Raw genomic sequence first — 138,190 nt, forward strand, 5'->3', positions numbered from 1 at the left:
TCTACTACTATTTATGTATAATTAATTATAGAAAAATACAATTAAATTATTAATAAATTATAATTATTTTACATTATTTTTAATCTAATTATTAAAATTATACTACCATCATCGACATATCACATTACGAGCCACGTGCGTAGCACGTAAAGTGATACTAGTCAAAATAAAGGGTATAGAAACACATGGTCCAACAAGTTTACTTAATGGTTCTTCAATTTTAATCCACAACTGAGAGACCCTTCCGTTAATTTGAGAGAATCGTTTAACAGAACTAAAACTGAGATAGCAAACCGTTTAAAAATAAGGTAGCAAATCGTTTAATAAAATTAAAGTGAGAGCACATCATTCACGAAATTAAAGATGAGATACCAAATCGTTTAAAGTAAATGTCGAAATTAACGGAAGGGCCTAATAATTAACAGAATTGAAACTGAAGGACTATTAAATAAACTTTTGAAATATCAAATATCAAATTGTTAATTATAATATACCTCATAAATCTCAAAGTAATTTGCTCTATAAATACCCACTATTAGTACTTTTATTTTAGGCATAAACTCACTATAATGGATTTAATTGGCAGCAATGATGTGTGGAGAGATTTTTAGGTAGACTTAGTATACCACGTCATCTGTGAACTAGTCTATCATATTATGACACGTTATTAAAATAATGGCATTATCATAATTTTGTTTATTACTTATTTACACTTTTTGAATAGCAATATTACGATAGTGCCATTATTTTAATGACGTGTCATAATATGACAAGTTTAGTCCACGGATGACGTGGTGGACTGAGTTTACCTAAGAATTTCTCTGATGTGTGACCACTTAATAAACGTTAAGCGAAAAGAAAAATCATAATAGTACATCATAATAATAATTAGGGATAAAATTAATTTGAATGCGATTAGAAATTTGCCTCCAAATTAAATTAACTCACCTCTGACATTTAAATTAACTCACCTCTGACAAATTAAATTAAGGCCAAATTAAATTAGCTCGTCTCACGTTTTAGAAATTTAAAATTTCTACCTTAATATTTTGACAAATATACCAATACTCACCTCTGACATTTAACTGCGATTATTATTATTATTAATAATAATAATATTATTATTATTATTATTATTATTATTATTATTATTAAAAGTTCAAATCGTTAAAATAAAATTCATATTAATATCTGAACTAATTTTTTTATAGAACTAAAAAAATTAAAATAAAGTTAAATAAATTTTAAAAAATAATCATAAATATTAACAAAATCACAATTTATTAAGAATTAGTTTATTTTATCTATCCAAAAAACGCATATGTTGTCCTCGTTGAGATTACAAGTTATTCAAAACTAATTAACAACCCCCCTATATGTTGGCATTGGACATCATCTCAAAGCATAGTAAAACTTGGAAAACTTCAAGGTCTTCGATTAGAAATTCCCGTAAAACTAATAATTCAAAAACAAAACAAAAAAATTACTACCACATAACAAGCGGATATTGCATGCCAACGAACCAGCCAACGAACTTCTCATACTTTATTTCACATCTGAAATTCATTTGCCTCCTCTTCGTATTCTTTACTTTAATCAAATAAATTCCGTGATTCTTAACTAAATTTGCATCAATCGTGACTACGAAAGTCAAAATTCCACTCTCCATTTCACCAATAAGTTGTTTTCCTACTCCTGTTTCGTTGAAACTGACTGAATCCGCGACGATATAAGCTTGCATTTTCGAAACACGCCACTGAGATTGATAGAAATGCGGAATCACGACGGAAGATATTTTCATATCTTTAAAGAAAACACTAGTTTCAATATTTTGATAAAATAGTGGAATATAATTAGGGCTCGTGAGAGTAAAATTTACTATCCAATTAGCGGTTATATGAGAAGAAGAGACATTGAAATATGTACCGAACTATGTCGGACACTAAAAAGCTTAGATAGAAAAGCATCGTTAGAGGGATAATTGACATTGCAAACCAAAGAAGCAGTTTCCTGCTAGAAGCTGTCGTCTCGCCGGAGGACGTCGCGGTGTGAGTGACATTGCCACCGTATCTCACAACAGGGTCTCCGTCAGCTTCTTGATGTGGCATTGGGTAGCACCTGATTCTGACGCAGAATAAATATATTTAATCAAACTTGTACACAAGAAAAAAAAATTAGAGAGAGATAAAATGTGTTTCTAGCTTATTGAGAGTTATATATATATATATATATCTGAGCCACATTAGGAGTATACTTGCTTATTTGGAGTATGAATAATAAATAATTAATCAACTTTTACAAATAACTTTTTAATTTACAATTTTTTTTGTTTCTAATTACATCAAACTAATATATTTGTTACTAATGGACTTCACAAATTTTACATTGTTATATTAGTTTCAAAGTTATTATTATTATTTATTTAAAATAGAAATGTAAAACGTGAAAGAATTTCCTAAGTTGACTACTAATTTAGAATACCAATTTGAAAAGTCATACATCTCTTTTATTTTTTCTTACAAATAGAAAACAATATCCGTTATTTTTTTTTCCGCTTCGACTGCCGTCAATAGTTTATATTTTCCATTATCGGTAGCCATTTCTAATCTTATTTGTTTCAGAATAAAATAAACAATCGACTCCTTTTTATCTTTTTTGTTTTTGTTGGTAAATCTATCGACTGAACGCATCAATTTCAATATATTTACAAATCAAGAATCAGAGATAGATCAAGACTTCTCAAAACTGAAGATGAAATTGTTTATAAGTTATATTAGTTTTTTTTATATACTTTATTACAACGATTATCTTTTTTTACGAAAATTTCGGTGTCTTTTTTCTATGAAAGGTTGATTTGTCTTTTTTATAAAGGATTGATGAGTTTTTTTGTTCGACGGAGACGAATTGATCTTATTGTAGTGGACAAAACTTTGTATATTATTCCTTGTCAGGTGATCAGAAGCGGTTATACCCTTTTTAAATTCTTACATTTGTAACTGCTTGATATTAATGAACGATTATTTGATTGTTAAAAAATAACTACTAGTTTAGATCCATTTTCTAACAAAGTTAACTATTTATCATCAAGTATGTTTCTATTTGATTTTTTTTAGATGTTACAGCAAATAAAAGAATTTGCCTCCAATTTTAAGAAATGGAGGAAAAAAAAGAATTTCATAATTTGTCTATAAAATCATCAATTTTAATGGAAGTTATGATTTTATTAAATCAAAAATGATTTAACAGTTAAGATTTTTTGATGCATAACACGAGCATAACTCTAAAATCTAGCAAACAAAAAAACCGTGGATTTGTAAATTTACGTGATCAGGAGAAAAACAATATCGAAAACAAATAGCCATGACAGCCTTGTAGAGTATTAAAAAATTGTGGATAGTAATCACTTTTGCTACCGCATCGACTTCCATGGTCCTGAACAAATTATGCAAAGGTTATACATGCAAATCTGAACTTTTTATACCTCAAGTCAACACTTATTTACAATAGGCCTAATTACTTAAAAAAAACCCATCTTGTAATATTTTTTCGTTTATACCATGACCTAGGAAAAAGTTCATTTGTACCTTTTTTTTTTGATTTTTCGTTTTCAACTCTACCCTAAAACACTAAATTGAACTTTTTTATTTAGAAAAAAGCTTAAAATAATCCTTTATTTTTTAACTTATTTGTATTTTTTCAAATAGAAAAAAGATGATATAACCCTTCTATTTAATTATTTTTAATGTTTTCATCCTTTAATTAATTAAATTGTCAAAAAATAAAATTTTGAGGTATAGTTGAAAACGAAAAATCAAAAAAAGGGTACAAATGAACTTTTTCCTAGGTCAGGGTATAAACGAAAAAATGTTTCAAGGTGGGAGTTTTTTAAGTAATTAAGCCTTTATAATATATGTAGCAGGGGAAATAAAACGTCAAAACAGACATATATTTTACAAAAATATACCATAGGTTGATATAGAGTTTCAGAGTTTTGAAAGCGTTTCGGAGTTTTCATAGACCTTTGCTAGATACAAGGTCTATGAAAGAGTTTCACTAGCAAAGAAGCTGACAAAGAGAGGATGCAGCTTTGGTTTTCTTCGTCCTATCGAGGGAGTCAGGATTGATTGGATCCTTTCTTAGCTCAGTATGATTATCATCGCTCAATTCAAATTGCGTGCTTTCTGTTCTCGTTTTTTAACAAGAGACGAAGCAATACACAAGGAAGCAGATCGTTCCTAAGGATATATCTCATGCTTCCTTTCGTACAAATTTGAAAGCCAAAAAGAATACCTTCTCGTACATCAGCCCAGCGATTTATGCCTTGGGGCGATTATAAAGCTACTCACTACCACTATTAATCCTTGTAGTAAAGCCATCAAAATCACTCCCAAACACATACATTTTAGCCTCACAACCTCCATGATTACATATATTATTCTCCACAACTTTTTCTTTTATACTCACACTTTGTGATTTGTTGTGGTAATCAACCAAGGCCTCAATTTTCTACAAGTCTAGTCTAGGGAAAACTTTAATAAACTTCCAAAAAATACCAAGTCCAGTGGAAAAATTTAGACTTCCAAAATAGACAAGTCCGGAAAAAAGACTAACAATTAAGTGTTTGTCATTTTTATGGATATTTCTTTTCAAAAGTTCCATTTTTATTTTATGCAAATTTTTCCGTTCTATTTAGGATGTTCGAACAAGTCAAACATTTACATGTAACAAGTTCATGATTTCTTATGGCAATCAACATGGATCATAATTTTTCCTAAGCTCATATAGAATGAATCATCTGTAAATGTAACATTGCACATCTAAAACTAGAGGTATATAAACTCTTTTTTGCTGCTGCAAGTATTCATTTGAGAAGCGATCGAGTCAGATGTTCACGTGCGGTGGCCAGCGCTTGACTTAGTGTCTGTAAGGAAGACATAACTTAGTATTTCATATTGTAGCATATATGCATTCATAAAGGTTTTGAAACAAATACATGCTATTATAACCTGCTCAGACAATGGAGCCAGCAATGACATTTGCATCACTTTCCAGAATAAGACTGCAAAATACATGGAAAAAAAACAGAAACTTATTAAAATTAATTATCGCGGAAAGAATTCTAGCTATGTAATTAGCTAGAAAAGCAAGTATGATGCAGTTTATATTCAAAACTAATCTAAGCTATCAATCGAACAAAATGAAAGGCGAGAATGAAGCTTGCTAACTAACTGACTACAATAACTAAAACCAATATGCTACTTCTGCTATTCATTTGATTTACAATGATCATTGGTGATCCACGACTCACAATTAAAGGGGACCATGTGATGAATTTGTGCTATGATATGCTGCAATAATAGTGCACCAAGATTCATATTTCATTATTTTGAAATGAATGACAGATACATTACAAAACTTATAGACACTTGCCTAGACAAAAGTACATATATCAAACTTAAAATGTAATTTAATCAGGCTCACAAAGCTATTTGTTTAATCTTATTTTCATTGGGGAGAGAGTTATGCCAAATGCTCCATTAGTTTGAATTCAAGAAAATGAAAGTGGAGAGGTAGGTAACAGATATTAAGTAAGAAAGCAAAACAACAATATACATATAAAAAGAAAAGGAAAATAAACCCGTCGCCAATAATTTAATCAACGCATGAGAATGACCTGATCTAAACTCTCAAGTACAGCCTCTTTCTTATCCACAAGTAATTACGAGCAACCGCAAGAACTTCAATGCAGCAGAAATAGAGATGTAGTAGTAGAAACATAAATGCAGCAGAAACGCAGCAACAACATACTCGAAGAAGCAGACCGGAAAAACACAGCAGCAAAACATGTGTCAGTATAATGCATCACTTTGTGTAAGACATTCTAGTAGCATTATTCCAGCATTACATATATTCTGCATTCGAGTGTAAATCTATTACATGAATAATGATCTTTTATTTAGAGCACGCATTACATTTTCAACATAACCAGTACAAACATCTAAAAAGCATAACAACAATAAATAGTTTACTTGATTTTGCATTTGGAAATGCTATCGACAATGAAGTAGTAGCAAGTTTCAGTAGCCTGCGAACAATAGTAAAACCATATTCTTCTCCAACGAGGATTTATGTAAAGAACCATTGCAATTCCCAACAAGAAGCATATATATGTCACTATAAGGGTCACATAGAAAACTTCCATGTCAATCCACCCACTCTCCTCTTCTTCTTCTTCATTGTATCTCGGTATTGGTACTGATGCTTCAGCTGTGTAGCAATTTTTTATCAATGGTAGTCCACACAGGAACGGGTTTCCATAATAGGTGCTCTCATCGAATGTCCCAAACTGAAAAATTCTTTGCGGAGTTTTTCCGGTTAAGTTGTTATAGGATACATTGAAAACTTCTAGTGAATATAGCTGAGTAAGCTGAGAAGGGATCACCCCATTCAGGCTGTTGTTGGATAGATCCAAGCTCTCCATTTGACCGAGTTGCGAAATTGTTTCTGGAATTGACCCTGTCAACCTGTTGTGTGATAGATTCAACGAATGGAGTTTGATAAGAGTTCCGATTCCAATTGGAATCTCACCTGTCAGCTCGTTGTCAGAAAGATCGATTCCCCGCATGTATTCGAGAATTTTTCCTTTGTAAGAGTCTTCCCTGCCCTTTGTTGTAAACTGTAAAGTTTTTTGAGGGGCAGGCGATCCTGCATAATAAGAAATAGGACCTTCCGCGAGGTCACGCTGTCTGTAATGATTAAGGCATGGAAAAATTTGACCTGAAAACTTATTATGAGAAAGATCCATCATCTTTAATTCTTTGAAATTGCAGAAATGAATTGGGATCTCGCCTTCAAGCATATTATTATTCAAGAGAAGATATTTCAACTGATCATAAAGACTGTTGAGCCGATTGGAAATTGTACCGCCAAAATGGTTATGACTGAGATCTAAGGTTTCTAAGATAGAGCAGTTATAAAATGCGTCATGCAATGATCCTTGAAGTCTATTTTTAGACAGATAGACATGAAATAATAATGGGGGGCTGAACCCAGATGGCAAACTTCCGGTGATATTGTTCTGTGAAAAGTCCAAAAATCTAAGATTCGTCATATGCCCCAGGCACGCTGGAATTCTACCAAAGAGATGGTTGTCACTTATATCCAGAACTTGGAGAAAAGAACTGTTACACAAGCTATCAGGAATCCCTCCGGTGAAATAATTGCTATCCAACTGTAATTCCTGCCAATTCGACTTTGAATTAAGTATTCGGCCTTCCAGTCTGTTGTTTGAGAGTATAATAGTATGTAAGGATGAGGAGTTGATGGCTAAGTTATCTGATAAGCTGCCTGATAATTGATTATTGGACAAGTCCAAAACTTGCAACGCGCTCATCTGACTAGTCGAAAAAGGAATGCTTCCAAGGAGCTGATTCGAAGACATGCTTAAGTATTCTAATTTAGGAAAGTATACCCCAATTTCCATTGGAACTCGCCCATATAGGGAATTTTCAGACATATCTAAATGAGACAAGTGCATATGACGATGAACTGGCAACTGCAAAGGTCCTGAAAGGGAAAGATTAACCAAAACAAGTCGTTCAAGTTTTGTATTGTTATCTAACAACCAACTCGGAAATTCATTCCCCATTTTAACGTTGGTGATATCAACTTCTCGCAAGTCACGTTGATGGAAGATGAACTTAGGGAGTGCTCCACCACCATTTCCATGAGCAGACAACCTTAAGATTTCTAACTGAAGCTTTGGTGCCATAAAATTTGACTCTATCTCAGCATAGATTTCATTATTGTTCCCATCCAAGTACTTGAGTTTTGAAAGGTTAAGAAATGGTTCAAATGAGGATGGAATCTGGAAGCTATTGTACGAAAGATCTAGTCGATGAAGAGATGTCAAATTTGCAAAACACAAGGGTATAGCACCACTGAGATAGTTCCGACTGATATCTAGCTCTTGCAAATGGACCAATTCACAAAGATCTGCAAATTATTCACAAAAACTTTAGTTTATATAGTAAAAAAATTGATAATATATTTTTTAAATTTCTATTTATTTTGCTACTCACTACCACTATTAGCCTCACCTAAAGAAGAATGCAAATCGAGTTCACAATCATGCAGTGATAAACTCTTGAGTGATGTCATACTGCCAATGTTTAATAGAGAAGTACTGCTAAGAGATGAGACATAATCCAAGCTCAAATGTTCCAAATTCTTAAAATAAGGCAAATCTGCAAAAATTAATCAAAATTTATGCAAATGAAATTTACTGTAATTTAAGTAAAAATTTAAGCCTCTTTAAAAAAAGTAAGAACTGAAGCATTATAGCCACAAATATATATATTAATCATGATGGAGCATATCAAACTGCTTAACATATTTGATTCATACGCAGAACTTGAATTTGTTCAGTTTTTTAACTTTCATCTCTACGTAGTTGATTTCTTAAGAATTTACCCAAAATGTCCAAATTTTGTGCATATTAGCAGGCAAAATAGACGAAAAGCTAAATTACATAAAGAACATGACCTGATGAATTGTTCCGTTCGCCACATATTTGCCCATTTACAAGGACGGAGCCAGAGCATGCCCAAGAAAACTTTGTTAAAATATGCTATTTTAGTTTTAATTATGTATAATTGACTCCCTTCAACTTTGTTTTTCTTCAAATGTCCCCTTCAATTTTGTTTTTCAAAAGATGGGTTTTAAGATATTGTCCTTCTAAAATGTCCTTCCATTCGAGGGGCGAAGAGAAATGTTTTTGCTATTGTAAAAAGGAACAGTCAGCACAAAGATTCAAGACTTAGCCGAGCAATAGCGAAGCTAGATTATCATAATGAGGCGCTTCGCTAATAACCCGGTTCTAATAGCCTTGAAACCCTATATGCTATAGTGACAAATAAAGTTAATAAAAGCATAGTTATTCAAGATAAGGGAACTTTTTGATTTAAATTGTTTGCATACAGTAATTATGCGAAGACTTGTATATACGAAAAATGTTTCAAATTAAAAGAAGTACTAGAAAAACAGAAACAAAAGTCATACCTATGAATGGCATTGATTTAGTTGTAATAAAACTTAGGTCGAGGGATTTCAAAGATGAAAATCCACTTAAAGATGATAGTTTTCCACTAACCAAACTATAACTCAGGTCAAGAACCTCAAGATTTTTCAACTTTGTAGACAGCCTTCCAATTTCTGCACAAGTTGAACTATCATGTGAACCAAAGTAACAAATATATATGCATAGCTATTTTGCTGCAGAAATATAGCAAGTAACTCGTATGCTTGAAAAGTAGAGATAGTTTAGACTAACCACTAATATTTAATAAATTTTCATCAAAATTTTCTTCTTCTAGATTTAGAGACTTGAGTGAAGAAAATTTATTCATAAATGATAGTGAATTCCCGGCTAACCAATTGAAACTTAAGTCAAGAACCTCCAAGTGACCTAATAGTGTTGATGTTCTTTCAAGGCCTGCACAATTCAAAATTTAATAAGAATTTTTTAATGCTGTATATACTTATAAATTCAATAAGAACCTCCAAATACCTTCTGGTACATCTAGCCACTCAGATATGCAATTGCCACTCAAATCAAGACTTCTGAGTTGTTGAAATGGGAGAAACAGAGAGCCATTAACTCGTGTCTTCTGGGGGGGGCAAGCCCAGTAATCAGATGCGAAGCCAAGAGATAAGTTTACAACTCGGCCTGTCATGTTGTCGCATTCAATTCCTTCCCATATACAACAGTCTAAACCCGTCCAATTTAGATATGGGAGAAATTTTAAGTCAGATTTCAACTGCAACAGAGCAATTCTCTCTTCATTGATGCACCCATTACAGAACAATCCTTGTACTAAAACCATCAAAATCACTCTCACACACATACATTTTAACACTATAACCTCCATGAATACATATATAATTCTCCACAACTTTTTCTTTTGTCTAGAGAGGCCAACTTATACTCACACTCTGTGATTAATTGTGGTAAGCAACAAAGGCCACAATTTTCTACAAGTAGCTTTAAAAGTCTAGGGAAGACTTGAGTAGACTTCCAAAAAAGACAAGTCCAGGGAAGACTTGAGTAGACTTCCAAAAAGAAAAGTCGGGAAAGAAAACTAACAATTAAGTGTTTTATCATTTTTATGGATATTTCATTTGAAAAGTTCCATTTTTATTTTATGCAGATGTTCCTTTGTCATTACAATACAATTAATGATATTTATAGTTTCAAAACTAAATTTGAAAATGAATCAAATTTGAGACTTTGAAAATGGAACGGAATGAGCATTTGATATATGATCATCCACAACTTCCGCCCACAGAGGCCAAGTTATACTCACGTTTGTCGACCCTTTTGTTCACAAGTCAAATATTTACATTTAACAAGTTCATGATTTCTTATGGCAATCAACGTGGATCATAATTTTCCTAAGCCCATATAGAATGAATCATCTGTGAATGTAATATTGCACAATCTAAAACTAGAGGTATATAAACTCTTTTTTGCTGCTGCAAGTATTCATTTGAGAAGGGACCGAGTCAGATGTTCACGTGCGGTGGCCAGCGCTTGAGTTAGTGTCTGTTAGGAAAACATAACTTAGTATTTCATATTGTAGCATATATGCATTCATAAAGGTTTTGAAATAAATAAACAGGTTCATTTTTAGTTAGAAAAAACCTGCTCAGACAATGGAGCTCCAGAGTCAATACTGTTACTTGCTACCTTCCCAGCAATGACATTTGCATCAATTTCCAGAATAAGACTGCAAAATACATGGAAAAAAAGGAAGAAACTTATTAAAATTATCGCGGAAAGAATTCTAACTATGTGATTAGTTAGAAAAGCAAGTTTGATGCCATTAATATTCAAAACTAATGCTGACATGAAGAAACTGATCTAAGCTATCAACGAACGAAATGAAAGGCGAGAATGAAGCTTGCTAACTGACCGACTGAATTACTGACTACAATAACTAAAACCACTATGCTACTGCTGCTATTCATTTGATTTACAACAATTGCTCTTACTGCTTGATGATCATTGATGATGGATGACTCATGTGAAGGGGGAGCATGTGATGAATTTGTGCTATTATATGCTGAAGTAGTAGTGCACCAAGATTCATATTTCTTTATTTTGAATGAATGACAGATACATTACAGAACTTATAGACACTTGCCAGAAAAAAGTACATTATATCAAACTTGTTATGCATTTTAATCAGTCTCACAAAGCTAGTTTTTAATCTTATTTTCCATTAAATTAAGTATATTGTACTGTACTATAAAATATTAGAGGTATCTTGGTATTCATTGGGGAAAGAGTTATGCCAAATGCTCCATTATTTTGAATTCAATAAACAGAAGGACTCATTTCAGCAAAATGAAAGTGGAAAGTAGGGAACATATATCAGGTAAGGAAGCAAAACAACGGTAAATATGTGAAAAGGAAAAAAAAGTACCCTCCGTCAATAATTTCATCAAAGCATAAGAGAATGACATCTAAATGCTGAAGTGCCTCTTGCTTATCCACATTGCCACTGAAACAAGAACCAGAAAACAAATATCAAACCTTAAAAATAGGAGCGGTCATTTACACAAACAGTATTTAGTTGGACTATAAGGAAAAACCTTAGGAGTAAGCCAACTGCATCAAAAAAACCCTGAAGAACTTGGAATAAGATGAGTTCATTCTCATCTTCACTACCAGTGACAAAAAAATGAAGGTCTTGAACGAACTTGTAAACAACCACAGTATTCTCAAGCAGTGTTATCTCAGCTGAAGATGAAATAACAGCATGTTAACACAGAAGAAATGAGAATCACAAGGTGAAAAATCCACATAGAGCAATTGATCCTACATATCAAACAAGACATCAATCACACATTAAATTGAAAATTAATAAAAATAAACGTTCCACTCAATTCCAAATTTTGACCAACCTACATTCAGTATTGAACAAAGCTTAATCATTAACTTTCCCACCTCGAACCTAATCAAACAATACAACAGCTGATACAGGACCAAAAGACGCGTCGGTATAATGCATCACTTATGTAAGACATTCTACTAGCATTATTCCAACTATTACGAAATCAATGAGCACCGCTATCCCTTAACTTAAAACTAGCCAGAATATTGAACATTTCAAACAAACGCACACACACAAACGCATACATAATCAGGGAATTTGGCACAAGAACCCTAACAATATGATAAATAGATCGCAGACCTTCGGTGCGAGCGTTAGCCTTGTGAGTCTTGCTAAAAACAGCTCTCTCAAAAGCTTCTTTAGCACTATTTGTAGGCCAATCATCACAATAGTACTTAACAGCGACTCGTTTGCCGTCAGAATCCAATAGCAGTATATTTTTCACAGTAGGACAAATCTCCTATAAACAACATCATTACAAATTATATAACATCTCAATCGAAGCAAAAACAAAACTGTATTCTGAATAAAAAATTAACTGTTAACCTAAATTTACGTAGAAATACGAATGGTAATGCAATGTGGATCATGTAAAGTGTGAGTGTCGATGAAATGAGATGATTTAGTGAGCGAGAGAGAGCGCTAACCATGTTGTTTGGCTTGATTTTGACTTGATTTGTCTCCCAATTTTCCGAGAAAAGAAAATCCGAGATCAACGCAGAGAAATTCAATTTCAGTAAAATTACAACATAATGCTGTGTTATTTAGATATTTTCACTTTTTGCACTATATTTTACTTATTTTCTCAAATATAAATTCATTTTTATTATTATTACATAAAAAATTGAGTTATGATGAAACAGATTTATGAGTGTAGGCTGATTTTATTTTGGGGCTGACCTTTTACATTACATGATTATTTTTGCCTATTTATCATTTATTCTGATGTTTTTATTAACTAGTGCCGCTTTACGTGTTTCACACGTGACTCGTAGTGTGATTCGTCAAATTATCAAATAAAATTTAAAATGATAGTTAATTTGAAATAGTTTATCTTATTAAAAACTTTAAATAACTATTTTAATTGTTTAAAAAAAATTAATTGTTACTCAAATTTTATAATTATAGATAATTTTAATAGAAAAGCCCTTTCTAATTCGTTAATTAATTAGAAGTTTTATGGTCATTACTTAACTAATTATTAAATTAAAATATAAATTCAATTATTAATGACATCGTCATTAAGAAGTTTAAGTTGACAACAACATCTAATTAGTACAATAACATAGAATCCTATTGATTTTAGACCTTCTTTTCCGTGTATATATTTTTCTTAAGCTAATATAATTGTAAAAAGATCAAATTGTGGTTTTATTTTATAGTTTTATGGTCATTAATTACTTAAGGCACCTCATCTCTGTTAATAATTTTTACTATTGTTATGACCCATACATGCTATTCATAACCATAGTCCGGCTATTGGTATTCAAATTTTATAATTATAGATAATTTTAATAGAAAATATAAAATAAATATAATATATTCAGTTATTAAATTTTTTTCCATGCTGAAGTTATTCTTCTTTTGGTTTTATAATAAGCATAATTAAATAATTAACTTAATTTTATTAATAATATTTTTAAAAATAATAAGATAGAAATTTAAATAATATTATATTGACGAAATACAGTATTTTAATTTTGTATTTCAATCAAACTAAAAGATAGGTATTCCTACTAATTTGAAGACAATTTAATTATTTTTTACATATTAAAAACTAAATTGGAGATAATTTAGCTACCTATTCTAATTAGGATTTTAATTATAATAGTGATTAATTAAATAACTAATTAGTTAATGACTATAAAACCTTTATTTAGTAGTACACTGAAGAGGATTATTCAGTAAATTTGCCTGTCCCCCCCCCCCCACCCATCCGTGCTTTTATATATAACTAGTTTTGCTTCACGTGCAAAGCACGTGGCTCGTAATGTGACACGTTAAAAATAATATAAATTTAATTAATAGATATATTAATAATAACAATAAATAATAATTTATTTATTTAGAAAAAAATATTTATATAAAAATAAAGTTAAAAATATTAATTTTTTGTAAATAAAGTTAAAGATTTATAGTTATTAGTTAATATTTAATTATGTGTTATATATTATTATCATAAATTTTATTAGTTGTTGGGTCTTACGCATAATTTTTTAGTGGTTGAATATAAGTATTATGCCAAATAGTAACAATTGACGTAGTATATTTAACTACTTCTATTAATGAAATTTAGTTGAAAGTTTTTTATTAATTAAATTTCAATAATAGTTCAGCAAATGTAATTTTTGTACTGTTAGTTAAGCTTATTAATTATAAAATCAGAATATCAAAAATAGGAATAAATTTAAATTTAAATATGAATTAAAAGGTAATGAATAATAAAATAAACTTAAAATTCAATTTGAATTTGAATTTGAATTAGAAATAATGAATAATAAATCAAATTTAAAACTATTTGGGTCCAAAATTCCAATCCAATACATAAACAATTTAACATTGCATGTAAAAACAATTAAGAGTATTTACATTAAATTTGAAACTTGTTTAGTTGTCATAATTTTCGAAAAAGCATATGATGAGCAATTTAAAAAAATTAATTCTACAATAATTAGGCCAGAGTTATAGCTAATAAACATCACATGAGTTTTATTTCCTCTTCAATTCAAATTCATAAAATTACGGCTGCAATCATACTCTAGTAGCAATGTAGTTTTAATTAAATAGTCAATTATTATTAATAAATTAAAAAGGGTAATCAGGTAAAAATGCATCCAATGTTCCATCAAAAACAAAATTAGCTATCTATCCTATTTAGGACTTTAATTATAATATATATATTTAGTGATTAATTGAATAACTAATTAGTTAATGATTATAAAACTTTTATTTATTAATAAATTAAAAAGGACTATTAGGTAAAAAGGACTATTCGGTAAATTAGCAATGTGACTCTTCAATTTTTATATGAATCAAATTTATTATTTATTATAACTATAGTGATATATTTTAAATTATAATCAATGTTAAATTAGTTCGAGATTATATTGGATTAGAAAATATCTTATGAGATATGATAAATTTATATGTAATTCTATCATTATATTTTATTTATAATTAGTTAGAAATAAGTCGGAGTTTTTTTTTGAATTAGGAAATATCTTATAGATTGGATTAAAATTATTAATTTTATTGGTATATTATATTATCTTTTAAAATAATATTAAAAATATCAATATAAAAATATTTATAAATTAGATTAGATTTGTGGAGTAAAGTAAATAAGTGGAATATTGGCCATGGTAAACAAAATTTGTACACGTTGCTGGCAAATCCTAAAATTTTGCTAAAATTCCTATTTTGTTTCCACACATTGAATGATTAAGGAGTTTTAATCAAAGAAGGATTAGCCCCTATCTATCTATTACGATTTTCCTTGAGTAGAGATAATAATAATTAAACGAATATTACAGTTATATAATTAATAAATTACCATAAAACCGTAGTTTAAACAATTAATTAGTAATAATGTAGAAAGGGTTATTATGTAAATTTGCCTGTCCCCCCCCCCCCCATCCGTACTTTTATATATAGTATAGATAGATAGATATAGATTAGAAAATTACAGTTTGCACATGTTTCATGTGATTTATTATATTTTTTTATAATAAAAAAATAAAAAGCGTTTGTGATATAATTGAACTCACGATTTAACAGATTATTATCTAATGTTTATATATTATTTGAGGTATGACTCGTTAGTAATTTATTATAAAGTTATAATGAAGTTTATAGTTTACTTACTTTCTTTTCCTCCATCTTCCTTTCCTCCCCTTCCTAATATAAAATACAATTATTTAATGATTGTATACATACATTTTTTCGCATCAATTAATATTTCTTTCTTTTAATTATAACCAAACATAATGTGCTGCTTTGAGGCCCCATATATTAAAAATCCAACCCATCTAAAAAACTAAGAATTGTAAGCCCGGCCCAATTTCTGAACTGTCCAATTTACTACGTCATCACTTCAAATGTTAAGAGAGAACAAAAACTGTAGATACTAACAGAACTCACAGATGAGTCGGTTGTTGTCTCTGTCTCCACTGCGCTTCTCTCTCTATAAATCTCAGGCAACCCTAAACATCTCAATCTCTCTCTATATCACCTTCGCATCACTCTCTGATTAATTATAATTCACTGTTTCAGGCTTCAATCTTCGGATTCTTGCTCAAACAATATGGACGGTAAATTCTGCTTTTTATTGGGATGCACTTAAACTGTTTGTGCTTATGCTTGACTGAGATTATCTGCTTCTGTATGAATTTCTTTTATTCCCCATATTGTTTGATTTTCATTTTTGATGTCTGGTTATGTTTTAGCTTAAAGAGTTTTTTTTTTTTTGAAAGAGTTGTTATTTTATTTTTTGAGTTATGTATGAGTAAAAATGAACACTTGCACTTTACGTACAGCTCCAGTACTCAATCGATATTTCGGGGTCGTTTGGGGATGTCATCTAATAGGAACTCGTTTTACCAAATTAGAACTTTTTGCACTTCGGAAGGTGCGTGACCTTGACGGTCTTTGATTCATTTATTGCGTGTGATTTTGATGTGATAACTGGTTGATTGATTGAGATTTAAGAAGCTTTCTATGTTCAAGAAAAATATTAGAGTGAAGTAATCCCCTTTACCCGAGAACATATGCATGCGGAAATTAGTTTGAATGTTTGATACCTCTCATGTCACATTGGATCATTGAACTTAAGCCTGTGATGAGTCTCGTGTGTTTTCATCACTTTTCCCATGATTTCTTATGGGGAAAGGGGCCTAGCAGTGCATGGTTTTATTTGTTTAGGCAGTGGTGTGTGTACGATGCAATGCATATGATGATTTAGACATAAGAGCACTTTTTGTGATGCTTGAAATTAATGTGTCTGTTCGATTAAGAATGTACTTTTTAAAAATTGAACTCGCAACATTTACCCATTATCTCTTTAAGTAAATTTGTAAACTATAGCACTAATAATCAAATTCAAAACATTAGAACTGTTAGCAGCACAAATTTTAAGAGTTCAAATGAAAGACACAAACACGGATGTTTGCTGCATAGACTGTTTATTTAAGAACCACTGCTGTCATCGGCTATGGATGCTGATATGGTGGTTACTAGGATTTTCTTTCTTTTGTTGTATTATATATTTTGGCCGGTTTATTCTTGTTGTCTGATGCAATTTCATTACCATGTCAGATTTAGCTGCTAAGAAGTGTGTACCATGCAACGCAAAGGATATGCGTCCAATGACAGAAGAAAGTGCTACTGCATTGGTGTCAAAGGTTTATGCTCTTTTTATTTTTTTCTCTTATTTGCTTTATATTAATGATTATTCTGAGAAAATTAAATATTTTAGGTTGATGGGTGGAATTTAGTGAAGGAAGATGGTAAACTGAAGCTTAATAAATCTTTAAAAGTAAGAAGTTTTATCAAAGGGTTGGAATTATTCCAGCTTGTAGGGAATGTTGCTGAAGCAGAAGGTACGCTTCATTCAATCCTCTGACTTCAATATTTCAGTCTCTTATATTTAGAATGACAGTTCACTTGCAATTTCGTGCATCATTCCTTGAGATAGATGATTGCCAATTTTGTGGTCGATGCAGGTCATCATCCAGATCTTCATCTTGTTGGATGGAATAATGTAAAAATCGAGATATGGACTCACGCCGTTGGTAAGTGTTTCTTTCTAATCTCAGGACTCATTTTAGTGATATTCATTTTGTTGGAGGTAGAATTTTTTGCAAAACCCCTTCTCATCAACTAAGAAAGCTAAGTCATGAGAATTAGTAGGAGAATATGTACTGGTGGCTTGATGTGTTTCAACCCTTAAGATAGTTGTCTCGAGAGTTGTGAATTATTCTTTCCTAGAGGTGCAACAAAAACTGACTCAAAAGTCGAAACGATTAACTGAACCAAAATTCTGGTTTTGCAACTCAGTTCGGCTTTGGAAGTAAGAAAATTTAGTACAAAATGATCAACCGAACTGATTGATTTGGTTTGGTTTTGAAAAAAAATGATTTTTTTATTTGGCTTGATTCGGTTTGAACTGAATGTACAAAACCCCCTCCTTGCATTTAGAGCATAATCACTAACACGCTCTTTATTTGCACAGGTGGACTGACAGAAAACGACTTCATACTTGCTGCTAAAATCAATGGGCTTAAACTGCACGACTTACTGAGAAGGAAGCTCGAATCGGAGAAGTGAACGTAAATTTTGCAAGGTCTTTAAATGAAACAACGTTCCATCTGCGGAACAAGGAATTATCTAGGCTTTTTTTTAACTGGTACTAGTTGGCTGATTTTTTATTTCTTCATTTTTTTGGTTCCAGAAGAATGCCTATGTCGATGTGGCTATGTGTATGGATTTTGGTTTGCTGTTAGTCCCTGGTTTGAAAAAATAAGTCATGCAGCTGTTAATAAGCCTTCTTTATTGGTAGATGCAAACACAATCTAATCTTCAAGAAAGAAATCATGAAGATGTATAATGATTTGAGTTTGCATGTAACCCATCTTATCCAACTCGGATCAGTAGATACATAGGCTTGACCAAATGTGATTACCCACTAGCTCTAAAAAGGCTGAATATATAGTTTGACCCCTGAACTTGTACCCTTTTACCCATCTAACCTCTAAACTTAACGTCTCATCGAACCTCTGAACTTGTTAAATAATCTGATTTGACCCCTGAACTTGATAAAAACGTAAATATTAAACCCCTCCGTACACAATTTCTTCTAGAATGTTTCAAGTGACAGGTGGCACGGAGGGGTTCAATATTTACGTATTTATCAAGTTTAGGGGTTAAATCGGATTATTTAACAAGTTCAGAGGTTCGATAGGTGAGACGTTAAGTTTAGAGGTTAGATGGGTAAAAGGGTACAAGTTCAGGGGTCAAACTATGTATTAAGCCGCTCTAAAAATCAAGGTTTTAAAAATGACCATTATTTAATCGGTCTGGTGATTTTTTTTATTTTTGTAATTCTTCCAAAAAAAGTTTCAAAATATGATTCTTCCGATAATTTAAAGAGATTGAATTGAAAAATTAACTTTTAAGAAAGATTCGAACTGGACTGACTTTTGGTTCATACTCAAATCGCTTGAACCAGTGAACCGGTTTAATTAAATTAAACTACTAAAAATATATGCAAGTTGGTTCATGGGAGTACGTACATGAATATAAAAAAGAAAAGGTGAGACTTTTGGGTCATGACCCTTTATTTCTTTTAGCTGCTTTCCAGAATGCAAGGATTCCTTCTTTATTAATCTTAGGTCCACAACCACAAAGTCAAGAGCCTATACTTTCATCAGAATTTTATTGCATTGATTTTTTAGAAAACAGACAAAATCATGCTTATTAATATATTTATTAAACAATTTCTCCAATAATAACATATTAATGAATACAAGAACCAATAGAATAATGTATCAACTTAACCAATTCTGCTTAACTCCCTGATTTTACATTGTCCACCGAGCCTACAATCGGGTTCTCCCACCAATTACAGCAGCAGCAATCTTTACAGCATTAATTATACCCGGCGCTCTACCTACTTATTCGGAAATAAATATGATGATGCTTCATTATTAAGGTGAAGGATCACATCATTCAATCTGATGAGGTATCTAGTTTTGAATAGGGTAGTCTGAAGTTCTGCTCGGCAAAGCTGGAGGAATTTGACATTGTACCTGATAAAAAACCGAAGGAAGTGATCCACGTTAGCATATGATTATGAAGCTATCAAAGAAAACGACTCTTGAAACACAGAGCTGCCAAGTTGGGTAGTAGTAAAGATAAACTACTTGCATATTAGTTGAGCAACAAAGCACATTTTTGCTGCTAAGTAGAGTTTTGTCACATCTACTACATATGAATGTTGAGACTTGTATCGGTTTGCACCAGTTCAGGAAAATCTCAAACCCGTTAATGTTGAAGAAAATACAAATGAACAACAGCTTTTCATCATGATTGTAATGCAATCAGATTTTAGCTAAAACCAATCAGTAAATGAGTACCACCAGACAGACCCAATCCCAAACGGCAAGAACATATGCAGACATCCTAAACCAAGCAATGGAAGATCGATCCCTGGTCTGTAAAATGTCTCTAAGAAACCAAAGAAAAATATACTGCCCATCTACCAGCCTAGAACTCTGACCTGAGAGTAAATCCACGCAAGAATTTATGAATTCTTAAACAGACTGGTCGAATAGAACAATGTTAGGCTGATCATGAATACCAAGAATTACACTATACTCCTCATACAGAAGAAAAATCTCAGATGGCCCGAATCCGTTATCAGGGTTGACAGAAAAGCAAGGGTTCGAAGTATACTAATCAACCTAAACAGTACAAATAGATTGTGAATGTTGAGTAGAAAAGATTCTAAAAGATCCCTTAGCAGGTTTTGAGTGCAGCTCTATGCAAAACGTGCTTGATCTAGGTTTTCAGTGCATATCAAGTTATCAACAATCAACTACCCTCATTATATCCAGTATTTCTCGCTTAAGTTCAGCTAACGAAGACAACCCTTAGCAGCTACGGCCAAATTGAATTTAATATCCAACAGCTTCCAATTAGATATCAAAATGCAGATTCAGAAACCAGATTCATAAATAACAATTCAACTAATATATCAATGTCATTAAACATCAAAACACGCAGTTCCAGTTCAGATCATAAAAGAATTAGCTATAAGCATAATGTCATCAAACTGCAAGATATAAAGACTAAATTTATACACATTTAGCTAAAGAAATCAAGTTACCTTCAATACAATTCAATCACATATCATCTTGATACAGGTTTCTGTAAAAGAGCAGTCAAGTAAACCTCTCCATTCTTGATCCCGCTCGCATCAGTCTTATTCCCGACCGCCCATTTCACCTTCTTATAACCCAACTTCCCAATCAAAGGACCATAAACCTTATCAAGATCCATTCTTTTACTAAAGAAATGATCCAGCCACAAGTACCCGCCGCCTCTCAAAACTCTATCAACATCAAACAACAAAAACTCCATCATTTTCAAAGGTATCCACCTATTCACAGCTCGCCCACATCTCACAAGATCCACAACTCCATCAAAAACAGGCAATCTTTGCTGCAATGGAATATGAAGTGGCACTAAACCCCTCATTGCAACAACTTCATTATTAGGCAGATTAAAGTTCATAGTAGTAGTAATAACAGTAACATTATACATTTTCATTCTTGCAGCAAAAGTGCCAGTCCCACCACCAATATCAACACCAAGTCTAAGAACAGAGTTACCTGACTTAGCCACCTGTAAAAGCTGAGGAATTGGGAGATCCAGCTCAGTTTTATAACTCATAAACTTGGAAATCTCAGTTTTTATATCAAAACCAAGATTAGAACTTTCTTTTGCAAGACAAGAAAAAGATTTACAAGATGGATACTTTTCCCATAGTACATTAGAGTCAAGAAATGAGGAGGGGAAAGGGTTGTGAGGCAGAGAAGTTGGCGGCTTTGATGGGGTTTTGGAGAAGCATCTCCGGCGAGGGAGAGGGTGGCAGCCACGGAGGATTAGAGACTCGGCCAAATTATCAGAATCTTGGGGGCAGAGAGTGTAAGGAGTGTAACTCATGTACTTATGTAAAAGGTCAGGGTGGTTATGGCAAGATGAAGCAATAGGTGAGAGCTGTGAATACAGGAGGAGATCCGGTGGGACTTGAGTGGTGGTGGGGGTAGCCTTGGTGGTGGTGGAGGGGGGTTGGTGGCGCGTGAGATGGTTGATGGTGGCGCGTATGGTTTGTAATTGATGGAGGAGATGGTCAGGGACTTGGAGAATAGGTGGTTGGGGTGGTTTAGAGTGGAAAGTGGGGGAAGTGAGGTGGTAGAGGGAGAGAATGTTGGTGGCTACCATTGCTATGAGGAGGAGAAGATTTAAACCCATGGTGAACCCCATCTGTTTTTTTTTCATGTGTGAGTGTGAGTGTGAGTGTTCTTGGTTTTGTTGAGGTTTTCGATCTTGGTTTTTGAGCTTTTTGTTGGATTTGAGTGTTGATTAGAAGCTGAGTTTAGTGTTGAGTGTTGACTGGTAAGGAGTAGAAAAGGACTAAGTGGGAGTAAGATAATCTTGGATTATTATTAGTTTATTACCAGTTGTTTATTGTGTTTTAGTTTTGGTGAATCATGAGGGTTTTTGACAAAAAAGTGCCCCTACCAAATTAATATTTCCCGTTTTGTGCCCCAGACCACAAAAATTACATTTTTGTGCCTGGGGCCCACGCTGCCCGCAAACAGCCATTGCGGGCAGAAATCTGGCCCGCAATGGCTGTTTGCGGGCCACTTAATCCAGCTGATTAACAGCTGGATTAAGTGCTTAAGCAGCCCGCAATGGCTAATTGCGGGCTGCTTAAGCAGCCAATGATTGGGGAGATTCTCTCCCCAATCATTGGCAGCAGAATTTAAAAAAAAAACAAATTATTATATTTTTAATTTTTTAAAAAAAATTCACAACTAAAAATTGAAATATTATAAATAAAAATTATCTACAATTTCGATATTTAAAAGGAATTGAGCGTCTTTCCGAGTAATATTTAAGCGATAAAAATAAATTAAAAAGAAATTATACATAAATATATAAAAACCATACAACACAATTAAAAGTAACCGTAAATAAATTAATAATGCAAAAATTTAAAATTGTACAAAAATAACAAAACTACTCAGTAAAGTCTGATCTATCAGGACTCCGTAAGCGTGTCCTCATGTCGTAACCCCTGTTGACACGTCGACTCGTCTGACTATCAGTCAAACGGCGGTAACGTCTTCCATCTGGTCCGGAGCTTCTCTCTCCACTATCGGCGACTGGACTGGCCACATCCTCAATCTCGTCATCATCATCCACCTCAGGAGCAGGAGCCTGTGAGGAGGGGTCTAACCCTAATCCTAGAGAAAAAGAAGGAGCCTGCATTCCTTGGAAGTCACAAAACGGCTGTGGGTCCTGAACCAAACTGTTGATCCAAGGATCATCCAGAGAAAAATGCATCTGGGAGGGACTCTGAGTCGGGCGAGAAGAGGAGCCCGGATCTTGACCTGGCAGCATCGGAATGTAGCCCCCCTCCATAAGTCGGGACCGCTGTGAGGGAGGAGTGGTCAGGGAGCTAAAGTTCCAAGAATCGTCAAATACAGGAACAGTCGGCAAATACGTAGGTGTCTGAGGAGGAGGTGTCTGCGCCGTCTGAGTCGCCTGGAACGGGGTAAAAGCAGAAGCCGGATGCTGTGAGAACTGTGGAGGAGGAGTGGCCAGCGGCGTGATGTACTGTGCCTCCCCAAATGACGGGCCTACATAGGGTACAGACGCAGGCGGTACCGTAAAAGACGAAGCTGGATAGCGGCGAATGAAGTCCTCGGTATCCCCAAAGAAATCATGCTGAAAGAAAAGAAATTAATAATTATTATAATTGATATTAATTTGGAAAATATTTAAATTGAGATTGAAACGTACCTGTGCCGGGAGAGGGTCCGTAGGTGGTACCGAAAATGATGCAGCTGGTGGGCACTGTGTCTGCGCTGAGGTACTCCCATAATACGTCGTAAACCCGTAATACTGTCGGACGAAATCCTCAGTATCCCCGTGAAAGTCGACCTAAAAAACAAATTGTTTATTAGAATTATTGATTTAATATTCAATAAAAAAACTTTAGATTAAAACGTACTGGGGGTGGCATAGGGTTCTCTGCCATCTCGCGCGTCGCCTCGTGAGGTCTGGCTCTATCCCGACGACGACCTCGTATACGCTGTACGTCGACCGTCGGGGGATCTATATGAGGCAAGGGCTGTGGCAGAACAGCAGGCTCTGGGGGTGGCCACTGTGTGTCCCTCCGGTCCTCCATGGTGCCTAACTGGTAACTACGAGCGTAAGTACCAATACTTGACCCTGCCTCTGACTGTAAGCGAATCCTCTCCATGGCATCACGCTGAAAAAAAATTAAAATAGAAAGTCAGTTAGCATATTAAATAAAAGAAAATTTAAATTAGAATTATGTAGATTACATACAGCTGATCCAGTCTCTGCTCCGTGATGGGTAATCCATCTCCTACTGATGCGTCTGTACCACTCCATGTACTCTGAATGGAAGTGGGGCGGATGGTCCAGCAACGGGCCTTGGACCACATACAGTTCCCTGGAGTCCCAAATCGCGACATACTCGCTAAATGTGTTTTGGAAGCTTGAGCTCCCCCGAAACTGGACAGTGTGGTGGATGTGGAGCTGGGAAGGTGGCTCAGGTATAGGCTGAAGCAAACCAAACTGCGCCATCACCCTATCCGGCTGGTGCCACTCGATAATATGATAGTAAATCAGTGGCACGCGAGCACGCCAGAACTGAGCACCATCCAAAAAATAAGGATGTAGCTGGCTGATAACATCCTCGGTGTATGGTTGCCAATCGATCTGCATTTATAAAATAAAGACTTTAGCAATGTTGTTGTGCAAATTGATAACTATAAAATAAAGGTTTCCAAAATAACTCACATCCGAGTAACGTAATACATCTAGTGCTAATCTCATGGCATCCAGATTGCGATGAAGAACCCGTCGAAAATCTAGCGGACCCGCCCATCTGCGCAAGTACAACATTGTTAATAAAAAAAATAAAAATTACTAATAATTGTTCATGTAAGTATTAATAAAATGATGTACCTGTCACCCAACGGTAAGTGCGGTGTGATGGCCGGGTATCTCAACCTCGGCCTGAATGGTCTAAGGCGCTCGAATGCCCATAGCTGAAGAATCCAAAGCGGCCCCCCGATGTTTCGCCTATTCTGCGAAACCATAGTACACAAGCACATCTCGCGGTAAAGGTGTGCGAGCGCCGCTGAACCCCAACTAATGCTCCCTAATGCCGTCAAGTCCTCCAGATGTGGAAGAATCCTCAGTCCGATCTGCCCGCTGTTCGTGTCGGAAAAACACCAGGCGTGTAGATGGAACAACAAGTACGCCCGAACTGCCCAGTCGATCTGCTCATCTGAAGCCGCATCAGGTATCCGTGTGAAGCTATCAAACTCATCGACTAGCCAACTAGTGGTAACAAAGGATCCCTGACAGTTTCTACTCCCTACCATATCTCTCCCAAGCAGTCGGCGAGTAACACTGCTCCAACCTCTGATAGTCGGTCCGGTAACAGCAGCCCCATTTATGGGGAGTCCCGTCAAGATCGCTATGTCCTGAAGGGTTATTGTGCACTCCCCCTCAGGAAACATAAAAGTGTGGGTCTCCGGCCTCCACCGCTCAACTAATGCAGTCACCAGAGTCATGTCTACGGTGTATTGCCGCATAGTAATGAAGGGTCCCAGTGCTGTCCGCAATACTCCATCTCGAATGCGCGGATGAATATCCTCTATTCGGGTCACTGAGGCACTCCTGCGCGAGCCCAAAGCCGAAGTCTCCTGAAATGAAAAATTTAAAGATATCAGTTGGAAAATAAAACAACAACGAAACGTTATCCGTTTAAAGAAATCATTGCCTACCGGATGCTGCCAAACCGTGTCAGACCTGTGATCATGCTGTCTGTGCAGTACTAAACCTCCATCCCGCGGTCCGGGAAGGAAGTAATCGTATGGAGCAGGGCCAGCCATATCTGAAAATGCACAAATAGATTTAGAATAAATTAAATATATTAAAATTAGATACGAATTTAACGTATACATTAAAAAACATAGATACAAATTAAAAACATAGATAGATGAAAGCTCCAAAAATTATACACCAATTTGACATACGAAATAGGAAATAGAAATTACATATGATAACTTCGATACAAATTTAACCGAATAAGTTCGATACAAATTAGATACGATTTTACAAATTTAACACAAGGTCCAGTTACAAATTCATCACAATAGCTTTCACCAGTTATAGCACTGTGAACAACATCTTATTAAAGTCCAGGGGAGATATTTCACAAAATCATCAGAATCACTGTCGTCGTAATCCTGTAATTCCATACTATTCCATGACTGGGGGTTACTTTCATCAACATGAAAGGTTCGACCATCGCCCAAATTTTCGTGAAATGTCTTGAGCCGTAAAGACATCACATGTATTTCAATCTGAAGGCGTTCCATCAATAATTGGATTGACGTTTCCGTGTTTCTCGAAATTGTTGCGGATATTGCCGCCGGTACAGATATGCTGTGAAAATCACAGTAGGCCTCCATCTCGCATCTGCGTTCCCACAACTTTCCCCACGAAGGATCAGGTGAAACAACAACGTTTCCAAAATCATTCAAATTTTTTGTGTGCCGACCAACAAATATATGTCCGGCTTGTGATTTATCCATGCAAGGATGGATTGGGCTATTTTGAAAAGCTCGTTTTTTTCCATACCAAACTTCACAAAAATGATCCTCATATTTCTGCACAACTTGAATTGTCGAAGAATTTTGACGTCTTGACGAACTCATACCTATATATTACACAATGCAAAATGCAAATAACATCAAAATTTGCAAGAGCAACTACTAAGACTTTAAATTTCAAAAGAGCAGCTATTAAGATTTCATACAATTCACATATCAGGATAATTAGTACAAGTCGAAGCATTATGGCCGGCGATACTACATCTACTGCAAAAATTAGGGTCGCTGTCCTCTCTGTAGGTCTGGTCCATATCATTTCTAATCCTTTGGTTTACCGGTCGTCCCTTCTTTCTTATCAAGTTAATGTCTGGAATAAATGGCACCTCCCGAGAACCAATCCACAGCTCGTCGGTAGGTAATTGATTAAATTGAGTATTCCATGCTTGTATGGCATTCTTGGTTTGGTACCGCCACCCTACGTAGTTGTGAGGGTTTAACTTTTCTTGTTGAATGACTGCCATGGCATGGGAGCAAGGGATCTGGCGGTGTTGGAACTTCCCGCACGTGCACTTCATCATTTGAAGGTTGACCTTCTGAATATTTCCTCCCTTTCTTCGAAAATTGTCTTTCTTTGTAATCACTCGATAAGTCAGGGTGTCCGGGTTATATTTCTTGAGTTTATGAGTGCGGGCCTTTAATGTTGCATTTTTCAGATGCGTGTTGCAGATCGGAGTGAACATGACGCCTTTTTTGATTATCCCTTTATACATTTCCCAACGCTTGACGAACATATCGCTGAGTCTGTCAAAGATAGCCTCTATCATCGCTGTGATTGGAAGCCCCCTTACATTCTTTAGAGTTGCATTAATGGACTCGGCGTAGTTCGTCGTCATTACACCGTTCCTTTGCGCCTTAATGTCCCAACACAAAGCCCACTGTTCTTTCTTAAGATATCTCTCATCGGTCAAATAAGCATACCCCGCCGGAGATCTTATTGCCATAGTGGCCATGTATCGCTCGTACTTTTTCTCTTGAAAAGTCCGACCTACACGTTAATATGAGGTATTTGTTAATGCAAAATTTATACTCTTTTTTGGTTCAATAACCAGAAATGTTGACGAGTGACAGCAAAATACCTGCTTTCTCAGCCAGCAACTTCATATCATTATTTCTGATATGAGTGTGGAAATTAGCCATTAAATGCCGAATACAGAAAAAATGATCAATCCCTTCCCATTCCGGACGCCTCAAAACCGATATTAATCCGGGAGCACGATCTGATACAATGGCCACCTTTCGGTCGCGAATGACTTGATCTCCAAGATGATTCAAAAAATATTCAAAACTCTCACTAGATTCGGACTCAACTATTGCAAACGCCACTGGCATTATGTGGTTGTTGCCATCTACCGCCGACGCTATCAACATATGCAATTTGTATTTACCATATAAGTGCGTCCCGTCGATGAATAGAACTGGTTTGCAAAATGGAAATTCGTCAACCATCGGAAAGAAGGTCCAAAACATTCGCTTGAAAATTCTACATTGCACCCCACCGCAATCAGTTAGTCGGCCTGTTTAAAATGGATATAGTTAGGATATAATGTAAATTTAATTACATATTAAATTTACAAAAGTGATTTATTTTCATACCTTCACCATGCCAAAAGGATCCAGGATTCACTTCGACCACATTATCCATGAATTTCGTGATTTGCGTGTAGTTATATTCCCAGTCCCCGTAGACGCTGCTAATTGCTCTCTCCTTTGCATACCACACCCGCTTATATGGAAGGTCCAGTCCTAAGGATTCTAAAATCCCTGCCATAAGCGTCTTAATCCGAATATCACGCTGCCCCAACACTTGAGTCTTAATAAAATCGGCAATTTGAATAATTCCGAAATTTCTGTGGTTACGAGTTGACGCTAGCATATCGCATTTGTGTGGCCCTATATATTTCGTCAACGTCCATGTGTTGGTTTTCTGAAGCAGGGTGGCCCGCAGCCACCAATCGCACATTTCTCGATGCTTGCAAACTAGGACCAGTGTTGTTTTTGTTGTCCGGCGACTCTTAAACTCTCGTCCATTATCAACCGAATAAGTAATGGCACATGTTCGCACAGCCAATCGACTCGAGAAAATCATCCCGGTTTGAAATTCCATCCCACGCTGCCATTCAATGTTCGGCGCTTCCCATGTCTCGTCCACATCAAAGTCACTGAGATCGACACATCGTATGTGTTGCGGAAGTCGAGACTGGTAATGTGTAATATTACTTGGTTGTTCAGCGATTAGAATATCCTCCATATCCTCTTCCTCACTATCATAGTGCTCATCTTCTTCCTCTTCCACACTGCCTCTCTCAGACTCACTAGAACATAAATCTAGTTGCATCGAAGTTTCATTAGAAGCCGAAATATGATACTCCACGTAGAACTCTAACACGTTCAACGTCGGCATCCGAGCTGTCTGGTTCAGAATCGCAAATACGTGTTGGTCATCTTGCACTTCGAACAACGAGTATGAACATATCTCGTACCTTTCAACATGAGGTAGCCGAAAATAAATTTTCGTCACCTCCGGAGGGCTCACACTAGTAGATACTGCCGTTCTACAGATTTCGGCCAACTCCCCAAAATTTATTCTTCCATTAATCGGCACATGAACATATCTACCCCCCAAATATTCAACTCCACGAGGGGAGTTTATGATGCTACCATCACACCATATCACAAATAATATATTGTTTGACGCCATTACTACAAACATGCGTAATAAATTAATATTAAAGTAATTTCTACAAATGTACATTTCTAGGCTTAATTTATATTTTTAGATTAAAAAAATGATAAATTTAATTCACTTATATATATTTATAAAGTAATATTTTTAACAATTTATAAACAATTTATTTAAAAATTTAAATTAATTTATTTAACTATTTAGCAAATCGTCCACATTTTAACCAAACTATTATATATTTTATCAAATATTTATGAGTAATGTTCATTCTATAATGTTTTTGTGTTTTATATTCATACAAATCGTTTTAATATTTTAAATCTAAATCTAATAATATAAATTTTAAATCTAATATTAACTAAATTCTAAATCTAACAATACACATTTAATACTTATTAATAAAAAAAATTAGCTATAAAAAGTACAAAGTAATACGGACTTACCTCTTGTAGTCCTCGCAAAATAATAATAATAAAATTTTAAGCTCCAAAATAATCCGATTAAGCTCCAAAAATAATCCGCCAAATTACTCCAAATCCGCCAAATTACTCCAAATCCGCCAAATTACTCCAAATCCGATTAAGGTTTTTTTTTATGTTTGATTTGAAGTGTAAGTGTGGTGAAACAATTCACCACACACCCCCCTTATATAGGGGATGTCGCCCGCAAACAGCCATTGCGGGCGACATTAAATTCCCTGCCATGTGGCAGGGAATTTCATTACTGGCCCGCAATGGCTGTTTGCGGGCCAGTTAATCACCCTTAATCAGGGTGATTAACTGGCCCGCAAACAGCCATTGCGGGCAATATTGCTGCCCGCAATGGCTGTTTGCGGGCAGCGTGGGTCCCAGGCACAAAAATATAATTTTTGTGGTCTGGGGCACAAAACGGGAAATATTAATTTGGTAGGGGCACTTTTTTGTCAAAAACCCGAATCATGATCACGTGGATCATGGGAAATCAAAGACAGACTATATGTCTTGTGTTTACACAAGACTAGATTATGTCTTGTTTTCCTGGATTTCGGTTTTTTTGGGTTTCTGGTTAACGTGGCACAATCCAATCGAAATCGCAATTGGGAATCGAAGCAGATTTAGAATTGGAATCGAAGCGGAATCGAAATTTTAATTTGTTAAATTTATAAAAACTGGGAATATTTCAAATTGAATCAATTTTTAATATTAATTATAAAAAAAATAAGCAAAACTGAATTAATCCATTTAGAAAAGCCCTTAATTATAATCAGTTATTTTAAAATGGAACAGTTCTTGATTCAACCACTGGTCCTTAGTTCAATTAGTTCAACTATCGGTTGAACCAATTGGTAAAATCATTTTAAAAGTGGAACTAAAAGCATGTATAGTTCATAATCCAGTTGATTACCTAATTGTTGGTTCAATCGCTAACTCAACCACGAATTTAACCACAGATTCAATCCGGTTCTTTCAGTCCAATCAAGTCCAATACGATTGAACTAAATATACGGCTATTTAACTTGGTTAGACCAAACAGTTGACCAGTTTCCAATTTATCATGTTGAACCAACAGGTCCGGTTTTTTAATCGCGGGTCAAAATACAATAGGCAAGGATAATGATTTGTTTGCTATGAATTCATACATCCAAGACAGAGATTAGGCTTTTTATTGACAATGCAAAGCTATTCTAAATGTAACTAGTACAATTAGTACATCTATAATCAGAAATGTACATAGAAATTAGCCATCTCTTCAACTAAATTATTCATTGAATAACAACATAATCCACATCATCAGTATGCACATCTCCAGCAGTTGGTGTCAAATTGTTTCTATGCACATTTTTACGAACCTGCGCATGAGTCTCTGCTTCATGCTGAAACATCTTAACTAGCTCTTGCAGCTCCAACTTTTTCACTTCAACTCTCTCCTCTGTGATCGGCTGCTTCAACCCTAAGTAAACCAATCCAATTGCGATTAACACCATGCCAATGAACGCGAGAATACCGGTAAACAAACCAAATGCATATGGTGTATTTGCTGATCCAGGAATTCCGTCCACGTTAATACCGAATAACCCGGTGATGATAGAAAGAACCAAACCGCAGCCTCCGAAAACAGCCAAATTATGAGTTACCCGTAGGCTTCTATCCTAAAATCATGAACAATAAAGAGCTTATCAAATCGATCCTGTCAATGATAATTAAGGGTGCGCTTATGCTATACAAACCTGTAACCACGCTCGAACAGTGCTTTGCATTACGTCTTGAATGGTAAACAAGCGGCCACGAACTGCTTCTTGCTCCTCCATCATTTCTCTTGTACTCTTCCTTATTTCCTCTAACAAAGTTCTTGCTGAGTTTCCTCTCAAATGATGCAGCAACTCGAATACTATTTCCTCTCTTGCATGGAGGGACCATTTCACTCTAATAACCTGAGATGCAACAGCCAATCTTTAAACTTATGGCAATTATTCAAAACAAAAGACGACTTCAACGGACATGAGAGGAGCAACACACCTGTCTTGATAACTTTCTGATTTCTTGGTTCAAAATAATACTGAAGAGATTCATATCTTCATAGTTTCGCCTGGTCAATGAATTATTTGTTACTAACATTATACACAAAATGAAATATATAAATATCTTTGGGAGAAGTTGAATAACCTGTTCATAAATTTCAACTCGATCTCATCTGCTGCCCCAAATATTGACTTGCGAAATAACCTACAAATAAATCAAATAATGAAGAAAAACTATAATTTAGAGAAATATAGGGTAACTTGAAAGCCATGGGATAATCATAGAGGTTATTCATTTGCTAACATAATAATACTACAAGCTCAAAATCAATTTTTGGTAACGACGTTCTTCCTATTAAAAAGATTACCCAAGAAAACATTGAAGTTTATCGAGTTATACTAAATAAAACTTTCAACAAACTATGAAGAATTCAACATAATAAAATTGCTCACATCTGTCATTAAAAATTTGATACTTTGCAATACTAAATTTATAGCGAGATTTTATTGATGTTTATTCATCCTTCCGGATATCTTGAATGCCCCAGAGACGGTGCATTTGGAAGAACGTGTATCAACTACAAAGATGAGACAGATGGCTATCCACTATTACTCACTTTCACATATTATTTGAATGTTATCTTCAATGAAGAAGACACACACAGCCAATGAATTTGAAAAAAGATAATGGGCACTTTATGAATGATGGCAAACTAGAGCAAGTATATTTGAGTTCCCAAAAGACAGCAAAAGTAATGCATGAGCGTGTTTGCGCCAATTGAATCTATACATCATAAAAAAAAATCATGAATTTGTAACTGAACAAACTTTCAAGGTTCAAATTACCTATCATCCCACCGAGTTAGGCGGCAGGCTAGTAATGCTATGATTTCATGCACTGTTCTTGGTGTATTATAACCTCCAGCAGAAAGAAGCTCCTAGAAAGAGTATAGAACCGGAGAAATGGATCAATGATTAAGCAAATAGATTGGGGAAGTTCATGAATGATAAAGTATACAGAGCAGAACTAACCTGAACCTCAGTGATGCCCAAGACATTTACTCTTGCAACATGCCCTTTGACATGCAAAAAAGTAATTAGAAAATTTTGTGCTTGCCAAGAGCGCAAAACAATAGGAATGTCGTCCTCGTCAACAAATGGATCACCAGCTGATTGTCCCAAGAGTTCAAAAAGCAGTCCTCCAGCAACCCTTACCGGGACCTTTTGATAGAAACAAAAATAAATTTTAAATATTAACATGTATAAAACCAATTTACAATCAAAAACCAATACTTCATTTTCCAAAATTATCTTACCTTTCAGGATTCCCATGAGTGGACCAGGGAATCTATTATGTCCTTCTAAGTTCTAACTATGCCAAATTTTACTAATACACAGGTGCAGTTCAGTATATTTATTAGATGTATTATATGTCTAGGTAAAACCATAATCAACCTGAGGCCATAATTGTTTTCTGTTCAATCTCTTCCTTATCAGAAAATAGAAACTCAAGCGATCAACTATGTGGAGCATTCACACAACTATATGAGCAAACACCAACAGTTTTACCTTTTAACAGTGGTTCCAATATTTGGTTTCATTCTAGATGTTAGCAAAGAGCATTACTCTATGAAATGTCCATTGAAGCTTGCAAGTAATGCAGCTGGCACTTCCTCCCTCTTTTATTTGCAACCTTATAAGCAAAACTTCCTAGAATTGACATACATGAGAACAGGAATCTAAGTTACAACCTTCAGGTTTACCCCTAGTGACTGCTAAATCAATACAGGCTCACAAAGTTAACATTGTAACTTACGCTTAAATCAATACAGGTTCCTCTCGGCTAAAAGAGACAGAAATTACTACATTGTAACTTACGCTTAAATCAATACAGGTTCCTCTCGGCTAAAAGAGACAGAAATTACTACATTGTAACTTGAGCTTAAATAAAATTAGACTTTTAATAAGATAAGCCAATTCAAAATGACTAATCAAACGAACCTCGTATAAGAGGTGTTTCATCCGCTCGCTAATCAATCTACTTTCGTCCCTCAGAGCCACACCGACGGCAGGATGCAACCACTGAGCATTGTTAAGCCAGGACTGAACAGAAGGGTGACTTGCAGATACATGGCACCACCATATAGGCCCCGCAGGGCGCTCCCAGTAAGGAGCAGCTAACTCTGCAACACTAAGACCATCTTCTTCATCCATCAAGTCAAACAGTTGCGGGGTCCAGCTATCATCAGTTTGCACCATCTGCACAAGCTCCGAAATCCTACCCCACCCAATGGGCACCCAACGGCTATCATCAAATCTTTCCAAGGCATGATGATGGTCAATCCGGCTGTCATTATAGTGACTCAAAGAAGCATTTTGGTTCCCCCTTAAATCAAAAGGGAACGAAGGTTCCACTAGTCTACTCCTATCAGGCCTCGGAGGAGACGACCCGCTCAACCCGTTGGCTTGCACTTGAATCTTTGAATGCTCCCCGTCTATTTTTTTGCTTGAGGCTTTTGAACCAGCTTTAACATTCAGTGGTCTCTTACCACGGACTCGAACGAATTCAAATGCACATATAAGACCATCTGTCCAAAGCTCATTACCAGGTATAACATCTCTGCTACTACTATTACGATTTCTATGGGTTTCTGGTTTCTTTAACAAACTATTTTGCAAAAAGGGCTGATCTTTACCCATTTCATTCTTGGTATGTTCCATTTTTACCCACTACTTGATTATACCCATCTGAAATTACATACCAAATGAGTACCCTTTTCAAACAATATAATAAAAAAGCAACCAAAAAATGGAGATTTCCAAGTAAAAAACTGATAATTTAGCTTTACAAAATGAATACAAGGAATCACCTGAGATAGAATTAGGGAAATAAAGCGGATGAATTGCAGCTTTTTGTTTGTAAGAGCACATAAAGTTTGCTCCTTTATGCTGTAATACAATTGAGAACGAGGGGGAAATGGCGTGTGAAGTACAAATTGATAGATTCGAGCGAGTGACGATAGGCAGCAGTTAACAGCTGAGTGAAGACGAAGTTAAAGGATGCTTCTCTAAACTTCTGCTAACTGCACAGTGTGGATCCACTATTGTCAATACGTGTATTTTTTAAATTTGAATTTTGATTTAAACGAAATGTCGTTTAGTGTTGTCTCCCCAATTTAGTTGGAAGGTTTTTTTTTTTGCCAAATAGTTGGAAGGTGAATAACATTAAATTATCCTATATTTACATGTGGTTTTAAATATTTTTTTGGCAAAATTTAAAGTAATTATAATTTATTTATCTGATTTTCTGTATTTGTCAAGTTTTGATACTTTTAAATTTTTAAGTAATAAGTATTTATCTTAACAAAAATGGAGCTAATTGAGAAATTACAAGAAGTTATTAGTTAAAAAAACATCCACGATTTATAAATCAGCAGTTGAAAAATAAATTATGCACCACCAAAGATCAGTCAATATCACATTTCAATCAATTCAGCCAATTAAATATAAAATTAAAATAATTATCATAAGAATATAAAATTAGAATATTTATACAAAATATTTTTTCCAAAGACAAATCTACATGTTTAAAACTTAAAAGTTAAAACACATTCATAAAATTGAACATTTTTTATAAATTAATCAGATTAGACTGTGTTTTCAATTATTAGAGAAGAATCGAACCAGACTGACCATCGGCTCATGAGCAAACCAGCCAGTTAACTACGATTCTTAAAACTCTGGTCAATATAAAAGCATAACAGACAGCACAACACCAAGTGAATCAGAGCAAGGGAGTAAAGGCAATTTTCACTATTATAGTAGAAGAGAAACAACAAACATAGTTCACTAACTCAGATCAGCACACTCTGGTAGTTCCTAAGTTAAAACAGATGAGACATAATAAGATGAGATGTGATGATAAATATCTAAAGTACAACCTCACGGCACAGAGCTCGTAGCCATTCGAGGGAGAGGCACTCGTTAGACCGATCCCACCCCACTAAATCATTTCATAAATTATTCAATCACGGGACAATTCCCCCTGCGATCGGTCTCTTTAACTCGCTACGATGACCCTGAAAAACCGGGGGTGATGGTGTGATTTAGTAGCCATTTTGCCACAACTGTTGAGACTGCTTCGACTGTTGGCCCTGAGAACCACCGAGGGATGCGTCCCTTGAGTTTTGCTGCTGATGCTCCAGTGACATCCCGGTCTGGTTATGAAAATAATTTGGATAACCAAGAGCTCCGAAATGCTGTTGTGACAGTTGTTGTTGCCCTTGTCGGTACCCAGCTGCCTGCTGATTCTGTCCCTGGAAGCTGTAATATGTGTTACCAGGGACGGCAGACATCGTTCGTGAACCGGGTCCGTGAACCCACATTGCTGAATTCTCATTCTGCCAACAAAACCGAAAAAAATGAGTTAGTTCACATAACAAGAGAAGTATATGATAATACACTGAAACAAATGAGATCTGTTCACATGTTCAAACCATGCAAATGAACTAGGCTATAAATATTTTGAAAACATACAGTAACTTCATTGTCACTCTAATAGTTGTTCAATGGTTTATATTTCCATTAAAGGGAGTGCAAAGTTGAACCAAACTCAATAATAGAGCCGAACCAACAAATGTTTCATTTGAAATATAAAGAAATATTGATTTTTTCTGTTCAGTTTGATTTTGAACATAAAGAAAATCAGTTAATTGTTCATACAAACCGAACCAACGATTTGAAATTTCACATCCTTGTAAATTTGGTTTGGTTTGGTTTGAAGAAACAAAAATTGATTTGGTTCAGTACAATTTGGTTTGGTTTGATTCACACCAAATGCACAACCTTCTTTCCATTAACCATAAGGATTTTACCAAGTCATAGTCAGGAGATTTTGTCAATTCCTTTAGGACATTACCTGTTGCAGTGAGATCATGTGATTGGCCTCCTTATTATACTGAGAATTTAGAACATCCTCATATCCTAAGGTTGTACCCCCAGGAGCAGTGGGGGGATTCAGAGGAAAATTCCCAGTAGGAATACTTGTCGAACTCCCAAACCCATATGCAGAAGCAACAGCAGCAGATTGAGGTAAGCTGCTCACAGAAACACTATTCTTGTACTGTGGCGGAAGCACGGCTGCAGCCAGAGATTGATGATATGTATTGTTTCCGGCGAAGGTTTGTTGGAAAGCCGATGGCATGTATGTGTAGCTCTGCGGCGGCAAGTAAGGATAGCTAATCATGTTCATATTGGTAAAAGGCCCCAGTGGAAGGGTAGGTTGCGAATAAGGATGCACAGCAAGATGTTGCTGAAGGGTGGGTCCTGTGGCTACACTGGCACCAGGAAGTGACTGTTGAGTTGGCTGAGGGGTAGAAATACTAGGTGCTCTCAAAGCCTGGAACATAAATCAGAAAAAACAAAAGAAAAAAAATATTAATCATTGTTTTCCTGTAAATGAAATTTATTTTTTTATCATATTTCCCCAAACATCATCTTCTGATACATTTAATTTGTTTATTCAGAAAAAACGTAGATAGTTAGATCATGACATGAAAGACAGAAAAGCTATAGAATCTTATCAATATGTTTACACATAAAAAGTGGCACTTGTAACATGTTATGAACTGAACAGCCATTAAAGCACCCTCATGCAGACAGACATGACATGCTGAGATAAACAACAACGAAACTTGTGCGCAAATGCACACATATATCATGCCATAAAACAAAAAGGGAAAGAGTGTTCAACGAAATCTAAATGAAGGTTCTTTAGCAGAGTCCAGCATCGACCATAAATGCAGCACTGAGAACAAGTCATCAAGAACAGCATAAAAACAATAAAAAACATAAATGGGACTCGTATAAAAGATTATGTCGGAAATTTCTGAAACTTACACAAGACAAAAAAGACTGCCGAAATCTGAATTAGCTAAAACATTGCCAAATTTTGTGAAGCACATTGTTGCACTGACAAGAACAAGGCTCAGAAGTTCCATTTTAACCTAATTAACTGTTCGATGATTCTGGAACTTCAATTGTGTTTTTTGCAAAAAGATTACAAGGTGATGCTAACAATATTTTAGAGCTCCAACTGGTAAGTGTCTGTTTTTATTTAAAAATTATTATATTTAATACCGTTCGATCAACAAACTATCAATAGCTTATTCCTTTTAATTTGTTAAAAGGATGTGTAATTGGATGGCTCATATAGTAGCCGCCAAGTCCACATGATTTCGTTTTAGAAGAATGATTCATTACCTTCATGGAATGGTCATTCTTATTACATATTTATATATTATTATCTTTGGCAAAAAAAAATGTAACGTGATTCGATTCAGCGTTAATAAATTGACATATAAGGAGCAAAAACGGAACAAAGCACCATTTTCTTAATTGCATATTAATTGTCTTTCTCAAAATAACAACTTCCAAGAAATCCAACATTACTTGATAGGCATTAGGCAGGAGTTACCTCTGGCATAGAAATGCTTGGTCCACTGATGGAAGAAGCTGTATTGCTGAATTTGGTAGGCATTGATGGAGCCACAGGGAAGGGAGAATATGGAAGGTCGGGCTCCCTCCCTGGCTGAACAGTTGAAGCCAACAAAGTATTTGGCAATGAATTTGTATATGCCTGCTGTAATGGGAAAATATAAATTAGAGAATTTAACGAAATATTATTGTAGTTCTATGTCCTATGTCTAACCTTAATGACAAATACCCCACAAGTGTGCAAGGAAAACATAAAAAGATAGACATGAATAACAATACCACAAATAGACGCAGAACGGATTAATTAATCATAAAACTTCAGTACGGCAACAGTGTGATAAATATCATATTTTTTACTTTTTCATTCCACCCTTGCATTCTGATTAAGTTTTTGAAAATCAATTAGGTACTTGTATAGTAATTTTATTCTAAAGAAAGCAAAATTCAACTTTATATATGTTGCTGAAACAAGAACAAATAAACGTATGCCGTGCATAACTGGAAAAATACAGGATTCTTAGAATAAAACCTTGTCAGCAAAATAAATGAAAAGTTCTTTTATCCTCGCATCAAAAGACCCAAAAACAGTAACATTCATTTCTCGCAATATAAAATTGCTCTAAGCCAACCAATAAGCAGATGCAAGCCTTAAACATCACACAGCATCAATAAATTTAATCACGGTTCAAAAATATCTGGCATTTAGTATTACCATTACGCTTGAGAAAGGGGTATTATTCTGCATCTGAGAGCTTGTCTGCAAGTTATTAAATGCCGCATTCAACTGTTGAGAGTTCTCATAAGTATATCCAGGTGCAGCTGAAGGAAATGCATACTGGTTCCTTTGAGCTGCTTCAGAGGTATCCTCCTTCAAAACCTCTGCCTGCTGAACTGCAGATGATTCATAGTTGCCAGGATTCATGCCAGCTCTATGCATTAAATTCTCATCTGCAGCACTTCTGAGATGCTCATCCCCATAATATTCAGTATTTCTGCAAGAAAACGATTTTTTAAATTATATAAGGAAAATTTAATGCAAGATAAGATAAGAGTAATTTCCCATGGAAAAATAAATATAGAAAAGACCTAGTATCTGAGTGTGCAGCTAACGGGACATCCACGACTTCAGATGTCTCTTCAAGATTATCATTCAAGGGCATTGACGCAAATGGCCCAGAAAAGGAACCAATGCCAGATCCAAAACTACCAAAGCTCAAGTGTGAGCAGTCTTGAGCATGAACCTGCAAGTGATTGGGGATTATTACAGAAGGATTATCCTCTTCAGATGATGCTGATTGATCATCATCCTGTAAACTTAGTTGCTGTAAGTTTGCAGCCACTGATTGATCACCATCTTCAGCTGTAAATGAACAACATGAAAGGTAAAATATAAAGAAAGTCCCTTTTTCAACAACTCTTTAACGAAAATTAAAAAACCCAGCAAGGTAAACATTAAGTTTAAATAGCCAGGTCAAAGTTAACATAATGTAGAAAGGAAATTAGATTAACAATATACATTTAAGTCTCCACATATCATGGCAGAAGAAAACAGTGGAAACAGTGTCTAGTGCAGCATCTCATTAATCCCTCGGACTAACTAATAGACTTTTTACTGCATAAGGAAATTTACTAAATGAAGAACTTCTAAGCACCAAGCGGAATAAATCAGAACACGGGAATTGCGGTAGTCTGCCTCAAATCTTAATGAAATCACATCTTAATTGAATGCAAAGAAGAGAAGAGAAGTAAAAATAACCTACAATAAAATAAATGAATAGTAATCTAATTGTCATTACAAGCAAATCTAATTACCAAATCAAAACAATCAGACTTCCTAAATAGCTTTTGTTGCTCTGGTGCTGAATATGCAAACCAGAATGTAAAAAGGGCCAACTAGATTTACACCGACCAACAAATTACCAGACTTGAAGCAGTTTTTTGAAAATTTAACATAACTCTTCCTCCATTATTTGACGTTAACATGCAAAACATATATTAAAATGAACATTCTATAAAAAGTAAACTTCATAATGCTTAAAAAATAAAACTAACCTTCATGCTCAAAAGCATGCCTGTGAGGCTGGTAGGAACCTACAGTCCCATATAAGTTACTATCGAACATAGACGAACCTACAGAACCATCATCCTGTAAATTTCTACTGGATAGAGAAGGGAGTCCATGGTTACCACTCAGAGTTTCAATATGGTCATTTTCTGTTGGCTGAATATCATCAAACTGGGACTGCATATGCTGATTAACTCTATCCAGGTGCAAGTTAGATGGATCAGTATACAGCTCAGATTCTGAATGTGCCTCTAAAACGGAAGGCATACTAGCAGCTGATGGCTCAATAGATGGCCATTCATCGTTGGAATGAGCATGCTGGTTGACAGAAACTGCAGGCTCTGCATTTGTTTCAGACACCTTAGAAGAGTGATGTTCTGATGAATGAAAATCATGGTTCGATGCCGCCATAAGAGGTGGAGCAGGATGGTGATGATTAATATTATGGTGAGGTGGCACGGCAGACGCCTTATTATGTGGCCTACCCATCTTCACAATGTCCGCCATAGACACTTGACCAGCGACCCCACCCCAGGCAGGTTGGAATCCAACAGGAGGTTGTGATGACAAGGAAACCCCATCACTGGAACCTACAGTTGACAATTTATTTTCGGTAGCCACATGATCACTGCAAGAAATAAATGACAAACATAAGAAACTATATATATCCAAAATCACAAATACTATATTAAACATGTTGCACATGTACCAGTATTTAAATAAAAAAAGAACTGACATAGGCCTTTTTTAAACAAAACCATAACTCACATGGGCCATCGGCAATAAAAAAATGTCTTACATGCAGTATGGCAAAAAGTAAGTATGACTTTTTGTATTTGCACCATTACATTTCTTGAATGACACATACTCTGATAATTAGTCTCACATTGACCATCAAATGAGGAAAGATAAAACAAGAGAGATTTATCAACAATAAGGGCTAGACAAAAGTAACCTGTTCGGAGCAGGTCGCCAATTAACATAGTTTCCTGTCACACTGGAGGCAGAAGAAGAACCAGGATACGTGTGTGCTCCATTTTCCTTCTTATATGCAGGTTTACCATGTGAAAATCCAGAATCTGCAGAAGATGGAAAAAAACAAAATTATTGCAAAAAGAGAAAGTGTCTGATGTGTAATCTATGTTTTTCTGTGACTAAACGAAGACAGAAAAACTAGTCAAACATTGCATTGCAGCATGTCCGTACCATTAGAAGTGAATTGGCTTAAAACAGCACGTCCATAACGGTCCGCATTACCTCTGCCACCACGATGTGTTGTGTTATTAGCAACACGGGCCCTTGGATCTGTTGTATCCTTAGTCTGAAGGAATAACAAAGATGAGTGAACACAGGTAGCAAGAAACAGGCTAACTAACCATTTAGATAATTGAGTGCCAGATTACAAATGCTTCGTCAAGCTAGTATTCTCATATATATAGCTTAAGAGAAGAATAAAACAGTTTGCCAACAGCATGTCAACAAAGCAGGGCATAAGCAATGGGAAATCAATTTAAAATTTGTAGCTGCACGTATGCAATTTATAGGAAGTCATATGATATAGATCTGTGCATTTTATCCATAGACTCACCTCTTTTTTCTTTTCTCGTTTGCTCTTAACCTCATGGAAAGGATCTACAAGAAGAAGAAATCTCCAAGTTAAACACGAACCAGAGTGGAACACCAAGTACTGGAACTTATCACAAACAGAAAAAAGAGAGCATGTTTCTGTGAAATACAATGTAAAGTAAAAAGAAAACTCAAGTTGTTACACTTAACTAAACAGTCCTTATCAAGCTGCATATACATTAATCATCCAAAAACAGCTAATATCAAAAAGGGAACAATCGGCAACAAAAGTATTGCATAGTGATGTAGCTAACAAGCCTCGGTGACAGGAAGAAAATGTTCTTTACATCTTCTTTATTTCAATACGTGAATGGTGGTAACACCAAACAAGGAGTGATATCATTCAAGTAATGGCATGGAATACTCTTATGGTTGTAAACAAGATTGCATATGAATCCTAATTTTTCAATCAATAATCGGCCTGTTTATCTCAAATGAAAACATTTACTCGCTCAGCTGAACAGCTAGTTCTCTAATTTCAATTGTTGTTCATGTCAGCATGCATAAAAATCCATAATTTAAGAAAAATAAACAATTACATCATGTTTTGTTGAAAAGTTCCAAACTTTAACTTGAACTTAACAGCATAATAAAAAAATTAAGATAAACATTCAATTTTTTCTAAGATTGTGTAATGTTTTAGAGACAATAAAATCAAATCAAACATGCAATTTCAGCTGTATAAAAAGCAAACAAACTTCAAATTAGCAATCAAATTAAAACCCTAAGAAAGCAAATTAATAAACCTTCACTTCACTAAACCTTAAAAAAAACCTAAAAATCACTAACCGCAAAAAAAAATCATTAAACAAAAAACATTCAAGACCTTGAGCAAGGAGGCGATTAACCGCCTCATTAGGGTCCATATTACAGTCTTTAAGCATAGCGTAGATCTCAGTTTCCGGACAGTTAACAATCTCCTTTAAGCTCTGCACCATCTTCCTCGACCCCGCCGGTATTCCCGATATTCCGACGTTACTTTTCCCACCGCCGCCGCCGCCTCCTCCTTTCCCGCTCATTCTCTCCCGCTGTCGCTCTCCCTTCGTTTTATCACTCAGATCTGCTGTTAAACGGCGTCGTTGCTGTCCTTACACAGTTCTCCTATCAATCTTACAGTCTCTCTGTTTTGAAAAGCCGCGACGGAGGCGAAGAAGAGGATATGTATGTTAAAAGCTCTCTGCTTTTAGCACCGAAAATTACAAAATAAAGAAACGTTTTTTATAATTAGTTTTATATATTTTTTCTAATTTTGGTGTGTTTGAAGTTTAAATTTTGTGTTTGTGTTTATGTAGTGTTTTTACTTTCCTACCTTGTCTAGGATTACCTCGTTTTGCATCATACTATATAGGGTTTTGATTAAATTTTCTATTAATGAAAAATTAATTTAAATATTTTTTATTAATTTAAAAGTTTTATTCTAAAAAATGGATTGTTAATTTTTAAAATTAGATGTTTATTTTTTTATAAAATTAGGCTTAATATTCTAAAAGTATTAAATCTTTTCGGGTGAGGTTAATTGATGAAATCATATAAAATCCCAGATTGCTTAATATAGAAGAGACCATACGCTAGCCTATAAATACAAGGTCTAAGGGTACGTACCGTTTTTACGCATATTAATATACTCCTAATATACCAATCATTATCTTTAACTAAAGGCATGTCTGGTTCAGCTGTTGATAGCTGTTAGCTGTTGCTGATAACTGTTAGTTGTTGCCTGGTAGCTGATATAACATACGTGTTTGGTGAGATTTGATTAGCTGTTGTTGTTTATATATAAAATGATCGTAAAGGGCATAATTTTTATTTATTAATATATTGTATTATATAATATTCCATAAAAATATTAAAAATTATTTTTTTTATAAGAAGGAACATTTAGTTTAAACTTATTTTGATATTCTTTTTGATAAATTTATGATTTATTATAAAAAAATAATTAAGTTATAGTTTTGTTAATATAAAAAAATAATATTAAATAATTTAAAAATGATTAGAGTATTTAAAAATAATTTAAAAAACTATGTACATATTAAAAAAACAATATATCCTAATAGGGGTACTTTTGTCTAAATAATTAAAAATATTGAAAAAACTATCAGCTGTTGGCAAAAAGCTCCAAAATGGAGTTTTTCAAAAAGCAGCTGTTGGAGGTTCAAAAAGCTCTAAAAAACTTTTAGAAAATTCTCACCAAACACTTAAGTAGAGCTTTTTGAAAAATAAAAGCTAAAAACTCCACCAAAAACTGAACCAAACACCCACTAACTTAAACACCAGAGTGGATTAGGGACTCCGGCCCAAGATCCGTTTTCTTTTATAGGAAAATTATACTGACAGACACGGAGCTGACCTGCATACATTCTTTGACCCATCATTAATTCTAACCAAATTTTAAAAATCAGCAATTTTAGCCAAGTTTTTATAAGTACGTTCAATTTTAAACAATTGCTCATTCTTTTAAAAAATAATGATTTTTTTAAAATTTGTTTCAATCATAACAATTTTGTCAATTATATACTAATTTTTGCAAGTAAGTTTTAAATGAAAAAATGTTAAGTTTTATTACAATTCAAAATCTTATAAAAGATTTGCTATTTTTTAAAACAAAATAAATGGTCGACTAAAGTTTAAATAAATTTGTTTGAAATTGGTAAAAATTGGCGATTTTGAAATATTTGATTTATAATTAACCTTATGCCTGGTATTTTTAAAACATTGTAGATGCTTTCGAAGTTGCAACACTTAGGGTCGATTTCTGTTCCGCGAGACATACAGCAAGCAGATCGGGTAACTTCTTCCCTGACTGCTCGACCACTATTTTATCTTCCAGCGCCTGTAGCTCCGCGAGAAGCTTCTTGGTACGATCTTGATACTCCTGAAGAGCCGAGACCAAGTTTTTATTCTCTTTTAGAAGAGCATCATACTTCTCTCCTCAGCCGAAGACGCTTTCAAAGTTGCGGCTTCGAGGGCCGATTTGTGTTAGGCGAGAGATACATCGAGCAGTTCGGCACGCTTCTTCTCTTTAGCAAGCTCATCTTGAGCAGCTAAGCATCTGATATTGTCCTCAGTGGCCCCCCGAGCAAGCTTAACGATGCCTTCTAACAGCTGAAACGGAATAAAAATAATTAAAAATAGCATAAAAGCTGAACAAAGCACACAAGTAACTCCGAACTTTTCTTCAAAAAAAAAGTTTAAGCTAATTTGGTTAAAATACCCGGTATAAAGGGTCGGGACTGGCGAATTGGAAATTAAGGTCGTTATCGCTCATAGAGTCAGGATACCTGGCATTAAGAGACTCCATAAGATCTTGAGCTTCCGCGAAAAATACCAGCATGCAATCCTGGTCAGTACGACCCTTCTTCAAAGGAGGAGCAGAACCCTCGAGCACTTCCTGCTCGTTGTCGTTCCTCGGCCAATCTTCCGAACCATGGGATTTAGAGGTTCTTTTACTTGCATGCATTTTTTTTTGTTTTGATTCAGAAAAGTTGGTGGAAATATGGAAAGATTTTGATTTGAAAACAAAACCAAGAATCTGATTAAGAGAAGAAAGATAGAGAGACAAATATGGAAAAGTTCAGTAAGTAAAATGGTTTGTCATTCAAGTTTACTTGGTACAGACCCCAATACACGTTAGTCTTAAATACAATTATGAGATTTAACCCTTCCTTACAGAATATGAATCAGATTCAGAACATTAAGGTCTGTGGTTTGGGTGCAGTTTGGGCCGGACTCAACCAGATTTGACTATTTTTAATAGAGAAAAAATCACATTTACCCATACTGTGAGTAATTATTCTCACAAATACTGTTTGACCATTCTGTGTTGATACACTACGGTTTGACTCTACTGTTTTTTGAAAACTAAACTTTCTAATTGTAAAAATATCTTAAGATGCTCAGCTTCCTCTCTAGCCCACACAGCATGGAATTAGTTTAGAGGCTTTTCGTCGTTGCTCGCTTCTACACCTTCGTTCCTTCTTTTTTCTTTTTCCCACTATCGAAACTCAGTCGAACTGCAGTGGCTTTTCAGATAGCGATACCGCGTGAGCATCTCAGATCACAATTTTTATGTCCCTGCTCATGAAGCTAAATTGGGTTCTTTTAATTTTCTCTAAAATCCAATTTTTCTCCAGCTTCGATTAGTTTTCTGGTCATTTTACTCAATTTTTGGACTTTATGTTGCTGTTTTGAGTTTTATGAATTGGGTTGCTGTATTTTTCAAAGAACACCATTAATTTCAAGAGAACACCATTAATTTCAAAAGCAATGTATTTATTTGGTTTAGTCGATTGTTTGCCATGTTTTGCTAATATCAAGAAAACTAATATCTCCTTCTTGTAAGTTTTTTTATGTTTCTTTATTACTAATTTAAGTAGTTGCTCTAATTTGAGCAATTTACTGCTTGTATAAGACGATAAAGTGTCTTGTATAAGTTTACTTCAATGCATGGATAATTAGTGGCTAGAAGCAGTAATCTGATAGTGAATATATTTGGTGATTTTCATAAATTAATCATATGAAATGTATTCTAGCAACGATCAAATGTGTTATTTCTAGCCTATGGTTATGTTGATAATTTGTCTTCAATTGTGTTTTACATTAAAATAAAATAGAGGTTGAGTTATGATCTTAGTACACTCAGGCAGCAAGCATCTAATGTTAATATTGGATTTAGGGGATATAAAGGTGGAGAGGAGCTTGCTAATCAGAAAAGTTATACCAATAGTCCGTCCAATGACAATTCTTCAGTCGTGGGTGTTTTAAATTATTAGTTTATTATTAGTTTGCTTTCGGATTATAAAGGTGTACTAAACTACAAAAGTACAAATTTAAATAATCACAATCTAGTATACATACTTTATAGAAACAAACTAAAAAATAAAAAATATAAGCAACAAACAAAAATATTTATCGATTTACAAAAGTATTATTGGTCAATGACTATTAAATTATTTATCGATTTACTTTCACTTTACTATCAGTTTTACTGTTGTTTTACTTTCAGTTTACGAAAAAATAGGCTTACTATTAGTTAATAAATTTTACTATTAGTTTTACCATCCGTTTTACTTCAACATAATAAATTATTACGTATTAGATATCGTTTTACTATTAGTTTACTAAAAAACAGTTCAGCATTAATTTACTAAAAAACAAATTTAATAGTTTACTAAATAAACAAGTTTGCTATTAGTTTAAATTTTAAATTATAGTAAACTATTTTGCTTAATTTTAAATTTAATAGTTTACTAAATAAACAAGTTTGCTATTATTTTGCTAAAAACGAGGAGCAGCACCTCCAAAAAAAAATTTAATTTTTTTGGGATAAAAGTTAAAAAAAGTCCCTCATTTATTTAATGGTATATTATAATTAATTAGTGGTAAAATTTGATTAATTAGTGTTGATTATAATTAATTAGTGTAAGATATGATTAATTTAAATCCCACTCTCCAATTAAGGTGTCACGTCAGCAAAGGGGTAAGCCGGTTTACACAAGTTTAGGGTATAAGTGATCCGATTTTCAGATTTGGACTTTTTTGATACTTTGACGCAAGTTCGGGGGTGAAAGTGATCCTTTATTCATTAGATTATTATATCTTTTGAGTAACCCCTCTTTTAAGTAGTGGTCTTTTGTAAAACGTTCATAAATGTTTTGAAGAAAATCAAACTTTAAGCGATCGTATATGAAAAAAGTCAAAAAAAAATAAAAGTTGGGCTATGATTTACTTTAAGTGGGCTTAGTATCCAAAGTCCATGAATTTAATGGGCTTCTGATTCTTTCCAATGGATGGGCTTCAAGTCTCCACACAATATTCTGCCAGGTTCAACGTGTCGCATTTCTACTGTTCCACGTATATCCTTTCAAAACCACAGCTTTTAACGGTCCGTTTCCCTCCATTTTTCATTTTCTTTTGATCTGAACTTTCAGACAGAACCCTGCCTGTCCCGCGTTATTCTCCGTTATCTTACATCCGCTGCGCACGTCAGCATTTTCCGGCGCTCTCTCGTCTCTTCAATGGATTCTCTACCCTCTATTCAACCGGGTCGATTTCGGGTACTGAAAGGGGGATCAAAAAACCGAACGGGTCCTGTTGTTTACTGGATGTTTAGAGATCAACGGCTGAGAGACAATTGGGCTTTAATTCACGCCATTGATGAAGCTAATAAGAACAATGTAGGAGTTGGAGTTGCTTTTAATTTGTTTGATGAGTTTAAAGGAGCTAAAGCTAGGCAACTGGGATTTATGTTAAAGGGTTTGCGTCAACTTCAGGATCAAATTGAACATACTTTTCAAATTCCCTTCTTTTTATTCCAAGTAAGCCCCTTTTCGCTTTATTTTTTAAGTTTACGCTTTAATGTTTGCTGTTTGTGCTTTGATATTTAGGCATTAGGGTTTTTAACCATGAATTGTGATTATATTTTGGATGTTCAGAAATTTTAGACCTTGTAATATAGCACAGAAATAGAAAAGCAAACGCCCGGAAACCGCGGAACATTTTGTATAAAATTAAGTTATACATATAGAGTTTCGAGTTTCAGAAGTGTTCTTGGAAATGAAAATGAAATGACTCGAGAAGTTTTTGTGCAACAATAGGCCAATTATGGTGGATTTAAACTGGGGTGACATTATGGTTGCTAAAGCATTGTTATTTGATATATATTGTCTTGTTTATATGTTGTTTTTTTCTTTCTAATGGGACTTAATATATAGGGAACAGCTGAAGAGACTATTCCAAAGTTTTTAGGAGAGTGTGGGGCTTCACTTCTAGTTACTGATTTCTCACCTCTACGAGAGGTTCGAAAATGTAAGGATGAAATTTGCAAGAGGGTGAGTGATTCTGTGACCGTACATGAAGTTGATGCTCACAATATTGTACCTGTTTGGGTAGCATCCGACAAGTTGGAGTACAGTGCTAGGACTTTAAGGGGCAAGATAAATAAAAAGCTATCCGATTACCTTGTTGAATTTCCTGTAATGCAACCTCCTAGCAATAAGTGGGTTGCTGCTCCAAATAAGTCAATTGATTGGGATAATCTTATTGATGAAGTTTTAAGTAGGGATGGCAATGGGGCGGGGTGGGAACGGGGAAGCCATCCCCATCCCCATCCCCGTGTATATGGGGAATCCCCATCCCCGTCCCCATTTAATTAATGGGGTTTAAATCATCCCCGTCCCCATACCCATGGATTCTCCATCCCCATGGGGATCTCCGTTCCCCGTACAATTAAATATAATTTATAAATAATTTCATTATTTTCATAAGATATTTTAAAAAAACTAATTATAGAAAATACTATTATCTTTTATAATATTATACATTTATAACTAAATTGAAACTAATAAAAAAAATTAAATTAAATTATTTAAAATTATAAATAACATATTAAAACTTATACTAATATAATATAAATATGCATAAATATAAATCGGTTCTCCATGGGGACGGGGATGGGGATCCCCATGGGGTGGGGACTATACTCCCCGTCCCCTCCCCATTCCCGTGGTTGGGGAATGATTTTCCCCCATCCCCGTACCCATGGGGGTAATTGGTGGAGATTCCCCGCCCCATTAGGGGCGGGTCCCCACGGGGAACGGGGAATCCCCTCCCCATTGCCATCCCTAGTTTTAAGGTTAGACAACAAATCTATTTAAATAATACCAATTGAGTTTCATGATGATCATAACTTGATCTGATAATTTTGCATAAGTAGGAAAGGAGCAGAAGTTCCTGAAATCGAATGGTGCATACCTGGAGAAGATGCAGCAATGGAAGTATTAACTGGTACTAAAAATGGATTCTTAACCAAGAGGTTGATGAATTATTCTACAGACAGGAATAACCCATTGAAACCAAAAGGGCTCTCCGGTCTCTCCCCATATATTCATTCTGGCCAAATCTCCGCACAGAGATGTGCCCTGGAGGCTCGTAAAGCACGAAAGCTTTATCCTCAGGTTTGTTAGATCAATTCTTTGATTCATGGTTCAGTATTTTAATGACAGCTTGTGGTTTGATTTTCATAAATTATATGCAGGCTTTAACTTTTAGTTACTTTCATCATCCTTTAAATCGTTTATCTTTCATTTTCTTGGGTGTTCTCCACATATACCTGCTATACTAAAGGCAGTCGACACGTTTTTGGAGGAGTTGATTGTTCGTAGAGAACTTGCAGATAACTTCTGTTTCTACCAGCCTCAATATGATTCACTAAAAGGCGCATGGGAATGGGCACGTAAAAGTTTGCTAGAACATGCCTCTGATAAGCGAGATCATGTTTATTCGTGAGTGCAATTGCTTTACTTGTTTAATACTCTATTATGCTGAGTTTTCCTTTTTATGTACATTTTCTGGGTGAAGTCCCTAAGATCTTTGGCCAAAAAAAAGTCCCTAAGATCTCAATGGTGGTTGAATATGTAGGAAGGAGCAATTAGAGAAGGCGCAAACAGCCGATCCGGTATGCCTACCTTTAGAGATGTACTTAATGTTATACTGAAACTTAACTGCAAATCTCATTTCATATTTATTTTCATAAGTTTCCCCTGGTATGGAAACGTTGCTATAATTATTTCAAGGATAAGGAATTACCAAGTCAACTCATGTTTTTCTTTTTTTCCTCTCTATTTTCTTACTAAATTCCTATTTACACATGAAAATTGGCAGCTTTGGAATGCTTCTCAGCTGGAGATGGTTCACTATGGGAAGATGCATGGTTTTATGCGGCAAGTGACTTTTTGTTGATTTTCCATTTTTTCTGTATATCATGTTCTTTCTCTGATAGTTAATTGTCATATCCACATTTTTGTGCTTTATTCCGTACAATATCTCCATAATAGGTTAGAAATCACCAACAAATATGTCTGTCCATTAAAAACTCAACATAGTTTATTTTGACGTAAATGTCGTATAAAGCTATAATCATTAAAACAATAGGTTATTGTGCCTGTAACTGTAAGCAAGAAGAATAACTTCAAAATCTATAATAATATTGATTTAGGTTGCTTAAGTTGCATCATAGGTTATGTTAATCCTCTAGCATATCCTTTTTGTTGTTAAAGTTTATGTGAAAATCTCATCAAATTTTTCAGTTAATCATTAAATCTTCATGCAGTATGTATTGGGCGAAAAAGATTCTGGAGTGGACAAGCGGACCCGATGAAGCCCTTGCAATGTCAGTATATTTAAATGACAAGGTAATTTAAACGATAAGCGTATGCATATTGTGCTTTCATTGAAACTGTTAGCAGGCTTCATAGCATACAGTTCATTTAACTTAGAACTCTACAATGCAGTATGAAATAGATGGAAGAGACCCTAAGGGATATGTCGGTTGCATGTGGTCGATTTGTGGTGTTCATGACCAGGTTTAGTCCATTGGCATAATCAATTGCTCTATTTGTTTCTTTTACATAATCATTGTCATCGTCATCGTCAAAGACCTCTTATATGGCGTCTTTCAGGGTTGGAAAGACAGACCAGTTTTTGGGAAAATTCGGTACATGAATTATGCAGGCTGCAAGAGGAAGTTTGATGTTGATGGCTACATTGCATATGTGAAGAGGTTAGTGAGCGAAAAGAAGAAGAGAAAAGCAGAATATCAGCCTGCTAGACAAGAAAAACAGCATTGCACATCAGCCATTTAGCCGATTTAGGGTTTGACAGTGTTGTATTGTACATACAATTTCTAGGGCTTTAGCTTGGGATAGACGCTAACCCTCAGAAAAGAAAATGATTTTTGTCCATTTAAATTTAAGCATAGTCTTGAAAAACAGAGACATCGTTTAATTGATTGCAATGATTTTTGTAGAAACTATGAAGGAATGAAGAAGCTGAATTTACAGTCCTAAAATTGATTTGTTATTCATGTAATTTGGATCTATATAATGTACCATATTAATGTCACCTGATACTTCAACATTAAAGTCAAAATATTTGCCCCCAAGAATCTCTTCACACGATCAAACAGAAGCAATATAACTGGATCAGTAACCACTTTTGTTTTTACATCTCAAAGTCCGTTGATATTCTAATTCGGTTAGTAAAATAATAATATACAAATAAATTCTCAGCAATTCCAGTACAGCCATTACAGTTCGCGACTTGAATGCTATATAATACATAGTTACGACTGATGTTTACTTGCAGACATTTTACACTAAACACAAAATTGGATACAATAAATTTGCAAGCATCTGTGAATACAAATGGGATCAGAAACCTATTAGAAGCTCCCACCGAAATTATATTTGTAGATCATCCAGTGATAATTCGTCTGCCGTAAGAAGTTTCAGTTTCTGTAATTTAAAATCAACAGAATATCATTAAGATGAGAATTCACCGGATAAATTAATGAAACCACAGGAGCTGCAGATAAACTCGATTACCGTAATAAATTGTGGAGGATCATCAAGACTTGATGAGCCTAGAATCACTTCCCTTTGTAGCTTACTTGTAAGCTTGTGGCATACCCTTAGCTGAGGATCAATGAGAAAGAGAGGATAAAATATGAATATCTAAGATCTAACAACTATTAGAACTGAAGTTTGACATTGAGCTTTTTAATTTTCCGTACCTCAGATCTAGTAGCCCCACCTACAATAAATACAAAAATACGCCGGCCCATCCTTCTGAAATCACTAGATGCATGTCTCAGTATCGAATCACTGTTGGGCCAGAAAAGAAAAAAAAATCAATTAGGGATGCAATAAGAAAAAAAGTAGATATCAATTTTCAGCTCCCAAACTAATGAGCAAGTGGCTGTGCAATGAAGAGCAAGGAACAACACCTTGAATAGCCATCATCAGAACTTCGAGGTCTAGCCCATGTTGCTGCTGGTCTTGATCTTCTCGATTGGGCAACTGGAGCTTGATTTACTGATGCAGGGTGGGATGTCCCATTAAAGCTTGCACTTGGGTCATTCATACATGGATATTCATCCTTTGATAATTCTCCTTTACTGAGTTTCTCAATAAGTTCCTAAAAGACAAAAGAGTAATTCAGTAAATTGACATTGTTAAAAGCCTGGAAAATATTTCAAAATGAACTCAAAACTTTTTATCGAATGGTGACAAATAAAACTTTATCGTATTTGCAATAAACAGCTTCTAGTTATGCATCATTTTCACAGGCAAAAGTTCAACCTATGAACCATTTAGCTGGCAAGTCGAAAATCTTTGCCAATGGAGGGCTCAAGCCATAATTGACTTTCCAGTTTCAACTTCAAACATAAACATACAAGAACAGAAACAGGAAACCCATTGGCAATTTGACACTGAAACGCATTGGAAGAAAGTGAAACATATGCACCATTTTTTTTTTAATTCTGACAAAAAGTGAAATTTGCCAGAAAATGAATTGTAGATCTCGCGTCCACCTTAACTTTACAGAAAATTAAAAGAAAAACCTCGAGATGCATATACACATACTATCAAAAGTGTTACAATCTAGCAAAGTTGCATATGATACCTCTATCATAGGGTAAAATCGAGATAATTGCCATGTTGTTTCTTCAGTGGCAGCTCGGTCTTTTCTAGCGGCACGCTTCTTCTGGCAATTGGGCAGACATGGAAAACGTGAGTAAACATCAAAAATTTAATTGCCGAGAGACGTACAATTTTATCTGACATGCATTATTACCTTGTGAATGTCAAACTTCAAAGAAAAAGTTGCAGATGAACTCTTTTTTGATTCTGGAGATGCAAGCAATCTCATATTATTCACAGCATTCATGTCATCTTCTGGTAAATTAGCTAACTGATATCATGCAAACAGTCAGATTAGTTAGTACACATGAACAAGCGTATTGAAAAATAGCATCAAGCAAGGTCCCCTAAAACAATTATTCAAAATGAAACAAGATTCTCCAACACAGCAGTAAAAGGGAGAAAAGGACCAACCTTCATTAGATTCCGACCCTTTTCACCATCAAACTTTTCAGGATATATGGCTGAAAGAATCATCAACAAGCGCAACTTATTTTCACGTGTTGCACCCTGCATAATAGATTACAAGTAAATAAGTACATTTGATATGTTGTAAATTGTAATGCTTTCATGATGATTTTTTACAATCCTTACCTCATTTGTATTCAAAAACTTAATTACATCAGTTGTTCCTTTATCTCCAAAAACTAGGTCCTGTTCCAATTGACCTATGTCACGAAGCCCCATCTCCCTGATAATTTTGTTAATTTTTCCTGCAATCTGCATCCATGAAAGTGAATTGTAAGAAGCCTATGCCATATGCAAAAAGAAATTCAAACTTTTCCTGAATATGTGTGCGACTCGTCTAATTTTATAAAAGAAAAAGAAATAAGAGGAACCGGCCACTGTAAAGTAAAGGGTTAATTCCATAAAAAATCACGACCTTTACATGAAATTTCATTTTAATCACGACCTTTAAAAGTTGCCATATAAAATCATGACCTTTCATTTTTTTTTGAATCTATCATTTTAGTGTATTTTTTTTTACTAAAATCTTCATTAAACCATTACTTAAAGACCCAAATTATAAATCGACACCAAATATTATGATCTTTCGGCTAGAGTATGTAGGATTAGTAATTTTTCATTTGGAAAAAATACACCGAATATATTTTGGTGATAGATTTGAAACAAAATGAAAGGTCGTGCCTTTAAATGCAAATTTTTAAAGATTGTGATTAAAATGAAACATCGTGTAAATGTCGTGATTTTTTATGGAATTAACCCCTAAAGTAAAACAAAATTTTATCTACCTTTTAGTTAGAGACACAGTGGCACACCAACTAACCTAAACAGTCAGCATTCGAAGAGATATCAAACTCTGTTACGAGGATTAAATACAAGTATTTACTATTTAACATAATTTCCCTCTAATTTTCAACGGAATCCAAAATATAATGTCTTTTCAAATGACTGAAAGCAACGGCTGTCAGTGGGACCAAGGCCAAAGAGGCATTTAGGAAAACATGTAAAAGCAAAGATATCATTCCAAACTTCTACACCAGGTTAGATAAAGTAAAATCAGAGCACTGGGCACAGTATCTCCTTGGATGGTTATTGTAGTATATAAAAAGAATTTTTCTGTAAGAAATCAGAAGCAAGAAACTAACCTCTACATGAAGGGAAAGTTTCTCAATTTGTTCACTGTATTGTGGCAATGCTTGAACCATCTTTTGCAAATCACGTGTGGAAAGTTCACCATCTCTGCACAAAAGTGGAGACTTCAATGAGAAATATGTTATGAAGCATCGCATAGCTAGGACTCCAGAGAACAAACAAATAAAAAAATGACAGGGCATGATATCTACTATTCTACAAGAAGGAAAAACAGATAAACATTATTCATATGAAAAATATGCTAATCATACAAGGCAAAACCATGGGTACAGGGACAGAAAATAGAAAATATGCCAAATACTAGGTCGTAAGTGGATGTTATTTCGTACGGGAAAGTAGGATCACACTGGATGTTATATTGATTATGCCCTGTTATTGACTGTTGTTGCTCTCTTGATATAGCGACAGCAACTGTTAGAACAAATGTATCTTTTTTGGGGAGAAGGGGCAAATATGTCCCTATGGTATCGAGCGGGGAACAACTACGCCCTTTATGAATTTTCGATCTCAATTAACCGTGTAATGTTTCAAATTTAGTTCACTTGGGCCCCTAAGTATAACGTCGTTAATGACTTATTAAGACTCCGTTAACTCTTGTCTACGTGGACTATAAAATTAAGAGTATATTTTCTCATTTTTGCGACATAAGGTCACTGTCAGTGCATAAGAGAATTAGCATTATGCTGTTGACCATAAACCTTCATCTCCACCATTCAACTCACCCCATCCATTCATCTTCACTACCCATATAAGAGCATTGTGCTACTCCAATAATATATACCAATGCAAGAATGAAAATGCATTCTGAAATAATTACACTGACCTTGAACCATTGTGAATTTGTGCAGCTTTATTCTTTGATACAAAGTTGGTCATCTTCTCATGCAATCGTTCACTAGCCTGACAGAGCAGCCAAGGATCAACTAAAAATTAATGCCTACATATTCAAAATACGTTAAAGAAGGGATATAGAAGCCTCACTGACATCTGCTATATGAGCATGGCGAAGCTCAAGCCATATGGGATCATGTTCCTCCAAAAGAACCTCTTTTTTCTCAGGAGGACCACCTGCTTTGCCAGGAACCTGAACAGTAGAATTACATGCTTACTATTAAATCAGGAAAAGAGCTTGCATAGACATAATTCACTAGCTTACCTCATAAACATACTTATTTCCCTCCATGTTAAGTAAATCATGGCACATGGCATCATATGTCCACTCGTGTATGATAGGAGCCATCTAGAAATGGGAAACATATATTTTAGCCTACCACTGCAATAATGAAGAAGAAATCAATAGGCAAGATGTGCTCACCTGATCTACAGATCTATCTAATATAAGTAGCTCACATGTTTCTGACTGAGGAAAATGATCTTTCTTATAGTGTGCCAGACGGTCCCAAACTCTAGCAGCAAGTTTTGTTGGGATCAAATCACGAGAAGTTGTCATTGTGGTTACATCAAGGGACTTGGCAGCACGATATCGCACAAGAGGAAATTCCTGAAAATTAGATGAATGAATGCCTCAAAAAATTATAAGAACATTTACACCGAGTCAGTAAGATTAATAAAATGATTAAATACCATCTCTCATAGAAAACTAAATTTTAGTTCTTAAACAAATTAACCATGAAAAGAAAAAAGCTCAAAAGTACAGCATAACAATCACTGATTAGTACGAGAAGCTTTTAAGCATATGCTGGATGTTAAATGAGCTACAAAATAAAATTTCAATGCTCACTACGCATATAAGATACGGTTAAAAAGTCCATAGTTGTCCATTCCTAGATTTACAAATTGAATTTCGTTTGTACCAATAACTACGAACAGAAAAACTCCAAGAATTTAACGAACAAAAAACATAATTACTCCCTCTGTCCCGTTTTAGAAGTTCCATTTGCCATTTTGGGATGTCCCATTTTAAAAGTCTCATTTCTATTTATAGCATACTTTTACATTCAACTTATCTTTCTACCTTTCATTTAGTCATTTTAAAGAAATTCTATGGAAAATTCCATTATCATTAATAGGCCCAAAACATGAAAAAACATGAAAAGACAAAGGTAATAAATGTTTTCTTAATCTTTGTGTAAAAGCAAATGGGACTTCTAAAATAGGACGGAAGGAGTACTTTATTAAAATATGAATGTGGGTTTATTTGATAAAAACATAGAATTTAATAAAAATCGTATACCCTTAAAGAGGCAAAAACAGTAGCTATGCGTGTAGCCATCACATTCAAACATGCATCACCTCTGCGAGAATCCTCATCATCACCGAAAAGTTCCTCTAAAGCCCTCTCATTATCAGTCACAAAACCCTGTAAGAAGAATATCACATTTAAAGGGAAAAAAATGACATAATGATAATTATGATGCACTGATGATAAGAGACGATCAATTAGTGGAATTTAGAAGACTACAAAAGGTGTAAGTCAAGACTTTTGTAGTCATGAACGAGTAGAGTCAACTTCTTGATACGAAGGTCACTTGCAAGTCCAAATAAGATTAGGAACAAATAGTCCAATACACTGAGAAAATAAACTGGAACAATTTTGTCATAGTATATAATAGTTAGCATACACTGCACTTAAGATTTTAATTTCCGACAAGTTTCCTCATATAATATAACTGCTTAAATTTATCCACTCGATTGACATCTTGGAGAACGCCAATAAAATCACACAATATTATGACTGGTTAACTTTTTCAACCCTATTCGTATTTCAGACCATTAACCTTATTTAAGTGTAGGACTGTTTCTGTTAAAGAGGTTGGGATCAAGTGAATGCAAAATTATATTTTCAATTTTATTGTTTCATGATACTCTACACATAGCCCACACGGGTCTAATTGTCAAAGTAAATTAATCTCCATTTGTTTATCCCATGATTCTCACAGCTCCAAAACTAAAGATGAGAAAACACAGGTTATCAGAAAAATAACAACAAAATTAGATTTTTCAGTCATTCAGTAACATGTTTAAGCCTTATAGAAATAATCATCAGCTATATCACGCATACAATACGAATTAAGAACCAGATCTAGTGTCACATACCTGACTATCTATAGCAAAATACTCCAAATTCATCTGCATACCACCCAAATCAGAATAGTCTCATAACCATCAGTAATTATTCCGGTAATGATGGAATGCACAACATATATCATCTAGCATTCTAGCTGACTAAAAATTGTTCATTAGAATAATACAAAATATACAACTATTCATGGAAATCAGAACCACACCTCTCTGAGTGCTCCAATGCGAGGCACTACAGTTCCATCCCTCTTAATATGCGTGACTAAATCTTTTGAGATAGGTGAGCTGAAGAAAACATATGCTCTATATCCACAAAGAAAAGATAGAAAAATTGCAGCCATAGAACCATTAGCAAGTCAGGACTACAAGTAAAAAAGAACAAAAAAGTTAAATCGTTCACATACTTCTTGTATAGAGGTGACCTCCCAGACATGTCTGACATGAACATGACAACGCTGCAAAACCAAAATATTACAAATGGATATCCTACATATAAGTATAATATATAACATGCACACTCAAACACACACACACAAAACACTAACACAAACACAAATGTGAAAAGTTCGATCAATGTTAATGCATCTTTAAAAAGACACTAGTAATTCATCAAGAGTTAACATAAATCTGCTGGAATGACAAGTTAATCTTCTCCTAGGGAATACTGCAAAAATAGATGTTGCTTGTGATATAATTGCAAAAAGACTACAAGACAGGATAAAAAAGTATGTTAATTTTTTTAAAAAAAAGCATGTTATAGAAACGAAGAGAGTAATGCGACAGTTCCATTCAGAACAGATAATGCATCACAAAATGATCAAGTTCAGGTGTAATACTGCAATCCTAACATGTCAGAGAACTTGTGAAAGAAAAAGATTAGGGTATCAAACTTATCAATAACAATGTACTTAAAGGTCCTACTAATATGGAGTCTAATTGTCAATTTACATCTGAACTCCTCGTCATCCTTTCCTTTTCTTAATTAGACAAAACCAGAGAGAGGAATGTGCATTATCTCCTTCTCAACTCTAGAGCAAAACTAATAGCTACAGAAAACTTTCAAAACTAGAAGCAAACAAAAGTAAATATATTACTTCTCTTTTGTTGCTTGGATAAAGTATATAGCATCCATGGAAGGTAATGGCTGTCTTCGCCTGTATATATCTTCTACCACTGGAGAGAAAGAAAAACAAAAAATTCTAGTCAATTCTTGGGGACAAAATCAAGTGTGTGATTTTCAAATTCTGACAAAAATAACGAGGACAAAAAATTGTGGCAAACATAAATCATGTAAATAATGACATAAAACCAAAATTTTAATCATCCTATATAACTCTTTCTGTTACTTAAAGAATTTCCAACCGCCATTTGAATTGAAAATATCTAATATACCTAGCCTCGTACGAAAATAATAACAGTTGGTCAGTTTTGTTTAAAAATTGCATAAGTTTTCTTCTGATCTTTCTACGATCTTATCCAAGCTGTTAAGTGTTAACTATAAAAAACATAATCTATCTACCAAACTTTTATCAAAAACCTATATCCCAACATTTATGGTTTACCTCAACTGAAGAATGTACTATATATATTTTTCTCTTTTGTGGATATCATTTTTCACAAACGACATCAAAAAGTTAAGAGTCCACTTGTCAGAAAAAGCCAAAAAAAAAGTAAATAGATACCAGGGTCATTAAGTGGAAGAAGAACACTACAAAATGCTTCGAGGGATGACAGTCACTGTGGTTCATAATTTTTAGAAAGGATTTAACAGAAGCTATTGGCATTTCCACTGAGGAAACAATTGACAATCCAGAGGCACACTAAATGATGGACATTATTAGAAATCGACAAAAAAAATTGAGGAACTGTTTTTCGCAAGAAATAACTATAAGAGATAGCTAAGTTTTTTCCTTTGTATTTTTCAACTGTTTGGACTTTTGACCAAGAAAGCATAAACAATAGCATTCCAAAATACAGTAAACAAAATTTTCCCTTATCTTTATTGTCCAAGTTGCAATTTAAGAACAATTTCTAAGTTAATGCCAAAAGGGAGCCTAGGCTATCATACAGATTCTTACATGAAACTCCTTCCTGTGTTATATCAGCCATCTTGCACGAATAAGACATTATCTTTACAGTTAGTTTGTCCATGATGAGCACCTATAAATAAAATAATGAACAGACAGCATAAGTAACTAACATTCTACACAATGAAAAAGGATGGAAGGATAATGGTTAATAGCACAACCTTATCTTTCAAAAAAAATGTGATGCAATATAAATCAACAACAACGAAAACTAGTTCTATCCAAGCACCAATTGCTTCTAATCAATCCCTATAAAGGAAACTAGGCCGCAAGGCATTCTACTTTGAGTAACCCATGGATAAAATCATGTAAAATAGATCCAAAATCTTGATTGACGTTTATTAAGGTAGGAGATGATCTATATACCATTTGCACACAAGCAGGATATGAAGCATACACACTACACGGTCAATAAAACTTTCTTTTTCTCAGGGCGTGAAAGAGAAATAAAACTGAGACTCCATTAATAAAACAAGGCTCTTCAATAGGTTTGGAGGTGTCACTGCATGATTTTACACAAAATATGCTTCGTGCGACATGTCCCACTGGACTCCAAGATGATTAATCCTCAATATAACAGGGACATGGTACAACAAGATATAATTAAATAAAAGAAACAAGCTGCAGTACCTTCCATGTTGATTTTGAATCCCCTGTTTTTGCTGATCGAAGCATTTCATGTAACAAACCTGAACAGTCGAGAGTTCAAATTGAATAGTAGTCAGACCAACTAAACTGCGATATTAAGCAGCATGGCTATCTGTAGTATCTTGACTATTTAAAACAACAGAAAAACAGATAATATCATTAAATCTGAGGTGGTCTAATAAGCTCAGACTCGCAACCTCTTGGTCTCTTGCTCTAAGTAAATGAAACTTCCCTTAATGTATACATATAGATATTTGTAATTAAAATAAAATATTAAAACATTGTAAGATGCCGTATTTTCCTAAGGTACTGTGAAGGATCCCGCAACTGGTCAATGAGAAGGACAAACACATAAGGCCTGCCTTATCAGTGAACCTACTTACGCTAACTAATTTGCCTAATCTGGAAACTATTGACCTGGAACATGCACAAGAAGGACAAACACATAAGGCCTGCCTTATCATATCTATGATGTGCCCTTACCCTCACTAACTAATTTGCATAAACTGGAAAACTATTAACCTGGGATCATGCACAAGAACAAAGTGGGTCATGGTAGCATCATCTCCGTGAAAGTTCTAACAACCCCCCTCAAATGAAAACAGTGTGGTGGCAGAAGCAGCAGGTAGATTTACATGCCTTGGCAAATTCATATTTTGGATCAATCCTCAATCAAGGAACATAATAGTACTAATCAATGTAAAATTACAATCTTCTTCTAACATTTTACAATCCCTAAGTGCTGCCATTTTTTAATATTAGCCGCACACAACACTTTTCTCTCATTTACTTTCTTTTCAAACGAAGGATAACTATGCCACAGTGAAAACATCAATGTTCTAATACAACTATCAAATATCTCACTATCTTATTCCCAACTAGCAAAATCATACAATAACACAAATCTTCCTCAAGTGGTATAAAACTCGCGCTTAATCAATCAATTAATTCTATAAAATTAACCAACTCAACTCAAACTACCTAATTAGCAGAACTAACAGCAAAATCAAAACTATAAACACAAACGTCTGCATTTAAAGCTATAGTTCAACTTAAAACAAACTAATCACCAAAAAAATTCAAAAGCCAGTACATAAAAAAACATCAACTGAAACAAACAATAGAGCTGTAAAAGACAATAAAAAGACTGATCATAGATCATGTAAAAATAGGATAAAGAAGTCACTGAAATTAAAATTAATACAGAGTGAGAAAGACAAACTGACGTTCACGGCTGATTTGCCTGAAATTTTTGTACTCGCCACCGGAAGATGACGCGTCAGAATCTGAGAACGACATTGATTCTCTGTCTGATCGATCCAAATAACAATACAAACGAATTGGAAACAGATCGTTCGCTGCGTTTTGAATAGGAAATGAAGTAGAAGATTAGCGAATAATAACGGAGAGAGATCAAAACGGAGAACGGAGAACGGATTCTGAGAGCTGTGAGAGAGAAAAGAGAGACGAAACAGCGAAAGAGAAAAGAAAAGTAAACAACTGTTGTTGTTCTGTTTTATCAAATCAATAATTAATTAATTAATTAAATTTAATTACAGGTACATTTTTTTATTTATTATCCGAAATAACTGACTTATTTTTCTATTTATAATGAGGTGCTGACCATTATAAACCGAAATTGAACCGGCCAATCTCGCGTTTCGTATTGGAAACAAAGTGGACCGTTCTTGCTCTATCTATGTTTTCTTTTCTTTCTATCCTATAATTTTATTTGAATAAAAATATATAATTTAATTTTAATAATACCATTAGATTTTAAAATATAGTACGTGATATAAATTTATAGTTAAAATTTATTCATTAGTTGCTAAAAAAGCTTAAAGTATCAATCCATATTATAAATCGACAGAGACGGAGGTAAGGTATGGCCAGGCAGGGCCTGGGCTATACCTCACTATTGAAAAAAAAATTACTACCTAAACTAATACTAAACTAAATTTTTAAATTGCTACACACTTTAACTTTACATTTTAATACATTACCTGGACATTTGGAATTTATAAACAAAATTTATGGACTTCATAAAATATTTATATAATAAAATCTATGCAATTTGGATGAGCCTATAATTTTTTATTTATTTATAATATTTGTCGTATTTAATTTTAATAAAAAAATTATGAGTAAATCACAATAATATTCTAAAAAGCCCCCTATTTTTCATGCGGTACATTATTTTTGAAAAGTATTTCAGTCCGTACCATTTTTTCCGAAAATATTTCATTCACCACGTTATTGACGACGTCAGGCCTACATAAAGCTGGTGCACCTATTTGAATGTTCAACTGACCTGCGCATGTGCGGGTCACTTCCATTTACTTTTTGTTTTTTCTTAAAACACACTATTTAATTGTTTACATATTTATTTATTTAAATTATATAAAATATTATTTCTTGTATATAAATTTTAATTTTAATTTTAAAAATATTAAAATACATCATACACAAATTATAAATTTTTTTAAAAATATAATTCTATGAACTATTTATTGAAAAATTGTTAAACATACCAAACATTAAAATGTATCATTTAAAGATGTAGCTGTCATGTATAAATTATGTAGCAAAACAATTGTGTCTATCATGTATAAATTATTTATTAAAAATTTATTAAATATATATTAAAAATATATCAAATATGTATTGAAAATGTATCAAATATATATCAGAGATATATCCATTATATAAATAAAAAATTTAAATTACAATTACAATTTAAAAAAACATATCTAAAAACACTAAATATAAATTATGTATCAAATATATATATATATATATATATATATATATATATATATATATATATATATATATATATATATATATATATATATATATATATATATATATATATTAAAAAAGAAGACATATTAAAAAAATAAAAAAAAAGAATTCCGACAATTGAATATGTATCAAATATGTATTCAGGTTGTATCAAATATGTATAGAAAAAGTATCAAATATCATGTATAAACTATATAGTAAAAATAAATTCATGTATAAATTATGTATAAATAATGTATCTATTAAGTATATTTAAAAATATATCAATGTATAAATCATGTATCAAATATGTATCAAAAATGTATCAAGTTAAACGTGTCATTCTTTTTTTTTTAAAGATATATGTGTCAGATATGTATCAAATATATATCGTAGATGTATCTGTATCGAAAATGTATCAAATATGTATCAAATATGTATTGGTTAATTAAGCTCTAATTTAGTACACCTAATTTATTTTCTCGATCAAAAAAATAACCCACCTATTCATCGATGTTTAACTATTTTTTCAAATAATTAATATAGAAAAGTGCATTGAAAATGTATTAGAAATGTATCGAAAATATATCAAATATGGACCGAAGATGTATCAAATATTAATCGTAGATGTATCAAATATGTATTGGAGATATGTATTCATTATATAAAAATCAAAATCTACCACCGCCTTGTTAATACTTTTTGACCAAAAGCTTTATCATATTAACAGCAATAAAAGTATCAAATATGTATCGAAAATATATTCATTATATAAAATTGGATTAAGATACAAAAATGACCATTTTGTTTACCCCGTGACTCAGTAGCTATGAGTTAAAACGAAGAAGATGAAGATAAAAGTAAGACATAATTTTTTTCTTTAATAGTCTATGTGGCACTAGTACACTTTACATATGCTTTATAAATATATATTTTTTATTTTTTAAACGGCTACATAGATTAGTTAACGTTTATTCAATAGTGTCGTCTTGAAAAGGGTTTAGATGTTCCATTTTATTAACGTTAGGAACATTTTTGAGACTCGAAAAATATTAGGGGGTCAAGTGAGCCACGGGATAAATATTAGAGTCATTTTTGTACCATAACCTTATAAAATTTTGACGATCATCTATTTTTAACATAAATTAAAAATTCACAATTGATGTATTAAAGATATATCAAATATGTATATGTTATATTAATATAATAAATTTATTAAAATTATAAATATGTACAGCCTTATTTAGAGACTCAAAGTCCACTACAATTCTCACCACCATTATCATTTTCTTCTCTGCCTTTCCTTTTTAATTCTTACATGCCTTTCTATGGTTTACATTAGCTTCTTTCTGTCTCCCTAAAACAATAATTAGAATCCGGCTTCAAAGAGGAAACAACGGTAATTCGCGAAGTTGCTTCACGCGCCGTCGAGGACCTTCCTGTTTCCTTCGAAGTCGGCACCTCCGTCGCTCAGGAATCGCTAGAAACCGTGGGCCAGGCCATCGATGATATCAGCGCTATCTTCTGGAACTCAACGGCTTAGATTATATCTCTTGGTAAAAATTAAAATTTTCTTCATTGGTGATTAGGAAAATGATTTGGAGTAAATAGAAAGGAAGAAGAGTGGCGGCAGTGAAGCAGCGGAGGAGAAGGGGCACACTGTAATTTGGTAGGTGATGCGATAAAGATGAGTAAAAATTAGATTTTTTTGGGTGGGTGTGTGGACGAATTAGACAGCTGTAAGCTTAGAAAAAAATATGTGCTGGTGAAAAGAATTGAAAAAAAATTTATAAAATTGTAATAAAAGTGATACTAATGTAAACCATAGAAACAAAAAACTACCGCATGAAAATTGGTCTAATTTTCGGACTTTTTCTGTAATTTTCTCAAAAATTATTATATTTTAATTAATAAATATTCTTACTAAATTATCTCTATCTTAAAATTTGTTGACATTTATAATATTTATTTTTGTTTATATTATTGTATTTTTTAAATAAATTAATAAGAGGTAAATTTGAATATTTAAAAAATAATTTAATGCTCTTTTAATATTTTAAATCGACAAATATATATTATGGACTAAAATATTTCTTAAATACGACAAATATTATGGACCGGAAGAAATATTAAAGGTGAGAAAGTGTATATGAAAGTCTAATCATTATATAAAGAGTTAATTCTTAAAAAAATCACGAACTTTACACGAAGTTTCATTTTAATCATTACCTTTAAAAGTTGCTATTTAAAGGCACGAACTTTCATTTTGTTTCAAATCTATCATTTCAGTGTATTTTTGTTGACTAAATTCTTAAATAAACCATTAATGAAAGACCCAAATTATAAATCGACATTAAATCTTATTATCTTTTAGTTAGAGTATATAGGATTAGGAATTTTTTGTTCGATAAAATACATCGGATTTTACTTTGGTGATAGATTTGAAACAAAATGAAAGTTCGTGCCTTTAAATGACAACTTTTAAAGTACATGATTAAAATGAAACTTTGTGTAAAGTTCGTGATTTTTTTAGGAATTAATCCAAATAAAAATCATGTCAATGATAGTTTAAATTATTCTTTTATCAAAATGGTAGTATTTTTTATTGATTCAACACCCAACTATTAACCATTAACAATGTAAAATTTATTTTCAAAACGACTTAATTAGCTTCTTACGTTGGTTTATGGTACCACAAATATAAACTTAACTCTAACAATAAGAACAAAAGACTAAAAATTTAACTTTTCACCTTCTGTTTCTGATAAAACTAAATTAGCTAATATTATCATATTGATATAAATTTTTAAAGTTGAAAAATGATTTGCCAGAAAATCAATTACTTCATATATAGAGTCGGTAAATTTGTCACGACCCAAATTATTGAGCCGAGACCGGCGCTAGGGAATGGGAGTGGTAGCTCCGAAACCCGTAGTAAGCCTAAAACCACTCTAACTTTTTCGCGGAAACGCAAACACAACTATCCTATAAACATGTAATAAGAAGACACGTTTACAATCATAACGTACATCATATATATCACACCATCGATACAACCATAGTGGGCATCTCACTTCCGTAACTTGTACGTACTAGCCCGTCTATCGATCAATACAAAACTGACAACCAAAAGACGTCACATCAAACAAACATTAAATATGTACACAACCTATAAGACCTGACTATTCTATGCTAAGACTCGTCATACGTATACTACTGCAGCACCAAGGGGACTCGTACTCAGCACACCAAAGACGGTCTGTCTGATCCGACTCTATACACCTGAAAAACATCAATGTGAGGGGTCAGTATTTGGGGAAATACTGAGTGAGAAAACACATTACTAAGGTATTATAGAAAATAACATCGCATTTAAAACAAAACACATATATACAAACATATTATACTTCAAGCATTTGATCCGATCGAAACCCTAATATCTTAGTATGCATAATGAACATTATCACAACATCTAACGATCGATCGATATGAGTCCGGGATAGTTCAACCAGCCGACTCGCAGATACAGGCCCCGGGATAGTTCAACCAGATAGGCTCTGTATCGCATGCACAAACAAGTATGATAGACGACCCATGAAATCTCTATCTATGACTTACCCGGACGCTGGTGATCACACAGCCTATTGACACCCAATAGGTAGCTTGTTTCCCCCGGATCATATACTAGTTTTCACAATCTATATATATTCGATAATACGATGTACAAATTCATTTCTATCGATAAAATACTATAGCATGCGATGTAGTTTAATATTATATTTATAATATAAAAACTATCTATTGCGTAATAATACTCAAAGTAAAGTTTAACTCACAACGATCGCTATTCCTTATATCCAAACGTAAGCTCCACACGTCATTCACTCTTTTAACTATTCCAGCTCGTCGATCTCATACCTCGTCGATGTATCCACTTCCTATTCAAATCATATGTACGTTTAATTCATCATCGTAAACTTAATACTAAAACTCTAAGTTATAAACTTAGTTCGATATGATCGTATTCCCGATACGACTCTTGACTTCGATAATATTTTAATCCAATTTTCTCGAAAATATCAAATCTCTAGATCAAATAGACGTCATATACTCGTGAATACGAGCCGGGGTACACGGGCGTGCCCCGAGGTGGGTTCACGATCGTGCAACCAAGTGCACGTTCGTGCACCTCAGGGGTACACGTTCGTGTACTTCTAGTACACGTTCGTGCACCATGAAAAGTGCACGTTCGTGTACTTTAGGTACACGATCGTGTACCTTGCTAGGTGCACGTTCGTGTACTTTCAGTACACGTTCGTGCACCCGTGGTACACGGTCGTGCACCACGTGCACAGCTCCTCGGAAGTTGATTTCCGGGGTTTTATCACCATTCCGACATGCTTCACACATCCATACTCAAAACCCATATCTCGGTTTCTTCAAAAACGTCATAATAACTTCAAAAACGTCAAATTCGAATCCAAAATCGTTAAAACGATAAAACCGCTCGAAACCTTAAACCAAAACGTCAAGCTTACCTCAATTGACGCTCGTAGAAGATAGAGAATTGAATTCTCAATCCATCGGCGCGAGAATCACTCGATTCGGACGAGAAACGGCGAAACCGCGGCGGATCGAAATCGTTCGTCAAAACCTTCTGTGAGTTTCTATAACCTTCTGATCATTCCTTATTCTTAAGGAAACATATATATAGTTTGGCAAATTTGCCAGTTTAATCCTTCATTTCTTTAACTTAAACCAATTCTCTTTTAAACTTTCAATTTTAACCAAACGGTTAATTATCCTTTTAACTCGATTATCTACGTATTATTTATATCCCAATAAATAATACTACTCCAAAAATAATTATTTCCGTCGATAATCTTCCAATTTCTATTCTCGAGGCTAAATTGGCTAATTTACACTTTGGTCCTTGAACTCTTCAAAATTGACAATTTAGCCCAAAATGAATCCGCGTCCAAATTTTAAAAGGTCTCCGATTGACCTGAAACTTTTACCACCAATACTATAAAACATTTCGCGGACCTTGGCGAAATAATTCCAATTTCGGACTTAACTGGTTAAATTACCACTTTAGTCCCTGAACTCTAGTTTGTGACTTTCTTGATATTTTTCCTTATTTTCTTATTCCAATCCATAAACAATTACGTCCTACTCCATATTATCCTTTTCTTTAATATCCAATATCTTTATCTCTGCAACTCCGGTCCTTCTCTGCCGGACACGTTGCACTAAACGACACCTGAACTTACAGGGTATTACATTCTTCCCCCCTTATAAAAATTCGTCCTCGAATTTTCATACAACCTTTTTACTTATCTTAAACCTTTGACCCTTTTCATTTGTTCCTTGTTTAACATTCAATACTATATACTTTGTATTCCATCACACGCTTTCTTGACTCGTCGCTCCTATCCTTGTACATCTATCGTCGATATCCTTATTAAATCCGACGTCTTTCTAATATCACACAATATCCACCTCATCTTATCATAAGGGCAATCTTCTATCTTCAAAGCATAAACTATAAATCGATTCCTATACTCAACTATCCTCTTTTCATACTCCTATCATACAATATGAACGTCCTAGTTCACCGTCCAATCATTTTCATTCCGCTATTCACGTACATCTATCATTCACTTCTCTTATACAAACTTCATCCTTCATATCCACTTCTTCTCTTATATCCTTGTTTAAGATCTTTGACATCCCGTCAAAGAGATACTTACTTTCTAACACATCACTAATCGGGTACATATCACTGTCCAACGTATTCACGATCTTAACTATATACTAGCTCGTTAACTCGAAACTAAGTTCATATCCTAGAAGCATAACGTCTATGTTTTCGCAACTATACGTATTCATTCGCCTCTTGGTCTTGATCGCAGCTTGCTCGCGAGCACTTCACTTCCGTTACAGAGTTCTGGTCTAGGTATACTTATATGAAAACAAAACTCTTTCAAAACTCTTTCGACAAAACGATTCATCTTGAACTTTAAATCAAATTTCATTTTCATTTTAACAAAATTGTGCACTAGGGTGATGACGTCTCTCATCCCCAAAGAGTTGCCACATCTCACCTCTTTGTCTGAACATAATGCATATGATGCATGTCCTATCGATGTATGTATAGATATATGTAGTGATGCATTTCTATCAATGTCGTGGCACCTATCGATAACTATCGCGGGTCTAGGCACAATTATGTTTTCCAAATTGTTTAAACAAACAACTTTCAAAAAGTTTTAAACTTCGAGTTTTGTAAGTTCTCTAGACCTTTAAACTCTGTACACGGTAGGTTCTTCCACTTCTGTAACTTCATACTTCTTCTTCATGCACATCTCGACATTTCGATAATTCGATTTCGATACCATCTATGCGTCATATACGTATTTCGCAAAGAAACAAACAAAGGTTTCACAATCCATCGATCATACTTGTCATAATGAAACAAACAAGAATTTCACAATCCATCGATCATACTTATCATAATGAAACCTACAAAAATTCTCAATCAATCAAAATGTACGATCAATCAATTCGATCTTAAAACAAATAATACAAACGACTTGGATCAGACATGGCTCAATTCTATAGCTGCAGTAGTTCCTAGCTTAGTCTAATGACCTAATACCTAGGAACAAACAAACATCAATCACAGACTTGCAGTGGTATCATGGACCAACTGCACTCAAATCACATATTAGCAGAGGTAACTGGACCAACTGCTCTGATACCAACTTTGTCACGACCCAAATTATTGAGCCGAGACCGGCGCTAGGGAATGGGAGTGGTAGCTCCGAAACCCGTAGTAAGCCTAAAACCACTCTAACTTTTTCGCGGAAACGCAAACACAACTATCCTATAAACATGTAATAAGAAGACACGTTTACAATCATAACGTACATCATATATATCACACCATCGATACAACCATAGTGGGCATCTCACTTCCGTAACTTGTACGTACTAGCCCGTCTATCGATCAATACAAAACTGACAACCAAAAGACGTCACATCAAACAAACATTAAATATGTACACAACCTATAAGACCTGACTATTCTATGCTAAGACTCGTCATACGTATACTACTGCAGCACCAAGGGGACTCGTACTCAGCACACCAAAGACGGTCTGTCTGATCCGACTCTATACACCTGAAAAACATCAATGTGAGGGGTCAGTATTTGGGGAAATACTGAGTGAGAAAACACATTACTAGGGTATTATAGAAAATAACATCGCATTTAAAACAAAACACATATATACAAACATATTATACTTCAAGCATTTGATCCGATCGAAACCCTAATATCTTAGTATGCATAATGAACATTATCACAACATCTAACGATCGATCGATATGAGTCCGGGATAGTTCAACCAGCCGACTCGCAGATACAGGCCCCGGGATAGTTCAACCAGATAGGCTCTGTATCGCATGCACAAACAAGTATGATAGACGACCCATGAAATCTCTATCTATGACTTACCCGGACGCTGGTGATCACACAGCCTATTGACACCCAATAGGTAGCTTGTTTCCCCCGGATCATATACTAGTTTTCACAATCTATATATATTCGATAATACGATGTACAAATTCATTTCTATCGATAAAATACTATAGCATGCGATGTAGTTTAATATTATATTTATAATATAAAAACTATCTATTGCGTAATAATACTCAAAGTAAAGTTTAACTCACAACGATCGCTATTCCTTATATCCAAACGTAAGCTCCACACGTCATTCACTCTTTTAACTATTCCAGCTCGTCGATCTCATACCTCGTCGATGTATCCACTTCCTATTCAAATCATATGTACGTTTAATTCATCATCGTAAACTTAATACTAAAACTCTAAGTTATAAACTTAGTTCGATATGATCGTATTCCCGATACGACTCTTGACTTCGATAATATTTTAATCCAATTTTCTCGAAAATATCAAATCTCTAGATCAAATAGACGTCATATACTCGTGAATACGAGCCGGGGTACACGGGCGTGCCCCGAGGTGGGTTCACGATCGTGCAACCAAGTGCACGTTCGTGCACCTCAGGGGTACACGTTCGTGTACTTCTAGTACACGTTCGTGCACCATGAAAAGTGCACGTTCGTGTACTTTAGGTACACGATCGTGTACCTTGCTAGGTGCACGTTCGTGTACTTTCAGTACACGTTCGTGCACCCGTGGTACACGGTCGTGCACCACGTGCACAGCTCCTCGGAAGTTGATTTCCGGGGTTTTATCACCATTCCGACATGCTTCACACATCCATACACAAAACCCATATCTCGGTTTCTTCAAAAACGTCATAATAACTTCAAAAACGTCAAATTCGAATCCAAAATCGTTAAAACGATAAAACCGCTCGAAACCTTAAACCAAAACGTCAAGCTTACCTCAATTGACGCTCGTAGAAGATAGAGAATTGAATTCTCAATCCATCGGCGCGAGAATCACTCGATTCGGACGAGAAACGGCGAAACCGCGGCGGATCGAAATCGTTCGTCAAAACCTTCTGTGAGTTTCTATAACCTTCTGATCATTCCTTATTCTTAAGGAAACATATATATAGTTTGGCAAATTTGCCAGTTTAATCCTTCATTTCTTTAACTTAAACCAATTCTCTTTTAAACTTTCAATTTTAACCAAACGGTTAATTATCCTTTTAACTCGATTATCTACGTATTATTTATATCCCAATAAATAATACTACTCCAAAAATAATTATTTCCGTCGATAATCTTCCAATTTCTATTCTCGAGGCTAAATTGGCTAATTTACACTTTGGTCCTTGAACTCTTCAAAATTGACAATTTAGCCCAAAATGAATCCGCGTCCAAATTTTAAAAGGTCTCCGATTGACCTGAAACTTTTACCACCAATACTATAAAACATTTCGCGGACCTTGGCGAAATAATTCCAATTTCGGACTTAACTGGTTAAATTACCACTTTAGTCCCTGAACTCTAGTTTGTGACTTTCTTGATATTTTTCCTTATTTTCTTATTCCAATCCATAAACAATTACGTCCTACTCCATATTATCCTTTTCTTTAATATCCAATATCTTTATCTCTGCAACTCCGGTCCTTCTCTGCCGGACACGTTGCACTAAACGACACCTGAACTTACAGGGTATTACAAAATTAAAAACACAAAGACATACGAAACTAATTACTGTATCTAGATGCTGAAAATATCTAAAAAAATAAGGTCTAATGGTAAAAAAAACTCAAACCTTTACGACTTATAGCAATTTTATCAAAACCTTTTGATTTTTACAATAATATCCAAATTATATTTTTTTGTTGCAATAATAGCCAAATTGATGGCGAAACTTGTTGTTTTCAATTAACATATTAGGCTATTATTATTTTTTAATATATAATAATAGAGTAAAAGTCCCAAGAAATGGCAAAAAAATTTAAAATTCACATAAAAAGTGCAATTTGGCTATTATTGCAACAAAATAATGCAATTTTTAAATATTATTGCAAAAATTAAAAAGTTTGGATGAAATTGTTCGTAAAGATTTGGGTTTTTTACCATTAAGTCAAAAAATAATTATATTTGAAAATTTTAGCTATTCCACTACAAGAATGTCCGGTGTTAGCGACGGAAATTTCCGTCACTAACACATGAAAATCCGTCGGTAAACTTAGTTACCGACGGACTGCCGACGGATACCATCCGTCGGCTCGCTTTTCGTCGGCATTCATTGGCGACAAAAACTATCCGTCGGGAAATGTCACCGACGGAAACATAGTGGTCGGTAAATATATAAATCCGTCGGTGGGTTGTGACTAACACACCGACGAAGATCCGACGTTTTACCGACCGATATTTCCGTCGGCAAATATTGCGACGGATAATCGTCGGTAAAACCGTCGGTGAAAGAGGGCCGTTGCCGACGTTGATCCGACGATATACCGACGGATATTCCGTCGGGAATATATACCGACGGACCATCCGTCGGTAAATTCCGTCGCCCCTTGTTTTCTTTACCGACGAATAATCCGTCGGTAGTTGTTGTCGGAACATGGTATTAAATTACCGACGGATTATTCCGTCGGTAAAGTAGAAATCCGTCGGTAATACGGCTTCATTTCCGACAAAAAAATTGTCGTTTTCCTGCCCATTATGGGTTGTTTTTTGTCTATTATACCTGTGCAGAATTACAAAAATAAGATACACATACAAACAGACTAAATAAGAATCAAAAGTATCTATATATAAATACGGAATAAGCGTTAACAAATTTGTCGATGTTTATAAGCATAATACTGTATAGGAATACAAAAAACTAAAGTCTAGTAATATCCTCGTCATCTGGACCTGAGGGGGGCTGCGGGGGGCGCATGGCTTCTGGTAGAGTGCTCATCATCTTTGCCAGCTCCGAGCGGACCCTCTCAGCAATCCGCTCGTCGACGGAAGACTCCACATCCCTCTGAATCTCTTCCCGCATCCCTTGCACCCGAGCGGATACCTCTCTCTGGATCCGCTCCTCGATATCCTCGGTCGAGTGAGTCTGCTGGGACGACGAGCATGAGCCGCGGCGTACACCGGTGCCCTTGAATGACGCGATGTACGAAGCTGCAGATGAACCAACTCCGTAAACCCGCTGCTTCTTCACCGCCTCGAGAGACAAGAACAGTTCGTTCTCGTCGATGGACTGCGGGGTCGACGAACTGCCCTCAGCCGGGGAGGACTGGGTCGCAGCTGCACGCTCTGCAAGGAAACGCTCCTGAAAAAATAAACAAGTAGTCAAGTTAGTACGATTTCGATAATCGAAAACAGAAATAGTTAAACTTTAAATTCCTAACTAAAATTCGGCAGCATCTCCTCTATAATACGAGCATCACCCATTTTCAGGGACTTCCTGCAAACAAACATGGACTACATACAATTCACAGTTCACAGTTCACAGTTCACAATTTATATTTCACATGTTTTAATTAACTACAATCAAGTAATAACGATTCAATTTCAAGTTACATCAGACTTACATGCTTATCCTGCGACCTCTTGTCGACAAACTTGTTCCGATCGTCCTTTGTCGAGTGCATACGAACATGCAACTCAGCATATGTCGCAGGACGACCGAGCTCCTGACTCTGAGACAAAAATCATAAATTTAATTCGATATAAATAATGAACATTTAAACACTATAATCATTTAAGTCTGAAGAATACAAATTTAGAAAAATTACCAAAACGGTCATATGCTTCACAGCTGAGCGCGATCCTGCCGTGTGGCGCACCGGTCCAGTCCCGGGCCCTGACGGCTCACTCATCCTTTTAGCCCGAGCGATGGCGGACTTCCTCTTCGCCGCAGCCGTATCCCAAATCGCATTCCATGCCGCCCAAATATCATCTGTGACACTGTTATCCCTAACACTCTTCATCGCGTGAATTGTGTCCTTGTAACGATTAGCAGCATGTCTCATAAAGACATCTCTAATCGCCTGCTCGGGGTAGATGGAGTCCCACCAAAACTTCTTCTGCACGTATTTAACAAATGAATAGATAATTAATTAGTAAATTTAAATAATATGAAACTTAAAATTGAATAAAATGTTAATGTAAATATTACCTTGAACTCCTCCCAGTAGAACGTCTTCTGCTCCGCCTTCAATCCCTTCCAGGAAGAACCTTCTATGAACCAGCAGGAACGAAAGATGTCCAGCAAGCCTCTGGAGACCTTCCTGCTGTCATGTAGCCGCTCCCTATCATTTCAAAACATAAAATTAGTTAAATAGTGTTTTATAACTAAACTTTAAAAAATGGATAACAGTGATAATACCTTAGAGCGTCAGGTGCGACCTTTAACCTCCCCGAGGCATCAATCTCGTACTCGACCTGCTGCTGGGCCTCCCTCTGCGGCCTAGGCGCCGCCTGAAGCTGCGGATCGTCCCCGTCAGGTGGAGCGTCTGTGGGGGCAGTGTCTCTCGGATCTCTCTGATGACGGTCCTGAACATGTCTGCGGCTACCCTGACCCCTCATATCTACAAAGAAGTAGATATGCACATACAATTTCATACATAAATAACAAATATTAATAAATAATTAATCAATTCGTCGATAAACATACATATAAAAACATAAATATCAGTCATTAATGCATGTAACAATACTAGTCATACAGATTCTATTACATTAATTAGCCTACACTACAACTCTTCGTAGTCCTCCGCTTCGTCTGATGAGGATGGTAGAAAATCATCGGCTGTCTCTGCTGTTGGCGCCGTTTCCAACGCCTCCTCATTCGCTTATTTAAACTATTGAATCTGTAATTTGTTTTAGTAATTGAAAATAAAAATCTTGTGCAAGAGTTGTCTCAGTCTAAGAATAGATCGTTCCCAATCTTGAATGTCCCGGTCTATTGTCGTTGTTCCTGACCTTTGATATTTTTTAGAAAAATTTACTCCCATGACATGAGCTTTTTTAATATGATTTTTATGTTTGAGTTTTTTTTCTTTCCAATATTAGTATTTCAATTGTTTTAAACATATTGAACAAGTGTTTTTAGCTATTGTTGGACATCAACATTAATAAAAATAAGTCCTTTTTACTTAAATTAATATGTCATATTAGTGAAAGGATGATAATTCCATATATAATAATACACTTATATAGTTATATATGGAATTAAAATGTAAAATCATTTCGATAAATTCAAAATTTATTTTCGGTCATATTAGTAGTCTGGTAATTTATTGATTAAATTATTTTGTTATTGTTTAAGTTTGTCTAAATTTCTTTTATTTCTGAAATTATTTTTAATAATACTAGTTTGTTATACACGTGGGTTGCACTTGGTTTATAATTTTATTATTTATCATAATTTATATTTGAAATTATTGAATAGGATTAGAAAAGCTTTTTAATAGTTAAAATTGAGATGTCATGTAGAGAAATTAGTTATTTCTATAAAAGTGTTAGTGGTTGATTAGGAGTAGAAAAGGTTTTTAATATAAATTATAAAAATGATATTTTTATCTATAAATGAAAGTATTTTGTGATAATTTTCCAGAATACATGTTTCTGCATTTTAATTACAGCCTTAGAGCATCTCTAATGGAGTGCTATTTTTATGCTAAATTTAGCATGAAAAGTGATAAAATGCTATAAATAGCATAGCATTATAATTTTTTCTCCAATGCACAAATTTAAAAATAAATGTTATAATTATTTATTAAAATAATTATCTCTAAATTTTATTAATTTTTAATTATTTGATAATTTTTTTAAACAAAAATTAATGTAATTTTTTTAATATAATAATGAGTTTTTCAAATAAATAATTAAGAGAATCGATGAATTATATAAAAATAAATTATATAAACTTTTTTTATTATATTGAAATATGGTTTATTATTAAAAAAATCAAATCAAGGCCGTAAAATTAAATTGAAGCACAAAATTTAAAATAAAAAAAATAAAAAAATAAAAAATGTTAAAATAATAAATGAAAAAATAACCGTGGTAAAATTATAATTAATAAAGAAATGCTATTGGTTGTTGTAGTTTAGCATATGCTATAATCTGTGCTAAATTTAGCACGTGATATAGCATATGCTAAATTTAGCACAAACTATAGCACTGCATTGGAGTTGCATTTTAAGTCTTAATGCTAAATTATAGCATTGCCACTCCATTTTAGCATTGCATTGGAGTTGCTCTTAACTCCATATTATTATTTCTCTTCCATGGACCATAATTATTAATAGTTTTTCAGTTACAAAAATTAAAATATTAAAAAAATAATACTTTTTAGACTTAATCACTCAACAGTCCTCCACCTTTAAATTTTTTTTTTCAATTGCACCCTAATGTTGGAAAATTCTCTCAAAACCCTCTCATCTTTAAAATCCATTTCAATTGCACCCTGACGTAGGAAAATCCTCTCAAAATACTCTCACCTTTATATTTTTTTCAACTGTACCCTAAATTGAAATTTTTTATAGTTTTGATTTTAAAAAGTTATTGATATAATTTTATAAAGAATGATTTTTCACATTATTAATAATATTAGTGTTTAATTAGAATATAAATTAAAAAATGAAAAAAAAAATTAATTTTTTTTTCATGTCAAAAGAGGTCAATTTAATAATATGGGGTACAATTGAAATAGAATTTAAAGGTGGAAGGGTTTTGAGAGAGTTTTCTAACGTTAAGGTGCAATTGAAAAAAGTTTAAAGGTGTGGGGATTTTGAGTGATTAAGCTTACTTTTTATAATAGAGAAATATATTGTTAGTGATATGCACTAGGTCAATCATGTTTGACCATGTTTTGACTTTATCATTTTATTATTTATTGATTGGCAGTTTTTATCATTTTATATTAATGATTAAAATACTTGAATGGTTAATTCTTTCTAAGGTCATCGAGTATGTGACTTGATAGTAGAACCCTTAGGTTTAATAAAAGAATTATATACCATCTATCCCTAGTCTTAATAGAACATTGAGACTAGTATGATGTTGACTGATGATTATGTTTTACTAATCATGTATATGAGATATTAAGTCAAATTATAGGTGCTATTTGAGAAATAAGGCACTGGATGACCCACTGTGAGAATACTACATAGATCACTGTCATAAGTAATTCTCATTACAGTTCTATTAGTATAATCCTTTGACCTTGAAATCATCATGGATTTCTACATAGCTATTTCATATTTTGATACAGTCTTACATTATCTTTAACAGGATAATGACATAGATTGTCATTGGATATGAAAGTAACTATGTGAGAAATGTGAGTGACTGAGAAGGAATTTGTCCCTCATTTATTTGAATAAGATATCTATGGGCCCCTTGAAGAAGATAGACTGAAGAAAATGCATGGCCATGCTAATTGATAAGAAGTTATCATTTTCAGTCTACTTAGAGTCAAGAAACTAATGATTGAATGTTATAAGGATGACATAACTATGTCTTATATTCAATCTGGATATCGAGAGACAAAAGGATTAAAATATTATTGTAAATGGTTAAATCGGATTATCGATATTCATATAACTTGGGTAGTCATAATGTCTTGCTAGAGGCCACTTATGACTTGTGGGCTGAAATAGGGATTTCGAACCTACTGCCAACGTTATATGAACCTACATGGTCGCACACTAAGAACAGGCCCAAAACAGTTATGGGTTGTACAAGCCCAATGTGATTAAGTGATTAATTATATATATATATATATATATATATATATATATATATATATATATATATATATAATTCGTAATATATATATATTAATAAATATATATATTAATTCGAAATTTAAGGATAAGTGTTTTCCTTAATTTATTATTTTTTGGAAGATAATAAATATAGTAATTAATATATATGGATAATTATCAAAAAGGAGTTTTTGATAAACATAAACTTGTAGAATTGCAATGAGATTGAAATTCGAATTTGTCTCAAACCCTAGTGTTATTTATCACTATAAATACTCATTAAGCAGTTGGTTTGAGAATCACGAAATTCATTATTCACTAAATCACTAAAATTCGAAATTGCTTGTGAAGCAATAGTGCTAGCACACAAGCACTAGTTTTGGCTAAGGTCTGTTCGTGTGGATACTCGTAGAGGACGCGTTCTTTTGGAGGCGTTTCTGATCCGAGGCCAGGTATCACCAAAGTGAACCACCTCCTTCCTTCCTACATTGCTGTTGAATTCGACATACAAGTAAGTAATTGTTCTGTTTAAGGCGTTTCTGATCCGAGGCCAGGTATCACCAAAGTGAACCACCTCCTTCCTTCCTACATTGCTGTTGAATTCGACATACAAGTAAGTAATTGTTCTGTTTAATTCGAATTACATGGATCTTGGTTTGGGTTTTTAGATAATTTTTGAAATTCCGCTGCGTTATGAACCAATAAAACCCAACATATATTTCATTCGTCCTATTTAAAAAGTTTATTTTTTTATGTTTGATTTTAAATGTTCACTTTCTATTTGTAATAATATTTTATTATAATTATTTTTTATCCTGAATTTTTTTTATTATTTTTAGAAGATTAATACTTTGGATGTAATTTATAAGACATCATTAATAGTGATAAATAAAGAAGTAAAAATAATTTAACATTTTTATATGTGGAGAAAATAAAATAACCTCTTAAATAGCATGGAATTTTAACTTAGTTTTCTTTTTGAATGGTTATTATTATTTTTAGAAAATGGTTAATTAGAAAGAAAAAAAGCACAATTTTTGTAAGCATTTTAGGAGTAATTTTAAATCATTGTTCAATAAAAATAAATAAAAATAATGAAGGGTGTTTATTTAATTTTTATTTTAATTTTGTGAATAGTGTGACACACTCTTTAGCACAAACATCTTGTTCTATATCACGTCAACAAGAATAATTTGATAATTTTCCTGCAATTTTAACTCGTATAATGGCTTCTATTTTGGTTTATACTTTATCCTAAAAAAATACTGAAAGACACTAAATATATGAACAGAGGGAGTAATATCGAAGGATATCATATTTATTGGAAATCATATTACTCTTCAGGAAAATTATTTTAAAAATGAAATGAAGCTGCATTTCATAAAAAAGGATTTGACTGCATCAGAAGTCGCTATTACCTGAACCATAACAGCCAATGCATCCGCAACTCTATTACAATGACTTTTTATACATCTAATCTAAATTTAAATTTAAGTGTGTATAGTGAATTATTTTTAAATGTATCAAATATGATAATTTTTTTAAATTTTTTTTTAATTATATATTAGACTTGAGTTGAGCTTAAGTAGCTCGAAAATAGTTCGAAACACCCAAACTCGAATTCGAACCAAACATAACACACGCCGAGACCCGCTCATTTACACATAGACCCTACCAATGCCACTAAACTTAAGTTAAAAAGCTTTTAGTAAAAATTAGAAATAGAACTGCACAAAACTCGAGCTTCAAAAAGGAGCATGCATGCTTATGAACGAAAATGTAATCTCCATAAACGATGCTTAAAGACACCATACATGCATGATTTCTTCAACAGAGAAACATTTTGAAGAGTATTTGAAATCTAAACAAGAAGTCAATATAATAACATAATTATCTGCTGCAAAACAAGAGCAATGACTTGATCATGATGAGCAGCTAGATAATACAGGACTATGGACTAATCTTGACATAATCAAAATATATTTTCAGCTTGAATTTAAAGTCACTAACTTAGGCTAATTGGGGAATCACTAGATGCAGTGTTTGCTTAGTTCTACTAATTAGACAAAATAACACTAGTACAAGCTTGAATCCTCATGTATCTACTGCCCAAAAAACAACTAACTAATTATATATACACAAGACTAATAAGAACAATTATAACTTTATACTAACTTGCATGCATGAGGCACTTGTAGAGCAAAATAATTTCTGAGCCAGAAGCAAACTCAATTCTCACCCGACTTTCTCATCCCCTGCATTAACCCCTTGGCCGTGAGAGCCATTCGCTGTCTCTGGAATACTTTGGCCTTGGCCCTTATCTGTTCAATCATTGCCTCCAGAATGGCGTTGAATTCATCATACATTTCTGCTCTGTCCCCAGATATCGTGCGGCTCTCTTCTAGTGCAGCATCAATCCCCTGCTCGATAACTATTTTCTCTTCCAAGAACACCTTCTTCTCCTCTTCCATCGCTTTTTTCTCCGCCTCAAGTACTACAAGGAAGCCCTTCTTCTCCTCTTCCAGCGCCTTTTTCTCCGCCTCAAATACTACAAGGAAGCCCTTCTTCTCCTCTTCCAGCGCCTTTTTCTCCGCCTCAAATACTACAAGGAAGCCCTTCTTCTCCTCTTCCAGCGCCTTTTCCTCCGCCTCAAGCACTACAAGGAAGCCCTTCTTCTCCTCTTCCAGAGCCTGTTTCTCCGCCTCAAGTGTCTTGGCGCAACTTTGATACTCAGATAAAGTCGCGACCAAATTTCCATGCTCCTTTCGAAGAGCATCATACTTCGCCTCAGCGCTAGACGCTCTCGAAGTTGCCTTTTTGAGGGCCAATTTCTGTTTGGAATAACGTTCAAAGAGAGATGCACAGACCTTCTCGGCTTCTAGGTACTTGAGCTTTTCCTGTCGAAGAAGCTGCTCCGCGGCTTCCCCTAACTCTGCAATGCTTGCGAAATTCTGAACAGGTGGAAAGTAAGTTAAAATAGCATAAAAGCTGAACAAATTGCATAAGTAAATCTAAATAATCGGGTTTAAATACCTCGAACATATACATGCTCTCACTCACGTACATTTCAGAAATCCAGAGATCCTCCGTTTCGTCCCTAACACGGTCAAAAGCGTCTGCATAGCGGGGATACTTGGCCTTGAGACTCTCGAATAAACTTGGCGGGTTAAACGGCGTTTGAGCTGAAATTGCCGGAATGTCCTTCTTTGGGATGGAACCCTCATCGGTACGGCATTTCTTCAAAGGAGCAGAACCCTCGAGCAGTTCCTGATCGTTCTCGTTCCTCGAATCTCTCTGCATTTTCAAAAAAGTCGGTGGATTTCTGAGTTGGAATGAATTGAAACCCTAGAGAACTAACGTTGGATAACAGAAGTTTAAGGGAAATGCAGAGAGATTTGCAAATAAAAACAAGAATCAGACCGGAGAAAAAATATAGGGAAACTAGAAATTTAAATAAAAGTTTGAGAGCTTTTTGGGGTTTGGAAGAGGAAAATAGAGAGCTTTTTCTAATTTGAAAAATCTGTCTCACTCTGGTTTACTTCGCCCGGGGCCCAAGAAATTAGTCTTAAGTGCAACTCTATCATTTTCTTTTTTTCTTTTTGAAACAAAAAGAATAATTGTTTCATTTCAATTTCCATGGATAAAAATATGCCTAATTATTTAAAAAAGGCATAAGGTATAAAAAAGCCCTCGAATTTTTCTCAAAAGTACATATCAGCCCTTTTACTTTATCTAGGCACAATTAAACCCTCGTGTTTTTAAAATTGAACAATTAAATCCTTATTATTTTTAAAATCGAACAAATAAACCCTTTTAGTTTACTTTTGGGACACTTACCCCCTCAAAATTTTGGTAAATATTTTAAATATTAAAATTATTTTTGAACTTTTTTCCTATATGATTATGAGAGACATGTCAGCCATTAACGAGTGTTTCTAATGATGTTGGATGAAAGGGGTTATTTGTTCTATTTGAAAACAAAGAGGGCTTAATTATACCCAAAAAAAGTAAAAGGACTGATTTGTACTTTTGTGAAAACTACGAGGGTTTTTTTGTACCTTTTGCCTTTAAAAAACACCTAGTTCGAAACTTTTTTGTATTTATACCGCAAACTAAAAAAAAGTTCATTTGCGTCATGGATTTTCATGTTTCGCTTTTATATCAAATTTTTAAATTTTAATAATTTAATTAATTTAAGGATGAAATCATTAAAAACAACTAAATAGAAAGATTATATGTTACTTTTTTATTTAAAAAATACAAATAAATCCTTCAACCTTAACGTTCAAAAATCACTAATAATAATAATTTTTTAATCTAAATTATTATATTTTCCAGCTATATAGCTGAAGAAGAACAAATTTGGTTCTTCTCCGGCCGAGGGAAGAACAAATCCGACGAATCAATTCTTCAAGGAAGAACGATCAGTTTTCGGGAGTAAATTTTTTTTAACGAAAATATTTTTATTTCTTATTTGTAAGTCGACTTTGTTTTCTATACAAATCATTTGTTTTATGTTTTTTTAGATTTTAAAAATTATTGAATAAATTAAATAAAAGATTTTATCGTTTGTTGAATTTTTTTTTTGAAGAAGGTTTCTTATACTATTAATAACATTAACGTTTAACTATAATATAAGATAAAAATAAAGGATTATTTTAATTTTTTTAAATGAAAAGAGGTCAATTTAACTCTCTGGAATAGAGGCAAAACATGAAAACCCAAAAAAGAACACAATTGAACTTTTTTCTAAATTAGGGTGTAATTGAAAAAAGTTTCAATTTGGGTGGTTTTTAAATAATTACACCATGAATATATGACTACAACATAATGTGTCACATAATACAACTTTACAAATTTAGATCTAAAAAATAGTGTAGTTAAATAAGCAAAATTTACAAATCCAAACAATTACGATAGGAGAATTCAATTTGGATTAAGATTTCTCAAGTTCATTTTAATTTGAGGAGGTCAAGTTCACAATCTACATCATTCATTATAAAATAAATGGTATATAGTATTTAGTTAAAATTATGCTTTTTTTATCTAAATCGTTCATTTTGTAATAAATGATGTACATTCATCCAACTTGATCCCTCAAGTTGAAATGAATTTGAGAAAATTTCAATCAGATCCTAGATTTATGACGAGAGTACTCCAAATTGTAAAACTTAAATTTGTAAATAAGCTCTTCAAGCGAAATCGCAAGAAATTTCAAGTTTCGTATCTTGTAAAAGTCACCATTCGAAGATGGTAAATCCATATGGGGTAGACAAAACCCATTTAAAGGGCAGATAAACTAAACAGTATAAAAAGAAACCAATAGCATATACAAAGTCATCTATTTAGTGCAAATATTGAAAAATTAGAAAAATTTGAAAGTTAAGGAGGTGAATTTAGCCAAAAAATGACCAAAACCAGCTCCTAAAGAAACGAGGCTGGAATTTAAGAAGAAAACGAGAGTTTAGGATGATTTTGGGTTGAGTTCAATATTTCCTATTAAACGAATCGCAACTGTAACGTTTGTGGTTAGAGTGTAACCAAGTCGAGTCGATGTATCAAATTCGAACTCGACTCAACTCTAAAATTTGAAGCTCAGATTTAATTTGAACACAATAAAATTTTATTTTAAAAGTTCAATCTCAAATTTGATGAAATAGTTGAGATCCGAACTCGGCTTGGCCGTAATTTTATTTTAAAAAATTATAAGTATTAATTTTTTTTTCACGTATCAAAAGAAATAAAGAAAAGGGTCAAATAAGCCCATAACGTTTAGCCTATGGGTCAAGTAAACCCTCAACGTTCAAAAAAGTGTAACGAGAACCCTAACTTTTTTAAATCGCATCATCTAAGTCCTCCTTGGAGGTCCTCATAGATACGATTTAATAAACGTTACGGTCCTCGCTGACCTCTAAGAAGGGGTTTGATTATAATTTAAAAACATTAGGGGCTTATTTGACCTTTATTCCAAAGAAATGAACATAAAGAAAAACCACTCGCATAGAAGATAAACTTCTAAAACACTTCAAAACCAACCAAGTGAGTGATTAACAGGAGAATTCCCCATTGAAACAACTTGATATGTGATTGCCTTGAGGCGGTCATGGTTCATAAATCAGCTATTCTGTAAAAATTATACTAATTTTTTTGGCTTAATACATCATTTGACCCCTAAACTATACCATTTTATTCTCTGCGACCTCTAAACTAATTTCGTATTCTTTTTGACCTCTTAACTCTTTTTTTTGTTCTATTTAACCCCTCATTCGGAATGTGCACACCACGCGCGATGACGTGGATAAAATTGCTGACATGGCTTTGCTGACATGGGGTTAAATAGAATAAAAAAAGTAGTTAAGAGGTCCAATGGAACACTAAAATAGTTTAGAGGTCATAGGAAATAAAAAGGTAAGGTTAGAGGTCAAAAAATATATTAAGTCTAAATATTTTTTTTTAATCTAAAATAAAAAATGATGTACTTTACATATTATTTGAAAAAAATCATTTAAGGCTTTAAAAGTCATGAAATTTAGCGTGTTTTCCAATTTTAACACAAATTTTAAAAATTCAGAATTGATTTGAAAAGTTTGAAATTGCAAAAAATTAAAAGCTGGTGTATTAAAATTTTTATAATTGGAAATTCGTGAAATACACTAAAAATTATAATTTTTTAAAAAAATCAGTCTTTTTTTAATATTATCACAGTATAGTAAATTTATATATTTTATAATATCGTTAAAAAGACAAAACTTCTTTTATCATTATTGAAATGTAAACAAATATATACATGTACAAGAAGTTATATTATTTAATTATTTGACTAAATTTCAATATTTTTTTATTTTTCTAGAAGATTAAATGGATAAAAGTTAAATAATTGTATTTTTGAGAAGGTTAATGGGTAAAAATTAAAAGTTTGAAGGTGCAATAGGAAAATAAAATAAGTTCAGGGGTCAAATAGAACAAAATAGTGTAGTTCGGGGGTTCAATAGAACAAATTATGCATTTTAATTATCCTTCACGCGCTTCAACGCGTTTGAAAACACGCGTTTTTGCCACGTTGGATGAAAAAAGTCAGATCGGCAAAAAAATTACAATTGACGGGTTAAATAGAACAAAAAATAAAGTTAAGAGGTCCAATAGAATATCAAATTAGTTTAAGAGTCTCAGAGAATAAAAGTGTATAGTTTAGGGGTCAAATGATGTATTAAGCCAATTTTTTTTATATGATGATGCAACAAGAGATAACCATGTGATCTCCACATATCAGCATCAATAAAATACACCCACCCGCACACAAAACAAACTCAAACACTTAAAAACCAACCAAGCTACTGATCAACAGACAACATAGGATCAAAACAATGAGGGTCTTAAACTGCAACTCAACACCCACACTCTCATCATCTTCCACAATTTACCAAACAAGAACACAAACTAAGAGACACCCAATTCTTATAAGCTCAAACCTCAAGAACCCAGATACCAATTGGCCAAAAAAAACCTTACTTGGAGCAGCCACTGGAATTCTTTCATTCAATCTCTTACTCTCTTCTCCATTTTTCTCACTTGCTTCATCAGTTTCATCACAGTCCCCTTTTTTACAATTACCTTCTCCTCCTTCTGAGCAATGCCAAGAACAAGAAGGAGAAGAATTGGAGCAGAATAAAGAAAGTTTTAGCAATGAGGGAATTGTGGAGGAAGCTTGGCAAATTGTTAATGATGGGTTTCTTGATAGTGGGCGTCATCGTTGGACTCCTGAATCTTGGAAGGTGAAGAATTTATCCTGTTTTTTCTTCTTTTTTTTTGAAAAAGATGTGATATTTGAGTAATTGTTATGTCAAAGTTTGAATTTTTATGGTTGTAGCAAAAAAAGGAAGATGTTTTGAGTAGTTCTATACAAAGTAGATCAAAGGCTCATGATTTGATTAAGAGAATGCTTGCTAGCTTGGGTGACCCTTATACAAGATTTCTCTCTCCTGCTGAGGTAAAAAGAATTCCCCAAATATATTGAAATCTCACTGGTTTAGCTGTTGTTGCTACATTTGAGGTGTTAGATGTAGCCTAAGTAGCATGGAGACGGAAACTGGAAATGGAAACAGCACGAAACGGACACGGGAAAATGACATTTTTCTAAAATGAAGGACACGGAACGTGGGAGAAATGTATATTTATAATATTAGATATTTATAACATGATGTAGCATTAGATCAAGAACTAGATAATGATCCTTATTCAAAGCTAAGGATTAGTTGTCTAGGCTTTTGAATTGCATTTTACGCAATTTTTGTCTAATCTAAATATGTTCTCTCTTAAAATGTGATGCTTACTTTTGCAAGATGCATTTGTGTGGAAAGTTTTTATCATGCTTGTATAAGGTTTTATACACTTGGCTCTACTCTGCTGCGTGCGTACAGGGATTTGCTTATGAAATTTTCAGTTTTCTTATTGCATGACTGGTGTCACCTTTGTCGCTATGAAAGTTCTCGAAGATGGCAAGGTATGACATGAGTGGTATTGGAATAAACCTCAGGGAAATTCCAGATGATGGAGAGGTGAAACTGAAGGTGCTAGGACTCCTACTGGATGGACCTGCCCAGACTGCCGGTGTAAGACAGGTAACTATAAAGCCAAATTTATCAATGCAACATGAGGTTGGTATCTCTGTTTTTTTTTATGTAATTATTAAGTAATAGACATAATTCCTTTAGATGGCCTCGTTGCACTTTTTTTCCGAAAGAAGTGGTATATAAGGTTAAGGTCAGCTCCCGTCTGTCTTATATTCTTTTACTAGGGAGATGAAGTTTTAGCTGTTAATGGAGAGGATGTCAAAGGGAAATCAGCATTTGAAGTATCATCATTGTTACAAGGCCCAAATGAAACATTTGTGACTATTAAGGTATGCTAATTGCCCTGCGACTCAAAGCACTGTTATTTGAGTTTTTTCGTCTTAAATTATTCCATGGATTATCATTAATACATCCAAACAAACAATTGCAGGTAAAGCATGGCAATTGTGGGCCCATTCAATCCTTAGAGGTTCAGAGACAATCTATTGCTCGCACACCAGTCTTTTACCGCTTGGAACAAGTAGACCAAGGCAGCAGTTCTGTCGGGTATATGCGCCTAAAAGAGTTCAATGCATTGGCCAGGAAAGACTTGGTAATTGGTAAATGCTTATTGATTTTCGCCTTGTGTTCCTGATTTTCTTGCAATAGCTATTCAAAACATATCATTTATGATGAGTTCTTTGTTTCCCACCCATGAATAATGTAAAGTCTTACCTAAAGTCCTTCACTGGAACAGAAAGAGTAGAATAAGTTATCAAATGTCTGAATATAAACACCAGATTATTTAGTACCATGGGTCTCTATTTTGAATCAAAGATGGTTTCAATATGTTATCGGTTCTACTTCTGTTTTTGAATTATCTAACATAAAATAAGTAGATATGGTAGCAAAATCTAATGGGTACTTTTTCCTTTGCTTATCGAATTCCCACAAAGCTTTCTTCGTCAACAACAGAACAATGATCAAAGTGATAAAGAACCGTTGTGATAAAGCTATGAGAAATTAAACATAAAAATAAAATGCTAAATGCCTAAATCTATCCTGGTTAAACACATGACTTTGTAAAACACAATTGTTCAAGTTTGGCCGTAAAAATGGTACAAACACTCCAAAGTACCCCTAGGCCCGAGCTTAAGTTAGTTTCTCCATAGTCATTTTTTTTTCTCTTATTTAATCATTACAATTGGTTTAGTATCTTGGTTGACGTTCACTGTTATTGGGCTTTTAACATTATCGATGTTTTCAGTGGAGTGTGATCAAGGTTGTGTAGTTCTTGCCTGTCTAATATAGGAAAGTAATTTTCGCTGGTTGCAGCAATGAAACGACTTCAGGACATGGGCGCTGCATATTTTGTTCTGGATCTTAGAGACAATCTCGGTGGGCTAGTGCAGGTTTCCTTTTCACTTTACATTTTCCACTAAAGTTTGGTCAAGTCTGTAGCTTTTATGTTTTAGTTTTTTATGATTAATCGGAGAACTTTGGAAGGAAGCAGCATGGTTTGATAAAAGGGAAATCCTCACTGGCTGTGTGCCTTAGGTTTAGATGTGCCTACATACTCATTTCCTGTATTTGTGCATGAAAACGATTTTGTGCAATTTTACACCTGTAGATCTTCATGTAAGCAAGTATGTGCACTTAAACTCCTTCATAAATGGATGCAGATAGATATGTTGAAGTGTATGTCCTTTGACATCTTAATAGACATCACCTCATTGTTAACGTAACTTGTCAATACAACAATAAGCCGATGGCTGAATAGATGATCATGATTTGCACACTAACACTATCATTTCTCAAGATCTTGATTTGATCTTTTTTTCTTATTCCAGGCTGGTATTGAAATTTCAAAGCTCTTCCTAAATGAAGGCGAGAAGGTACAGTATGTTGATTCTTGAGATTTTTATTATTTATCCTGGATAATCTTCTTGTTTGCACCCGGGTCACCTGAAATTGTTGTTTTTAACTTTTCCATTTCTGAACTCTCTTTGACATAGATTTCTTAAAGTTCTATTTTGTTATCTCTTACTTTCTTCACATAAAGAATGCTCGCCACTCTCCCATTAGCTCTTGATGTGTGGTGTCTAGCATCAACAATTCTCTAATGACACGAGTTCCTTGTTAATGATTACATCATTTGGTGTTCTATGTTGAATTGTGAGCAGGTGATTTATACTGTTGGAAGGGATCCCCAGTACCAAAATGAAGTAGTTGCTGATGCTGCACCGTTGGTTACGGCTCCTCTTATTGTATGTTCTCACATGTCTCCATACACTAGTTACATTTATAATCATCAACATATCAAATGTTGCTGGTCTATGGTAGATTCAATTGATTTCATGCTATTATGAAATTTATCTCTTGTTACTTGCTTTATTAACATAAAAACATCTTTTGTTTCTATGAATCATTTGTAATTACCTCGGTTTTTATTTGAACTGCTTCTAATTTTAAAACAATAAAAAAGGGATGCCTATCATAATAGGTGAGAGAATTATTTTTGCTTCTTCATATCCCATAGGCATGTTTCTGACCATGAAGTGTATCGTTCCTCATAGGTTTTGGTGAACAGCAAAACTGCTAGTGCAAGTGAAATTGTAAGCAACTTCTATGTCTAAATTATTCAATGAGTACTGAGTAGCTTTCGCGGTTACAATATTGTAGTTTTATGCTCTTCTTTCAGGTAGCCTCTGCACTTCATGATAACTGTAGAGCAGTCCTCGTGGGAGAAAGAACATTTGGCAAGGTTAGCTGATTTTGCCAATAATCTGTGCTATTTATGGTGTTTCCGCATTCTCTTTCCATCACGCAGTCGACATAATTTTTAGGATATATCATATATCCTGCAGCCATCTAGAACCGCATTGTCCACCCTATTTAACTTCTATATCGGTGCAATTGTTCAAAGCATAAAAGTTGGGTTCATCCTTTGGATCTAAGCTTCTTTCACATTGACCGACTTAAATGAATTCTAAACATAGTAACTGATTTAAGCGAAGTGGTTCAAATTCTGATAACTACGAGTCCTTGAAGTCCGGAAAAAAAATCTGGATCATTTAAACGTTCTGAAAATCTGATGCTATTGAAAAATGTTGTCAGGGTTTAATTCAATCAGTTTTTGAGCTTCAAGATGGGTCTGGAGTGGTTGTCACTGTCGGGAAGTATGTCACACCAAATCACATGGACATAAATGGCAACGGAATCGAGCCCGATTATAGAAATCTACCAGGTTAAAACTCATCATCATATTCTTCATCCTATTTTTCTTCAGCAACTCAAATGGCCATTACCAGTACTTTGAAGAAACCTTTAATTGCAGCTTGGAGTGATGTTACACAGCATCTATCGCAATGCCGCATGAATCAACGGGGATAAAGCCAAGTTTCTTGCATTACAATCCGTGTTGAGGTGAAAGTGAAAATGTGATATAATCAGCTGCCGCCCTCTAGTGGTTGTGCTCATCAAGCTAACATGGATCTTACTGACATAAAGAATCTAAAATAGCATATGTTACCACAGTTGAATCAGCTTTACCTTTTAAGATATTGCAAAAAATTTCATTGTATTTTCTGGTTGCAATTGCAAATGTCATATTGATAATACTGGAGGATTACAATCGCTACTCGATTCATAATTTTCGGTGGCTTCACTGGAAATATTTAGCTATCGTTTTACCAAACTTATGCTGGATAAGGCAATCCTAAACTTCAAATTTTTCATATGCAAAGAATCTTTAGTTTCTCGTTGGTAGGCAGCTTGCATCACAAGTTTTAAATGTAAACATCAACATAAACATTTAAACCGCAAGTTGGAATCTCGATGCGCAAAGGGTTATCTCGATTTTTAAATTTATGGAACGAGCTTAAATAAATGTATTAAATGTAAATTAATTTATAAATTTTTATATGTTTTGCAATTACATTAAGCAATTTTTCTGTAAAAGATACTGATATGAACACCGAAATATCATTTTTTATCGAAAAATTCTCTGGTGTTACGAATTATAAAATATTGACGATTCTTTTATGATACCAAAATTTAAATTTCATGTTGTAATTGCAAAACAAGTTAAGGGTTATAATTTGTTTGCAATTTATCTTAAATAAAATATATATAAAATCAATACAAAATATTAAATAAAAATATATTTACAGTTGCTTTATATGCATTTTAAATAAAATGGAAATAATTGGTCTAATTATAGAGTTTTATACTAATTTTTCAAAATAGTTTAAATTTGATTTATTAAATCCTACTCGTTTGTTCAAGAACCGGAATAACCCTTTACTCGAATGACTTATATTTATATAGACTCTAAAGAATAAGAAAAAGAAAAATACTCAACAAATCGAGTTGGCAGATGATCAAATTGTTTATTACTATAATTTCTAGATGTATCCAACATGAAAATCTATCTAACTCAACTTTAACTTTTTTTGTTTCAGTCCCATAAACAGTCAAAAGGTAATCACAAAAGAGAAAAAGAAAATGCCACAACATCAACTTCACTTAAATATTTAAACAATCAATTTTAGCATTAAAAAAACACAAGATTTAAATTCCCAACATATCAATCTTTTTGCCCTTTTTTTTTGCCATGCCATGCAACTTTGCACCTTTGTCTTGCTTGCAAAATTTAGCTACCTAAATGCCTCCTTTCTCAAGTTTTCTGATATTCTTACCCTTCTTCTCTACGATCCAAGAAAGCTTTGATTCTTCATGTTTAATGTTATTTATATAAACATATTCAACAATTATATTTAAACTCTTCTCCTCCATTGTTCTTCACATTCAAGAAACTTCAATTCTACATTTTAGAGAGAAGCTTATCCGAGATATGGATTCCGGAGTTTTTCGATTTTTCACATTCTTCTTCCTCGTCTATCTTTTCGTCAGTTCAGGTGATTTGCATTCTTTAAATTGTTTTAGTTTTCGATGCATTTCTTGATGCATAAATTTCGGTCTAATTTACTTTTGGATTTTTGTATGTACTATGTATATATGGTTATCCTTTACTTTTATCGTTTATGGAATTTGAACCGAAGAATTTATCTACTACTATAATACTATAACGCAGTCAACTTCGTTTGTTAAAACAATTTCCATTGAGTTGAAATGAGTAGTTCCATCTTCATGTTTATGATCAAGCATCTAGTAAATTGATATTACCAATTAGATTTTGGGATAATTATTATTATTAACCCTAAGTTTATGTTAAACTTACTAGTTTTCCCTACATTTTTTTAAGAGGATTTTTTTCCATAACATTTAGATACAAGGGTTGACTGACGTGAAATTAGAATATCAAGAAGGAGAATATTGATTTTTTAAAAATAAACGAAAAAACAACAATTTTAACTTGAACTCGAAGTTGATAGTAATTATTCATTAGATTTAGTTTGATAACATGCAGAATTTAAACATTCTCATCTACTCTTGAGTTTGAATCCGGACCTTAAATTCATTCCTAATGAAATTAAATTAGAAATTTTAAAATACATTTAGTAACTCTATTTTGTAAGTTTTGTAAAATTAGTAATGTTTAAATCAAATGAATAGAAAAATTTATTTGTTTTCAAATAAAAATAAATTTTGGAGCAGAATTAAATCAAATAAAGGTAGGTTAGTATCTTATTGAATTGTTTGAAAGAAATTCTTCAAGTAATCAATTTATGCTAGGCAGCTTCTCTGTATCTCCTGTATCTCCACAGCATAAACGAATAAAGAAAAAAAAAGTTAATTTTGCCTTTTTGATTTCTTCAGGCTCAAGCATTGCAGAATTACTTCCGTTTGAAGCAGTTCAGGATGACACAATTGCTGACTATCAAGAAAACCAGATACCTTTCTCGTCTTCAGCATTCACCGCCCAACCAGACGCCGTTCCAGTAGTAAACCCAACAGATCCCGGAACAACCACGCCTATAGTAAATCCAACGAATCCCGGAACAACCACGCCTATTATAAGCCCGATAGATTTGCCTCCACCGCCAGCTCCGGTCACCACAACACCACAGTTTCCCCCGGTCACTACAACACCACAGTTTCCCCCAGTCACGACAACTCCCACTACTCCAACCTCATCAGGAGGGAAATGGTGTATTGCAAATCCAAGTGCTTCAGAAACTGCTTTACAGGTTGCTCTTGATTATGCTTGTGGCTACGGTGGAGCAGATTGTTCAGCAATTCAACCTGGTTCGGCTTGTGCGAATCCAAACACTGTTCGAGATCATGCTTCATACGCCTTCAATGATTACTACCGGAAGAATCCAGCTCCTACCAGCTGTGTTTTCGGCGGAGCAGCACAACTTACCAACACCGACCCAAGTAAGTAATGTCATTCAAAGTGTTTTTCTCAGATGACAATGTTGAATAGGAGAAAACTATTGTCCTCTGTGATCAGAAATTTAGTGTTCGTTTTCAACAGAGGTTTATTTCGCCCATCCAACTTGGGACAAAAGATTAAAACAATCCAGGTTCGTAGTTTTGACAAAAAAAACTCACATCTAGTCAATTTCGGGTCATTTTACATTCTGACATCATACTTGATGGTTGAAGGGGTAAAATGATCCAAAATGGATAAGGTGTGGGTGATTTTGTCCAAAATCATAGAACTTGAACTTTTTTGATAGTTTGTCCCAAATTTGAAGGGCAAAATGAACCTTTATTCAAGCAAAATTGCTTAAAATGCTTTCTACTGCTATATTTCCTGATTTCAGTATCTGCAAATTGCAGGTAGTGGGAACTGTCACTATCCACAAGCCTCATCAACACCCAGGTAATATTTCATATTCATCTATCACATAATTCGTGTTTATCAAAATGATAAAAAATTCAATAAGAAATTGTCTACTTCGGAAATTGCAGCATAAGTCCGCCAGTCATCTCGGCACCAACCATGCCAACCCCTACGATAACTACCCCTACTACGATGAGTCCACCAATGTTGACCACACCTAGTGGACCAACAATTTTCGGCGTGGCAGAACCGACAAGCCTGCCTAGCTCAGCTACCTCTGTTTCATGCAGTTTACTTCTCCTATGTTCCACAATGGTCATTCTGCAATCACTACTTGCCGCAAATCATTTCTAAGCGTATAAACTTTAAATTTACTGCTCTCTTTATTGAGGGGGCAGTTGCCACCACAAGACTTCATCAATGTCTATGCAGGGAGAAAGAATCAACATCGACATGTTCTTGTCACCAGATAGTCTATTTGCTATATTGCTTCTATTAAGCAATCAGTTGATTGAAAAGTTCAAAGACAACGAAGAAGATCATAGAATATCTTAGATTCTTGTACTTGTAGGGGAATTAGATTAGTTACTTCCTCTTCGGTTTTAGCATAATAAAGAATTAGATAAATTTCTATGCTTTAGACCTATTTATACAGATAAGAAAGATGTACTCATTATTAGCCAGCAAATGAATTAATTTATGAAAGAAAAAAACAACAATTGCTTAGTCTCCTCTTTTATTTGCAACGTTAATGGTATCTAGTTGTAATATCAGATTCATAGAAATGACTACGACAAAGCAGAGTCATAAAAATAGTATGATATGAAAATGCATGTTACATTTTTGCATAAGGGGATCTGCTAGAGCCTTAAAATAGCACGATATGAAAATGTATATCAGATTCAAAGACAATAGCATTGCTGGTATTTCTACTAAAACTGGCGTTACACGTGATATACAAGACATTTTTATTATTTCTTTCAAGGAAATTTATCTCTATTTAACAAAATGCTCGTCTGCTTATTTTATGATCATTTCAAAGATTTGAGTAACATACATATAGACTATACTAATCAAACAGAACTAAACTCTAGGTTAAGTTTAGAATAAAAACAAGCAGGAGACAATGGTAACACAAATGATGGCTAGGGTAGCAACAATTGAACCTTGCTCAAATGCTTTTTGCAAGTTCCCTGCCCGTGAGAAATGCTGAAAAGCCAAATACCCAGAAATCACCAAAGCAATAATAGCACCTTCTTGTGATCCCCTACCAATTCAAAATTGAGAAAAACAAACGTTAAGACTTCGAAAAGTATATCACAGTTTTTCTTATTCAAAAATCTCTCAAACAATGCAAATACACACTCACCTCAAATTGATTACTTGATAGGGAGCCACAATTACCAAGAGTAATGCTAGAAATGGCAACTCAAGTTCACCTAAAAGAAGAAAATATTAACATCGGAATCATTAGGATTTTTCGATCTCTCTGTTAGACCAAAAGAAATCATAAAACACATGTAAATCAAGTCTATGGTAACATTGAACACTTTTTATGCAAGAATTTGTCTCAGCTACAGAAGTTACCAGGAATGTAGAAGAACAATCGGACAAGAAGCGCCATGAATGCCGTCCAAATACCATACTCACCCCTGAAAAACCAATCTCAGATACTCATATTTACATGATATAAGTTCATCAAGATCGTAGCTTTTTTCAAGAACTTACTTAATCCAAGAAATGATAGTCAGTGGAGCCTGTAGAGCTAGTAATGGAACAAGAAAAGACTTATGAATTGCAGTTCCTTTAGAAACCATCAAAATCCTGCCAAACAAAAAAAATTAAAAAATTAATTAGAAATTCGATTTTATCAAGAGTAAATTGCCACAGTATAGTACCTCCTATTTGAAAATCAAACGATTTTGCAGTTCACTTTCAATTATGCAAACAATTTAAGATTTTTGTAGGAGTGTTAAATTTTTAACGGAATTGAAAGTGAAGTACCAAATCGTTCGAAAGTGAGTAGCAAATCGATAACGGAATTAACAGAAGCCCCGAATTAATTGAAACAGAGATACACATACGCAGAGGAAATGGTGGAGATCCACTGCAAATTACGAGCAGCTAGCAATCCACTTCCAGCATAACAAACCGCACCAAAAGCTCTCCGCTTCATCGGCAACATTGTATAATTCTTTCTCTCATCAATTGAAATTCTGTAATAACAAACAAACAAGAACAGAGGCATAAACATATTAATTTAATCAAGAAATTAAAAAATTATTAATTCACCTAACGAGAGGATTAGAGGCGATCAAAGAACTAGAAAACCGAGGTAAAGCACAAGAAGAAAGCTTGCATTGCCGCTTATTGTTGCTGCTGTGGAGAGTAAAACGACAGACTGTTGAAGATGAAACGCAGAGACTCTCCATTTTGATTTGTTTTTCTTTAAATTTCTGTTTGTCTCTGTGTAATTGGCGCAATGTAATTTACAGGCCACTGGGAGCTAGAAATAGAGACAGTGACAGTGGAGGAGGGTCTAGCGAGGTGGATACGGTGACGTTTTGGTACTTGTAGCTGCTTGTTCTGCTGCCACGGGGGTGGGTGTGGGCTCACGATTCCATAAAACGGATCTTAGAAGCGATTAAGGATGATCACGTGATATGCACAGTTCTTGGATCTTTCGAGTTCAAACTTCATTCGGCCGACATCAATTTTTTTTGCATATAATTTATTATTATTATTATTATAACTTTTTAAATATGTAAATTTAAATATATATGAATTTAGTCAATTTCCACAATATCTTATAGGAAATAGTTTACAATATTCCCGTAAGAGTTTGGTCAGATATGTAGATTTGCAAGCCGTACGCATTTTGCAATTTGACTATGATCTTCAACTTTAATTCGACTCGTTAAAAAAAATAGTTTACAAACACTAAACATAAAAGTTACTTTTATTTTTTTTATTAATATTATGAGTTGCTCTCGAACTCGGTATATATTGTTTGAACTTCAAAATTTACTCATGTGGTTTGCATAAAAATTAGAATTTAGTCAAATTCGGATTCGGCTCATCTTGTTTACACCTCTATCAATAACTCTAAATACTAGTATTTTCAAATCTTGGTATATATTGAGGAAAAAATACTTGATTCGAATTAAATTACCATCCAAATTTATCAGAATTTTTCAATACCACAATACTCTTTGAAACGTTTTCACTTCCACAATCAATATTAAAATTAAGTGCAAAACAAAGGTAATTCAAAACAACACTCTCATTTTAATTCATTAATACTCCAAACAAAAACCCAACGTACATGACTCGACAAATAAAACACAAACTGACTCAACAAATATAAAACCACAAAATTTAAAAAGAACCAGACAAACAAACACTAACTTAATTATTTCCTTCATTCATATCCAAAATACTACTACTCAAGGAGTAGAAACCAAAGATTCCTCCGAAACAACCTTATTAGGCACCACACGCGGCGGAGCTTGCGGTGGCGGAGTAGAATGATTACCATCCTCCTGATCTTTAATACAATATCCTTCAAGAATATCCTCTTCTTCTGTAGTAAACCCTAACGTGTCAATCAAGTTAGGCCAGCACTGGTCACTAATGACACGTATAGCTCGACAGCAACCGTGACCTAATTGTGTTTCACCGTTGAGAAAAAACAGAATAATCTCAGTAGTGCAAGCTTGAAGTTGCATCAAAGAGTCCCAGCAGTTTGACGACTCGTCGTCCAACTTTAACCTAGCCATGAGGTTTGAGCCTGGGGAAATATTGGCCAAAGGACGTGCTGATATTGCCTTGCTGCTCAAGCTAGCGGCTAGCAGAAAAGACACTAGAAAAACAAGTTTAAGATTAAGATTAGAAGCCATTTTGAGATAAATTATGTAGAGAAAAAAGGTTTAGATTGAGATGAAGTGATGGATTAGTGAAACTATAGTAGGGTTTATATAGGAATATTTGCATTCAGTGGTACGTACGTTATTTTTGCATGGAGAAATGAAGAGGCAGTGGTGCTAATTAACATGATGAGAGTTGATAAATTAAGGAAGATGGAAAGGCAATCATAATTTAACGAATTAGAGCACTTAACTAGCATATAATTAATAATTAATTAGCTTCAAGATACAATTAATGAATTTACCCTAACGGACTATATCAGATGAAAACTGATAATTTGAGCTCTTTATTTAAAATGTTTTTAAAATCAGCTGCGTATAGTTTGTATGGAAATAGAAGGTCGTGTAAAAATCATACCGAATCGAAAACTTAAATCGAACCAATGAATTTAATTCAACTTCGCTTGACAAAAAAAAATATCTTTTAGGTTCACTTAGTTAGTTTTTCAACATAAACAAATAAGCTAATTTTTTTTTCTTTTGACATCCAATAAGCTAAGTTTTAGTGCAAACCAAACAAAAAAATCGAATAATATTAGAAAACTCGACCAAACAAAAAATTTCAGTTTAGTATGAGTTTAGAATTTTTTTACATCCTTATAATTTCAATTCTTTTTAAATTTTAATAAAAATAAATTTAAATTTGATTCAGTTCAGTCTGAATTAAATTGACACTATTATGTAAACATTTATAACGAATCATGCAAGGAGTAGAAAATGCTGATTTAATTGTCGATTAATTATTAAGACTTTGTTAACATTACAGAGATCATGTAGCTAAGTAAAATTTTCAAATTGATCGAATTTAAGCTCTATGTAATCTTGTAATAGAATTAATTAACCATTTTTCAAATAAATATGCATATGCACATAATTAATTTCGAACTTAGTTATAAAAATAATTCGAGTATCCAATCCTTTTTTTATTTTTACACTCATTTTCAATATTCTTTATCCATAATTTGAGCTTTTATGATAAGTTCAGCGGCTAATTTGATCCAAAAAAATGTCAAAGAAGACTATTTTAAACTATAGCTTTAAGTAAAGGTATCAGATTAAACTTTATTCCAAAAGGAAAGTACAATCACCCGGTCTTAATCATGGCCCATAAAGATCCTACAAATGGGCCAAAACAATGAATGTCCAGCCCAATTTCTCAATCCCTCCCTCTCTTTCATCCCGTTGCTTCCATAATCAAACGATTCAAAGCAGCTCTTAAAAAATTAAAAAATTTGAACTTATTTTTAAGTGATTAATTAATGGAGGAGCAAATTTTGAGCACTGAAAACTCCACTGGTATGTAATTACATGAGCTATCAAACTAAGATTTGAATGCATTTATCTAATTAATCTACTCTTTTGCAGCAGTTGTTGTAATTAACAAGGCTAAACTGCTTGAAATTACCGCTAATGGATCATTAGAGTTTGATGACTGGACTTCGCTTATATCAGAGGTTGAAAAAGATTATCCTGTAAGTTCAATTTTATCATAATATCAGTAATATATTTAACTAAATGAATGAATAAACTTATTGTTGATATAATGTCTAATTTTTGAATATTTGTTGAATTTTGACCGTTAGTTTAGTTGAGAAATGATGAAGGATGTAAAAAATTTCGCTATATGGATCGGTTTTATTGTTTATGTTGTTTGCTTGTATTAGGTTTGATTAGTGAAAATGAAATGCTGCTTGATTTTTGCAGGATAGTGTAGAGTACATATGTTTAGTGTATGATTCGTTCTTGTCCGAGTTTCCTCTGTGCTATGGTTATTGGAGGAAGTATGTTAATCACATTATACGGTTGTGCAATGGTGGCAAGGTTGTTGAAGTGTTTGAAAGAGCTGTTGCATCTGCTACTTGTTATGTTGATTTGTGGGTTGACTACTGCTGTTTCGGGACTGTTTATTTTGAGGATCCATCTGATGTTCGTAGGTAAGTTTTTAAAGAACAGCGAACATCAAATTCCGTATTTTTGTACTTGTTGTGGAACTTCTGCTTTGTGTTGCTTATGTTGTTTGTTTTTCGGGAACATGCTTTTTTTTATTTGTTTGGAAATGAAATCCACGCTTCCTCATTAAGAATCCTACTTGAAAAATGAAACTGTCTTCTTTCACTTGTAGAGGATTTGGAGATGTTATGAACTGTTGCCTTTTGGAATCAGAAAACTTGCCTTTTCAAATTTCATGAACTGTGTCTGATTCTGTTCACATATTAGCTTAATATTGTGATGCCTTTGATTCCCCTATGGACTATTTTTTTCTCTCATTTAGGAGCCTATAGCATTCTTCCTTGGTTGTTAAGGATAGCTTGCATGCAACAATTTACTGGATGGATACTCTTTTAGGATATTATGCCATAATTGGAATGTAATTTTTGCACTAATTTCTGAATAGGGAATCCCGAATTACATTAATTAAATTAATCTTGTTGACCTGTATGGATCATACTTCCCTATGCGCACTATGCTTCAGTTATAATCATTTCATACCTAGGCGCTAAAGCCTTGCCTCAATTTTGAATCTCTTAAACATTTTTTGCTTAATGGAGTATTTTCATACCTCAGTTAATAGTTTGTCTGACCTTGTTTAACAGATTATTCAAAAGAGCCTTATCATTTGTTGGAAAGAATTACTTATGCCATTCCTTGTGGGATAAATATATTGAGTTTGAGTTCTCTCTGAAAGACTGGAGTTCCTTGGCTCACATTTACATTCAAACACTAAGGTTTCCTACCACAAAGTTGCATCACTATTATGATAGGTATGCCTCTCTCATATGAGTTTCTTTTCTCTAACTTTTTAAATAACTTAAAAGAAATATGTTTGAAGATTTGTATTATACCATTATTCATGAAAAGAAGAACAGAAATAAGAATCCTCTTTTGAGGGTTAGTGTTTACAGCTGCAGTTGCATGTTATTTTTCATGGTCTGTTTTTTTATAAAAAAATCTTTTATTCCTTTGACATAACATGCTCTTAGTTTCTCTTCTGTTTTCATGTCTTGTTGGATAGTATCATATTATCTTGAATTATGCTCTCATTGGCCTTAATTTTCAACTTGCTTCAGTTTTAAGAAGTTAGTGCAAATATGGGAGGCAGAGATGCAATCTTGTAACACTTCCAGCTTGATGGACTTATCAGAGCCTATACTTGATAATGAAGCTTCTACACATTATAACCAAGATAATATTGTCCGCATCATTAAAGACCTGCTGGATCCATCCATTGGCTCAGCTAGGTCTAATGTGCTGCAGAAATATAAATCTATTGGAGAATTATTCTTTCAGAAAGCTTCTATGTTGAATGAAAAAATAAGTTGCTTTGAGACTCATATTAAGCGGCCCTATTTTCATGTCAAGCCACTTGACGCCAATCAGTTGGAAAATTGGCACCATTATCTGGACTTTGCCGAGTTAAATGGAGATTTTGACTGGGTATTAATTTCATGCTATCTCGTTCTTATTTAGGCTTCTTTCTTGCTTTATTTTTTTGCTTCTGACATCCCTCATTTTCATTGACTATAGGCTGTTCAACTTTATGAAAGATGCTTAATTCCTTGTGCTAATTATCCTGAGTTTTGGATGCGTTATGTGGATTTCATGGACAGTAAGGGAGGAAGAGAGATAGCAAACTATTCACTGGATCGAGCAACACAAATCTTTCTGAAGGTTAATAATTTAACTAGAACTTTTCCTTTCATCATGAAGATGCCTATTTTACTATTTTTATCACTTGTGGCTTTGTTCATCATTTCTTTTTTCTTTTTAGTCTAAAGTAATTAAGTCTTGCAATGGATGTCTTTTTAACTAACAATCCCATTTAGCTTTTCTGACAATCTAGCAAGAAAATGAAGTAAACTGTCATTATGTCCTATGTATGATGATTAATTTTTTTAGCATTTAGATAAAGTGATTGAAGCACACTGCAATTGCAGTTGTTTGCTTTTAGTCTTTTCAGTTAAACTATTTTTTGCAAGAATAACAAATTCTTGCATCAAAATTTATTTAATAATCTATTAGCTACACAAGCAGAAAACAAAGATTTTTGATTTAACAAAATAAGAATTTAAATGATAAATCTCAAACTTTCTATCAATAGGAAATTGAGCAGCTTAATTGAAGGTGCTAGGAATTGACCAAGTTTGTGTGGAAGTGGAACCAATCACGACTTTAGGGATTCTTACTGCTTGTAAATTGTTTTGTGCATTCTGAAAATAAATGAAATTTTACACAGAAGTTCACGATCGCACCTTTAATATTATAAACGGCAGGGTCATTATCACTGTGGTCATTGCACTTAACAGGATAAAGCGCTCCCTAGGTTACTGCCTTCAATTGTTCTACGACTCCTAAAAGGTTTTAACAATTTAGCTATCAAAAGTTATTATGCTGTATGCTCAGTTTCTTGTTATATCAGCTTAATGTTGTGGCATACTGAAACCAGTGGATGATTTTATAGGATGTTTTTACTTAATTGCTTTACATGAATGGAGATTTTTTATGGCCCACTCTTATATTCACTGCAGAGGGTATCAGTGATTCATCTGTTCAATGCCAGGTTTAAGGAGTACACAGGAGATGTGATTAGTGCACGTGCTTCCTTTCTTCAATGCAATAAGGAATCAGATTCAGACTTCGTTGAAAATGTTATAACAAAATCTAACATGGAGAAACGTCTAGTATGTCATTTCTTGATCAATGCTTCTGTTATTACTAAAACAAAAGAAAGAATCCAAATGCTTATATATCCAGATTCGTAGTGACTAGAAAGTTTTGGTTTCATGGACAGGGAAATTTCAATGCAGCTTCAACTACATGCAAAGAAGCAATAGAAATGGCTGGAAAGATGGAAAAATGGCATATACTTTCAATTTTGTATGTTCACCTTTCTAGACTAAAATTTATGGTAAGTTTTTTATGCAAGTCCAATTATATGCAATTTTGTCTCTTAATTTTCTATCCATTTTTATTTTTTCACATTATGTTATTCTTAGAATCATCTATCATCACTTAGCCGCTGGTTGATGTTTCTGTTCATCACATTTCTTTTTGCAAATACTTAAATTATTAGTTCGAGTTTCTCCCCAAAATTATTCATCTTCTTTCCTGTAAATCTCAAGCTACATTTGAACTATATGGTTATATTTATGAGTGCTTGCTTGTATAAGTCACTATTAAACTGGTTTCATTTCATGTATAAGTATTTGCTAACTTTGAAATTTCCATCTGTGGAGTTTGCCGCTTGGCCATTGCTTTCTTGTTCAGTAAATATATTTATGCTAAATTTTTCTCATTTGTAGTCTTCTGATAGTGAAGATGTTGCTAGAGACATCCTGATAGATGGAATCAAGCACATGCCTTGGTGCAAATCACTTCTAGAGGTAAATCTTCTTTTATTTGTGGCTATATTCAAATCTGAAAAAAGAACGGTATTCTGCTATCCTCGACAGCCTTTTGCTTCTTTAGATGGTTTTATTTTCACATTATAGCTTCCTGAAAACTACCAACTGTTAAAAAATAGTATTATGGTCGTCAATTGTTACTTAAACAGGAGCTAATAAAATTTGCAATCTCACGTGGAGGGTCGAGGCATATGAATGTGATAGATGCCATTGTAGCAGATGCTATATCTTCAGGCACAGGTGTACCTCAAGGTTTGAGTGCAAAAGATAGGGAGGACATATCAAGACTTTACTTGGAGGTTAACTTTTTCTCAATCTGGACCATAATGTCTTGAAATGTTAAATTTAGTTGTCTTTGTTTGTGGTGATTTCTCTTGTCATGTGAATTTTTATCTTTTCATTTCATGTACTTGGTAAAAGTAAATTAAAGATTTCATAAGATTACTATGATCATTTCTATATTATTTTTTTGAGAGGTGATCATTTCTATCAAATGTAATTTCTATTCATAATCATTTTAAAGAATGATTTTACAATATGTGAATATTTCTGTTTGTTTTGTGGATGAATTGGTATTTTGATAAGTGCAGCATGGATTTGCATCTCAGGACACTAGTTAGTAGTTACCTTAAATCGACTGCTCGGATTTATTTACTGTTGCATCATCACACTCGCATATAGTTAGGGAAGCATCTAACCCTTTCTAAAATTACTACTAACAGACTTCTATTGACAACAGTTTGTTGACCTTTGTGGATCAGCGCATGATGTAAGAAAGGCATGGAATCGGCACTTTAAACTGTTTCCATTTTCTGTAAGGACTATGGTGTTTCAAGAAGCTGCAGGAACCAAGCAATGGAAACTAGATTTGGAAGGAGAAGAAATCCGTGTCGGTCTACCTCATCAACCCTCTGAAGATTCGAGTTCTCACTGCCTCATTCAATCATCACTGGAAACAACTAATCCTTCCTCGCCTGAATTAAAGGACACCCAGGCTGCACATCCTGCCGCTGATCAAATCTCTGACCAGAAATCGCCAGTACTGATAAACCGTGATATTTTACCTAATGAGGTATCAGTTCAAGAATCACCTTTGCTCGAAGATCAGAATGAGCTTGCAAACCCGGAAAAAGTTACCGTGCTTCAATTGGGAAAATCTGACAACATAGTAAGTGAGAGTGTATTCCAGGTGTCATTCAAAGTTTCAGAGCCATCTGAGGATGTTAGTGAACAAAAATTTCACTCTCTTGACTTAGAATGTCAAGTTGCCAATGAAACTGAAAGTACTCCGGCGTTTAATTCTTTGTCTAAAGAAGATGATGCTCAGAAAGAGGTGGATCTGGAGTCTGAACAGGATCTGAAGACACCTTCGCTGCAGAAACTATCCCTTGATCCCCAGGATGCTAAAAGTCCAAAACCAATTAGTCCCGCATCGAATGAGTATGGATTTCCTCAAAATACTATATTGCCGAAGAGTGAACTATCCGAGAGAGACAGCATGCCAATTGAAAATATGCTGGATCGTGGTCAAAATACTAACATTAATTCCAGTATATCCAGCCCCGGAGACACTCGAGCAACTGTTTCTGCCCAAACTAATCGTGAGTATGCGAGTCCTTCAGCGACTAATCAGATTGTTATGGAACATGCATTTCCAGAGCAACAGAAACTAGGCAATAGTGGTAGAAATTGGCATCAAAGGAATAATTCTGATAGATTTCACAAAGATTCCAAATTTGGTTTTCGTGGGAATTCGAATAGAAGGCATTATAAACAGAGGCAGTATTCCCCTCAAAGGACATATCAACGTGCCGAAGAAGGCTCTCAAAGGTTCATGAATCAAGATTACAATTCTCAGCACCGATCATCACAGGATCCACAAGTTTACCAAGGTGGCCAAGTTCAAAATCAGTATTCAGCTTCTGTTGCTAATCTAACAGCACCTCAAGCTTGGCCGGCGCAGAACCTTGCTCAACCGCCTGTGCAGCCTACATTGTATCCTCAACCACAGCTGTCTCAAATTCCTATGCAAAGTACTGAGCTACAAGGGAATTTGCAGACTAACGAAGCATATAACCAAATGTGGCAAAATTATTACTACCAGCAACAGCAGCTTCTATGGCAACAACAGCAGACACTGCATCACCAACAACCACAACAGCAGCAGCTTTATCAACAGCAATATGAGCAGCAATTGTTGCAGCTGCAATATTTTCAGCAACAGCAGGGACAGCAGCTGCAACCGCAGCAACAACAACAATTGGTGCTGCAACAGCAGCAAGTACCTTATCAGCAGATGCAACAGCAGCAATCCTATCAGCAACAAAATCTAGTTTACGCACAACAGCAGCTACCGAATCAGCAGTCTCAGATGCAACAGCAACAGTATCACCAACAACAAACACCCTCAGAACCGCAGCTTCCACACGAACAAAATCTAGAATAACCCAAGCATCAAATTTACATTTCACGCGTCTATGTGTGTAAACATGTTTCTAAACTCGTAATGTACCCCAAAAGGAAAAGAAATGAAAAACAAAAAATCGAACAAGAAAAATTGGTATGAAGCAATGACCTGAGTATTGAATATCAGGAAAATCAAATATGTTCCTTTTAGTTCATCTATCATGCTTTTTTTCCCTCTAAATTTTGTCTTGCTTTTGGTCCATTTTAATGGGAGAGTTGTTTTCAGTTTAATTCACGATTTAGAATTCATCTTATTAATTTTCAAATCCTCGTATCAGCCTGCAGGCAAGTTATGCGTTACGTTCTGCCTGATACTGGTGAATATGGGATTGTAGTATAATAAACTGCAGATTTTAATTTTGACTCGTGCTCATCCTCATGCTAAAACATTTCATTTTCTAACTTAGAAAAGCAGATCCTTTAACTAATACTAATATCATGAAAATTTGTTCATAACATCAGTTTTGACCTCGAGACTACGAATTCAGTCACTACGAGAAAGGAATAAAAAAACTTAAATTTTCAGTCTATTTCAAAACATATTTTTTTTTCTTCATCCTCGGATGATTTAGCAAAACAAGTACCAAACAGGCAGACAAATTAATTAATAATGAAAAGTGTTACTCAATACCTTAAATGAAAACTGGATCACAAACATATAGTAGTAGTAATTAAGATAACATTATAGGCCAAACATTCAATTATTCTTTTATTTCTTACATCAAAATCTTAATTCTACTCAAGGAAGTGGGACCAAATTCTGCTCCAGAACAACCTTAGGCAGTCCATACACGGGAGACGGCGGCGACGGCGGCGGAGTTGAAGTACCATCCTCCTCTTTAATGCAGTATCCTTCAAGTATGTCACCTTCTTCAGTAGTAAACCCTAGCGTGTCAATCAAGTTAGGCCAGCATTGTTCACTAATGATACGAATAGCGTGGCAGCAACCGTGGCCTAACTCCGTTTCGCCGTTGAGGAAAAACAGAATAATCTCAGTACTGCAAGCTTGGAGTTGAATCAAAGAGTCCCAACAATTTGCTGACTCTTCATCTAGCTTCAACCTAGCCATGAGGCTTGACCCTGAGCCGGAGGCTCGAGCCAAGGGACGCGCTGCCATAGCCGTGCTGCTCAAGGTAGCAGCTAGCAATGAAGCAATGATCAGAACCGTAAACTGAAGATTGGAAGCCATTTTTTGAGAGACTATTACTTGGTGATAGAAAAATATGGGTGAAGATATGAAATAATGAAAAGTTAAGGGGTTTATATAGGAATATTAGCATTTATGTTTGCATGAAGGTTTTTTGCATGGAAAATGAATAGGCTTAAAATGATAAATTCTCACAAATTAATGCAATAAATTGCTGCCCACAACCGTGAAAAGTTAATTGTGTAACGGGTTAGTGATGATAACATGGTTAATTAGTTAATTATTTCAAACACTCCATGTTCTTCTTTCTTTCAGAAATTATATATCTACCGTTTAATTAAGACTTAAATACCAATTTATTCCAATTTAACCAATTAGCTTATGAATTAATTTTATTATCTAAAGATCCCAAATTATTTCACTTCATCCTAATAGTCTTTTCAGCCGGAAGTGAATTTGCCATTCAAAAATAACTAAAAAAATATTTATGCAAAAACTAATTGAGTCTATATTTTACGTATTTCGTTTGTTTTACGTTTGCATGCGACATAGCAATGCCATTATAATCGCCCTAATAAATATATTAAACAAAAAAATTGAGACCCGAACAAAAAATATTTTTATGAAATTGAACATTTCGGTTAAAAACAGATATTCAAGGGTGGGACTGTCCCTTAGACCAGAGGGAGTCGCGACCCCTCAATTTTTTATTTGTAAATGTACGTCCATAAACTTTCCTTAATTGAAATGAAAACGAATTACCTCAAAAAAAGTTGCGTATTAAGGTTCATGAACTTCCTTTAATTAAAATTGAGAACAATTAAGACAATTAGATAATCACATTCTTTCTATTGGTCATTAGTTCAATAACCATAATCATAAATGTATAAAATTATAAAGTAATCACAATTGAGCATCTTAATTCACAACAAAACCATTATTTAGCATTACTGATTAACTCAATTGTATCATTTACAACTTAAAAATTAAAGATGACATATATTCTTTTTAAATAAAATTAAATATGTTATGAAGATTTCATCTAAATTGTAGTGATCAAAGATACAAATTTCATATAATTAATCTCAGTGAATTTTAAACAAAAAATTAATCGAGTTGAGTTTGAAATTAAAAATAATTTGTAGGAGTGTATTTAATTCAAACCGAGACAATTAAAATAAAATTTTAATTTTTCACAATGAAACCAAATTAATTTATTAAGAACATTTAAAATTTCAAACCAAATCATACTAAACCAATAGGTTCAATTGTTTTAGATTATATAATTTTTTTTCAGTTTGGCTTTTGAATTTGAAGATGTAAACTTCATGCTGATAGACAATGAAGAATCATTCATTCTCATACACATAATGACTTCAAACTTCAATTCCCGGAATTAATCCAAATCGTAAAAATATTCATATGAACGCAAAACACTTAAATCATGTCGAAATAATTTATAGAACACATCTAGAGATTACAGTCTATTAACCAGGAGAAAAACAGCAATACAAAGCAGGATACTTCTTTTTATACACATTGCTATTCAGAAGAAAGAATCCAACAAGAACATTGAGAAAATATTGAACAATATAGAACAATAAGATTTTAATAAAAATGAGTCTATACAACCAATTCACCATCTTTTGGATATTTAAGGTGAGGGTTAAGACTGTCAATAGTTCAGCAAGAAAACGAACAACAAAGTAATAACTGAACTCGAACTAAACTCCGACATACCTACATGTTGGCATAAGCAGATACTACAGAATGTTCGTCACAAGACCTGCAAATCAGGCATGCAAAAAATTTAAAAAGAAAATTTGTAATATTGCAGCATATTTTATTGCTAATTTGTAAAGCAGATACCAAGTCGGGGTTTCATTCCCACTTTCGTTTTACAAACCTCTCTTCCTCGTGATCTGCTAAATCAAACATGCAAGTGGCCAATCTCATTCAGACATCATCAGCCTATATAAACATCTTGCAATTGCAAAGTTATAAGTCTCTCTTACAGTATTCGAGTAACTCAAGTTCTCAATAATTTCCACATGGAATCAAGAGCCAATATTATTCTCATTTGGATTTCCAAAACTAATCCAGATAACAGCATAACGGAAAACATTATTTGTTTTATCTTAACTTCAACTATTGTCAGAGAACAAGGTTAGCTTCCTAGTTATGACGGCATTCCCAACTGGTTGGAAAAATAGATAAACACAAGTAATAAGTAGAAAAAAGTTAACCGCTATATTGTAATACTGAAGTACATGTGCCACGGGAGATAACTGCAACAATAGAAACATATACAGTTAGTTGAAAACAATCAACTTTCGAATGATCACCATCCTTAAGCAACCCGAATCATAAATAAAGGTCTACTTTAGTGCATAAAAGATCCATCAGTGAGAATAGCAACCAGAATCATAAATCAAGGTCTAATGATTAAATACCATTGAGAGAAGAAACCAGAATCATAAATCAAGATGACAGCCTATGAAGCAAATGAAAACTTTACAGATAGCAGAGTAAAGGAAATTCAGATTAATAGAACACTCAAAATTTTCAAATTCAACCTGGAAAAATCGCTAGCGTAAATATTGGCAGTTAAAACCTTAACAAACAAAAAAAAGCTAAATAAACTACAAGCTCAATCACCTCATTAGTTCAACATAATAAGAAGCAATAACTGATGTTGAGTGCACGAAAGACAATCCGACATACATCCAAAAGACTTGATCCATGTGGAGACATTATATGAAATAAATTAAAATTTTGATTCCCAAACGATTCTCTACCGATTCAATGCCATTCTCGATTCACCCTATAGGGTCGCCTAGACTAGACTCGTGACTCGTATGAGTCCAAATCAAACATAATTTCTTGAATTTTTCCAAAGATGCATCACTGAATGCTAGTTGCAGTGTTGCAAAGAGTAAAAAAGTAAATGAAAGGGATGAATTTTAACAGTTTCAACCCCAAGGATCAGTTTTCTTGTACTAGCCTACAGTATTTTGACTGCTTCAATAAGGTAAAGTAAAAGGCAATGAAGAAGCACAAAATAAGATATTGCAAGATGATACACTGCGAACTAAGAAGGCACTACAAGTTTGCGAAACGTATATTTCACAATAATTGATATACACCCTTGTATGAATTTCATAGCAACCTCAACTGTACATAAAATGAAACAGACATACTCTATATCTACCTTTCAGAAAAATTAGAAAGAGATCCCCCACCCCCCACCTGAAGTTGTCAGCTGAAAGGAGAAAAGAGAAGGACAAGCCCTGAAAGCCGACTCAAACAAGACAAACACTAGCTTATTGTGTAGTTAACTATCTCAAAAGTGAAAAGAGAAAAAAAATGGACCGTCTAAATTAGAGAAATTTTGCTAAAAACAAAACAAAACATAATTTGACCAATAAGGAGCTAATTCACGCTAGTAAAGATAAGAATCTCTTATTCCTTGTTACCAAATCTCTTTGCAATTATAGGACGGACATCATCGGCATCAACCAGGGTCTCTAAGAACGGAAGCAATGAAATTAGAGCACAATCAGATTGGTCATCAAACCAACTTTTAATAGGAATTCCATTATTTATTTGCAACCTGAAAACCTGAAAAATAATCAAAAAGAGAACAAGGTTTAACAAATCAGGTTTGAACTCAACAACCCAAGGTTTTTTCTATTTGTGTCTACCATTCCTAATCCTATCATTTTATTTATCTCCTGGTTACTTATAGGAGGTGAAACTGGATGGTGCTTTCACAGGTTTCTTTAATTAGACAAAAAAGCTTCAAGAATCTGATTTGAACGACAGATATCTAACTTTAGGTCCTAAATCGGATCCAAAAATAAGTTAACTAAAAGGATGTCATCAAGACAATCACCATTCATATCTCCAAAAAATACGGAGCTTGTAACAACTAAATAAAGTGAGGAAAGAATAGGAAGCAAATCGCTAACCATCGAAGCAAATGGGGAGGTTATAATACCTGAGGAGAATTATCAATAATAGCGACTTTTGCAAGATCAACACCTAAAACTGTCAAATCTTTTGTGTAACTTCCATCTGCGAAAATGCACGACTCACGGTAAACGCGATGAGATATAAGCTTTTTATCTGGATCTAGTATGTCCAATAGCTGAGCTGCATAGATGCTTTGGCTAGCTGTAAAGATAACAACTTCAAACATATCTGCAACTCTCTCCAAGAATCTGTGCAGGTGAGGCCTCTGTTTAACGTAGACAGTGTGTTCTTTCATGTTAAAGAACACAGTAAATGTGAAGTCCGCATCATCACAATGCTCCAGTGTAGAGTGAACTAAAGTTTCTGCACATACAAACTAATCTCAAATAGATTCTCATATATGACTAACATATGAAAATTTACAAACAATATATTCTTACCGTCCAAATCAAGCACTAAAGTAACAGACTTCCTTGAACAAGACTCCTTTGTAGCCACAACAGTAAGTGACTCCACATCAGATAGTTCAGGTAAATTTTTAATGAAAAGCTGAGGATCAAATTCTTCTGCTGGATCTGGGTCAGTGTTGAAATCAGATTCCTGATTGCATGATCTTATTTGATTAATCGCAAGGTACAAGCTAGTATTATCAGGGTATGTCATGCCTTCTTCACATGATTTCATATCATCAGTATTGCTCATTTTGGCAGTGTCCTCAAGAAAAGGTAACATCATGTATTCCTCAGCCACATCAAAGAACATACTTGATTCAGCACATTTATAATCAGGAAACGGATTGGTCTCAATGATATCATCATCCCTCCCGTCAAAGGGTAAACTAGAAATTATCATGTCAGAAATAAAGAAATCAGAAACATTGCATGTTTGATATTCACATGAACTCCTATTATCATCACTGTCATCAGCTTCCAACCTCGGCACATTCACGTCATTGTTGCTGCCTGCCAAAAATGTAGAAGAAACGGTAAGAATACACCACTGGCACTACCAAAGACAGAAAAGAGGGTTTATTTCCGTTGGATTAAAACGTATTCCTTGCAGAACCAATAGTTATTTTTCCTTAAACTGAACTAACTCGCGCTTGCCCATCTCTCACATAGTTAGATATTATGTTATCAAACACTACACAACTCACCTGCATCATCATTGATATTTGGTATGCTGTGGATTTCAACAGGCTCCAAAGCAGGGGAAAATATTGTTTCCAAGTTTGATGTGCACGTGCTGGTGCAATCCTGCAATTTGATGAACGATTTTAGTAGAGTCATTATAGAGCAACGAACAAGTCACGCTGATGTTTTATCAAAGGCACATTATTCCGCAGGACAAATCTTTCCGGCGTATTTAGTTTTTAGCAACCATGTCACGATGAGATTTTACAGACATGAAAGAGAAAGAAACAAAATAAGATAACAAATATACAGTTTCGTACAATCTTACCCTTTTTTCCATAGTGCCAGAATCTACAAAAACTAATGACTGCTTCTGAAACTGAAAATTTCCTTCACTTGGAAATCGTGGCTGGTCAACGGCCTCATCACTTTCAACATCTGGGGTGCATATTTCCACACTTGTATGAACTAACATGAATTGTCAGCAGTTGCATAAATTAGAAAATGGTCACGATGTTACATTAAAGCTAAATAACGGAACAGCTTGAAGCAAAACATAGTTGCAATAACAAGACTGCATGTGACTGTTTTGGTGGAAAGCAAATAAATAAATAATAAATACCATAAAGCTTTCTGGATAAATTTTTGCAACTCAAAATGCTTTCACCAAAATTTAAACAGCATGTACCAACAAAAAAAATACTAATTATTTATGATGAGGATAGCAGGAAAAATAAAATCAAATATTTCAAAGTATTATTTAACCGAAGTTTCTTACCAAAGCCATCCTCACATCTCTGAAAGCATTCAACGAATTCTGTTGTTTCTCGAGAAACTGTGACATGAGGACCTGATTTTTTAGATATCGTACTAGACTTTTGGCACACACTCAGACAACTTTTTTCTTTTAAAGAACCTGCGCTTACTTTGGTCTGCATTTTTATTGATGGCATTAGATCTGTGCTTACGATATGTATCACAATCTCGACTTTGAAACATCAGTGGGGGAACAAAACCCCTCTATGCAATCAAGCACCAGCCGAGACTGTTGTCATAAAAACAAAAGGCAAAGTATTAGAACATATGTAGATGCCAAGAAACTAGGAGAAAAAAGGATCACATAGAATAACAACAAATAAATTAACATCAGCCTCAATTATTATACTAGCAACTCGTGTGTGTTTTCTTTTCATATCAAATTAAGATGGAAGCAGAAAAACTCCAAGAAATCTTTACTAATCATTACTAAAATCTTTTTTCATGTACCAACAAGCAAGGCTACAAGCAGATCAATAAGTTGCACCGAGTAGAGAATAATGGATGAAAATGTCATCATAAGCAGTTCAAAGATGCAAATAGCAGTGCAACATCTAATCTCAACATTGCTTTAATCTCAGTATTCAAATTCATCAAATACAACTAACACATGTTTAGTCCTACTGAACAACGAAGAAGTACCATAAGACAAAAAGATTCTCCAAGAGGTTCAACAGTCCATCAAGAGAAGTGAGAATTAAAACCAAGTAGCATAATTTTTCGTCGGAAGTGAAAATAATAATAAGCTTAAGGAACATAAAGAAAGAAGTTGAATTGCACGAATTAAACGAGCGGCTAAAGGGTCTATATCTTTGAACTATTAACTTAACATATAAATTCTCTATAGAACATAACATTTGTAGGTTAACTCACACACAGAGTGAAGCAAGTAAATTCACAAACACTACTCTTTTCTTCGCGCAGTTATTACCAAAACCAAGTAAATTTGCAGTAAACAACCTAATATTAGTATGCTCCATCTTCATAGTTTCCAAGCCAAAAATAGAAACTAAAATTTATACTCTACCATAAAGAAGAATACTTTGATTGAATTGTTTGACACCAATTAAGAATAAAAAAAGATTCATAATAGTTAACATCTTAGGTTAATAAAAAAACATATTCAAGCTCAAGAAACCTATCAAAAACAAAAATTTCAAGTTTAAAACACTTCACAAAATAAAGTCAACCCATGAGACAAACAATCTAAATTACATCAAAATTATACACAAAACAAAACCAAAATCAAAACCAACTAAGCATCACATAAAAACTAAAACAAATCATTTACATACTTCATATTATCACCAACCACTAAAAAAAACACCAAATTTAAAGTAAGACATCAATTAGCTCCATGAACAGTACAAACCAAGATAAAAATTTCACCTGATGAACAGTAAAGTTCAAAACTTGGATAAAAAAATAAAATTAAAGTTCCATTTTTTTACAAATTCTAAAGATTAAAACTTTATATACCTGTGACTCTGAAAAATACTTTCTCTCTCTAGAATCGAGTGTTGTTTTTAATTTTTGTAAGTAAATTTCTTAATTTTATCTCTCTAGAGAGCTGTCGTATAGTTATATAATTTAAAAAAGAAAACAAAAAGAAAAAGACTTTGGTTTTTTTTTTTGGAAAAAGCTATCCGGATAGAATCTATCCGGATAGAGAGGCCTATTTTAGTATTTTGATTCAATATTTGAAGGTTATTTAAGTAATTTAAATTAAAAAGAAAAATAAAAAGACAATTGTAACCTTCGGTAAATAAATAATAGGTCTATCATGAATTTTTTGAAAAGCAGTTAGAGATATGGCCGGGATAGTTGGCTATTATCATGTTGGCGGAATTGTGATGTTTGATAAGTGTCATGTATTAAATTCAAAAATGAACAAAGGATTATCCAATATTATAAAGGTGGTTTAATAGGTGATGGTAAACAAGAGTTATCACGATTATGAAACGATTATGAAATGATAAGGGACTATGGTTGTATCTAAACTTAAATAATAGTAATATTTAAACTTCAAATATAAGCTCTCATTGGAGTCTCTTAATTAACCAATTTTATGGTTAATTAATCAAAATTTAAAAAATATACTTCTTATAGGCTTAAAAAGAATATTATCTTTAATTAATTAAAAAGCGAATAAAAATAATTGATATGTGTCATGTATATTCGATAGGCATATTTAAATTTAAACATCATAATTCCCCCATGCCCTTGGACAGTTCTAAACCAATTTCGGTTTAGGCCGATTCAAAAAATAAATAAAAATAGAATCAAAAATAAAATAAAATTTCAATATAATTTTATATAAAAAATGATGTGACATCTCAATTTTGAACGAGAATAATAATAAAAACAATTTAGTTTAAAAAGTAATATTTTGAAAACCAAAAAATATGTGGTTACGAACTCATAAGTAATCTAGTTCAACAGCGGTTGAATTATTGGTAAACTTCTTTTTTTTTAATTTGAACTTGATTTATGGTCTAGCCACCAGCTAAATCTGTTTAGTCACTGATTTTACCATTTGTCAATTCGAGTTGTTTAATTTAATATGATTAAACTTAATTAATGAATTTTTAATTTTTTTCCAGATTAGTTAGACTGTATATCTAATTAATTCTCGTTTCAACTAATTGAACTGACATGTGCGGTTCTTTAATAACTAGTTTAAAGTTTTATTTTTCTTTTGTTTTGTTTGACCAATTGGTATAAAGTAAAATAAAACCTATATTTTTTAAATCCAAGCAAATATTTTCTTTTATCAATTTTTACTAAACTAAATTGATTTTTGATTTAACTTTTTTTGGATGGAAGTTTAGTTCCATTTTAGCTCAATTTAATAAAGATTTGAGTATGTATTAGTCAGTTCGATTTGTTGGTCAAAATACCAATGTTTGGTTTTTGTAGCTAATAAATCAAACCAAATTAAAGATCAATACTAGCATATTATCTCCGAGAGACGGTAGAGTATTAAAATTTATATCATTATAAATTTGATATTAATTTTGTAATTATTTTCAATATTAAATATTTATAAACTTAATTTTATAACATTAATATTCTCTTCATTATAAACTTAATTTTATAATATTAATGTTGTCTTTATAAAATTAAATGATGAAAACCGAAATACATAATGATATAATGAATTGAATCTCATTGGATCTACACCGTCAAGGAAAATCTGTGGAATCGCCTAAACAAGTCATAGCCGAGGTCGACCCTAATGGAGAATCGGAGGACTTGTCTAACTGGACCATCACCAAATCCTAAACGGATTCGCCCATATAAGAAAATTAGAGAGGATTCGCCCTAGAGCAACGGATGCCGAATCCGCATAGGATTCGGCAAATATGACAATATCGAATGTAACGCGTTTTACCAGAGATCCATGATGTCGGGTAAAGATTAAATATATCTATAAAGATTTTTCCTTGGATCTCGCGGAGTTTTCCTGATTAGGCTTTATCTCCTAATTCAACGCGTTAGATATGAAATTTGAAATCTACCGAATCTTACGAGATTCGGTCATTACTGCTATAAGGTGAATTTTTTAGGTTGCCTATGTAAGGCGAGTCTCTAAAAACTCAACCGCGACTTGTGTTGGCAAGTCCACATATTCTCTTTGACAGGCGGATTTGGTGCGTTATATTATTCTGCAAGTCGGTTTCATCAATACTAATATAAAAAAGGACCTTTCTAAAGTTATTTTAGTTTTTTCAATTTTTATGCAAATCTAATTTTTCTTATTTGTATGAGACGGAAATAATATACGTACAAAATAATATATAATATTTACCATTAAACATATAATATTTTAATATTTAAAATTTGAAGAATTAGTTCATTTGGGAATAAATATACATTATTTAGTAGGGGTAAAAAAGTTTTCTAATCTTCAAACTGTTTACTAAAATTAAAAGGTGGCTATAATTTAAGATGCCACAAAAAATAGGATGGCACATCAATTTTGGACCAACAGAGTAATTAAAATAATTTAATTTATATTTTTAATTGCTTAAGTTTAAATCAATATTAATTATCAATTTTAACTAAAACTAAATTAAAATTTAGTTTGGATTTGTTTACTTAATTACAGTTGATAGGAGTATAATTACTCCTATTTTATTTTATTTTTATTTTTCATTTCTTGAGATATATTTTAAGGTTGATTCCAATAAAACATCAAACGTTTGCAGATTTTATCAGTTATATCCAAATCTTTCAAAATCGTCTAGTTTAGCCCATTTTGGGATATTTGAAACTTTTTTGTAGCCATTCGTGAACCATAACAAAAATTTCGTGATAATTGTTTTTACAAAATGGATCAATTTTTTTGTTTTTTTACAAATGGCTAAAAAATATTTGAAATATTCCAAAATGAGCTAAAATAGACGATTTTGGAAGGTTTGTCTAAACTGACGTAACCCGCAAACGTTTGATATTTTATTAAAATTAACCCAATATTTTATTATAAGTTATAAATTTAATGAATGAAACGCTTAAAGTTTAGGAAAAATTATTCCGAGACTCCTACATACGTCATAAATTATATTTTACCCCTCCCATTTGAACTTCAAATGATATATCTTTCATTTTTATTTTCATCCACTATATAGTCTTTTTATTCATTTTTAGTGTTAGTCAACCGAATCAAAATATTAGAACAAAAATAAAATTCGATTTAATTGTTAAATTTATATTTTTATTATTTCTAAATAAAAATCATATTATTATGAGATTTAGTGAGTTAACGACTTCAATTTACTTTTTTGTATTTATCTAATTATTTAAACCATTGAATTTTATAAATTAATAATTGATGGATACCGAATCCTATTCTACTTATAATGGAGCCGAGTCGCAGGAGATCTATTCTCAGACGACACCTGACTCCCGCCCAAAGGGCCGAATCCACCGGATCCTCCTTGACCGAAATACATCATTCGACATCATAAAGACCGAATCCCTGAGGACTCGGACAAAGCACGTTGACCCCGGGATTCGGATAAGATCTCCAAGATCTACGCAATATTCGGAGTATCTGTCCTATTTGGATACAAACTCCAACTTAGGAAGATAGCCTCCAATTTAGGAAGACGAGACTATTTAGGAATATCTTCCTAAATAGGACTCCTGTCTGAATAAGGAAGGACACTCCTAATCAAGGCCAAACCCTACTAAATAGGAATCACTTTCCTACTACAACACTACTAGGTATGCAATCATCTACTATAAAAGGAGCTTGAGGTATGCCTAAACACACAACTGATAACAAATACAATTATTCTCCCTTAAGCCTAAACTGACTTAAGCATCGGAGAGCTAATCGGACAAACCGTCCGATTAGCCATCTACACTGTTTTGCAGGAGTAACGCCGTCGAGATGCCGAATCCATCAATTGGCGCCGTCTGTGGGAAAAGCTTGAAAACTTCAAAATCGAAGGAGCTTTTCTGAACTCAAATAAATCTCATTGAAGGATGGCATCTGACGGGACTAATCTAAAAAAAACAACAAATAGATCCAACAAAATTGATGAATTGAATGTCATAAATATCAAGCGATGATTAATTATTGATGGTGAGAAGCAGGTCATACAACCATGTAAAGAAAAAGCAAGAAAGGGCAAGAAGATATAAATCTGGAAAGCAAAAAGAAGCCGCAAATTTAGCCACAATAAGCTGCTTATTTATAACAAAAAGAGGAAGCACACATGTCAAAAGAATCGAATTGGTGGCCAAGATATAGGAAGCAGGAGAATAAAAGACGGAAGCAAGCAAGTCACATGGTCAAATCCAAAGAAAAAAAAAAAGCAAAGATAAGTATTCAATCTCAAACCTAAAAATTCAATTCGATGGCAGTATATACTTTTGGAATGATATAAATTAACTATTGTTTAAATTTGAACTGAAACATTTATGTTTCATGGAATAAATGGAATCATTATTATGAGTGCATGAATTCACATAAAACTTTTATAATTACAAATGGTTAATTGTGTACTCTGTGAGTTATGAACTCATATGATCCAACCGGTGGTCTAAAAGATCCACATCGATGGTGATTTATTTTTTCCTATTTAATTCAAAAAATAGCAGATTAATTATAAATAAAGTACTCAATTAGTTCGATCGGCGGTATAACCGGTTGAACCTGTTAAAACTAAAAATCAATGGTCTTGACGATCCAATTATCGGTTCAGTTTTAAAACACTGCATTTTAATTTAATTCACTCTTACATGATATCATGTATAATTATGTTTTTAATTTGAAATTCAATATATATGATACATGGTAGGATATTTTCCTGGCTAAAATATAAAAAAGAAAAAAAAAGCCAAATATGGCATAATTAAGAAAGGATTGTGCTTAATAAGGCTCGGTCATGAAGAAAAAAAAACCGTTTAATAAAAATTAATAATGTGAGGATGGACTATATCCTACATAATATGTACAAGATCGCTTGTTATCTTGAACATAACTTTATATGATAAATTTATATAATATCATGAAGGCTATTATTGGACTAGTCAAAATTAATAAAATACAGATATAGAAGATGAAGAAAATAAAAGGAGAATTGCTGGAAAATATAACGAAAGAAGAGATGAGATATCCTCATAACCAAGAAAATTAGGCGAATAGTGCCAACAAAAACGAAGATCAAAATGTCCCAAAAGGCGAAGGAAGAAACTGCAGAAAAGACGAAAAATGAAAACTGAAGAAATGATCTTCCGGGAGGCTAAAGGAAAAGAAGAAATCAAGAAAATAAAGGGAACACCACCAAAAAATAATGAAGAATGGAGTAATACCCCTATAAAAAACAAAAAAATATCCAGAAAAAGGAAATAGAGCGAGAGATGGTGGCAACAGAACTCATACAAGGAGTAAAAGAATATAAAAAGCATAACAAAAATCAGTGGCAAGAAAAGAAAAAAAACATGAAGGCTGAAAGAAGAGAAGAAACAAGAAGTCAAATGAATTTTATTCAGAACAATAATAAAGATGGAGAAAGAAATAAATAAAGCGAACACCACTTGAGATAATGGAGAACGAAGCGATGTAAAAATGAAGGAAAAGGGTAAAACGAATGAATAAACCAAGAAGGTTTCGCCAAAGAAGAATGAGTCAAGGTTTAACTAAGAAGAGACTCGCCTTAATAAGGCTCGGTCAAAAAGAATAAACCAAGAAAACAACAAAAAAGAAAATAAAGTTTGACAAAGATGAATCATCCAAAGAAGACTCATCCAAAGGAAAACCCCAAAAGGGACAAAGAAGATAAATTCGTCTGAATTTTGAAGAAAAACCCCAAGAGGGAAAGAAGGATGAATAAGGTTGAAGTCAAAAGGCCCATCATCAAGTATAGACTTTTTGTCATACCCGATGGTGCCTATCGCCCGTCGTCAAGTATAGACTTTTTGTCATACCCGACGGAGCCAATCGCTCTTTATCAAGTATAGACGTTTGTCATACCCAATGGTGCGAACTATCTTTAATTCATACAACGCAACAAAGCAGAAAGGAATCGAAATAAATAAAGACGAAACGCCCAATAACCAGAGTATAGATTTACTCTAAAATAAAGGCGAAACGCCCAAAAAACCAGAGTATAGATTTACTCTAAAAATAAAAGCAAAACGCCAAAAATAGAGTTTAGATTAACTCTAAAGGCGAAATATCAAAGATAAAAATCAACTCGAAGCAAAATAAAGCGAAAGGCGAATCAATTAAATAAAGCAAAATAAAGCGAAAGACGAAACGCCAAGAAATAGAGGAATGCAAAAGAAAGAGAAACGCCGAAACGCCAATCAATAGAGGAATGCAAAAGATCTCAAAACTGAAGACCGAGTCTAAAATGATTCAGGTAAAAATAAGGCCAAGTGCTCAAATAAAGGCGACTCGTCCAGAACAAAAGAAATAAGGCCATAGGCCCAAAGCAACAAATAAAAGGCAACTCACCCAAACCAGAGGAACAAATCTTAAAAAGGAAGGCAACCCGTCCGAAAATAATCAAAATCAAAGAAAATCGACGAAATAAATTGAAGACATGATCTCAAAAACGGGCATAAATACCCTTTGAGATTAGTGTATTTATGGAGGGGGTCGAAGGACTCATAACTCTATCAGTGAATTGCATGAAAGAAAACAACAAGAAACACCTTGAAGAAAGATAAAGACGAACACAAAAAAGACAGAAAAAAAGAAATGAAATGAATATCGCCAAACAGGAACTCGCCAAAGAAGAAGGAACATAAAGAATAAAGAGGAATAAACAATAAACTTAAAATCACAATCAACGAAGATCAAAGTACTTGAAGACAAAAACACAGCAAACCAAATGGGAAATAATGAGCAATGCATTAAATAAAGAAAAGACTCAACCGAGTCCTAAACAAGAAAAGTTCAAAATCAAGAAGAAAAAAGAAAAACCCGATCAAGTCATAATCGAAGAAGGTTTACCTTATAAAGGATTCCATCCAAAAGAAAAATGGAGGTTTTCCCAAGATAAGGGCTCGCCCAGTACAAACGCTTCGCCTACTGATGAAGATTCATCTAGTATAAAGACTTCACCTAACGACGAGGAGTCGCCTTATAAAACAATAAAAAGAAGACAATAAGTCTCGCCAAAAGGAATGAGTCTCGCAAAAAAGAGGCTCGCCGGAAAGGATCCATCAGAAGACAGAATGATAAAAGAAGAAAGAAAAGGAACAAAACAGTCACCCCAAACAGCGATAAAAGCAAAACAGAAACACTCAAAGCTACTTTAAAGATTACCTAAGAAATCAAACACGAGAAATAAAGATTGAAGATGAGAATAAAGGCAAAGCGACTTTCAAACAACCAAGGCTTTAGCTCACTTACGGGGGGCTAATGATGTATATCAGAATATTATGATTTGAGTCCTGTGTGATTCGCCCACCGAGGCGGACCTCGAGACTCGCCGAAGGATGATATATTAGACAATCAAGATAAAGAAGAATCTATACGGATTCGCCATAATAAACAAAAGATGAAAAATGAAACAAGTCATGCAACAGTTTAAATATAAGGAAAATAAAAACGGACACTTGTCTTAAGTTCAAAAGCAACGAGGACTAGACGAACGATACGTGGAAGAAAGAAGAAAAATAGGAATCTTGCTGGAGAAGTAAAACGACTCGCCTCAAATAGAGCTGAAATACTCCAAGGCATAAAATACCATAACTTCAGCTCACTTGCGGGGGGGCTAATGATGGATACCGAATCCTATTCTACTTATAATGGAGCCGAGTCGCAGGAGATCTATTCTCAGACGACACCTGACTCCCGCCCAAAGGGCCGAATCCACCGGATCCTCCTTGACCGAAATACATCATTCGACATCATAAAGACCGAATCCCTGAGGACTCGGACAAAGCACGTTGACCCCGGGATTCGGATAAGATCTCCAAGATCTACGCAATATTCGGAGTATCTGTCCTATTTGGATACAAACTCCAACTTAGGAAGATAGCCTCCAATTTAGGAAGACGAGACTATTTAGGAATATCTTCCTAAATAGGACTCCTGTCTGAATAAGGAAGGACACTCCTAATCAAGGCCAAACCCTACTAAATAGGAATCACTTTCCTACTACAACACTACTAGGTATGCAATCATCTACTATAAAAGGAGCTTGAGGTATGCCTAAACACACAACTGATAACAAATACAATTATTCTCCCTTAAGCCTAAACTGACTTAAGCATCGGAGAGCTAATCGGACAAACCGTCCGATTAGCCATCTACACTGTTTTGCAGGAGTAACGCCGTCGAGATGCCGAATCCATCAATAATCAATATTCAAATTTTAATCAAAAATAAGTTCAACAACTATTAAATAATACGTATTATTTTTTTATTGATATTGGTTAAATTTTATCAATATAATTTTCAATTCACAAAAAAGTATTAATTTTCCTTATAGAAGTAAAAGCTGTTTAAATAAGTAAAATAGTACTTATAATAAAGGTTTAATCACTCAAAAGCCCTCCACCTTTAAACTTTTTTTTAATTACATCCTGACGTTGAAAAACTCTCTCAAAACCCTCTCACCTTTAAATTTCATTTCAATTGCACCCCGACGTAGAAAAATCCTCTCAAAATCCCCCCACCTTTAGATTTTTTTTCAATTATACCCTAAATTGAAAATTTTTATAGTTTTAATTTTAAAAAGTTATTGGATATAATTTTAGAAAGAATGATTTTTTACATTATTAATAATACTAGAGTTTAATTAGAATATAAATTAAAAATGAAAAAAAAATTAAATTTTTTTTCATATCAAAAGAGGTCAATTTAATATTATGGCGTACAATTGAAATGAAATTTAAAAGTGGGAAGGTTTTGAGAGATTAAGCCTATAATAGAACATGAGAATCTAAAATATGAATTAAAATTTAAAAACGATTTGAGAAAAGAGGCTGAATACTATTGTGGAGAGATTTGAAAAGCAATTTTAAGAAAAGTAAAAGCTTTTGTTCATAGAAAGATTCATACACAAGTACGTATAAACTGTGGCAAAGTATTTATAGCATATGTTCACAATATCCAACCACTAATGGCATGTTTTCACCAAATAGTCACTATGCCAGTGAGTCTAATAGAACACAAACCATAGCTCTTTTCATAAAGTAGTTATATAACAATTGAAAATTGGTTAGAGAAAAGATAAATTGTAAGTAAGTATTAATTACCAAAAGTAAATAGTAAAATAAATAATGTATCCGTTTTCTACCAATGGCTATAATAGTAAATATATTTTTAATTAAATAATTAAATTTAAAAAAATGGGTTTCTATCCGGATAGATTCTATCCGAATAGCATCACCCTTTTTTTTTATTTTTCCTCTTAACTTCTACGAACGGTCAAGACAGAAGCTATGTCGGAGTTCTGTGTGAGGGATTAACGGCTGGGATTTACTAGGGGTGAACCAGTAGGACTTGCCCACGTGGAAGTTAAACCAGCTCAGCCTGACGCGTTGACACGTGGTTGTTCGTTGAGAGAGTGTTTGAGCAGGAAGGTAGGAAGACAACTGTTTTCTTTATCTAAACTCGAGTTTTAATTTAATTAATCGAGTTCGAGTTTGAGTTTGAGTTCGAATTCGAATTTGCGTTGAGCTATAAACAACATTCATGTTTGAATTTGATAAAATCTACCGAGTTCCACACGAGCTTGAATCGAATTTGCGTTGAGCTATAAACAACATTCATGTTTGAATTTGATAAAATCTACCGAGTTCCACACGAGCTTGAATCGAATTTGATAAATCTATCGGGTTTAATTTGAGAATAAAGTTCATTTCTTAAAAAAAATTAATTGCAGTATGCGTGAAATGATTTAAACCTTTATTTTAAAATAGTATGTTTATGAATAATTTTTATAAATAATCCAATTTATTTATAAGAAAATAATATTTTCGATTACATGTAGTTCTTTTATTATAATTTAGTGATTATTGTTGGTTTCTTAATTTATGAAAATACAATTTTTTTTTCTGTAACAATATTAATATACTAGTTTTGTGTCTTCCATCATATTATCATGAATGTACTAATTTTTAAGATGTATTTGATTCAACATTGGAAAGAAAGATAAATAGCAGAAATGAAAAAAAAATTATAGCAAATGAAAAAAAAAGTTAGTTTTCACATATTGTTTGATTCAATATATTAGTAAATGAAGATACAAACCAATTTAGAATTTTATATTTTCTTTAATGTATAGTACAAATTTATTTGTGAATAAAATAAATAAATTACCTTTTGATAACTAGTATTAAATTATTAAAAGAATAAAATAAGAAAAATAACAGTTTTTATTTATTAAATATAATAGTATTAATATTTAATAAATATATAAAATATATAATTAAAATAAATTTTACAATTATTTTTTTTATTTATAGTGTTTTGCAAAATTTTAGTTTAATTTTTATATAAACAAAAGTTTATTCCAAATGATACACATAAATAATCTCATCCAATTCCAGAACTATGAATAATATTCAAGGGGGTGGGGACGTATTTTTTTGAGCAGGGTGATATGTCGTTTGCCTTTCTTTTATAAAACTCATATGTGGTTTTCTTTAATTTTTTTAGAAAAATGTCAAAAGTTGCTTCTTCTTTTTTATATCGACTGCAACAATTTTATTTTTTTGTTGCCATAAAGAATTAATCTTCATTGATAATCGACTATAAAAGTCTCGAATCTAGACATCCCAATTGGACTTGAGAATTGTTACAAAACTCTTGTTCTCGAAGAATGTTTTTGGCTACTACATGAACCACCCAATTATAATTCTGTTTAATAAAAAGAAAATTATTAAAGCATGGATTCTACCGATCTCTCTACAATCATCTAAAAATAACCTCACAGTCAAGATTATAAGCTACATCAATTCAGGGGGGGCTCGCCCCTGATTTAATTCATGATTTCACCTCCAATTCTAAATAATTTGTGACAAAAAAGAATTATTCATTCATATTTTCATCTCATCTTATTTTTTAACATTTTATTTTTTAATGGAGCAAACACATCCGTGAAAAATTGCATATGATTGTGATTTTGTAGAATTTTGTAATTTGACTCTTGAGTTGGAACTTGAAAGTGCATGATTAATTAAATGGTATAGAACTTCAGTAACTTGAAGGATTCTATAACATTTTATATGAAATTATTAAAAGATAAGAAATTGCTAGCTAATGCGTAGCTTAAATTTTGCTACGAGCAGGGGCGGAGCCAGGACGTTGCTCAAGGGGGCCCAAGCTCCTCAACTTTTATGTTTCTCCAAAAAATTTCTTTTATTTTTTTTTCTTCAAATTATGACTCTTTGACTTATATGTAACCCTGACTAAAAAGAGATTTTCATAAATGTTTGACAAAAATAACCTTAATTCATCAAGAAATTCACAACATACAAGTCTAAAATCGTAAAATATTGTTGAATCCATAGATAATTTACGACATGTAAAATCAGCGCAAAATAGGATGAAACAGGTAAAAAATACATAAAAATGAATTAATCAAGAATCAGTAGTAAAATTCAAATCATTACAATTTTAATCAAATCAAAAAAAATAACTGAAACATCATTACAATACAAGTAAAACTCCATTTCGAAGACAAAATACTTGAAGACTCCATCACATATCAATTTTATGAGAAATTCCGTGGTAGACCGTGTCTACCACGTTATTATCCGTAGACTAAGTCACTCATAATACAACACCTCATTAAAATGATGGCAATATCGTAATAATTGTGCAATAAATGCATTCAAATTTTAATGATGATATTACGATAATTAGTCCATTAAAAATAGAATTGCTATGTTTTATTTTTGAAGTGAATATTTATTTTACAAAATCACGAATTTACAATTTCATGAACCCAAAAAATAACTATTATATACACAATAATTATTTTATTTCTGATATGAACCAAAAATGGCCTTAATACATGTGGGTTCTTATTTCACAAAACGGTTGATATTGATGTAAGAGAGTTTTAATTTATGAAAATGTAAGATAAATAATGAGATTTGAAAGCTATATTTTTATATGGATCAAAACAAAACACATATTGAACCAAAATTGAACCATATATGGTTCCACAATATGGAACACAAGTTCTTTTTTCCTAGTAAATAAAAGAGGCTAGGCATTCGAGCAGTTTGAATATTTTGCTAAAAATATTTTTAAATATTATAATTATGATCGAATTATTTCTATTAATAGAATATGTATAATTATTGATTAGTATTTTTGACAAAAAAATCATTAATCATATATAATTATATAATTCAAAGTCTGAAATTAAAACAGATTATTTTCATAATTGATTAGTAAATGTAAACAATTAATAATTGATTAGTAAATATCTTAACTTCATTTTAGTGCCCTTAGAAAAAGCCTATAAAAGAGGCACACAGATTATATTTGAAGGACAGGTGTAGTGCCACTGAAGGGATTGTAATGCAGAGTGTCCTACAAAATGACCCACAAGTACATAAAACTTATGGTTTAAAAAGGGTATCTAAAAATATTTTGACCCACTAGTCCACTACTCATATATTATTATGGAACATTTTTATTTATATATCCACTATCCCTTCATTTTGTATTGAGTTTTAAAGCTAACCTTATTAAAATTGTAGATGTATTTTATTTATTACTAGAATGCATGTGAAGAATATTTATCAATAAAAAATATAAATTAACTAATGTACTATAACAAATTTATAATATTAAATTAAAAAAAATCACTTTTTAAAAAAATTGTTTAAATTTTTGAAATAGTTAATTTGTCTAATATTTGAATTTTTTACTTCAATCGCATCTATTTACTGAAAACTTTTTCCTCCAAAAAAGATTCAAATATATTTTTTATATTTAATACATAGTTTCAATTGACCTTCAATATTTTAAAAGTACTAAAAGTTGAAGGTATATAATTCTTTAATATTTTATAATTCAAAATATGTAGTCTATTTGAACACCGACTGAAAACATGAATAATCAATATTAATATAGAAATATACGATTCAAAATCAAAAGGCATGATAAGATATAATTTGACATCCACATTTATTTTAATTGATCAGACTTTTAATCAGCAATTTATATTATAAAAAAATAGAAACTTAAATTTCAAACTATAAAAATAAAAATAAAATATTAGAATTATAAAACAATGTGTAATAATTTACAATTTTTTTATATTTAACCCTTAAAATATCGACACTTTATATGCAAATTTAATAAAAACAGAATGCTTGGGAAAATGATAAACAACATAAAATGCCAATGAAAACTAGAAAGGACTAAAATGCTTACACAATCATGATTTTGCTAAAATGATAAGTAACATAAAAGCCAAGATTTTTACAAGAATCAAAAGAAAAATTAAACATGAAATTCTGCTGAAGGCTTAAAAAATTTAAATTTTTTGTTTTGTTTTGCTGCACCTCAAATTTTTGTAGTTCCAAGAAGGCATGAAGAACACAAAAAGTGGGGACTCACTTGCAGACATTTGCATGGTCACAATGAACTTGAAAAAAAACATAAAGTGAAATTAAAAGATGACATAATATTATATAATTAGTACTTATTTAGCAACTAAACTAACTGAACTTAACTACAAGTTTAACTAAATTAATTAGACAAAGACTGTACATGAAGTTGAAAAGGACTAGAAATTAGAAGTATCATCATCATAAAAAAAAGTACATAAAGAAATTAAACTTACATTATTTTTTGTTCTATAAAATGGGATTTGAAGCAGTTTCATCATCATCAGCTGCTAGCAATATGAAACCATTTGGTTCTACTAGTAAAAATAAAGCCACCATAGCTCAATATAATGCAGATGCTGGTCTTTTAGCTGAATTTGAGCACTCAGATGGTTCTGGTAAGTCTTTTAATTACTCAAGATCAGTGCTTTCTGCTCCAAATAGTGTTCCTGAAGAGCAAATTATTGCTTATTTATCTAGAATTCAAAGGGGTGGTTTTATTCAACCATTTGGGTGCATGGTTGCAATTGAAGAGTCCAGTTTTAGAATCATTAGTTATAGTGAGAATTGCTTACAATTGTTGGGTTCGAGTTTGAGTTCAAGTTCTGAACTTGAGTCAAGTTCAGACAAGGGTTTGATTGGAGTTGATGTAAAAACCCTGTTTACTCCTCAATCAGGAGCTTCATTGGCTAAAGCTGCTGGTTCTAGAGAGATTTCGATGTGTAACCCGGTTTGGGTTCATTCTAGGACAACTCAAAGACCATTTTATGCTATTTTACATAGGATTGATGTTGGGATTGTAATTGATTTGGAGCCTGCGGTTTCGGGTGATCGAGTTTTGTCTCTGGCTGGTGCTGTGCAGTCTCAGAAACTCGCTGTTCGCGCGATTTCTAGGCTGCAGTCACTTCCTGGAGGTGATATTGGTGCTTTGTGTGATGCAGTTGTGGAGGATGTTCAGAAGCTTACTGGGTATGATAGGGTTATGGTGTATAAATTTCATGATGATGGTCATGGTGAAGTTGTGTCTGAAATAAGGAGGTCTGATTTAGAGCCTTACTTAGGGCTGCATTATCCTGCCACCGATATCCCCCAAGCGGCGCGGTTCTTGTTCAAGCAGAATCGTGTGAGGATGATTTGCGATTGCCATGCGAGTCCTGTTAGGATCATTCCAAGTGAAGAATTTAAGAATCCTCTTTGTTTGGTCAATTCGACCCTTAGGTCACCCCATGGCTGCCACACTCAGTACATGACTAATATGGGGTCGATTGCTTCATTGGCGATGGCGGTTATCATAAATGATAATGATTCAACGAAGCTTTGGGGGCTGGTTGTGTGCCATCATACTTCCCCGCGGTATGTCCCATTCCCGCTCCGCTATGCATGTGAATTCCTCATGCAGGCTTTTGGGTTACAGCTTTATATGGAGCTTCAGTTGGCCGCTCAGATTGGGGAGAAAAAGATTCTCCGGACGCAGACCTTACTCTGTGATATGCTTCTCCGAGATGTCCCTTTGGGTATTGTTACTCAATCCCCTAGTATTATAGATCTCGTGAGGTGTGACGGAGCAGCATTATATTATGGAGGGAACTGTTGGCTACTCGGCGTTACTCCAACCGAGTCGCAGGTAAAAGACATTGCCGAGTGGTTGCTGAGTAGTCATGGAGATTCTACCGGGTTGAGTACAGATAGTTTAGCAGATGCCGGTTATCCTAATGCTGCATTACTTGGTGATGCTGTTTGTGGCATGGCTACTGCTAGAATCACTTCAAGAGATTTTTTGTTCTGGTTCAGGTCTCATACCGGCAAGGAAGTCAAATGGGGAGGAGCGAAGCATCATCCCGAAGATAAAGACGATGGTCAAAGAATGCATCCGAGATCATCATTTAATGCGTTCCTGGAAGTGGTGAAGAGCCGAAGTATGCGTTGGGAGGTTTCAGAAATTAATGCTATCCACTCTTTACAGCTGATAATGAGAGACTCATTTCATGATATGGAGGAAAGTGCTTCAAAAGCAACAGTTAATGCTCATCAGACTGACATGCAGGGGATGGATGAATTAAGTTCAGTGGCATGTGAAATGGTTAGAATGATTGAGACAGCTACAGCCCCCATATTTGGGGTTGATTCATCAGGTTTCATTAATGGGTGGAATGCTAAAGTTGCAGAGCTGACTGGTTTACAAGTTAGTGACGCTACAGGGAAGTCCCTGGTTCACGAAATTGTTCATGAGAACTCCCGTGGAGCAGTCGAAAGTCTTCTATGCAGGGCTTTGCAAGGTACCTTTTTACTTAAGTTAGTGATTATGGATCTCCTTTGTTAAATTGAATGAGATATCTAGCTCAATTACATCGATATTTATGGTATGTCAGCTTCAACATAATCTAGCCATACATTCACATAAGCTTTGGTTTTTCTAAAATGCTCATCAGTCCTTTGGTATTAGATTCTTGCTTATCATTTTAATTGCCATTTTGCATTTACGTTCCCTCTTGTTTATCTTTATGTTTGTTCTTACTTTCTTTCAAATAGTATGTTTATAAACAAAGGCTTTATTTCTTAACTAGGCGAGGAAGACAAAAATGTCGAGTTGAAACTGAGGAAATTTGGGCCTCAGCCGCAAAACTCGGGTGTATATATTGTGGTCAACGCTTGCACAAGTAGGGATTATGCAAACAATATTATAGGGGTGTGCTTCGTAGGTCAAGATGTCACATCGGAGAAGCTTGTCATGGATAAATTTCTTCGACTACAAGGGGATTATAAGGCGATCATCGAAAGTCTTAATCCTCTTATTCCGCCGATATTTGCTTCAGATGAGAATGCATGCTGTTGTGAATGGAATGCTGCTATGGAAAAGTTGACGGGTAGAACAAGACAGGAGGTCATCGGTAAAATGCTTCCGGGGGATATTTTCGGAGGTCTCTGTCGGCTAAAAGGTCAAGATGCTCTAACTAAGTTCATGATTCTTTTGTATCGAGGACTTAGTGGTCAAGATACTAAGAAGTTTCCATTCGGGTTTTTCGATAGACAAGGGAAATTTGTTGACGTACTCTTGGCAGCAAACAAAAGGATTGATACAGATGGGAAAATTATTGGCTGTTTCTGCTTCTTGCAGATCGTTGAGCCTGACCTAGACCAGACCATATATGGACATAAGCAAGAGGATCAACGGAGCCTTCTAAAACTTAAAGAGTTAGCCTACATCCGACAAGAAATGAAAAACCCTTTAAATGGTATTCGATTTACCCACCAACTCCTCGAAGATACAGCTACGTCGGAAAATCAGAAGCAGGTCCTCGAAACAAGTGATGCATGTGAAAAACAGATCATGACCATAATAGAGGAGATTGATGTGGGACTGCTAGATGAGGGGTAAGTATTCTACATTATCTAATATTATTTAAGTCACTCATCGGCTAACCTGTTTATCATTAATCTAGCAGCATTATCAAGCTCAAGATGGAAGAATTTCTTATGGGAAATGTTGTAGATGCTATTGTTAGTCAAGTCATGATCTCGGCGAGGGAAAAAAACATACAGCTTCTTCATGAGATTCCGGAGGAAATCAAAACAGTGTATTTGTATGGTGATCAAATTAGACTTCAGCTGATCTTGTCAGATTTCTTGCTTAGTGTGGTTCGTTATGCACCTTCTACAAACGGCTGGGTAGAAATTAAAATAACACCCGGTCTAAAGTTTATACACGAAGGAAACGAGTTAATCTGTTTACAGATCAGGTACCAAAGCCAACAACTGTTGTTAGTTCTGCATAGAAAAGTTTACGCATTCGAAGCGCGTCTTACGTTTTACGTTATGATTGCAGAATGACGCACCCTGGTGAAGGCGTTCCCGAGGCTCTTATCGACGAGATGCTCGAGGGAGGAAGTTGCTGGAGTACACAAGAAGGCTTGGGACTAAACCTGTCAAGAAAACTTCTAAATCTGATGAATGGTCATGTTCAGTATACCAGAGAGCAAAATAGATGTTCATTTGTTATTGATCTTGAATTAAAAATCAAGAATGAAAGACTAAAGGGGAAGCAGGCAGATACAAGTAGAACAATCTCACTTTCTGCTTGAATTTGCATATATGAGATCTTGTAGAACGTCGGAAGCTTAGATGCCTACGTATGTGGCTCGGAAGCGAGTTTCTTCCATGGATGAATGATTTGCATTACCATTTTGATCTACTAATTATATATTTCTTAATGCCATTTCATCCTCATCCTCCTTATTATGGGGGGCAAAAGTGCTTATTCAAGCTTGTAATGTATGATCTGCCTACTAGCCTTCTTTATGCTGAAAAAATGGCAACTTAATCCAACCTAACTGGGAGTTCTAACTAATGCCAAGTCAAATTCGAGTATCCAAATACTTGGCTCAATAAATTGTATGTCTAAATCGGGGCAACTCAAACTCAAGCCTCAATTATTCTAATTCTAACGAGCTTGGATTCCTGAACTTCTTAATTCCAAACAATTTGATTTGGGTTAATACGGCAAGAATTAAAGTCGTTTCTTTAAGTTGTTCTCCATTTTTAAGTTCGAGCCAACCAAATTTCAAGTTTTAAAATTTAAAAGTCGAATTCAAGCTTAACATTATTTCAACTGGATCCAGTTACATAAGGCCATGGAAACAGCAGATTAGACACAAAATTAGCTTCTATTAAGGAACGAATTTAAGGGATTAATCCAAAAGAGAGTAATCCCATCAACTGTACAGCTCTGTATAAATTCTCATGTTACACCATCAACCCTCAAAACCAGAAAAATCCTAAGAATACATTCATCTTTATACCATTACACACATTTGCAGATGAAATTATGAGACCCATATCCCTGAAACAAAAAAAGAAAAAGAAATAATCCTGATGATAAAGCCTGCACAAATTGGTGGCATACACATTCGACAACAAGACCTCTCGTTTCTGCCACCGAAGTTAACGGATTGTTCTTCTCCCTCAACTCTGATCAGCACAAGTACTTAATGCTCTTGCTGCTTTCAAAACTATACCAGCAAAAGAAAATCTTTTTTCCTATTCAATCTCATCCTAACTTTTTTTTATACACTTGGATATATACGCAGGGGTTAGCGCCCACAGCCGCTGTCAGTCAGGCTGAGGGCAATCTCCGTCTGACATATTGTTAACTGTTCTCTGGCCTCTCGAGAGTGCCATCTTTTGTAGGGCTTCCTAGAATGTCTCTGGAATGTAAGCCGTCTGGCTGACGAAACTGGATGTTCAAACTTCCAGAAGGCAAATGTTCCAAGACAATCTGCATGACACAAGCCTAGACTAATCAACAAAAAAGGGGTGCATCGAACAGGTAAAGACAATATTCTGTACGTTAATATTATAAATTCATTTTCTTTAATTACAATTGTAAAAGACAAACAAAAGTTGTAAGATATGGTACAAATTTTTTGAACATTTCTAACTATGGTATCTAATCATGTTACCTGATCACCGTCTTCTTGCCCCTCTGACTGGAACAGAATTGGGCGGCAGCGCTTATCTTCATTCATTAAGCTTGAATTTTGGAAATGTGTCACAAGAGCTACCTTTCCCTGGATTCGGCCATATGCCAGAGAGGCAACCTTCTCACTGTTAAACTTTTCCCACTTTTTACCATTAAACGCCTGCAAGTGAAAAGACACATGATCAGATTGCAAACCAATACACATATAATAAGAACCCTCAGAATGAACAGTTAAATTCTAAAGCAAGGGAGGAAAATATAACCTCATAAAACGGAATGATGTGTAAAGGAGATAACATGTTTATAAAGGCATAACCCACATTGCATTTATTCTGCAACCATGGAAATAATGTCCATCAATTGCAAATCGAGAGAGAAAAACAAAATAAAAAGATCAGACATCTTTTCAAATGTCAACTCAAGTTACCTTAAAATCAATTGGTAAATAGAGAAAATCATAACTACCCTTGTGATTTTCATCAATGGCAGCTAGCAACATTTTTGAGGTGTATCTAGGGAATGACAAAGGCACATAAATAAATAAGTAAAGCTAGTTTCTTAGCATTAAAAATTAAGAGATACACAAACAGAGGGTTTCTATTTAGAGATCTTACTTATTTGGGATGTTTTTTATCATTAAAGTAGTCCGAGTGTCTTCCCCGTTCATAATCTTATCCAAGTTGAGCTGAAACTGCTTCTTACTCTCTACTTGGTTCCCATTATTCTCAACCCGTCGGCTCCGTCCACGATCAGTAAAACCGTCCATAATGGAGGGTGCCACTCCTGGGTATGGTCCATTGCCCAAAAACACAGGACTTAGCCTTGGTGAAGAAATCATCCTGTAACTTGAAGAACCATTTTCAGACATGTTTCTTGCAATGCTGGCCGCATTATTCATGGAAGCTCGACCACTCATATTCATCATAAAACTTCCATCATTTTGGCCTAAACCCATGCCCCCAAATGCAACAGGACTCCTGAATGTTGTTTCTGGTGACTCCGGGAAAAATCCAAAGTGCCTCTCCAATGGAACTCTGGAGGGAGCAGAACCAATATGATGATGATTCTGGGGATAGCCAGGGATAGAACTATGCTGACCCGCATAAGAAAATCCATGGCTCTTTGCATTGGATGAAACTGGGTGGGCTGCAGATGCTGTTGGCCAGGCAGAAGTAGTGTTGTGCAGCGAATATGGCTTTGGGCTTCCCCAAAGAAACTGTGGACCTGATAATGTTTCCAAAACAGATCCGTTAGAAGATGAACGGCCACTAAAGGACGACATACTTCCATGATAGTGATTCAAATTTGACTCGGGCAATGAATGTGACTGTTGGGATGCACTTCCATGGGCTGAATTCATGTTTGTAAATGTATGCTCCACAAGACTACCCCTTCCTTGGTCTTTACCAATTGGCGCAACTTTTGCAGAATTTGATCCTTGAGAGTGAAGAATTGATGCCAATCCAGCTAAATGGTTGCCAGCTGTTGGGCTCAAATTCTGGAAAACTGGGGATTTGCTGATACTTTGCAGTGGATTATATTCAGCAGAACTGCTAAACTGTGCCCAATTACCTGTACTCAAAACTATTGTATTCACTTCAGCTAAAGTGATCGGGCAGTCTAATAATTGCAAGTCACGAGTCAGTTTTGAATAATCTCAAACTTACCTGGTGAAGGGTTGGTTACGGGTGAACCTACAGGAGGCTGTCGTACACTTCGAGGTTCATCCAATTCAAGCTCTTGATTAAGTTGCAATATTAAGCTGAAAAGTAATTAAGAAGTCGATAGTTTTTAATTCAGATGTAAACAATAATAAGAAAGAGGAGAAGTCAGAAATGGATAAATTATTGAAAAAACTTCAATAAAAACTAAAATTTAAGTGAATGTACAAAAAGAAAACTAGGACAAAAAGGTAAACTGAAAATCATACCCAATTATTAAAAAAATAACATCACATTATATGAAGTAAAGAAACAATTAAAAGTGAAACTCATAAAATGGGCATGTGCAAGATGGGAATCGGCATAAAAAAAAACTTGAGGTAAACTAATTGAGTTGAGCTATTACGCGCTTTAGATACAAACGTTACCAAAATAGTTGCAAATATGCAGTTCATTGTCCAGAAATAAATAGATTAGATTTAAACAAAAACACAAAGTTGTTACTGAAAATTGCATGTGACACCATGTAAAGTGCAATAATTGGATACTCACTTTCGCCGAGCTCCACCAGGACGACTAGGCTCTAATTTTATGCGTTTACCAGCTATATCTCTCCTATTTAATGCCTTAAGTGCTAATTCTGCAGATCTAACATCGTAATATTCAATAAACTTATGATGCTTCTTGTGTGGAGTTTCCCTTATCTGCTTTTGTACAAGTAATACCAATTTGTAAAGAAGTTAACCAAATGTAAAAAGGAAAAACAGCAAGTATAGGAAACAAAAATGCAGAGCGATCAGAAGACAAACTTGTCACCTCTTTGACCTGGCCAAATTCCTCAAAAATTATTCGTAGCTCTTCATTTGAAACTGATGGATCCAGATTAAATACTACCAGTGTTCCTTGATTAATATCTTTGTCTGATGGATTATCCTGGTGTAGTCAAGAAAATGAAAAAGCATAGCATTAAAAGGAAGGATTGTAATAGCAGTTAGGAATATATTCTCAATAAAATCTAAAGTAAACCTTCGGAATCGAAAAGTGAATATCGAGTTTCCTCCGCCGTAGCGGTTTGTTTTGCAGTGCACGTAAAGCAGTTCGAGCAGCACGAATATCATAATAGGATATCATCACAAAACCCCTGTGTTTACAAGCAGTGTAGAGAGTTCTGATGTCACCGAATTGCTGCAAGACAGACAAGAGAAAAAACATAAGCACACTACTTAAATGAAATCATGAACATCCTAAAAAAATTGCATGATTACATTGTCAACAACTATGCTTATATACATAATACTATGCAGAGCAAATTAGAAAAGCTATCAACTCATAAAGCATCTACAACTATCACCTTGTCCCTTTATTATTATTTTGAGCAGATATTGTTTCTTCGGAAAATCTAAGGTGTTTATTAAAATACATGTTTGAGTTATCAAATTGCATAATTTTGTCATTGATCCACAACATTTAAGTCAGTGACCTGTTTGTTATCACATCCACATCTCATGCAAATATAACAAGGGAACCATGCATGTTACTGAAATTATTTACCTCAAAGAGAGTTTTCAGTTCTATGTCTTCAACATTGCTATTAATATTACGAACAAACAACGTTCTTGAAGGATGCTCCCCCAGAGGGTGTTCTCCGGCAACAGTTGCCCCACCATTTGGAAGTCCATAATGCAGCTTCACGTTCCCATTCCCAGGAATTCCATCAGATAAACTTATGTTTGAGATGCCAATGCTCAGGTTTTCTTGTGGGTCGTTTTCAAGTTCCATGCCTCCCCCGCTACCAAATAAATCATAATCCTCCAAATCATCTAATGAGCTAGGTAGCCTAGTCAGATCAAAATCATCCATTATGCCAGCTAAAAGCTGATCTTCATCATTAGGAAGTAAACTCCCGATTGGATGAGCTTCAACGTCATCAAATAAATCGCCACCCTCCACATCCTGTCCAAGCTTATCCAAACCAGATGAGGAATCGTCAATGGATTGGCGAGCACATTCTGTGTCGACTAAATCTACTGCAAGTTGGCAAAAAAGAAACACAAATCCTCATATTATACCACAATGCATCAAATAAGCATATCATATTTTAAGAAAAAGAAAGCACGTACATTTTTCATGTGGAAGAACAGGTAAAGAAGTAGAGAAAAGGACAGCATCACTTGGAGCATGCAAGGAGTCGGATCCATCTAAAATCCCCAGTGCACCATTTTCCATTTCCTTAGATATATTCACCGGAGAGCTCATAGCAGGAACTAACCATACATAATTCACAAAATTATCAATTAGTAAGACAATCTCACACCAAAGATCCTTGAGAAGTTCAATAACTTACCAGAAGATAAATTATCAATTGAAAACTGCTTCATCACATCCCCATTCTGCCGAGGAACAAAATAACCCCATTTACTCCAATGCGACAATCAAAAAAAGCAAACAAAGGAAATTTACATCTAATATGATACGTTGACCAACAGTAAAGTTAATCGAAAAGGGCCAAAAATCACAAGCACTTAAAACTTCATGTCCATAAACACTTTCCAGGTGAGCCTTAAATACATGACACAGAACTTATTCAGTTTAAGTACTACAAGATTCAGTTTTCCAACACCAAGAAATTAGAGAAGAACTACAACCACAAAAACAAAGAAAGAATTCTCAGCACAAATCCTAAAATCATATAACCAGAATCCACCAAATTTCAATCAGACTTTTAATATCATAAAACTAAACATAAAGTTTCAAAAGTTCCAACTTTTCAACCCAAAAAACCTGCAAGTAAAAAGATTCTATAGAAATATTGATATTCAAGAATCAAAAGTGGACTAAACTACTATGCACAAGAAAAAAAACACCTTGGATTAAGCATAGCTCAACACAAAATTAAAAAACCCCATTAAAAGTTTCAAGTTGCTAATCACCAAAACAGAAAAATATCTGAAAAAAATTCAAGAAAATCAAAACCCAATTCAAATTCAACAAAATATGAACAGCCCAAAGAAAAATGACATCATAAAGCAACAATCTTTAACCCTTAAACAGACAAATTTTATCAAACTAAGCATAAACACAAAAAACACTAACACAAGAACACAATTTTACATTCACAA

At 34.0% G+C, this 138,190-nt stretch overlaps 20 protein-coding genes across 33 annotated transcripts in view; 6 read left to right on the forward strand and 14 right to left on the reverse strand.

The window, feature by feature from the left end:
- Positions 1–4,674: 4,674 nt before the first annotated feature.
- Positions 4,675–12,777, reverse strand: LOC126680848 (coatomer subunit zeta-1-like). 2 transcript variants are annotated; one of them, XM_050376086.2, is made up of 6 exons: positions 12,605–12,777; positions 12,258–12,417; positions 11,656–11,803; positions 11,487–11,564; positions 10,703–10,787; positions 4,675–4,921 (listed from the first exon to the last, which is right to left on the reverse strand). In XM_050376086.2, the coding sequence occupies exons 1-6, from the start codon at positions 12,605–12,607 to the stop codon at positions 4,862–4,864; spliced, it is 534 nt and encodes a 177-aa protein (XP_050232043.1). In that variant the 5' UTR covers positions 12,608–12,777; the 3' UTR covers positions 4,675–4,861. The 2 variants fall into 2 exon arrangements, with proteins under 2 accessions (XP_050232043.1, XP_050232042.1); XM_050376085.2 differs by lacking the exon at positions 4,675–4,921 and adding an exon at positions 10,296–10,603 and having other exon boundaries at positions 12,605–12,769.
- LOC126680846 (receptor-like protein 1) lies at positions 5,850–10,012 on the reverse strand. The gene is made up of 5 exons (XM_050376082.2): positions 9,569–10,012; positions 9,332–9,493; positions 9,061–9,213; positions 8,100–8,246; positions 5,850–7,995 (listed from the first exon to the last, which is right to left on the reverse strand). Exons 1-5 carry the CDS (start codon positions 9,927–9,929, stop codon positions 6,026–6,028), a joined length of 2,793 nt encoding a protein of 930 aa, XP_050232039.1. The 5' UTR covers positions 9,930–10,012; the 3' UTR covers positions 5,850–6,025.
- A 3,307-nt stretch (positions 12,778–16,084) lies between the features above and the next one.
- LOC126680847 (pterin-4-alpha-carbinolamine dehydratase 2, mitochondrial-like) lies at positions 16,085–18,477 on the forward strand. Its single transcript, XM_050376084.2, has 7 exons — positions 16,085–16,153; positions 16,230–16,267; positions 16,493–16,584; positions 17,271–17,356; positions 17,431–17,554; positions 17,678–17,746; positions 18,187–18,477. The coding sequence occupies exons 1-7, from the start codon at positions 16,100–16,102 to the stop codon at positions 18,279–18,281; spliced, it is 558 nt and encodes a 185-aa protein (XP_050232041.1). The 5' UTR covers positions 16,085–16,099; the 3' UTR covers positions 18,282–18,477.
- Positions 18,478–19,423: 946 nt separating this feature from the next.
- Positions 19,424–22,226, reverse strand: LOC126682525 (probable methyltransferase At1g29790). Its single transcript, XM_050378246.1, has 2 exons — positions 20,842–22,226; positions 19,424–19,762 (listed from the first exon to the last, which is right to left on the reverse strand). Exon 1 carries the CDS (start codon positions 22,014–22,016, stop codon positions 20,865–20,867), a length of 1,152 nt encoding a protein of 383 aa, XP_050234203.1. The 5' UTR covers positions 22,017–22,226; the 3' UTR covers positions 19,424–19,762; positions 20,842–20,864.
- Positions 22,227–30,643: 8,417 nt separating this feature from the next.
- Positions 30,644–34,763, reverse strand: LOC126682598 (uncharacterized). Of its 2 annotated transcripts, XM_050378325.2 has the most exons (8): positions 34,512–34,763; positions 33,643–34,389; positions 32,674–32,862; positions 32,488–32,579; positions 31,787–31,846; positions 31,640–31,709; positions 31,351–31,554; positions 30,644–31,272 (listed from the first exon to the last, which is right to left on the reverse strand). In XM_050378325.2, exons 2-8 carry the CDS (start codon positions 34,360–34,362, stop codon positions 30,886–30,888), a joined length of 1,722 nt encoding a protein of 573 aa, XP_050234282.1. In that variant the 5' UTR covers positions 34,363–34,389; positions 34,512–34,763; the 3' UTR covers positions 30,644–30,885. The 2 variants fall into 2 exon arrangements, with proteins under 2 accessions (XP_050234282.1, XP_050234280.1); XM_050378323.2 differs by lacking the exon at positions 34,512–34,763 and having other exon boundaries at positions 33,643–34,490.
- A 662-nt stretch (positions 34,764–35,425) lies between these two features.
- Positions 35,426–43,070, reverse strand: LOC126680702 (uncharacterized). Of its 2 annotated transcripts, none has more exons than XM_050375872.2 (10): positions 42,654–43,070; positions 41,790–41,833; positions 41,408–41,522; positions 41,157–41,280; positions 40,189–40,829; positions 39,223–39,496; positions 38,849–39,128; positions 38,117–38,278; positions 36,560–37,039; positions 35,426–36,041 (listed from the first exon to the last, which is right to left on the reverse strand). In XM_050375872.2, exons 1-10 carry the CDS (start codon positions 42,844–42,846, stop codon positions 35,748–35,750), a joined length of 2,607 nt encoding a protein of 868 aa, XP_050231829.1. In that variant the 5' UTR covers positions 42,847–43,070; the 3' UTR covers positions 35,426–35,747. The 2 variants fall into 2 exon arrangements, with proteins under 2 accessions (XP_050231829.1, XP_050231828.1); XM_050375871.2 differs by having other exon boundaries at positions 38,117–38,281; positions 42,654–43,069.
- A 1,479-nt stretch (positions 43,071–44,549) lies between these two features.
- On the reverse strand, positions 44,550–45,451 carry LOC126680609 (uncharacterized). The gene is made up of 2 exons (XM_050375759.2): positions 45,042–45,451; positions 44,550–44,932 (listed from the first exon to the last, which is right to left on the reverse strand). The coding sequence occupies exons 1-2, from the start codon at positions 45,285–45,287 to the stop codon at positions 44,807–44,809; spliced, it is 372 nt and encodes a 123-aa protein (XP_050231716.1). The 5' UTR covers positions 45,288–45,451; the 3' UTR covers positions 44,550–44,806.
- Positions 45,452–47,238: 1,787 nt separating this feature from the next.
- LOC126680610 (deoxyribodipyrimidine photo-lyase-like) lies at positions 47,239–51,635 on the forward strand. The gene is made up of 9 exons (XM_050375760.2): positions 47,239–48,144; positions 48,541–48,905; positions 49,539–49,782; positions 49,952–50,109; positions 50,246–50,282; positions 50,489–50,547; positions 50,937–51,018; positions 51,118–51,189; positions 51,286–51,635. The coding sequence occupies exons 1-9, from the start codon at positions 47,845–47,847 to the stop codon at positions 51,466–51,468; spliced, it is 1,500 nt and encodes a 499-aa protein (XP_050231717.1). The 5' UTR covers positions 47,239–47,844; the 3' UTR covers positions 51,469–51,635.
- A 139-nt stretch (positions 51,636–51,774) lies between these two features.
- On the reverse strand, positions 51,775–62,213 carry LOC126680608 (SNARE-interacting protein KEULE-like). The gene is made up of 21 exons (XM_050375757.2): positions 61,928–62,213; positions 60,684–60,742; positions 60,045–60,126; positions 59,061–59,139; positions 58,371–58,421; positions 58,173–58,269; positions 57,982–58,014; positions 57,119–57,244; positions 56,240–56,425; positions 56,081–56,164; positions 55,910–56,008; positions 55,748–55,824; positions 54,918–55,011; positions 53,902–54,027; positions 53,722–53,817; positions 53,462–53,578; positions 53,291–53,371; positions 52,611–52,801; positions 52,398–52,488; positions 52,210–52,299; positions 51,775–52,119 (listed from the first exon to the last, which is right to left on the reverse strand). Exons 1-21 carry the CDS (start codon positions 61,998–62,000, stop codon positions 52,066–52,068), a joined length of 1,986 nt encoding a protein of 661 aa, XP_050231714.1. The 5' UTR covers positions 62,001–62,213; the 3' UTR covers positions 51,775–52,065.
- Positions 62,214–73,740: 11,527 nt separating this feature from the next.
- Positions 73,741–75,795, reverse strand: LOC126682061 (uncharacterized). Its single transcript, XM_050377616.1, has 7 exons — positions 75,705–75,795; positions 75,622–75,663; positions 75,334–75,535; positions 75,124–75,256; positions 74,741–75,031; positions 74,537–74,644; positions 73,741–74,274 (listed from the first exon to the last, which is right to left on the reverse strand). The coding sequence occupies exons 1-7, from the start codon at positions 75,793–75,795 to the stop codon at positions 73,834–73,836; spliced, it is 1,308 nt and encodes a 435-aa protein (XP_050233573.1). The 3' UTR covers positions 73,741–73,833.
- Positions 75,796–80,756: 4,961 nt separating this feature from the next.
- LOC126680373 (uncharacterized) lies at positions 80,757–82,249 on the reverse strand. The gene is made up of 2 exons (XM_050375492.2): positions 81,755–82,249; positions 80,757–81,672 (listed from the first exon to the last, which is right to left on the reverse strand). The coding sequence occupies exons 1-2, from the start codon at positions 82,019–82,021 to the stop codon at positions 80,950–80,952; spliced, it is 990 nt and encodes a 329-aa protein (XP_050231449.1). The 5' UTR covers positions 82,022–82,249; the 3' UTR covers positions 80,757–80,949.
- Positions 82,250–85,966: 3,717 nt separating this feature from the next.
- Positions 85,967–91,007, forward strand: LOC126680260 (carboxyl-terminal-processing peptidase 1, chloroplastic). Its single transcript, XM_050375352.2, has 12 exons — positions 85,967–86,493; positions 86,589–86,708; positions 87,205–87,339; positions 87,516–87,620; positions 87,722–87,890; positions 88,606–88,682; positions 89,121–89,165; positions 89,454–89,537; positions 89,847–89,885; positions 89,972–90,034; positions 90,388–90,517; positions 90,608–91,007. The coding sequence occupies exons 1-12, from the start codon at positions 86,086–86,088 to the stop codon at positions 90,661–90,663; spliced, it is 1,431 nt and encodes a 476-aa protein (XP_050231309.1). The 5' UTR covers positions 85,967–86,085; the 3' UTR covers positions 90,664–91,007.
- Positions 91,008–92,022: 1,015 nt separating this feature from the next.
- On the forward strand, positions 92,023–94,755 carry LOC126680261 (PLASMODESMATA CALLOSE-BINDING PROTEIN 1-like). 2 transcript variants are annotated; one of them, XM_050375354.2, is made up of 4 exons: positions 92,023–92,189; positions 93,052–93,612; positions 94,021–94,063; positions 94,153–94,755. In XM_050375354.2, the coding sequence occupies exons 1-4, from the start codon at positions 92,126–92,128 to the stop codon at positions 94,376–94,378; spliced, it is 894 nt and encodes a 297-aa protein (XP_050231311.1). In that variant the 5' UTR covers positions 92,023–92,125; the 3' UTR covers positions 94,379–94,755. The 2 variants fall into 2 exon arrangements, with proteins under 2 accessions (XP_050231311.1, XP_050231310.1); XM_050375353.2 differs by lacking the exon at positions 92,023–92,189 and having other exon boundaries at positions 92,921–93,612.
- A 170-nt stretch (positions 94,756–94,925) lies between these two features.
- LOC126680262 (cold-regulated 413 inner membrane protein 1, chloroplastic) lies at positions 94,926–96,535 on the reverse strand. 2 transcript variants are annotated; one of them, XM_050375355.2, is made up of 6 exons: positions 96,317–96,535; positions 96,109–96,240; positions 95,753–95,848; positions 95,612–95,676; positions 95,394–95,463; positions 94,926–95,291 (listed from the first exon to the last, which is right to left on the reverse strand). In XM_050375355.2, exons 1-6 carry the CDS (start codon positions 96,454–96,456, stop codon positions 95,126–95,128), a joined length of 669 nt encoding a protein of 222 aa, XP_050231312.1. In that variant the 5' UTR covers positions 96,457–96,535; the 3' UTR covers positions 94,926–95,125. The 2 variants fall into 2 exon arrangements, with proteins under 2 accessions (XP_050231312.1, XP_050231313.1); XM_050375356.2 differs by having other exon boundaries at positions 96,384–96,497.
- Positions 96,536–97,470: 935 nt separating this feature from the next.
- Positions 97,471–97,923, reverse strand: LOC126682062 (egg cell-secreted protein 1.1-like). The gene has a single exon (XM_050377617.1). It carries the CDS (start codon positions 97,921–97,923, stop codon positions 97,471–97,473), a length of 453 nt encoding a protein of 150 aa, XP_050233574.1.
- Positions 97,924–99,152: 1,229 nt separating this feature from the next.
- Positions 99,153–105,973, forward strand: LOC126680257 (pre-mRNA-processing factor 39-2). 2 transcript variants are annotated; one of them, XM_050375341.1, is made up of 11 exons: positions 99,153–99,246; positions 99,316–99,422; positions 99,655–99,884; positions 100,545–100,712; positions 101,019–101,385; positions 101,476–101,619; positions 102,477–102,629; positions 102,740–102,856; positions 103,251–103,331; positions 103,502–103,651; positions 104,092–105,973. In XM_050375341.1, the coding sequence occupies exons 1-11, from the start codon at positions 99,210–99,212 to the stop codon at positions 105,796–105,798; spliced, it is 3,261 nt and encodes a 1,086-aa protein (XP_050231298.1). In that variant the 5' UTR covers positions 99,153–99,209; the 3' UTR covers positions 105,799–105,973. The 2 variants fall into 2 exon arrangements, with proteins under 2 accessions (XP_050231298.1, XP_050231299.1); XM_050375342.1 differs by having other exon boundaries at positions 99,319–99,422.
- A 500-nt stretch (positions 105,974–106,473) lies between these two features.
- On the reverse strand, positions 106,474–107,697 carry LOC126680263 (egg cell-secreted protein 1.3-like). Its single transcript, XM_050375357.2, has one exon. The coding sequence runs from the start codon at positions 107,005–107,007 to the stop codon at positions 106,558–106,560; it is 450 nt and encodes a 149-aa protein (XP_050231314.1). The 5' UTR covers positions 107,008–107,697; the 3' UTR covers positions 106,474–106,557.
- Positions 107,698–110,057: 2,360 nt separating this feature from the next.
- On the reverse strand, positions 110,058–114,480 carry LOC126680259 (uncharacterized). Of its 3 annotated transcripts, none has more exons than XM_050375350.2 (8): positions 114,369–114,480; positions 113,000–113,118; positions 112,852–112,908; positions 112,402–112,541; positions 112,097–112,196; positions 111,381–111,902; positions 110,966–111,303; positions 110,058–110,586 (listed from the first exon to the last, which is right to left on the reverse strand). In XM_050375350.2, exons 2-8 carry the CDS (start codon positions 113,070–113,072, stop codon positions 110,428–110,430), a joined length of 1,389 nt encoding a protein of 462 aa, XP_050231307.1. In that variant the 5' UTR covers positions 113,073–113,118; positions 114,369–114,480; the 3' UTR covers positions 110,058–110,427. The 3 variants fall into 3 exon arrangements, with proteins under 3 accessions (XP_050231307.1, XP_050231308.1, XP_055961727.1); XM_050375351.2 differs by lacking the exon at positions 114,369–114,480 and adding an exon at positions 114,279–114,350; XM_056105752.1 differs by having other exon boundaries at positions 112,852–113,118.
- Positions 114,481–128,121: 13,641 nt separating this feature from the next.
- LOC126680256 (phytochrome E) lies at positions 128,122–132,147 on the forward strand. Of its 2 annotated transcripts, none has more exons than XM_050375338.2 (4): positions 128,122–130,210; positions 130,499–131,306; positions 131,375–131,671; positions 131,758–132,147. In XM_050375338.2, the coding sequence occupies exons 1-4, from the start codon at positions 128,191–128,193 to the stop codon at positions 132,011–132,013; spliced, it is 3,381 nt and encodes a 1,126-aa protein (XP_050231295.1). In that variant the 5' UTR covers positions 128,122–128,190; the 3' UTR covers positions 132,014–132,147. The 2 variants fall into 2 exon arrangements, with proteins under 2 accessions (XP_050231295.1, XP_050231297.1); XM_050375340.2 differs by having other exon boundaries at positions 128,125–130,210; positions 131,378–131,671.
- A 429-nt stretch (positions 132,148–132,576) lies between these two features.
- Positions 132,577–138,190, reverse strand: part of LOC126680258 (protein MEI2-like 5) — a 5,887-nt gene continuing 273 nt past the window's right edge. Inside the window, exons 2-13 of one of the 5 annotated variants that reach the window (XM_050375344.1) lie at positions 137,416–137,461; positions 137,192–137,335; positions 136,623–137,095; positions 136,098–136,256; positions 135,888–136,004; positions 135,624–135,775; positions 135,078–135,172; positions 134,025–134,994; positions 133,838–133,922; positions 133,674–133,742; positions 133,391–133,570; positions 132,577–133,206 (exon numbers count right to left, since the gene is read on the reverse strand). In XM_050375344.1, coding sequence (XP_050231301.1) covers positions 133,078–133,206; positions 133,391–133,570; positions 133,674–133,742; positions 133,838–133,922; positions 134,025–134,994; positions 135,078–135,172; positions 135,624–135,775; positions 135,888–136,004; positions 136,098–136,256; positions 136,623–137,095; positions 137,192–137,335; positions 137,416–137,461 — 2,619 coding nt within the window. In that variant the 3' untranslated portion in view covers positions 132,577–133,077. Of the gene's footprint in view, positions 133,207–133,390; positions 133,571–133,673; positions 133,743–133,837; positions 133,923–134,024; positions 134,995–135,077; positions 135,173–135,623; positions 135,776–135,887; positions 136,005–136,097; positions 136,257–136,622; positions 137,099–137,191; positions 137,336–137,415; positions 137,462–138,190 lie in introns of all 5 variants that reach the window. The other 4 variants (XM_050375345.1, XM_050375343.1, XM_050375346.1 and 1 more) reach the window with 4 other exon arrangements.

This window comes from Mercurialis annua, linkage group LG5 (genome assembly GCF_937616625.2).
Source record: "Mercurialis annua linkage group LG5, ddMerAnnu1.2, whole genome shotgun sequence".
NCBI classification, from domain to species: domain Eukaryota; kingdom Viridiplantae; phylum Streptophyta; class Magnoliopsida; order Malpighiales; family Euphorbiaceae; genus Mercurialis; species Mercurialis annua.

Excerpts from the sequence above, each read along its gene's own strand:
- LOC126680846 (XM_050376082.2), bottom strand. The coding sequence starts at position 9,929 with ATGGAGGTTATAGTGTTAAAATGTATGTGTGTGAGAGTGATTTTGATG. Across the intron at positions 9,214-9,331 it reads AAATTTATTAAATATTAGTG|AAATTGGAAGGCTGTCTACA; the intron begins GTTAGTCTAAAC and ends CAACTTGTGCAG. Across the intron at positions 7,996-8,099 it reads CGATTTGCATTCTTCTTTAG|ATCTTTGTGAATTGGTCCAT; the intron begins GTGAGGCTAATA and ends AATAATTTGCAG.
- LOC126680848 (XM_050376086.2), bottom strand. Across the intron at positions 11,804-12,257 it reads GGCTAACGCTCGCACCGAAG|CTGAGATAACACTGCTTGAG; the intron begins GTCTGCGATCTA and ends TTTCATCTTCAG. Across the intron at positions 11,565-11,655 it reads GCAGTTGGCTTACTCCTAAG|TGGCAATGTGGATAAGCAAG; the intron begins GTTTTTCCTTAT and ends TTCTTGTTTCAG.
- LOC126680847 (XM_050376084.2), top strand. The coding sequence starts at position 16,100 with ATGAGTCGGTTGTTGTCTCTGTCTCCACTGCGCTTCTCTCTCTATAAA. Across the intron at positions 16,585-17,270 it reads AACTTTTTGCACTTCGGAAG|ATTTAGCTGCTAAGAAGTGT; the intron begins GTGCGTGACCTT and ends TTACCATGTCAG. Across the intron at positions 17,555-17,677 it reads GAATGTTGCTGAAGCAGAAG|GTCATCATCCAGATCTTCAT; the intron begins GTACGCTTCATT and ends TGGTCGATGCAG.
- LOC126682525 (XM_050378246.1), bottom strand. The coding sequence starts at position 22,016 with ATGAAAAAAAAACAGATGGGGTTCACCATGGGTTTAAATCTTCTCCTC.
- LOC126682598 (XM_050378325.2), bottom strand. The coding sequence starts at position 34,362 with ATGGAACATACCAAGAATGAAATGGGTAAAGATCAGCCCTTTTTGCAA. Across the intron at positions 32,863-33,642 it reads TGAAACACCTCTTATACGAG|GTCCCGGTAAGGGTTGCTGG; the intron begins GTTCGTTTGATT and ends TTCTATCAAAAG. Across the intron at positions 31,710-31,786 it reads GAGTTGAAATTTATGAACAG|GCGAAACTATGAAGATATGA; the intron begins GTTATTCAACTT and ends TTCATTGACCAG.
- LOC126680702 (XM_050375871.2), bottom strand. The coding sequence starts at position 42,846 with ATGAGCGGGAAAGGAGGAGGCGGCGGCGGCGGTGGGAAAAGTAACGTC. Across the intron at positions 39,497-40,188 it reads GCATGCTTTTGAGCATGAAG|CTGAAGATGGTGATCAATCA; the intron begins GTTAGTTTTATT and ends GTTCATTTACAG. Across the intron at positions 36,042-36,559 it reads ACATGATCTCACTGCAACAG|AATGAGAATTCAGCAATGTG; the intron begins GTAATGTCCTAA and ends TTTTGTTGGCAG.
- LOC126680609 (XM_050375759.2), bottom strand. The coding sequence starts at position 45,287 with ATGCATGCAAGTAAAAGAACCTCTAAATCCCATGGTTCGGAAGATTGG. Across the intron at positions 44,933-45,041 it reads GTCCCGACCCTTTATACCGG|CTGTTAGAAGGCATCGTTAA; the intron begins GTATTTTAACCA and ends ATTCCGTTTCAG.
- LOC126680610 (XM_050375760.2), top strand. The coding sequence starts at position 47,845 with ATGGATTCTCTACCCTCTATTCAACCGGGTCGATTTCGGGTACTGAAA. Across the intron at positions 49,783-49,951 it reads CACGAAAGCTTTATCCTCAG|GCAGTCGACACGTTTTTGGA; the intron begins GTTTGTTAGATC and ends GCTATACTAAAG. Across the intron at positions 51,019-51,117 it reads CAGTATATTTAAATGACAAG|TATGAAATAGATGGAAGAGA; the intron begins GTAATTTAAACG and ends TCTACAATGCAG.
- LOC126680608 (XM_050375757.2), bottom strand. The coding sequence starts at position 62,000 with ATGTCGTTCTCAGATTCTGACGCGTCATCTTCCGGTGGCGAGTACAAA. Across the intron at positions 59,140-60,044 it reads AACACAGGAAGGAGTTTCAT|TGGTAGAAGATATATACAGG; the intron begins GTAAGAATCTGT and ends CTTTCTCTCCAG. Across the intron at positions 56,165-56,239 it reads TAGATAGATCTGTAGATCAG|ATGGCTCCTATCATACACGA; the intron begins GTGAGCACATCT and ends TCCCATTTCTAG.
- LOC126682061 (XM_050377616.1), bottom strand. The coding sequence starts at position 75,795 with ATGAGGAGGCGTTGGAAACGGCGCCAACAGCAGAGACAGCCGATGATT. Across the intron at positions 75,536-75,621 it reads TGATATTTATGTTTTTATAT|ATATGAGGGGTCAGGGTAGC; the intron begins GTATGTTTATCG and ends ACTTCTTTGTAG. Across the intron at positions 74,275-74,536 it reads AGAGGTCGCAGGATAAGCAT|GAGCGTTTCCTTGCAGAGCG; the intron begins GTAAGTCTGATG and ends TTATTTTTTCAG.
- LOC126680373 (XM_050375492.2), bottom strand. The coding sequence starts at position 82,021 with ATGCAGAGAGATTCGAGGAACGAGAACGATCAGGAACTGCTCGAGGGT. Across the intron at positions 81,673-81,754 it reads AGAGCATGTATATGTTCGAG|AATTTCGCAAGCATTGCAGA; the intron begins GTATTTAAACCC and ends CCACCTGTTCAG.
- LOC126680260 (XM_050375352.2), top strand. The coding sequence starts at position 86,086 with ATGAGGGTCTTAAACTGCAACTCAACACCCACACTCTCATCATCTTCC. Across the intron at positions 87,891-88,605 it reads CAGGAAAGACTTGGTAATTG|CAATGAAACGACTTCAGGAC; the intron begins GTAAATGCTTAT and ends CGCTGGTTGCAG. Across the intron at positions 89,538-89,846 it reads TGGTTACGGCTCCTCTTATT|GTTTTGGTGAACAGCAAAAC; the intron begins GTATGTTCTCAC and ends CGTTCCTCATAG.
- LOC126680261 (XM_050375353.2), top strand. The coding sequence starts at position 92,961 with ATGCTAGGCAGCTTCTCTGTATCTCCTGTATCTCCACAGCATAAACGA. Across the intron at positions 93,613-94,020 it reads ACTTACCAACACCGACCCAA|GTAGTGGGAACTGTCACTAT; the intron begins GTAAGTAATGTC and ends TGCAAATTGCAG. Across the intron at positions 94,064-94,152 it reads CAAGCCTCATCAACACCCAG|CATAAGTCCGCCAGTCATCT; the intron begins GTAATATTTCAT and ends CGGAAATTGCAG.
- LOC126680262 (XM_050375355.2), bottom strand. The coding sequence starts at position 96,456 with ATGGAGAGTCTCTGCGTTTCATCTTCAACAGTCTGTCGTTTTACTCTC. Across the intron at positions 95,849-96,108 it reads ATCTCCACCATTTCCTCTGC|GATTTTGATGGTTTCTAAAG; the intron begins GTATGTGTATCT and ends TTTGTTTGGCAG. Across the intron at positions 95,464-95,611 it reads ATTGTTCTTCTACATTCCTG|GTGAACTTGAGTTGCCATTT; the intron begins GTAACTTCTGTA and ends TTCTTCTTTTAG.
- LOC126682062 (XM_050377617.1), bottom strand. The coding sequence starts at position 97,923 with ATGGCTTCTAATCTTAATCTTAAACTTGTTTTTCTAGTGTCTTTTCTG.
- LOC126680257 (XM_050375341.1), top strand. The coding sequence starts at position 99,210 with ATGGAGGAGCAAATTTTGAGCACTGAAAACTCCACTG. Across the intron at positions 101,620-102,476 it reads CAACACAAATCTTTCTGAAG|AGGGTATCAGTGATTCATCT; the intron begins GTTAATAATTTA and ends TATTCACTGCAG. Across the intron at positions 103,652-104,091 it reads TATCAAGACTTTACTTGGAG|TTTGTTGACCTTTGTGGATC; the intron begins GTTAACTTTTTC and ends TATTGACAACAG.
- LOC126680263 (XM_050375357.2), bottom strand. The coding sequence starts at position 107,007 with ATGGCTTCCAATCTTCAGTTTACGGTTCTGATCATTGCTTCATTGCTA.
- LOC126680259 (XM_056105752.1), bottom strand. The coding sequence starts at position 113,026 with ATGCCATCAATAAAAATGCAGACCAAAGTAAGCGCAGGTTCTTTAAAA. Across the intron at positions 112,542-112,851 it reads GAGATGTGAGGATGGCTTTG|TTCATACAAGTGTGGAAATA; the intron begins GTAAGAAACTTC and ends AATTCATGTTAG. Across the intron at positions 112,197-112,401 it reads CTGGCACTATGGAAAAAAGG|GATTGCACCAGCACGTGCAC; the intron begins GTAAGATTGTAC and ends ATCAAATTGCAG.
- LOC126680256 (XM_050375338.2), top strand. The coding sequence starts at position 128,191 with ATGGGATTTGAAGCAGTTTCATCATCATCAGCTGCTAGCAATATGAAA. Across the intron at positions 130,211-130,498 it reads TCTATGCAGGGCTTTGCAAG|GCGAGGAAGACAAAAATGTC; the intron begins GTACCTTTTTAC and ends TTTCTTAACTAG. Across the intron at positions 131,307-131,374 it reads GTGGGACTGCTAGATGAGGG|CAGCATTATCAAGCTCAAGA; the intron begins GTAAGTATTCTA and ends TCATTAATCTAG.